This window comes from Theobroma cacao, chromosome 1, assembly GCF_053813885.1.
Source record: "Theobroma cacao isolate CCN51 chromosome 1, ASM5381388v1, whole genome shotgun sequence".
NCBI lineage: Eukaryota > Viridiplantae > Streptophyta > Magnoliopsida > Malvales > Malvaceae > Theobroma > Theobroma cacao.
In genome coordinates, this window is record NC_142639.1 from 6,854,691 (window position 1) to 6,963,695 (window position 109,005).

The 109,005-nt window shown below is 33.5% G+C and overlaps 13 protein-coding genes and 1 non-coding gene across 16 annotated transcripts; 9 read left to right on the forward strand and 5 right to left on the reverse strand.

Annotated features, from left to right (window-relative positions):
- The first annotated feature begins 4,903 nt into the window (after positions 1-4,903).
- On the forward strand, positions 4,904-7,549 carry LOC18611781 (G-type lectin S-receptor-like serine/threonine-protein kinase LECRK1). Its single transcript, XM_018114708.2, has one exon. It carries the CDS (start codon positions 5,092-5,094, stop codon positions 7,495-7,497), a length of 2,406 nt encoding a protein of 801 aa, XP_017970197.2. The 5' UTR covers positions 4,904-5,091; the 3' UTR covers positions 7,498-7,549.
- Positions 7,550-8,461: 912 nt separating this feature from the next.
- Positions 8,462-11,137, forward strand: LOC18611782 (G-type lectin S-receptor-like serine/threonine-protein kinase LECRK1). Its single transcript, XM_007048215.3, has one exon. It carries the CDS (start codon positions 8,508-8,510, stop codon positions 10,923-10,925), a length of 2,418 nt encoding a protein of 805 aa, XP_007048277.3. The 5' UTR covers positions 8,462-8,507; the 3' UTR covers positions 10,926-11,137.
- Positions 11,138-11,530: 393 nt separating this feature from the next.
- On the forward strand, positions 11,531-13,780 carry LOC18611783 (uncharacterized). Its single transcript, XM_007048216.3, has 3 exons — positions 11,531-11,799; positions 11,908-11,996; positions 13,250-13,780. The coding sequence occupies exons 1-3, from the start codon at positions 11,637-11,639 to the stop codon at positions 13,376-13,378; spliced, it is 381 nt and encodes a 126-aa protein (XP_007048278.3). The 5' UTR covers positions 11,531-11,636; the 3' UTR covers positions 13,379-13,780.
- An 883-nt stretch (positions 13,781-14,663) lies between these two features.
- On the reverse strand, positions 14,664-17,239 carry LOC18611784 (G-type lectin S-receptor-like serine/threonine-protein kinase LECRK3). Its single transcript, XM_007048217.3, has one exon. The coding sequence runs from the start codon at positions 17,194-17,196 to the stop codon at positions 14,863-14,865; it is 2,334 nt and encodes a 777-aa protein (XP_007048279.3). The 5' UTR covers positions 17,197-17,239; the 3' UTR covers positions 14,664-14,862.
- A 3,554-nt stretch (positions 17,240-20,793) lies between these two features.
- LOC18611785 (G-type lectin S-receptor-like serine/threonine-protein kinase LECRK3) lies at positions 20,794-23,436 on the reverse strand. Its single transcript, XM_018116106.2, has one exon. It carries the CDS (start codon positions 23,241-23,243, stop codon positions 20,910-20,912), a length of 2,334 nt encoding a protein of 777 aa, XP_017971595.2. The 5' UTR covers positions 23,244-23,436; the 3' UTR covers positions 20,794-20,909.
- A 3,357-nt stretch (positions 23,437-26,793) lies between these two features.
- Positions 26,794-29,785, reverse strand: LOC18611786 (ATP synthase epsilon chain). Its single transcript, XM_007048219.3, has 2 exons — positions 29,494-29,785; positions 26,794-27,119 (listed from the first exon to the last, which is right to left on the reverse strand). The coding sequence occupies exons 1-2, from the start codon at positions 29,675-29,677 to the stop codon at positions 27,091-27,093; spliced, it is 213 nt and encodes a 70-aa protein (XP_007048281.2). The 5' UTR covers positions 29,678-29,785; the 3' UTR covers positions 26,794-27,090.
- Positions 29,786-35,581: 5,796 nt separating this feature from the next.
- Positions 35,582-38,025, forward strand: LOC108661119 (G-type lectin S-receptor-like serine/threonine-protein kinase LECRK1). Its single transcript, XM_018117006.2, has one exon. The coding sequence runs from the start codon at positions 35,582-35,584 to the stop codon at positions 37,916-37,918; it is 2,337 nt and encodes a 778-aa protein (XP_017972495.2). The 3' UTR covers positions 37,919-38,025.
- A 7,077-nt stretch (positions 38,026-45,102) lies between these two features.
- Positions 45,103-45,234, forward strand: LOC148764486 (U6atac minor spliceosomal RNA). Its single transcript, XR_016024331.1, has one exon. It is a non-coding gene; the product is annotated as a U6atac minor spliceosomal RNA (small nuclear RNA).
- A 385-nt stretch (positions 45,235-45,619) lies between these two features.
- On the reverse strand, positions 45,620-51,681 carry LOC18611788 (uncharacterized). Its single transcript, XM_007048222.3, has 11 exons — positions 51,449-51,681; positions 51,278-51,338; positions 50,752-50,822; positions 49,764-49,828; positions 49,530-49,574; positions 49,219-49,299; positions 48,936-49,003; positions 47,502-47,550; positions 46,637-46,797; positions 46,222-46,346; positions 45,620-45,938 (listed from the first exon to the last, which is right to left on the reverse strand). The coding sequence occupies exons 1-10, from the start codon at positions 51,555-51,557 to the stop codon at positions 46,280-46,282; spliced, it is 777 nt and encodes a 258-aa protein (XP_007048284.2). The 5' UTR covers positions 51,558-51,681; the 3' UTR covers positions 45,620-45,938; positions 46,222-46,279.
- A 2,083-nt stretch (positions 51,682-53,764) lies between these two features.
- Positions 53,765-55,990, forward strand: LOC18611789 (Mitochondrial transcription termination factor family protein). Its single transcript, XM_088803128.1, has 2 exons — positions 53,765-53,914; positions 53,993-55,990. The coding sequence occupies exon 2, from the start codon at positions 54,014-54,016 to the stop codon at positions 55,526-55,528; it is 1,515 nt and encodes a 504-aa protein (XP_088659254.1). The 5' UTR covers positions 53,765-53,914; positions 53,993-54,013; the 3' UTR covers positions 55,529-55,990.
- Positions 55,991-57,843: 1,853 nt separating this feature from the next.
- On the forward strand, positions 57,844-61,776 carry WNK6 (WNK family serine/threonine-protein kinase 6). Of its 2 annotated transcripts, none has more exons than XM_018114377.2 (8): positions 57,844-57,972; positions 58,691-58,795; positions 59,135-59,172; positions 59,356-59,583; positions 59,681-59,901; positions 60,025-60,182; positions 60,264-60,678; positions 60,772-61,776. In XM_018114377.2, the coding sequence occupies exons 2-8, from the start codon at positions 58,700-58,702 to the stop codon at positions 61,575-61,577; spliced, it is 1,962 nt and encodes a 653-aa protein (XP_017969866.2). In that variant the 5' UTR covers positions 57,844-57,972; positions 58,691-58,699; the 3' UTR covers positions 61,578-61,776. The 2 variants fall into 2 exon arrangements, with proteins under 2 accessions (XP_017969866.2, XP_088664853.1); XM_088808727.1 differs by having other exon boundaries at positions 60,273-60,678.
- Positions 61,777-62,395: 619 nt separating this feature from the next.
- Positions 62,396-73,733, forward strand: TSK (tetratricopeptide repeat (TPR)-containing protein). 2 transcript variants are annotated; one of them, XM_018122280.2, is made up of 20 exons: positions 62,396-62,839; positions 63,623-64,420; positions 65,940-66,116; positions 66,388-66,479; positions 67,133-67,231; positions 67,429-67,904; positions 68,001-68,044; positions 68,130-68,396; positions 68,792-68,939; positions 69,649-69,765; positions 70,311-70,411; positions 70,559-70,679; positions 70,874-70,986; positions 71,305-71,416; positions 71,602-71,706; positions 71,796-71,862; positions 71,969-72,089; positions 72,200-72,373; positions 72,720-72,837; positions 72,920-73,733. In XM_018122280.2, the coding sequence occupies exons 1-20, from the start codon at positions 62,564-62,566 to the stop codon at positions 73,459-73,461; spliced, it is 4,068 nt and encodes a 1,355-aa protein (XP_017977769.2). In that variant the 5' UTR covers positions 62,396-62,563; the 3' UTR covers positions 73,462-73,733. The 2 variants fall into 2 exon arrangements, with proteins under 2 accessions (XP_017977769.2, XP_007048291.3); XM_007048229.3 differs by having other exon boundaries at positions 68,130-68,213.
- Positions 73,734-78,677: 4,944 nt separating this feature from the next.
- On the reverse strand, positions 78,678-79,691 carry IDL4 (inflorescence deficient in abscission (IDA)-like 4). The gene has a single exon (XM_007048232.3). It carries the CDS (start codon positions 79,336-79,338, stop codon positions 79,102-79,104), a length of 237 nt encoding a protein of 78 aa, XP_007048294.3. The 5' UTR covers positions 79,339-79,691; the 3' UTR covers positions 78,678-79,101.
- A 14,531-nt stretch (positions 79,692-94,222) lies between these two features.
- PUB29 (plant U-box 29) lies at positions 94,223-95,741 on the forward strand. The gene has a single exon (XM_007048233.3). It carries the CDS (start codon positions 94,377-94,379, stop codon positions 95,586-95,588), a length of 1,212 nt encoding a protein of 403 aa, XP_007048295.3. The 5' UTR covers positions 94,223-94,376; the 3' UTR covers positions 95,589-95,741.
- The last annotated feature ends 13,264 nt before the right edge of the window (positions 95,742-109,005 follow it).

The window sequence follows — 109,005 nt, forward strand, 5'->3', positions numbered from 1 at the left end:
CAAGAGAACACGTACATCTTCCAGAGTGAAGGTAAATTCTCCCCATGCAGTAATCATAGTATGAGAAAACGTGCTCCACCTCGCAAGAATAGCACGCCACACATTTATCCTTTTTTCTCTACGAATATTGAGCTTGGAAGTGATACGTATAGCATCAAGTATCCCAGCAGAAGAGAGAAGTTTAACATAAGAAGGATTCTTCAACACCTTAGTTACCCATTCATCCCAACCATGAACAAATTGAGAATTGGAGCCTAACTTAGTAGCAGAAAGGGCAAACTCACCACGTTCAAACCTGAATTTCAGAATAGATGGTCCTGAAATACCACTTCTTCTATGAGGAGGTGCTTCTGAGCATAAACGATTCCAATCATATCCAACAGACTCAGAGGGATGTTCGTCAACCTGTCTAGCACGAACTTCTTCCCAAAAACGATCTTCTCCTCTTTCTCTAATAATTTCATCTTCCCAATTTTCAGGAACAGGAGGAACTTCACCACTTTTTCCTACTCTAATTTTCTTGGGAGCAACTAATTTGGAATCACTATTCTTCCTTTTATGTGCAGTGGTTTTCTTCCTGGTTGCAACTCTTCCAGGCTCACCATAATTGATCTTCGGAGGGACACGCGTCCTAGGCATAGAGGATGATGGAAAAAGCTGCCTACAAACATGATCATGAAAAAAGAGATAAGTATACATACGTAATAATTTTTTTTTTATTTTTACTTATTTATTATGCATAAAAAAATCACAACCATAAAGTAAAACAATAAAACTTATCAAAATTATAGATTTTTTTATTATTATTATTTTTATATGTAATATAAATAAATATATATAATAAATAAGTAAAACTTAAAAAAAAAATTTATATATATAACATTTTAAATATATATATAATATTTAAGGAACTCGCAACGCTTGCTGCGAGCTTTGTTAAAAAGAGCTCGCGGCAAATCACTTAAAAATGCTCGCGGCACATGCCGCGAGCTTCACTTAAAAATGCTCGCAGCCTGTGCCGCGAGCTTCACTTAAAAATGCTCGCGGCACATGCCGCGAGCTTCACTTAAAATTGCTCGCGGCACATGCCGCGAGCTTCACTTAAAAAGCTTTTACTTTAAAGCTAGAGTAAGGCATAACACAAGTCAAAGTCATAGTACAAGCCCAAGTAAAATAATAAAAAAAAAATTTAGAAAGACATGCCGTTCAGTTTTGTTAGCTTTTATGCAAAACAAAAGACAATGGTCAAAGTCAAACAAAAGACAAAAGAAAGACATGCAGCTTTTTGCCAATTTTTTATGCATTTACTAGTTTGTTTCTTTATTCTAGTATTTCTCCTTCCTAACATGCCGTTCACTTTAATTTTTTTTTCTTGATTTCTTTATTCTAATATTTCTCTTTTCCCATGGCATATACAAGAAACTTGAACCCGAGGTCATCTCGTGGACAATGCTTCAGGAAAAGAGAAACGTCTTCCCTTGGTAGAACCTGTAGATACTAGATTTTGGTTAATACTGTTACTCTAAAGAATTACGTTACAATATAATATTGTATAGAAAACAACCAGAACAAGTGAAGTGCTACTTCACGCAGAATAAGTAAAACAAGTAGAACACTACTCCATATGAACAATTAATGCAAGTAGAACAACTACTTCGAATAGAATAACCATTTCACTTGGATGACAGTGAAAGCAACTCGGAATAAGTGGCAGGGTTCATGGGTTACTTTCATCTTGGGATGTTCCAGAGAGTTTGGCTTGGTGGCTCAGATATGGAGGTAGTTAAGAGGTCTTCCTCTTAACCCTTTTCTGAAGTACAAGTGTTTCACCCTCTTACCTTGTTCTCGTATACTTATTCATGTACAGCTTATTCTCTTATACCTATTCTCGTACAGCTTATTCTCTTGTACTTATTCTTGTACACCTCTTTTCTATTACCTTTACTTGAGAATAAGTCTTACTACATCCAATTACAGTAACGGTTACTTACATTAATATTCTTCATAATAATGTCATTCATTAGGCGCATTAAAGCCTATTCTTATGTAACCGTCACTTTTAACACTATATATAGAGCCTCACAATTCATTTGAGAGGACTCTTCTTGGCCCCTCCTAACACATTCTCAACTTGAGAGCTTCTCTCTCTAAATTCTCTCTCTAATTATCTTGTACTCTCTAAGTCTCTTTAAGTCTTTTCTTATTGTCTTCCACCTGCCACAGCACTTAGTACTTCAGGAACTGCTTCAATCTTCCTCTCTGTCGCCTCTGGCACATCCTTTTACTTGTTTGCAATACTTCCTCTCCCTATCACAAGAACCCCCTTTACAGTTACTCATGAACATTTTACTAGCTTCCCCGAACTAGCCTTTTGCTGTAACATAAAGAAGGTTTTGGGGCATATATTGTTATTTATTTTGTGCACTTGACGGCTACAATTGAAAGCAAGTCAGGTCTCCTGAGATATACAGATATCCACCATCGCCACTTTGGACACAATTGACGCGTCAGAAGGGATTAATTTGGGACTTATTGGACCATAACATTTCCGTGTAGGCCATGCTCTAAACCCCCGAAAGTTTCGCTGATAGTTTCTTGAGTGAATATGTTTTTGAATGCACAAGTCATGTTTCCAATTCTTAAATTCTATGCAGCTGAGATGTGGACTATGAATGATCTTTGCTTTAAACTTTGTTCAACTTTACCTGCCTTCCTTGACCAGCCTTGAGGCTGTAATGTAAACAAGGCTTGTGGGACATGCATTACTATTTAATCTGTGGACTCGACTGACAGCAATGCAACAAGTCAAGTCTTTAGCAAAGCAACTTTACCTGCCTTGTTTTACCAGCCTCGAGTCTGTAACATAAAGAAGGCTTGTGGAACATACATTACTTACTACTTAATTTGTAAATCTGACTGTCAGCAATGCAGCAAGTCAAGTCTTCTAAGCAGGTGGAGATTTAATGTCAGCTATGGTTTCTTACATTAATGTTGTCACGGGTCTTTGAAATTTTTGGTTATAGTTGAACGTATGCTTTGGTTTTGAGAGAAATGTTGTAGATATTGCAAGGCATCCATGCAAGTCAAGTCGCCGTGAGTCTTCACTCTTCGCCGCAGCTTTAAACGCCCTAAGACGTGGATTAATCTGGAGCAAGTATGCTTCTGGGTTTTGGGACCGATTGTGTGCTTGTTGACAAACGGTTCTGGCCTCAGGGACCCATATTTGTGGCATTCTCTATAACAACAAACGGTTTACGTAAAAATTATAAATAAAATTGAAAATTAAATCCATATATTAGTATAGCTTGATCCGCAAACCAATGATATTAATTAATATTTGAGTATATATATATATATACACACCAAATTTAGCTAATAGTTCTCGAGAACTAAAAATTGTCATAATTTTTGGTTAGAAAAACCATTTAAATAAATTATCAAAAGTTGTTGAATTTCTTTGAATTTTTTGGATCAAAAAAGTCATCTGGACTAGTGGTTTTATGAATCAAATATTTAGAAACTTGAAGTTTGAGTCCTATTGTGTGTAAATAAATTTTGAGGATTAATATTCCCTACAATGATAATAAAATTAAAGAATTACATAATTGAGTTTGCATACTTGAGATGTATCCATTTAACTAATATGTTAAGTTTTTTCTTTTGAAAGGAAACTAATATGTTAACTTAATAATTGATATATATATATATAAATCCGTTATAAAATTTTTAAATTTTATTGTCAATAATTTGAAATAATGGTAAAAAATTTAGTCGAGCAATATGCAACGATAAGAAGACCTTTTTCTTGTTACGTAGGGACATCGGCTACATAAATTTATTTTCATGATTGTGCCTTAATTACAATGGTACATATATTATTATGTCTGATGAAAGGAAAAGAGAAACGAAAGAAAGAAAGAAAGAAAGAGAGTCGCGAAAGGAAAAGATAGAAGACGAAACTAGTTTCCTTAATTTGACCAAAAGAAATTTAAGGAAGAAGGAATCGGAAGTGGATTTACATTTTTTTCACAATAAAAAATAAGTATAATATTTTAAAAAATTTAAAATTATTTAAATAATTTTAAATAAAAATTTTTTTATTTATGATATGAATGTCACGTGAGTACAAAAAAAATAAATGACGTTTTAATTAATAACAGTTAATCAATATTTACTTATAGGAACATATTTAGCACAAAATAAAAGTATAAAATCTTATTGAACCTAATAAAAACGTATTTAATTTTTCTTAAATAATTTAAGAATTTCATATGTCTATTTTGTTTTATCTAAAAACCTCCTTGTCCTTCCCTTAAAACAAAAATATATGAAACAAAAAAATAATGAAGCCAGAATATGAGTCTTTGATTGAATTCAAATTTGACTTATGAGAAAATCTATAACATACTTAAAAAGAAGCTCTAAGGGGCTTCCTCCTGTAACCATATGCGGAGGGCATAGGAAAAAAAAAAAAAAAAAAAAAAGAGATAGAAAGAGAGAAAAAAATAGATAAAAAGAGATATGTGTGCAACGCATGGGTCATGATCTAGTTTTAAGAAAAAGAACGTTGAAACGACATCTAAAAAAAATGGAAAACCTCTCTTCTCCAAATATATAAAAAAATAAATTTTTCATTAAAATGAAAAAAAAAACAAGAGATTGATGAAAAGGAATGACTAAAATTAGTGTAGAGCTATTTTTATTAATAATTATAATTAAATTACATTCTTGGTTATCTAAATTATTTTTGGGCATTTAATACGCTAGTAAAAAATTTCAAGTTTTTGCAAAAAAAATTTTTGTTAATTTTCTTTCAATCTTGTCTTTTCACCTTTTTGCCCAAACCAAATAGAGATATAGGGATGTGATCCGATCATGGCAAATTAAATATTCAAGAAATTGGAAACGACTTGGAAGTCAGGGTATTGGAATGAGATTATGTAAATAACAAGGTAGAAAAGTAAACAATATTTGGTTGTTTTGCAATTAGTAGTCATCTTGATAATCGATTGAACTTTGGTTATGTTTCTCTGTTGATCAAAATCAAGATCGCAAGCTTCATTTACAGCCGGATATGTTATAGTTTCCCCAATGCAAAAGGGCTCCCTTCTTCTCTTTCTCTTACACCCAAACTTTCTCATGGCTCATGCGTCACCTATTCTCTTGCTATTCCTTCTACTTTCTTTACAGGTGATAGCTCAAGAAAACGAGACCAACATAATAAAACCAGGTTCTTTTCTCTATCCCAGAAAACACCCTAGTTCATGGGCCTCATCTTCAGGGCATTTTGAATTTGGTTTCTATCCGCAAGGCTCTGGGTTTTCGGTTGGAATATGGCTTGTTGGTCAGCCTGAAAACACCATTGTCTGGACTGCGAATCGAGGTGATCCGCCTGTCTCCTCGAATGCTACTTTAGTGTTTACAGGACAAGGTGGTTTGCTTCTTCAGACTGAGAATGGTAAAGAAAATCTTATTGTTGATGTGAGAGAATCTGTTGATTCAGCTTCTATGCTTGACACCGGAAATTTCGTTTTCTTCCAGAATAGGTCTGTTGTTTGGGAAAGCTTTGATTCCCCAACTGACACAATCTTAGGAGGCCAGAATTTATCCACTAATTATAATTTGACTTCCAGTGTGTCAAGATCAAACCACTCAACTGGCCAATATTATCTCATAATGCAGGGTGATGGAAACCTTGTAGCCTATGTACGTTCTGCTGCAGTTGATACTAGAGACGCGTACTGGGCCACTAATACTTACGGTAGTTCTTTGTCGAGGTTATATCTCAATGAAAGAGGCCGTCTACTCCTGTATGCATATCCCGGAGAAAGGGTTTTGGCAGATAGCTCTCAAATTGGGGACAAAACGGTGATTATCTATAGGGCAACTCTTGACCCTGACGGAGTTTTCAGAATATACTCACACCAATTTGAAAGTAATATCAGTTCAAATGGGACGAAGGAGTGGCAGAATTTGAATGATCTATGTGATGTTAAGGGCAACTGTGGCTTGAATAGCTACTGTTCCAGCAGGAATAACGATGTTGAGTGCTATTGCTATCCTGGTTTCACTTTTATCAACGAGAACAGGAAATTCCTGGGCTGTTCTCAGAATTTCACTCTAGATGGTTGCGAGGCAAGAAAAGATCTAGTGATGCATTACAATTTCACTACTTTAGAAAATATGGATTGGGAGGGTAGTGGCTATTCTCTGATGAATATGAATGAGGAAGACTGTAAAAAAGCTTGCGAGGAGGATTGTTATTGTGGGGGAGCTCTCTATTCCAGGTCCAGCGGCTCCTGCACCAGGTATAGTCTACCGCTCATTTATGGTAAAAGAAGAGGAGATATATCAACCACAGCCTTCATCAAGCTGATCCTGGGGAGCACCCCAACCATCCCCCCACCTCAAAGTCCAACATTAATCGATGAAGGAAACCAACGCCTAATTTCAACTATGGGCTTAAGTTTGGGTTCCGTTTCATGCTTGTGTTTTGTGATTGCGATATCTAGCTTCTTGATATACAGGCATCGAATGCAAAGTTACAGAAAGCTTTTAGAAAATAAAAATTCAGGATTTACCGAGCAGTTTACACTACGATCATTCTCTTTCAGTGAGCTAGATAAAGCAACGGATGGTTTCAAAGATGAGTTAGGTAGAGGTTCATTTGGAGTGGTTTATAAAGGAATTTTGCCAGGGGATAAGGATAGTAAAACTGTTGCTGTTAAGAAATTGGAAAAAGTTAAGGAAGGAGAAAGAGAGTTTCGAACTGAGATGGCAGTCATTGGAAGAACTAACCACCGGAACTTGGTTCGTTTGCTTGGTTTTTGTGTGGAAGGTTCAAGGAAGCTTCTTGTTTATGAATATTTGAGCAATGGCTCACTGGCAAATTTTCTTTTCAACACCAGTGAAAGCCCAAATTGGAAAGAGAGAGCCAGAATTGCGTTGGACGTGGCTAAAGGCATCCTTTATTTGCATGAAGAGTGTGAGGTCTGTATAATCCATTGTAACATCAAGCCCCAAAACATACTCTTGGATGATTCTATGACTGCGAAAATTTCAGATTTCGGATTGGCAAAGCTATTGAGGCCTAATCAAACAAGCATTTCTGGGATCATAGGGACAGCAGGGCACTTGGCACCTGAATGGCAGAGGAATGCCTCTCTATCAGTAAAAGCTGATGTATACAGTTTTGGAGTCATACTCTTGGAGATAATATGCTGCAGGAGTAGCATAGATGTAGAAGTTTCAAATGCAGATGAGATACTTCTCTCAACTTGGGTATACAATTGCCTTGCTGCTGGAGAGTTGAATCAGCTTGTGGGAGGTGAAGAAGTGGACTTGAGAATGCTAGAAAGATTTGTGAAGGTGGGACTTTGGTGCATTCAAGATGATCCAACTTTGCGTCCTTTGGTGAAGAATGTGACCTTGATGCTGGAAGGAAAAATGGATGTACCAGTTCCTCCATTTCCATCACTTTCCCATGTTACTTATTAGTGGTATCTTTTACCCTGCTAATTATTGTACTGTCGTTTGTGCATTCCTTCAACGATTCTGTGTTTTTTTTTTTATATACCTCAAAAATGTCTGCACGAAGCATGTATTGATATCTTTAGAAGTTTTAATTAATATCAATAAAAAGTATAAATTATATTAGGATATTTTAAAAATAAAATTTTTGATATTTATTAATTAAAACATAATCCATGGTTTTTTCTTTTCTTAAAAAAATGTCTAAAATGATATTATATATACAGTACTTACTAGTCCCTAGATTTAAAAAAAAAACAAATTAACTCTTGTGAATATTTATAAGCCTAATTAACTCAATCAACTAAGATTAGAATTTACTGTAATTAGTTATAATAGGAAAAAAAAGAAAAAAAGCACAAGTTTCACAGATTTTACAGTGAGATAAGTCTTAGATTTACAATACGCATAATTTTTTTTTTTTTTAAATGTGGATAAAGCACCCTCTCTAACCTTTTTATTTTGCAGTTCCTCCCCCCTACCTTTCTTTAAGTATTTTTTCAAAATAAAATTGATGACTTTCATTTCCATCTCTGCATCCTAAAGTCTTTTCGTGTTCAAAGAAAGACATAAGCAATTAAGAAATATTAACTCAAATCCAATAAATTTCGATAAAAAGCCAGTCAAGCGAGGAAAAGTAGGCATAAAAAATTATATTATGAAAGATTACATTTCGGTTAATGATTAGTACTTTTTTAGGTTTATAATATTTATTTAAAGTGTAAAATAATTTAATTCTTGGGCCCAGATAGGGTTGTTCGTAGGGCTAGTATTACGTGGAGAATAAGTCCACATCTTTGTTAGTTTGTTGACCAATTTGCAATGAAATGGGGACAAAGACTTGATATTGGAATGAGTCAACGGAGACCCAGTAAACAATGTTGTCCATGGAAAACTTTGCCTTCCAAACCTAGACTACGCATTACGATATGCATTATTTTCATTTAGTTGAATAGTTTTCAGTTCCACCTCTCCTCATGGCTTCAGTAGTACCGGCTCTTCTCTTACTCCTTTCTTCCGTATGCTTGGCTAGACGAGTTGAGGAAAAGCATCCTACCATCATAGGACTGGGCTCTTCACTCAAACCCGTCACCGAGCCCACATCATGGGCTTCGCCTTCTGGCCGCTTTGCATTTGGTTTTTACAATCAAGGCAGTGGCTTTTCTGTTGGAGTTTGGTTGGTCGGCAAGGGCACGAGCTCCAACAGAGTCGTATGGACAGCAAATCGTGATGATCCGCCGGTCGCTTCAAATGCTACGCTGTTATTGAATGAGAAAGGTGAGCTTCTTTTGACAACTGAGAGCGGAGAGAAGAAAGTTATTGCTAATAAAACAGACTCAGCCTCCTCTGCCTCCATGTTAGATTCAGGCAATTTCGTACTCTACAACAATGATGGGCATGTCATTTGGGAGAGTTTCAAGAATCCTACAGATACCATTTTAGGTGGTCAGAATCTATCCACAGATGGTCAGTTGATCTCCAGTTTATCAGAAAATAACCACTCAACTGGAAGGTTTCATCTCATAATGCAAGGCGATGGGAACCTTGTGCTATACCCATCAAACGACGCATATATTCCTGAAAATGCCTATTGGAGCAGTCAAACCAATGGGATTGGCTCGTTTCACCTTTATCTTAACTCAACGACAGGCTTCCTACAACTCATCAACAACAGTGATTTGTCCATCTCCCGGCCACTTGGCGTTTCATTTTTCGCCGAGGGAGACTCTGACGATGGAAAGGACAATAGCAGTATCGTTTATAGTGCAAGGCTTGATGTTGATGGAAATTTCCGGTTATATACTCATCTGTTTGATCGAAGTGATAGACTCCAAACTTTTCCTAGGTTTCGTGCGTTGAAGAATTCATGCCGAGTTAAAGGTTTTTGTGGTTTCAATAGCTTCTGCACATTCAATGATTACCAACCTTACTGTGTATGCCTTCCCGGGACCGATTTTATTGATCCTTATCAGCGCACCCTTGGCTGCACGAGAAATTATTCTGAAGCACACTGTAAAGGAGGGAAGGCGAATGAAGGCTTTTATAACATCATTCCAATGGAAAATTTAGTATGGAATACTGATGTATTTTACAGTAAAGAGAAAATGTCCAAAGATGAATGCAGCAGAACGTGTTTGGAAGACTGTAATTGTGAGGCAGCACAGTTTGAGAGTGGAGTTTGCAAGAAACAAAAGCTTCCACTGAAGTATATGCTACGAGATCCTGACCGAGATTCGTTTTCGACAGCTTTCTTGAAGGTGGGGGTGAGAAGTCTTGAAGCAGAGAACAACAGTATACCCCTTGAACTAATTAAGCCGACGATGATCACAATCAAACGGAAAGAAACGATGGTGCAATTGCTTCTTCTAACTTTCAGTCTTGTTGCATGTTCATGTGTTTTGCTTTCAATCTCTGGTTTATTCATTTATAAATTTCGAGTTCTAAGATACAAAATGCTGTTGGAAAATGGAAATTTGGGCCTAAATGAGGAGCTCACTTTGATATTATTTTCATACAATGAACTCCGGAGAGCAACATATGGTTTTAGGGAAGAGTTGGGTAAGGGATCATTTGGAGCTGTCTACAAAGGGACTTTATACAAAGGTCGAAAGTCAATAGCTGTGAAGAGACTGGAGAAGTTAGTGGAAGAAGGTGAAAGAGAGTTCCAAGCAGAAATGCGAGCGATTGGGAGAACTCACCATAGGAACTTAGTTCGACTCCTCGGTTATTGTGCTGAGGATTCTAAGAGGCTTTTGGTTTATGAATACATGGGCAATGGCTCCCTTGCAGACCTAATTTTCAAGACAACAATGCGCCCAGATTGGAATGAAAGAATAAGAATAGCCCTGGATGTTGCTAGAGGAATCCTCTATTTACATGAAGAGTGTGAGAGCCCCATCATCCATTGCGATATAAAGCCTCAGAACATACTGATGGATGATACTTGGACGGCTAAAATATCTGACTTCGGGCTGGCAAAATTTTTGATGGGAGATCAAACAAGGACCTTCACAGGTGTAAGAGGAACTAGAGGATACATGGCGCCAGAATGGCAGAAAAACACTCCAATATCAGTGAAGGCTGATATTTACAGTTTTGGAATAGTGCTACTGGAAATTGTCTGTTGCAGAAGGAACTTGGACACCACTGTTTCAAAAACGGAGGAAATTATTCTGTCCAACTGGGTCTACAGATGTTTTGTTGAGAAAGAGTTGGATAAACTTGTGCTTGGTGAAGAGGTGGATAAGAAAAACTTGGAAAAAATGGTGATGGTGGCACTTTGGTGTATTCAAGATGAACCAGCTCTCCGTCCTTCCATAAAGAGTGTAGTGATGATGTTGGAGGGGATAACTGATATATCTATTCCTCCATGTCCATCCGCTTCCTCCATGTGACTCCAGTAAACAGGCAACAATCATCTCCGTGAGTTTGCTCCATGTACTTATTATTAGATGTACCTAGGATTGCTCCATGTATTTTCCTTTCCTTGTCATAATAAATGCAGAGTGCATGAGTGAGTTATGTAACTTTCAATTGTAAAACTGTAAAACAACTTAAATCAAATCATTCTAAATTTATAAAGTTAAGATCAGTGGATTTTTAATTATGCTCACTTCCCAGATTCACTCCAAAATAATATCTATAATTATCAAGCTTAATCAATCAACACATAAACATAGAAAAAGAATCATTCAATAGCCTAAGACAATATTGTTTTGTGATGGATTGACAACCTCAATGAATCAAATATAACTATTGATATACCTCTTGGATTGAACTATTTCATGGTTTAACAGAATCATTTTGTGTTAAAATGCGAATTTGGTCATTTGGATTTTATGCAATTAATGATAAACAATTATATAGATTTGTCCATATGGACCATGTCCATGTCTTGTGCGGCCTCATCCAGCCCACAATCCGGGTTCAATTTGGATCGGATAAAGGTTTTAATACTTGACCCGGTTTCAGCTATAGTTATATTAATAAAAGATTTTTTTGTTTATCGTAATCATTGTGCAACCTACCGCGGCAAGCTCGCGGCTCTCCCACCCACCCCACCAAGGTGTTAGGCTGCTGACCTGAGTAATTTTCGACTTTTATCCATGGCTCCAGCCAAGAAGGGAAAAGCCAAGGCCGAGAAGGCGGAGCCAACTCAGTCCTCTAAAAACGACCCCAAATTCCCATCGTCCATCCGCCCGGTTCCTCCCTCGTCTGTTGCCATCACCATCCACGCCAAGCCCGGCGCCAAATCGCCCTCCATCACCGGTCCAGTAACTTTCTTTTTCTTTTAACATTCCTTTTTTTATTTCTACTATCATTCTTCTTCCCTATTTTTTACCTTAATAGTACTTTTTTTTTTGGTGGTGAGTCCAGATTTCAGCGACGACGCTGTAGGGGTCCAGATAGACGCGCCTGCCAAAGACGGTGAAGCTAACGCGGCGCTTCTTGATTATATTAGCTTGGTCTGTTCTTTTTTTCTTCCCTCTATGTTTCGCCTTTATTAATTCTTATCTCTATTGATTTCACTTGAAGAGGAGAACCATTTTCTAACTAGGTGGCTACTACGAGTACATTGTTATGGTGATAATTTGGTGAGGTTGAATTCTTATCATAAGAAAATAAATCAATGTATTGTGAGACCTTGAACTGTGCCTGCCAATCTTTCTTATATGTGCGCCACCCGCTTGTTAGAATCGATTCCCTTCTGCTTGTTCTCCGTAGCTAAAATTCTGGGAAAAAGAGCTATGCCGTTACAGGGAATGTGTCTGTGGGTCGAATTCTAAATCTGCTTTCTCTTCTAGGAACATTAGCCTGACATGTCATCTTGCACCACAAGATTGAAGGATTTTACCTATAACTTTCTAGCTGAATTAGGCTTCCGCCATAATCTTTCTTCTTTGCCATGGTCCTGCAAAATTTACCAATGATAGGAAAGATGAATAACTTTTTGCTTCTGAATTATTCAATGTATGGATGGATGTAGTAGTCCCATGTGTCACGTGGCCTGTGCATCAAATCTGCACAGGTGTAAGTTTTGATCTAGAGAAAGGATTTTAGACAACCTGTGTGTCTGGAAATATGGTTAGGAAGTGTTAAGACTGAAGCAAGTTAGAATAAGACCAAATAGAGCATGCATGAAAAAAGAATCTGGACCTGAACTGCTTTGGCTAATTGAGATCCATCAAATCTGCCCAAATTGCCAGGAGATGTTCCTTTGAAGTCACAGATGATTGTGATTGAGAGCTTTTTTTCTTCTGGGGCAAAAATAGTTTGTAAATGTTAATGTTTATGGCTCATATGATTATAAAAGGTATATATCTTTTTTTTCTTTGGTAGTAGTGAACTGCTAAAAATTCATTCTCTATGTTCTTTAAATTGAACTCCGACTAATCCATTCTTAGAGAATGTGCCTTTGTTTCTTTTACGATGCATATTTCACCTAGTAACAAGACCTTAACAAAATATAATAAGTTGTCTGTTTGTGGACTGGAGTGGATATTAAGAGCAATTTTTATCTAAGTTGACGGTTGTGATTGAAATCTGGAGTTACGTCAATAATATTAGCTAAAAGCTTTATGTAGTATTCTTCTTGAAGTATTTTTCTCTTCAATGCTCCCTCCCGTGCCCCCTTTTTATTATTCCCTGTTTTTCCATTTTGTTAGAAAATAGTTAATGCAATGAAATTTTAGAACTTTTATTTCTTCTCAAATGGCAGGTTTTGGGGGTCAAAAGAAGGCAGGTTTCAATAGGTTCTGGCTCTAAATCACGAGACAAGGTGGTGATTGTGGAGGAGATAACCCTACAGAGCGTATTTGATGCTTTAAACAAAGCATCCAAGTGCTAGCTATGGAGAGACACAGTGTCAAGTGCTAATTATTGTAAGATGCTGTTTCTAGCCATTGATGATAATTGTTGCTTCCTTCATGCAACATGATGCTAACAAAATGAAGTGCATATTGGGATCATTCTCCTGAAAATCCTTGCAAGTAATTGGGGCATTTAAAAGGTGGGGCCTTTTGTCACATTTCACTTGTAAAACAGTTACCACTTGATCCGGTTATAGTAGTTGCAGTTTTGTTGCATGATTGTTGTTGAGGAGATTCGGATAACCAGACCTACTGTTGTCTACAGAATTGTTGATCATAGTTACAACTTGTTTCATGCATCTTAACTAGTACAGAGGCACACGTTGTACTTACAAATGAGAGAAAATGAAAGTTGTTATCTACTGTTTATTTGATCTTGAGGCTAAGGTTCCCATAAATTGTATTCATTTTGCATAACATCTTCTGGTGAATGTTACAGCAATCTTCAATTAAAAGCCCTTGGAAATGAAGGTAGGCTTATGTAATATATAGCATTTACAAGTTAGAGAACTTATAAATAGGCAGAAATTACTCAGATGAATTCTGCTTCCAACATCTTGACAGAATTAGATGTTTATGTAGCAAGTAGAAAATGAGCTAGGCCAGGAGATGATGCCAACTGCCTCTCCAAATGAAACTTATTTCTATTATTATTTCCTAAACAATTTGTAGGACATATGCCTCTGCTTCCATATGAATCTTATTTCTCTTATTACGACAAAACAAGACTCTTGAGAAAGTATAATAATCTTTCCGTGAGAAATTAGAAAGTTTATAATTGATTAATGTACGTAGTTGGAAAACAAAGTTCATCGTAATTTTCATCAGGAAGGCAAATTACCCGCCTTGCCTAGGTTGTGTAATTAATTCCTATACACTCGTGTTTTCCTTTCCACGTATACTTGCCTCAGTAGGGTAACATGTTTATAATAATAGAACAATTTCTTTGTTCCTTTCTGATATTTATCAACCCTTCTCTACCTTTTGATACAGTATATTTTAGTTTACGAGTCTCCTCAGTATTCTAAGGTACTTTTGTTATTTTACTCACGTGTTGATCATAATGTGACACAACTTGAAATTCTCTACTTGTCTAGATTTAATTAGACTGGAGATAGAAAGGAATGTCTAAGTAGCTACACATATAAACAAAAGAAAAAACTTGCTGCTAAGTTTCCAATAAATTTAATTTACATTGCATAACAGATAATTTTACTGTAAGTTTAAGTTATATTAGCACTGAACTAAAATCTTGACACAGTATTAAACAAAAGAAAGGGGATGTCATTTATACACGGTCACAAGAACTTTTTATTAATACAACATGTGGCAAGAAGCATCCCTTGGTCTATGTTAGAACAAGAATTATTAGAGATGATGGATGATATACAATTCATTTGATACAGAGAAAGAGGAAAAAGGTATGCCTATAATTCCTCAATCCTTCTCAACAGCATGACAGTTAAATAGCACTAAAAAAGGAAGTAGGGCTGGGCGGCACTGGGATGTCAACTGTCCCTTCTAACATCAATAGAACCTTCTTCATGGAAGGGCGGAGTGTCGGCTCGTCCAAAATACACCATAGTCCGACTCTCACCATCCTTTCCAATTGTTTCTCGTCTACCTCTTCATCATCCCCTACTAGTTTCCGTAGTTCACCACCCTGAAAACAATTGTAGACCCATTCTTCAAGGACGGCTTCTTCCTCAAGAAGGCTCCAATTCACACTGCGCCGACAACATATGATCTCCAATACTACGACTCCAAAGCTGTAAACATCTGCTTTGACTGTAATTGGCAGTTTCATGTGCCACTCTGGTGCAACATACCCCCTTGTTCCTCTGATCCCAGTGAAAGTTTTGGATTGGTCTGGCTTTAGCAGCTTGGCCAAACCAAAATCAGATATTTTCGCATTCCCCTGTTCATCCATTAGAATATTTTGGGATTTGATGTCACAATGGATTATTTGGGTATCGCACTCTTCATGAAGATAGAGGAGACCTCTTGCTATGTTGCGAGCAATTTCCACCCTCTCATTCCAGCAAGGTCGTTTTTCAGGTGTAAAGAGCACATCAGCTAGTGATCCATTGACCATGTACTCATAGACCAACAGCCTATTAGCTCCTTCGTGGCAATATCCGATTAGTCGAACTAAATTTCGATGATGAGTTCTGCCAATAATTTTCATCTCGTTTTGAAACTCTCGTTCCCCTTGATTTGATACTTTGTCCAATTTCTTCACTGCAACGACCTTCACGCCATTATCCAACATTGCGGTCCCTTTGTAAACTGTTCCGAATGCTCCTTTTCCAATTTCTTCCTTGAAATTATGAGTCATCTGCTCAATTTCTTCAAAACTAAACGATATCGGAGCAACATTTTCGCACAATCTTATGCCGCTATGAGTAGAAAACCGTTTGTACCTGAAAACATGACTCCTATAAATGAAAGCCCCAGAAATTACCAACACAATGATTGCAAAACCAATCAGTGAAACACCTATAATTAGAATGTCCATTCGAAGTTTTTCCATTCGTTCTTTAGACACATCATGTTTTCTTGATTCACTGGATAGACCTACCTTGATCAAAGCTACGTTTGAATCACGAAGATTCCTTCTCCCAAATCTCAGAGGAAGCCTCTGCATCTTGCACTCCGTATCTTTAAACATGGCAGCTTCACAGGTGCAATCCTCGGAACATGCGGTCTCGCAGTCTTCTTTGGTTGTTAACGACAGAACAGAATATCCAGAATCTTCCCACACAGTATTCTCAACTGCCTGAATGGTGTACTGGATTCTCCCTTCCTCACTTTTGCAGCTCTCGGTGGAGAAATTCCTTTCACAGCCAGCACTAAAATTGCCCTCTATAACTGGAGCAAATCCTGGAAGACATCTACAATCAGCTTCTTTATCTTCATTGACGCAATAGCTATTAAACCCACATAGACCCTTGGGATCACACTTGTCAGAAGTAGATGACCATAAAACTGATTGATTCCCATTCTGATTGAATTCGTAAGAATAGAGTCGGAAGATACCATCCGAATCAATTTTCATCAGATAAATTGTTCCATTTTTATCATATCCTCCTTCAAAAATATCCTTTATGTTGAAGCCTGTGGAATTGAGCAGGTATAGATGTCCATCTTTATCAAGATTCAGGCTCACATTATCTCCTCTACCATCTGTACCAGATGCCCAATAAGCATAGCTTGCTGTGTCTGGAGTTTCCACAGGGTACTGCACAAGGTTTCCATCATTCTGCATCTTAAGACGAAATATTCCTGTTGACTGGTCAGTTTCTGAGACGCTAGAGAACAGCTCTACCCCAGCTAAGAGACGTTGTCCTTGTAGAATGGTAGTGGTAGGATGATCGAAGCTCTGCCATATTACTTTCTGGTCAGAATTGTATACAACAAAATTACCAGTATTAAGCATGGAAGCTGTGGCAATTTTTTCAGAAGAATCAATGATGTATACTTCTCGTCCCTGCGGTGATTGCAGAATGAGCCTTCCATCAGTCGTAAGAAGCAACCTAGCTGTGCTTTTAACTGGAGGATCATCTCGGTTGGCTGTCCAAACCACTGTCCTTTGGGGAACTCCAGCAAGAAAAATTCCGACAGCATAGCTCTTGGCAGCTTGCTGGTAAAATCCAAAGGCATATAGGCCAGAAGGGGATAGCCATGTAGATTGGCCTGTGGGTGTTAGCGATGAGCCTAGAGTTATGTTGGTATTCCTTGTTTGAGCTACTGCAGTTGACATGATGGAAAGAAGAAGTAATAAAATGGTGGCCATGGCTAATGAGTTAGAGAGTTATCCTTTCTCTGGTTTTACGAGCTTTGAGATATACAAAGTTAAATATTATATGGGGTAGGTTGCATAGAGGTGTCAAAGTCGAGGGACCATCACCATTGACTAATGCCATTATCATTGGAATAGTCAAAATATTGAACATTGAATGAATTGGAGGGTGGAGCCCTCATCTTTCCTCCTCGATCCGTTTGTTATTGTTCCACTTCTTTGCTCAACTTGTTGAATAGTTGCAAGAGGAAATGTTATTGGAAACTTGGGTGAACCCCAAGTGTAAGTTGTTGCTAGTCAAGTGTTAGGTCCTGACGGGGGTTATGCATGGTCCCAGTTGGTACTTGGTATGAACCCTTTTTATTTGATTTGAAGATAATAATGTCGACTGTGCCCTTTCTTTTCAAATTACTCATCAACGATAACCTTTTGTCCTTTTTGTTATTATTATGTCTTAATTGACTTTGAAATCTGGATATATTAGTCCTCAATATTCAATATTTTGAAGAGCTTTAAATTCAAAACTTTTAATTATTATTTCTACCAAAATTGAAATATACACAATCTTTCGATAAATAGTTATATATCAAAATTTAAGATAAAACGTACTTAACACGAAAAACAAACAAATTGCATGCAGGAAGTATGATTTTCCACAACAATATTTAGAGAAATATCAGAATTAAATGTACGAGTACAGTCATAATTATTATTTTGAATCTAAATGAAAAGACTGTTTGCCATGAGGAAACTTAATTTCCAGTCTGATAGAGCACCACCAATTCAAAGTCTTGGGATTTAGCAAAGATTTCTACTAACATTCTTTCCCTTAAGAAGTGAAGAACGAGCGGATTTAGTAGTCCTATTATCGGATTTTGACGAACGAAACTGCTTCGATTTTTGCATCCTTTTTTTCTTCACCAAAAAAAATATTATCATGTTGCATAATAAAATAGCAAAATATGATATTAATATTAACAGTAAATTATCTTCTTTTTTTAATAAAAAAAATGAGTTTTATTAACCATACAACCAAAATATCATTGTTAATCTCAAGCTACTTTAAGGGTATAAATTTTATAAGGAACCTTTCAAAAGAACTTTTTTTCAATTTATGAATAGACGTAAGGGAATGCATAACATTGCACTTAACAGTTTTGTTTCTGTGAGAATTCCTTTTCTTTTTTTTTTCTTTTGTCTAATTTTGAGTTTTTAGGCAGTGACTATTCATTACAGAGGGAAAAGAAAAAACACCCCTCAAATAACTATCTATTTTACTCTTTTTCTAAGAACACCTAAAACAAAGGCAGGCCGTGCATCAAAAGCTTTCCAATGAAAATTCGCCATAACTAATGTAGTGGAAAAACAAAGTGCATTGCAATTTTCCACCAGGAAATGACAAATTACCTGCCTTGCCTAGGTCGTGTAATTAATTACTATGCACTTTTACTTTCCTTTTCAGGGAGAGGTAACCTCTTTAGAGTAATATATCTATAATATATATAAAAGTAAGATGTTTTAATTTTTTTTTATTTTTTTTAATTGAGTCTTCAATTGAATAACAAGTGTCATTCAATTAGAACTGTTTTTTATTTTTTTTGACCTTTCATTTTCTATTGAATTAATTTTTTTACATCTTATGTCAAAAATAAATTGTTTTTGACATTTGAAAGGTTTTTTTTTTACTTTTATTTATTTTAATAAAAAATACTTAAAATAATAATTTTTAACTTTTAATGCTTAGAAGATAGATTCATTTAATATTTATAAATTATAATTTAATATTATTTTTTGTCTATATTCTCTTATTTTACATGAATATGAATCTATAATATATAGATATTTCTTTTATACTTAAATGTTTAAATTTTAATAAATATCTATCCAATTCATAATACAAAAGTAAGGTAATTGGTTGGGTTAATTAATTGACATTTGTCATTCTTAATTAAATTAATTTTTTTATACCTTACGTCAAAACTGCATTGCTTTGGACATTTGAAGGGTTTTTCTTTCTTTCTTACTTTTATTTATTTTAGTAAAAAGTATTTGAAAACAATAATTTCTAACTTTTAATGCTTATAAGATAGATTCATTTAATATTTATCAATTACAATTTAATATTATTTTTCGTCTATATTCTCTTATTTTGCATCAACCTGAATCTATAGTATATAGACATCTTTTTTGTACATGAATGTTTAAATTTTAATAAACATCCATTCAATTCATTGAACAAAATAAAAAAATAAAAAAGATCTACTCATTTTTCAATATACATAGCACACAATCATCATTGAATAAATATATCAATTGAATTTGATAACTGTTAGCCATTCATTTTATATATAGAAAATATATAATACTAGAAATTACTAACTATTTTATATTAATAAGATCTTTATATTATACCGTTGCCTTATATTCTACAACTGTTTATTTTAATCTATTAATAGTATAGGTTATATACTTTTTCATTTCTTAATAGTTTATTATACATCTAATAATCTTTAATAGAATTATTGTCTTTTTTGGATAAATTATGTTTTAAATAGGATAACTAATTGAGTCAATTGATTGTCATTCTCAATTGAATTAATTTTTTTTAACACCTTATATCAAAGTTGCATTGTTTTTTTACATTTGAAGGGTTTTTTATTTTTATTTAGTTTAGTAAAAAAATACTTGAAAACAATAATTTTTAATTTTTAATATTTAGAATATAGATTCATTTAATATTTATCAATTGCAATTTAATATTATTTTTGTTTATATTCTCTTATTCTGCATGAACCTGAATCCATAGTATTTAGACATTTTTTAGCCATTCATTTTATATATAAAAGATATATTATTATAAATTAGTAACTATTTTATATTGATAGAATTTTTATATTATACGGTTGTCTTATATTATACAACTGTTTATCTTAATATGCCAATAGTACATGTTATATACTATCTCATTTCTTAATATTTTACTGTTTTATAATCATATTTGTAGGTGCAAGTTTTCCGTAATAAAAATCAGAGCAAATAATTATTTTCAATTAATACCAATTTATTTTTTCCTCTATCAGTAAAAATCGGACATTCATGCAGTTGACTAATACAATATTACTTTCTCTACAAACTCTTTTAAAGGTATCAAATTAAAATCAATTTTAACATAATTAATATTTTCTGTGATCTTTTTCGTAGTATAGCTACAGGCACCATCCTAATTTATAATAATACAACAATTTCGATGTTCCTTTCTAATATTATCAACCCTTCTGTACCTTTCAGTATTCAAAGGTGCTCTTGTTATTTTACGCAAGTGTTGATCCTAATATGACAAAACTTGAAATTCTCTGCTTGACTACATATAATTATACTCGAGATAGAAATGAATGTCTAAGTAGCTATACATATAAACAAAAGCAAAAACTTGCTGCTAAGTTTCTCATAAATTTGACTCATATTGCATAACAGATAATTTTACTGTAAGTTTACATTATATTAGCATTGAACTAAGGTATGATGCAGTATTAAACTACAGAACCGGAATGTCAATTATAGTCAATCACAAGAATTCTTTATTAATACAACTTGTGGCAAGAAGCAATACTTTGATCAATGTCTGATAGACAATTCATTTAATACAGAGAGGACAAGTTACCTATAATTACGCAATCCCATTCAAAAATCTCAACAGCAAGACACAATTAAATAGCACTAAAAAAAGAGGTTGGGCTGGGAGGTACTGGAATGGCAACTGTCCCTTCCAACATCAACAGAACCTTCTTCATGGAAGGGCGAAGTGTTGGCTCATCTAAAATACACCATAATCCGACTCTCACCATCCTTTCCAATTGTTTCTCGTCAACCTCTTCATCATCCCCTACTAGTTTCCGTAGTTCACCACCCTGAAAACAATCGTAGACCCATTCTTCGAGGACGGCTTCTTCCTCGGGAAGGCTCCAATTCACACTCCGCCGACAACATATGATCTCCAATACTACGACTCCAAAGCTGTAAACATCTGCTTTGACTGTCACTGGCAGTTTCCTGTGCCACTCTGGTGCAACATACCCCCTTGTTCCTCTGATCCCAGTGAAGGTTTTGGTTTGGTCTGGCTTTAGCAGCTTGGCCAAACCAAAATCAGATATTTTTGCATTCCCCTGTTCATCCAGTAGTATATTTTGAGATTTGATGTCACAATGGATTATTTGGGTATCGCACTCTTCATGAAGATAGAGGAGACCTCTTGCTATGTTGCGAGCAATTTCCACCCTCTCATTCCAGCAAGGTCGTTTTTCAGGTGTAAAGAGCACATCAGCAAGTGATCCATTGACCATGTACTCATAGACCAACAGCCTATTAGCTCCTTCGTGGCAATATCCGATTAGTCGAACTAAATTTCGATGATGAGTTCTGCCAATAATTTTCATCTCGTTTTGAAACTCTCGTTCCCCTTGATTTGATACTTTGTCTAATTTCTTCACTGCAACGACCTTCACCCCATTATCCAACATTGTGGTCCCTTTGTAAACTGTCCCGAATGCTCCTTTTCCAATTTCTTCCTTGAAATTATGAGTCATCTGCTCAATTTCTTCAAAACTAAACGATATCGGAGCAACATTCTCGCACAATCTTATGTCGCTATGAGTAGAAAACCTTTTGTATCTGAAAACATGCCTCCTATAAATCAAAGCCCCAGAAATTACCAGCACAGTGATTGCAAAACCAGTCAGTGAAACTCCAATAACTAGAATGTCCATTCTAGGTTTTTCCTTTCGTTCTTTAGACACATCGTGTTTTCTTGATTCACTGGATATACCTACCTTGATCAAAGCTACGTTTGAATCACGAAGATTCCTTCTTCCATATCTCAGAGGAAGCCTTTGCATCTTGCACTCCGTATCTCTAAACATGGCAGCTTCACAGGTGCAATCCTCGAAACATGCTCTCTCGCAGTCTTCTTTGGTTTTTAAAGGCAGAACAGAATATCCAGAATCTTCCCACACAGTATTCTCAACTGCCTGAATGGTGTACTGGATTCTCCCTGTATCGCTTTTGCAGCTCTCGGTGGAGAAATTCCTTTCACAGCCAGCACTAAAATTGCCCTCTATAACTGGAGCAAATCCTGGAAGACATTTACAATCAGCTTCTTTATCTTCAGTAACGCAATAGCTATTAAGCCCGCACAGACCCTTGGGGTCACATTTGTCATACGTAGATGACCATATAGTTGATTGATTCCCATTCTGATTGAATTCGTAAGAATAGAGTCGGAAGATACCATCCGAATCAATTTTCATCAGATAAATTGTTCTATTTGTATCATTTCCTCCTTCAAATATATCCTTTATTTTGAAGCCGGTGGAATTAAGCAGGTATAGATGTCCACCTTTATCAAGATTCAGGCTCACATTATCTCCTCTACCATCTGTACCAGATGCCCAATAAGAATAGCTCGCTGTGCCTGGAGTTTCCACAGGGTACTGCACAAGGTTTCCATCATTCTGCATCTTAAGACGAAATATTCCTGTTGACTGGTCAGTTTCTGAGACGCTAGAGAACAGCTCTACCCCAGCTAAGAGACGTTGTCCTTGTAGAATGGTAGTGGTAGGATGATCGAAGCTCTGCCACATTACTTTCTGATCAGAATTGTATACAACAAAATTGCCAGTATCAAGCATCGAAGCTGTGGCAACTTTTTCAGAAGAATCGGTGATGTATAACTCTCGTCCTTGCGGTGATTGCAGAATGAGCCTTCCATCAGTCGTAAGATTCAAGCTAGCAGTGCTTGGAACAGGAGGATCATCTCGGTTGGCTGTCCAAACCACTGTCCTTTGGGGAACGCCAGCAAGAAAAATTCCTACAGCATAGCCCTTAGCAGCTTGCTGGTAAAATCCAAAGGCATAAAGGCCAGAAGGGGATAGCCATGTGGATTGGCCTGTGGGTGTTAGCGATGAGCCTAGAGTTATGTTGGAATTCCTTGGTTGAGCTACTGCAGTTAAAACGATGGACAGGAGAAGTAAAAAAATGGCGGCCATGGCTACATGAGTTAGAGAGATATCCTTTCTCTGGTTTTATGAGCATTGAGTTGCACAAGATTAATTAAATATGGATTCAAGGAATTCTTTTTGGTAGGATGAAAAGTTTTTTTGGAGACAAGTCAAGGATTTCGGTGGGAATGAGTAAACAATGAGAAATAGGATTACTTTGTTAACCATTTCAGTCTGAAATGTCTTCGTAGACAAGTCAATTGATGCCAGTGTATATATTTTCTATCTTTTGAGGTTATTACTATACAGTGTAGGGTATAAAAGATTAATGAAATCTGCATTAGATGTGAAGGGCGACGAATCATCTTTAAGTACCTTTTGGAATCCTTACTCCTTTCTATTCAGGCGTAGCTTTTACATTTTTATATGGAAACTGGCATGCATGTGTCAATGCCAAGGACCATGACCATTGATTAATGCCATTATCATTGGAATAGTCAAGGTTTGCCACCTATTCTGGCTCAACTCCATCGCTATTATACTATTATTACCTATAATCAGAAATATAAAACTATTCTAAAGCATCTAATATACCTACCTCTCATAAGAAAATTAATCAGAAACTTCATTTTCTTTTCTAGAAACAAGCCAAAAGGAAAAAAACAAAAGAGAACATTTTTAAAGTGAAATGAAAAAAAAAAAAGGGAACATGCATGTCAAAAGGAGCACTAATGGTTTTTCATTTTTTTTTATTAAAAGAAAGAACGTAGAACCATCGGGTTAAAGTAATATAGTAACAATAACAACAATAACAGCGTGACTAAGACCAATAGATTTACAATAATATAGATTATAGTGCAATTTGAAGCATTCAAAATATAGAAGATTGAATGAATTGGCGAGTGGAGCCCTCATCTTTCCTTCTCAATCTGTTAGTTTTTGTTCGACAACTTTTTGAATAGTTGCAAGAGTGAATCTTATTGGAAACTTCAGAAAACCCCAATTCTGATTTGGTTGCTAGTCTAGTTGGTACTTGGTATTAACCCTTTAATTTGGATTTGAAGATAATAATATTATTGGATGTGCCTATATATTATTTTCAAATTATTCATCCACAATAATTTTTTTTAGTTGACTTTGAAATCTTGATATATATTAGTCCTCAATATTCAATACATTCATGATTTTAAAGTATGCATTTAAAAAAAAATTGGTGTTTTGTGTGAATGTTGCTCTTGAAGTAGTACTATCCCATTCTTAATTTTTTGTTCAAACCCTCATTTATTAGTTGTTTCGGTTTTATTTTTTTATTCATTAAAATAAACTCAATCATCATCATTATTGTTATTATTATGAAAAATTAATCTTCAAGAAAAAGAGTGCTTTAAATTCAAAACTTTTAATTTTATTTTTATGAAATTTAAATATACACAATCTTCCTATAATTAATTATGTATCAAAATTGAGTTAGTTTAAGGAAAAAAAGTGCTTAAAACAAGAACAAAGAAATTGAATAGAGGAAGTACTATATTTCGACAACAATATTCAGAGAAATGTCAGAATTAAATGCAGTCAACATTATTATTTGAATCTAAAAGAAAAGATTGTTTATCATGATGAAACTTAACTTTAGGAACACGCTTTCATTTCGTCTGATAGAACAGCACTAATTCAAAGTCTGGGGATTTAGCAAAGATTTCTACTTTATTCCAAAAATAGTAGTAATAATAATAAAAACTTTCCTCTCAAATTGGATTTTTTTTACTTTTGTTTTTGCTTTTGTTAATTTGATTGATTGCTACTTTTAATTATATTTTGATCCCTAATTTTTTTTTAAAAAAAAATTGTTTGCTTGTAAATTGTTTTAGCAAAACTCCACACTAATATTAAAGAATTTAGTAGTGACCAAATGTTATTAGGGTATAAATTATTATATATATTAGGATCATATTCCTAAAATATCTCTGAAATTTTAGTAAATAATAAAGTCATGAATGGATACATGTTTTCATTGAACAGTCAATATTACTATTGTTACTTTCAATCTTCATCAAAAGGGTCGATGCCAGGCTTTGACGCACATGACTTTTTTTGAAAAGCAGAATTCATTCATACAGTAACAAAGCTACATCCAGAAGGAGGAGAAAACTTCCAGGAAAAGCTGCACAATCACAAAAACTCAATTCTGTAGCAACAATACCAACCCCTGCCTTCCCCAGAAAAATAGCATGTACATCCCCATCAAACAAAAAGAGGTTAGCAAACCTCAATCAAACAGGCAGAGGTGATCTTGTCAAACACAAAAAACAGAACCACCCACAGAATCAAAATTCGTACTAAGAATCAGTAAAAGAAAAGAATCACCAATTCAACGCACATGACTTACAGAGCAGCACCAATTCAAAGTCTTGGGGTTCAGCAAAGATTATTCCAATGCAAGTTGTAACATTCAATAGGTTTGTTCCATCAATTCTAACTAACAAGGTGACCCTCATAACACGTTTTCGTACCGGAGCTAGCTACTACATAGCCCTCTCTCTGTCTATGGAGTTTCTCTACCGCCAATTGTTTTGTTAAAACGCACGTATGACAAGTCAATGTCTAATATTGAACCAATGAAATTTTATCTTATCAAGAAGAACGAAATGTATAACAAAGAATTGTAGAATCAAGAAGCATTTTCCTAATAATAATTTATCCCTGAAATATACAAAATGTAAATTTAAATGAAATTTATACTATATCAAGTTAATATATAGTTCATGTATCAAATGTGTAAATAACTCTATATTATTTAAAACTTTAAAAAAACTCCATATTTAATAATATCTTTCCCCATTTGAAATAGAAAAAAAAAGTTATATTACTTCAAACTTTGTCAAGTAGTGCATTTTTGAAGTGCATATGGAGTTCAGAGTTTACAAAGTTGATTTACCTAAATCGGAACTTGAATCAACCTTATTTGATTAAAAAAAGACAATAATATGAATTCACTCAATTCAAATTAAATAATCCAAATTATATCTGAATTTAAATCAATCCTTTTTGATTGAAAAAAAAAACCCCAATAATCCAAATTTGCTCAACTCGAACCCAAATAATCCATATATTAAACTAAATTACTCAAATTCAAAATTACCTAAATCAAAAATGATTCAAACTTGAAATGATCTCAACCAAAAACAGAGGAATGGACCTTTGTTATTATAAAAAAAAAAAAAAAAATTCTTTTTAGGCTTTACTCTCCAATTAACCTTTGTTTTGCATTTGGACTGAACTAAAATAAGAAAAGAAAAGGGTGAATAACATAAAGTTACGAGGTTTGTGGAGTCCCACATTAATCCTTTTCTTGATCCCTAAGCTCATTTCCAAAGTGTACAATTATTCACTGGGACGCTAGAATTGCAGAATTATAGAATATTACAACAAGGATAGCAATTCGATAACCCTCATTTAGTGAACATATGGAATGACCCTAACACCTTCCTTCGTTTAACCTGAAAATGAAAATGCTCATTTCAGCCATTCATTCTTATCCATTGCTATAGCAAGTTAATGGGACCTATTGGACGGAATTAATCAACGAATACACCAAAAATGACCATTCCACTTGCAGCAAGTGCCATGTTGGCATGCGCGAAGTAAACATTCCACCGATACTCACGAAATGAGACTGTTTTTCAAGGTGCAGCTGAAACAACCTGACAGCGGCACGTAAGATGCAGAGTGCCCATGAAAGGGCCAACTTCAGTCTATTTGCAACATACATTATTATGAAGTAAAACATCATCTCAAAGCCTGAAATATGTCCACATGTTTTGGACATTACAGAAAAATTACAAAAAATAGATTAAACTCCTTCCCATCTAGAGACTTCAGTGACCAACCTTGCAACTCATTCTACAGGGGAATCTGAGCGGAGAGCTGACATAGTAAACCAACAAGATATATCATTAGAATAGTTGTCATGATGGGAGAAATAAAAGACCATAGCCGCACCATTAAATTTGGCACGCTAACAGAAAAGCAAATGCAATTTTTAGGGCATAAAACATAGACACCATGTTCCCTTCCAAGCCCAGACATATGCAATAACATACACAGAGATACATGAGAACACGTAGTTGGAAATAAGTTCAGTGCATGCAAGTGAAAAATTAGTTAACCCCTACTCAAAAATTCAATTCAATCCTGATCTTTTTCTCTCTTTTTCTACATTGAAATGTTGTTCCCCGGAGTGATTAACCAAAGTGCTAAAAGGGAACATACATACATGAAGCATTTTCTTAGAGCCACACCCTCACTTCGAATGACCAATTTTATTTCCAGTAGTGCTCACACAGCAGAATATAAAAACAAAACTTAAACATTTTGTTCATTTTAATTCTACCTGAATGATAGGATAATGATATCAGCAATGTTTTATTCTGAAAAGTGATTAAAAGAACCACCACATAAGGTGAGAGTGAGAAAAGTGAAGACAAGGTGAAACTTGGACTAACCCAGAAATCCTATCTGTTTTCAGAGGGAATCACATGGCTATAACAATAATTGTGAAAGTTAGCAAATTAAATTCAAAGGTTTGCTTTAATTATACTAATTTCCTCGCAGATTGCAACATCTAAAATGATTCCCTTGGGTCTGGAAAGCCCTGGTCACACGTCATCTGCTGACATACATACCCAAAATATCTTTTTAACCATAAGGTCAGCATATACTCAGATATGATTAAATTTGTCATGATCCAAGTGAGGAAGAGTAGGTGTTGATAAATACAAAGAGATAAATGTGATTTGACCAAACCACAGTGTCATTTGCAATTACCCTAATATATATTATGTCGGACATGGGAAAGTAACAAAAGGGGCAAAGAATAATATATAGAGACAGAGCATATCATATAACCGCATACAGAAAATGAAGGACTAACATATATGCTGCATAGATATTAGAGATCTGCAGAAGATAACAAAGCCAACTTACTTTTCATACATCAATCCAAACAAAGATAGTTGCAACACAGTACAAAAGCATGAAAAATTTTGAAGGACTTGCCCAAATGATGCATGGTTCACACCCATCTCGCAAATAAATTCATGACTTCAAACATCCTATGCTAAATGACATTCCAAACCACAATAGGTATTCATAAAAGATTTATGCTGTCTAGATCACCTCTACTATTTTTTCTCACTTACCCAACATTAAGCAATGGAAGCCAGATAATAGAACATACCACCCAATTCTCTCAAACATACTGGTGAGTGGTTTTCTATCTCAAACAAAATCCATCCACATCATCCAAAGAGATAATATCAAGGAAACTAAGTAGGCTTGCTCAAGTGTTAAAGACCCAAAGTAGACCAATGACCAATCAATTGAACTACTAAGCCAGTGACACCAGTCACTTATGAGACCTAATAAGGATAAAATTGTAAACTTCAGTTGATCTAATTAGGTCTTAATAAATTTTTTCGACTGGCTAGGTCAAGTAAACCTGCAAGATATGAGCTTGTGGAATCAAGCGACACATAAACAAGCTATTGGGGAATAAAGATCAGCAACCAAATTTTAGAAATGCAAACAATACATAAATGAAACAAGAAAAATAATTTTAACAAAAAAAGGACAATAAACATGGTAGGATACCAACTTTACACCAAATTGGAACAGAAGTGGGAAGAGAAAACAACTTAGCAACCTGCTCTTAGCTGTGGTTACTTACCCAAAAAACTAAAGACAACTTAGAACACTGACCTGGCTTCAAAAACTATAACCTACACCAAATGGTTTTCAAAATCCAGAACCATAATCTTAAATGAACGGAACCACAACCATGAAAGCAAAATTATCAAGACTTCCATTTTTTCTTCAAGAAACTTCATAGAATATTAAAAAATGTTATTCAACTAAGGATATACTTAGGTTTACACATAATGCAAAAGGGTCTTAAAGGTACTTACATTCCGATCTTTCCCGGTTTCAATTACAATTTCAATTTTGTGCCTTTTTTTCCACCCCATCAGGAAAACCATCAAAATTTACTTCTAATTAAAACTATCTCATTTCCTATTCCTCTTTTCTTTCTATGAAAAACGAACAATCCAAGTAAAATAAAATAAAATAAAATAACATGGACCAATTCCTGATTAACAGAGAATAAATAACCAATAAAACCCTTTACTAATCATCCCCAAAAAACCTAATCCATAACAATTAAATCAAACAAAATATGAATAAGAAATGATAAAGAAAAAACCCAGATCTGAAATATAAAAAGGAAGGAAAAAAGACTTACTGGGCTTTTCAGGCTTTCCATCGGTCCACTTGGAGATAGAGAAATGGACTTTCTCACGAGCAAGGGCTTCAGTCTTGTAGGGTTCCTTCAAGCAGTTTCTGACGAGATTGGCGCATATGTTTGAGTAGGTGATATACGTCATGCCGGCTGCACGCCAGAACGGCACCGCCGCGTTCGACGCCATTTTCTTCCTTTTTTGATTGTGGCTGCAAAACCTACAGACTATGTAGGAAACAATAGAGGAGCTGTTCGTTCTTGTTCACTGTTCAGCAACCAAAGGCCAATGGGGGCCTTCTATTTCATGTCATTTACTATGGACCTCTGGGCCTGAGCTTCATTACATTAACCCTGTTGCCTCAATAGAAAATTGATTCTTTATTAATCCACTTTTTTATTTCCTCAAAGAAAAGAAAACGTAGGTTTTTTTATGACATAATATTTAAAAAAGTCTATAAATTATTCAATAAAATTCAAATAAACTTTTTTACTTTATTACTTTTAATTAAATTCTTATATTTTTATTTTGAGTTAAATAAATTTTTATATTTTTATTTTAAGTCAAATAAGTACTTATTACTAATGATTAATTTAATAAAAATGTTATTTGTCATTTTATATCACGTGACATGCTAACGTATCATAATTGATAATAATGTAACATGTTGATATATTATACTTGATGATAACGTATCATGTTAATTTGACATAATAATACAATCATATGACATTTTTTACATTCCACATTAACATTATGTTAGTGTAATGTGAGTATAAAATTGATAAATGATATTTTAGCTAATAACGATTAATCAATCATTAGTTATGATGGCTTATTTAATTCAAAATAAAAATGCAAGACCTTGATTAAACGTAATAAAAAAATAAAAATTTATTTGAATTTTTTTAAATAGTTTAAAAACTTATTTGAGTATTATGTCATTTTTTATTTGGTTTTAAAATTTTCTTGTAGAAAAATTAGTGTATGTATATAGAGAGAGAGATATGAAGTGAGTAAATCGTTTGTAACTATTTTATTTTATATAAATTAATAATATTAGTATTTATGGAACTCTGTCATATATTCTTTATATTAATAAAGATCATCATGCTTTAAAAAAAAAAAAAAACACTTCCATAGCCCTTCCAATGGGAGATAGAGAATAAGATACCATAAATCAACCATCTATTTTATTGTATTGGACTAACACTTAGTAATAATTATAGGTAGCTTTAGGAAAATAGCTTATAAACTTAAGAACCCTCTACAAACAATAGGAGTTATTCAAGTTAAAGACACTTGAGACACGTTACTTATATTGATAATGGAAGCTAAAGCATGCTTTACATGCCGTCGAGGGAAGAATCAATCGGAGGTAATGGCACATCAAAAGCTACAATCTTCTTGCCATTGGATAATTCACCTTTAAACATTGTTCCAAAAGCCCCTTACCAACCTCCTCTTTGAAATTATTAGTGACTTTCTCTAGCTCGACCTAAGTGAATGATATAGGAGTCTCAATTAATTTAATATTGATATTTTTTTTTTGAAAGTAATTTTATTAGCACTAAAACCCTTATGCCAGTCGAAGTCTTTGTGCTTAAAGGCTTTTTTTGGCGTATAGTCTCTGCCCTGTGCATGATCATGAACTATATACAATTACAAAACAATCCACCACTTCAAATTCCATGACAACATCTCAATCCTAAGTAAAGCTATATACAATGTGAAATAACTCTCAAACCTTTTCCCATAAAACCTCGATTACACAAAAGGGGAGCTCAGCATACTAAAAGAACCCCTATCAGGCAAAAGACTTGCAGCTTACATATAATAAGGACCAGTCTCTTTGCTTATAATTCTTAACAATTAGCTTATACTTGCAAAGCTCAAAAGGTTAAAACCAAAGAGACACTAGCTACATAACAGAACATTTGATTCCTCTTTGAATGTCACCAGCATCGCTACAACCTTTTGTCCTCCTACCAATTTGTCTTAGGGTTGTCAACAAGTAAGGTATCCACTAATTTTGACTACCAAACCTGAATCTTATTAATAACTATTATACCTTAACCTTATAACTACTCGAATATTTTTAAAAATTATTATCCTAATTTAAACCCTAATACATATATACTTACTACTCGATAATTATCTTAACTTGTTTAAAAACTCGATTATATTAAAAAAATTATTAAAATGCTCAATCTTCTTCCTCCCTATCTTATCTACTGTTGCAAGTTAATGTTCCTCATTATAACCATAACTTGATTTGTTGCAGCTTTTACTTTGAAGAAATTTGATGCACACTGTCAATTGAGTATCCAGTTTCATTCCATCCTTTGTTGCTTTTGAATTGATAGGGACAAAGCCCTTTGAGGTAGAGTGATAGGATGGAACTTCTGAACACCTAGTTCAAGCCCAAGGAAATGAGTTAACGATTTGAGCACTCTTGACCAAAAGAAAGAGTTGGTAGGGAGCGAGTTGAGCATTGACCAGAACTAGGAATGATTAAGAAAAGGAAGACGAGAAGAACGAGCAGCTAGGGGAAGAAAAGAAAAAAAGGACTGAATGAGTGGCAACAACTAGGGGAAGAAAAGAAAAAAAAAAAAGGAGAGGTTGTAGTCAGGGAAAGGGGAAAAAGAGAAAAAAAAAAAAAAGAGGCTAAGGTTTTACATATTAATATATTAATATTATTAAATTAGTAAGTAAAATCAATATAATCGGATTCAAGTAGAAGGTACCAAAGGGTGGTACCCAAACTTAATATGAGTAGTAAAATCATTATTTATATCCATCCCAAATCCGATTGTAAAGTATCATAATTTTATATAATCGAGTCGGATACCCGCGTGTATCCTGTAACAAGATACCCATTATTATCCATAGTTCATCTAATTACATTTCTTACAATTTAAATGGGTGTAATGACTTTGCAATGTTTGATATAATAAAGGGAAGGGAATGTGTTTGCAATTGTAATGTTAATGCAATTAGTTAAGGAAATGTCATTCCCTTAGCTCACGGAGAGAAAATAACTTTCCCTCAAGAAAGGAAAAGTAAAATTTTTTTTCCTAACTTATGCCTGACACTCCTCTTTCTATTTTATGTTCTTTGTCTTGTTCCTCCTCTCCCCATTCACTTACACATTTCGGTCAACTCTTCCTCTCCCTGCTCACCAGCATCAAGGCCGCTATTCTCGTTTAGCATTTTTTTTGTTTCTCAATCTCCAACATCAAGGGCTACTCTTGTCGTTTATCTTTTATTATTCTTTTTCATCTCCAACATCAGAAGTTGTTCTTTTACATAATTTTATAGATTTAAAGTAAAAATAAATATTTTAATAATTAATATTAAAATATTATATTTCTTTTTGGTATGCTATTACTTATTATTTTAAGAGATAAAGTTAAAAAGTTAAAATTTTACAATTATAAAAATATAAATTTATTTAATTTTCATATATAAAAGTAATTTTATAAATTTATATTATATTTCTAATAGAGTGCTTTTAAACTAAACACTACAATGCAATATTCTTAGCAATCACATTTCTTATAATCATCACGTTCCCATATTATAGCAAATACTATAAAGTTATCTTTTCAACCATTACATTCCCAACAATCATGCACTCAGTAATCATATTCTCAGTAAAATACCAAATGCCACCTAAATGAATGTTGTTTATATTCTGTAAAGAAATTTACAAATAAGCGTCCAAAGTTAGATAACTTAGTTGTCACAATATTAGTGATATGCAACTTCAACAATAATGTAATCCAATAATACTAAGGGTTTGCTTGGTAAACGTAAAATGGCTTGCTAGAGGAAATTTTTTTCTGTATAAAATGTTTTACAGGAAAATTTAATATTTTCTGTTGTTTGGATAAATTGTCGAAAACGTTTTCTATTGTTAGGATCATTTTATGAAAAATATTTTTCATCATGGTGGAGTTGTTTAGGTGTTAAAATAATAAATAAGAGTTGAGCACAAAACAATATTGATATTTGATTTTCACTAATTTGGGATCAAAATTAAGAATGGAAATGAAAATAGATAAAATCAATAATGATATTTTCCAAAGCATTTAACCATAAATTTGTAATGAAAATAAACTCTAATTTTTAAATTTTTTTTCCATCTTATCACTTTTTTATCATAACTATAAAAATATAAATATTCATCAGTTGTGTAAGATATCAAAAACTTATACTTATAAATATGTATTCATCAAATGATGATTATTGAAATATTTTTTATTATAATTATTAATAAGATTTAAACCTATTATAAATATGTATTCATCAAATGATGATTATTGAAATATTTTTTATTATAATTATTAATAAGATTTATTCCATTTATAAATTAAAATTTTAATTGTATTGAATAGTTTCATTAAAATAATATTTTTTAATTTTAATAGTGTTGTACAATTTAAATATTAATATTTTAAATTAATTATTTTAAAGTTAAATATTAATATTTTTTATTTTTTAATATTTTAAGTTAAATATTAATATTCATCAAACTTATACTCATAAATTTAATATAAAAGTGTTTTTGTTGTTCTTTGAAAATATTTTACACCGTTCAAGGGTGTAAGATATTTTTCGTAATTAACCTTATTGACTCATAAAATATTTTATATCTGAAATTAATTTTTCGTCAACCAAACAAATATAAATCTTGAAAATATTTTTCAAAAAATATTTTAATGTAAAACAAACGGATCCTAAATGAATATTTTTTATGTTCTGGAAAGAAATCTACAAATAAGTGTCCAAAGTTAGGCAACTTAGTTGTCACAATATTAGTAATGCATTGACCAATATTTGAAATTTATTATTAGTGTAGTGCCATTATTAATTTCCTGCGGGACATTATCTTAAAAAATGAAATTCCAAAGTCATCTACCCAAGGATTTTTCCACCGTTGACTAGTGGTGTGATTTTTGGTCTGGAAGCTGTATTTGGGGTGGAGCTTCATTTGTTTATAGCCTTTTATCTTTTCCATAAATAACTGTTGACTTAGTGAGAATTCATTAATAAATTAAAAACCACCGGGAAGATCAGTAGAAAAATAAAGTTGATCAACAATATTATCATTCAAAATGATGAGACGACAAACCATATAATTACTCAAATTTTTAATATTCCTTACATACGTCCCTAATCTTGACTCTTTTGTTTGTTCTTTTCTTCTCACGAGGGAACAGGTTTTTTCCTTCTAAAAGTAACATCAAACCTCCCAACTTGCCAATCTAATATGGATGCCGTGCAACAATACTATCCTGCCTGCCCTGCTCCCGGCTAACCTCAATGGGTTTCCATTTACATATTTCTTTCCCTTTTGTTTTCTTTTACTTAAGCATATTATTTTTCTAGGAAAATTAATTAATAAGACATTTTAAGAAAAAATTGGTTTAAAATTAATTTATGTAGTTCCAGCTAACTGTTGCGGACTATATATATCTTTATATATATATATATATATATATATGTTTTTCTTGACTCTGAATCTTAATTGATTAACAAAAGAAAATTATAAAATATGGATATATTGAAATTTCATTGGATTTTAGAAATAAACGCCGTATATGTAAGTAAGTTTTATAGGAAATTAGCGCTCATTGACACTAATTAATAACCCGTTCTCAATATTTGCTAATTGAGCATAAATTTATAATGCACTTTTGTGAGAGCTAAAAGCGGCTTGATTATGAAGAGTTGATTGATTGCTTTGACTACTTTTAAGGCAGAATTAGGATCGAGTTTCCCAAGTGCGAGTTCTAAATAAGAAAATTTCTTGCATTGACTTTTATTCATTTCCCACAGCATCGCTGGTAAATGATTCGTCTCTATAGACTTTTCTACGCACGTATATTGAATGGTACTTGAACGTGAGGAAAGGTTAAGTTTTATTCAATTTTTATATACTATTTGAGTCTCTCCATTCAGAGAAATTTGGTAAAAATTAAGGAGAGATGTCCTTGTTAACCCTGAACTACATGTCAAACTGATATCTTTCCAAATAAAGAGAGGAAGGAACACGCGAAAAACCAGAAAGACTTGCTTCCTGGACACATGGCTGTCATCTTTTTCTTTTTGGTACTCTTACTCTCCGTAACTTTTACACCAGCTGAACAACAAAAGGTTACCAACATAAGCCTAGGCTCCTCTTTAACACCCACCTCCACCTCCAACAGCTCATGGATGTCCCCATCTGGTCTATTTGCGTTTGGGTTCTACCCGAAAGCTAATGGCTACCTTGTTGGGATATTTATTGCAGCAATCCCCATTAAAACGGTTGTATGGACAGCCAACCGAGACACACCTCCAGTTCCAAACAGTGCTACTTTGAATTTCACTAATAACGGAAGACTCATCCTTGAGTGGCGACAAGGTCAAGTGGCAGTGACTGGGAATTCATCTGAACCTGCAGCTGCAGCAGCTATGCTTGATTCAGGCAATTTCGTCTTGTACAATTCTGATCAGAAGATAATATGGCAGAGTTTTGAACATCCGACTAATGCACTTTTGCCAGGTCAACATCTCTATCCAGGTTACCAGCTGTTTTCAAGCGTTTCAGAAACTAATGATTCAACGGGACGATTCCGTCTCATTATGCAACATGATGGAAACCTTGTGCAGTATCAGGCCAATACTCCAGATTCAGGCGCGTATGCATACTGGCAAGCAGGAACTGGTGGTCAGGGAGATAATGTAACACTAAATTTTAACCCTGATGGCCATCTCTACTTGCTTAAAGCTGGCTCCAACATAAAGAATATTACAATCGGAGGATATCCCACAGAAGAAACACTATACTTAATGAGAATCGACGTCGATGGGAACTTTCGACTGTATGCATATAAACTGAATCAGAATGGAGCTGAATCGGTGGTATGGAATTCTTCCAATGATGGGTGTGCCCCTAAGGGCATTTGTGGCCTCAATGCATATTGTGTGCAAATGGATCGACAACCCAATTGCTCGTGTCTTCCAATGTTTGCAATTGAAAATGGGGCTAATTCTAATTTTCGCTGTGTAAGAAATTTCGTACCAGAAAGTTGCACAAATAATGACAGCAGTATCACATACTCCATTCAAACAATTGCTAGCCTTTTATGGGAAGATACTGCATATGATGTTCTAACATTAAACACCCAAGAAAGTTGTTCAAGAGCATGCTTGGAAGACTGTATGTGCGAGGCTGCAACTTACAAGGATGGTATGTGCAATAAGCAAAAGCTTCCTCTAAGATTTGGGAGATTACAATTGACAGACTCAAGCATAGCTCTCATCAAGGTTGCCAATTCCACCGAGAATGAAAGAAGGGTGAGTTCATCCAAAGGGAGAAGGAAAGAACTTCAAACAACTTTCCTAATCATTGGCGTTTCATTGACTGCTTTTGCTTTTATTATGTTAGTATTGTCTGGAGTCCTCATTTATAGGAATCGAGTTAGGGCATACAAAAGGGTTGTTATTGATAATCGCAATGTCGAATTGATTGAAGATGTTTCTCCAAGATCATTCACGTACAAAGAGCTAGAAAAGGTAACTAACAATTTCAAGGAGGAGGTTGGTAGGGGGGCTTTTGGGACAGTTTTTAAAGGTGAATTATCCAATGGCCAGAAGATTGTAGCTGTTAAGAGACTGGACATAATGTCAAATGAAGGGGACAGAGAATTTCAGACAGAAATGAGAGCTATTGCAAGGGCATATCATCGGAATTTAGTCCGATTACTTGGTTACTGCCATGATGGGTCTAACAGACTTCTGATGTATGAATATATGAGAAACGGTTCATTAGCAGATGTACTCTTTACAACTGAAAAGCAACCTTGTTGGAGTCAAAGAATGGATATTGCTCGTAACATAGCAAGGGGTCTTCACTATCTCCATGAAGAATGTGAGACTCGAATTATCCATTGCGACATTAAACCCCAAAATATACTCATGGATGAGAATATGTGTGCAAAAATATCCGACTTTGGATTGGCAAAGCTATTGATGCAAGATCAGACTAGAACCTTTACTGGGATCAGAGGGACACGGGGGTATGTTGCACCAGAATGGCATAAGAAAGTGCCTATTACAGTCAAGGCAGATGTTTACAGCTTTGGAATCGTATTGTTGGAGATCATATGCTGTCGTCGGAGTGTGGATTGTAAGCTTTCTGAGAATGAAGCCATTCTTGAAGAATGGGTTTACCGATGCTTTGAAACTGAAGATCTGGGTAAATTAGTGGGTGATCGTGAAGAAGTTGACTGCAAACAATTAAAGAGGGTGCTCAGCATTGGACTTTGGTGCATCCAACATGAGCCATCACTTCGTCCTTCAATGAAAATGGTGCAATTGATGTTGGAAGAAACTGTTGATGTCCCATTACCTCCGCCTGCGTCTTTCCTTGATATATAAAGAATGCTTGCGCTTTCATTATCATTTAGTCGCCATATTTACAAGCTCTAACTCCAGTAGTCCTGTGTTTATTTACCTATTGTTTAGTTGTAATGGGTCATTGTAAGTTGTGGAATATTAATCTATTTTCTTCTAAATTATAGTTTTATATATATATATATATATATATATTAGGTGCTGCTGTTACTCGAAGTATATAAAGTTATCAGGTTTTTATAGCTGTTAGTTTTATTACGAATTTTGCCTCTGTTTCATATATATATTCAGAGTACCTGCCCTATGCTCAAACCTTTCTTCTTGCAGCAATGTATTGAATAGTGTTACATGAACAGTTTTTGACCTTGTTACAGGTGTAAACTACTTGTGTATGAGAGTGAATAGCAATACCTCACTATTTATAACCTTATATAAAAGGAAGTCTTGTTGGAGTTTTCAAATAGAGTCACATGGGTACATGTGCAAAGAAGTGCTGCGGGACAAAAGAAGTAGTCAAGTTTTTTACACGAATTTAATATAAATCTTGAATTGTAAAAAAGAGAGTCTTGATGGAGTTTCCAAATAGAGTCACATGGGTACATATGCAAAGGAGTGCTGCAAGTTAAAAGAAGTGGCCAAATTTTCAACATGAATTTAATATAAATCTTGAATTGTAAAAATTAAAAAATAAATGACAAAACATATAAATTTTGACATACCCTTTTGGAACCAGTGACCGTTCATAAAATTTACCTTGTATATATGCAGTCAAGTGCAATCTATTTAGAAATTCTACTCCATTAATTAAATTAATATGGAAGAAATGGTGTTTCATTATCTAGGTTTTAACATGAACAAATTGAGTGAGATTCAATCTATTTCACCGTGAATAGTGATTTCGAACACGTACCTGTATCTGTATGAGTTCTCAATCACTGTTTGTAGTAAAGAAAAAATAAAGTAATCATGGTAATAAATAATATCTATTAAAGTTATTTAATTTATTATCATAAAGAGACATTTGACATAGTGATGCGATTTGGTATTTGATTTTTGACCCATATAATCTTTTGCATATTGATGGGTATACGGGTTAAAGACCACACCGAAAGCAAGACCATAGGCCACGATTTAAGTCGATCTGAAAAGACCACCATTGACTTCTGTTAATGACCATTTCACCCTTTCTTGTCTATGCCTATGACCAACTCTATTGACTTAAACCTTTGGGTTCACAAAATAAGTAGTATATGAGATGTCAAATGCAGAAGGAAAAAATAAGAAATGCTCAAAGAGGCAGTTTGACGAGGCTTTTAGAATGAATATTAGTAGAAACAAACAAATAATGTATACCTTCGGAGCTTAATGCATTTACCCTTTAACATTATAAAGTGTTAGATCATACTTCTTCCCTTTGACTCTAATACAATATTTCTCGTATTTCTGGATTTTGGTTTCTATCAAATAAACCCTAATGCTGATGCCATAGCCCATATATAACAAGATAGAGAAGGGCAAATTGGTCTCAATGTTCTAGTTATTTGGAGACAGCCGTCATGCTGGACTTTGGGTGCTACCGCTAGAAAAGACGGCACTGGTGTGATCTTTTTGAATTTTGTGATAGAAAACGAAAGCAAGATTGCGTAACAACTGGGGGAAGAAAAACAAAATGCTTATGCTTCGGTGAGGCCTGGTGGGTTACGTACGTTCTCTGCAATTTCTTTCTCTTAAAAGAAACAGTTAAAAGTAGCAGAAGCAATAACAGGTCTCTGGTGGCAACAAAACTCTCCTTCCATTTGTTCACCATTTTTCTATTTTCCATAGCAAATGCTCAATCTCCGCAATCCAACAAAATCAAAAGCCCCACTATTTTGACACAACGAGTTAGCATAAAAACAAAAACTAGTACTTGACAAAACTTTTAAAATTGATAATAAAGTTTTAAACGTAAAAGCTTACACTCTTAATTTAAAAAAAAATATAATATCATTCAATAATTCAAAAAAAATAAATTATTTAAAAATTAAGTTTAAGTGTATTATTTATAATAGTTTAATCTTACTTAACTTAAATTTAAAGTGCAAACAAAGTAAATTAAAATAAAAAAGTATTTTACCCTATACTTTCTTGGAGTACAAAAAAAGTAAATTTTTAAACTTATATTTACTTGTTATCCAAGTAAAATAAAATAAAAACCCTAAATACTAAATAAGAAAAATATTAAATATTAAAATTACTTGTTAAACTATTAGACTATCTACATCATTCCCCTTAACTTGAGAAAAACTCGATCTCGAGTTTACCAATACATCTGAATATAAAGGTTCATCTGATGAATGAAATGGGTAAATATCCACCACATTAAATGTCTTGGAAATTCCCATTGTGTCTGACAGATCCATAACATATGTATTGTCATTAATCATCTACCACATTAAATGTCTTGGAAATTCCCATTGTGTTTGACAGATCCACAACATATGTATTGTCATTAATCTTCTTCAAAATTTGGTATGGTTCGTACTTCTTACGCTTTAACTTACTATAAGTTTCCACTAGAAACCTTTCTTTTCGTAAAAACAGCATCACCTAATCTCTTATTTCAAACATCTGCTTTTTACGATGTTGGTTTGCGACTCTCTTGTACTTGGCATTAGCTTGTTCTAATTTTTGTTTCACCTCTACTTGAACATCTTGCCACTAACTAGCCATATTTTCAGTAGCTACACTAAATCCAGGAACTTTAGGCAATTTGATCAAGTCAAGAGCATGTTGTGGCAACTTTGTATACACAATAGAAATTGGTGATTTTCTTGTGGCACTATGAACAACATTATTATAACCAAACTCTAATTGTGCTAATGCAAACTCTGACTGCTTTGGTCTATCTCTACCAATACTACGAATCAAATTACTAAGGGTTCTATTTACTAATTCAGTTTGGCCATCAATTTGTGGATGAGCTATGCTACTGTAATTTAAGGATGAATCAAACATCTTCCACAAAGTCCTCCAAAAATGGTCGAGAAATTTGCTGTCTTAATCTGAAGTGATGGTTTTAGGCACACCATGCAGACGAACAACCTCCTTGAAAAACAATTTGGTTATTTCGCTTGCATCTGAAGTCTTCTTATTAGGGATATAGTGCATCATTATAGAAAACCTATCAAGCATGTCATCTAGCCTAGGAATTGGAAACTTATATCCAACAGTAGTCTTGTTGATGGCTCAGCTATCCACACACATCTTCCAACTCCCATCCTTCTTTGGGTTTAGTAAGGCGAGAATTGCACATGGACTCATGCTCTCTTGGATATGTCTTTTACGCAATAGTTCCTCCATTTTTTCCTTGAAAATCTAGTTCTCATTTAGGTTCATTCTATAATGAGGCAAGTTTGGCAAACTAGCACCAAGAATCAGATCAATATGGTGTTGAATATCCCACATAGGTGGTAAACCGTCAGATAAATCTTCTGGCATCACCTCACTAAATTCTTCTAGTAACAGTGTAACTACTTTCGGATACTCTACTATTTTCTGATCTTCTTCAATTGAAAACACTTGCTTCACAATCAAAGCATGCACCTCTTTTGACTCCTTGAAAGCAACCTCTGTCTCATTCCCTGAATGAGTAAGGTTAATGAAAGTTCGCCCCTCCACTTTAGAAGCTTTAGTTTTGGCACTTCTTTTCATTGGCAATAAAGTAAACTTTATGCCATCTTTCTTCAATTTATAAGTGTTTTCTTTCCCATCATGTTGTACTGCAACATCAAATTGTCAAGGTCTACTAAATAACAAGTGACAAGCATCCATATCCACAACATCACAATATACCTCATCTTTATATTTACCAATGGAAAGAGGTACCTTACACTGTTCTATTACTTGAATCTTTTCTGTTACCTTAATCCAACCAATAGTGTATGGATTGGGGTGCTTTTCAGCTTTAAAACCCAAACTCTCCATAACATTTTTACCAATAATATTCTCATAACTACCACTATCAATAATCACATCAAATAAACGGTTAGTGATAATGCACCTGGTTTGAAATAACTGATTCCATTGAGTGTTATCCTTCTGTTTTGGAGACAACATCATTTTTCTCACCACATAGTTCTAGCTATCATCATAATCCTCATACTCGTCGTCATCCCCATTTGGATCACAGCAAATCCCATCATCCTCTTCTCCTTATTCCACCATGTGAACTGCTTTTTTGATAAGATAGTCACTAAATCTATGACCAGGTTAATTGTATTTGAAACACTTTCCTGGGTTTGGTTTGACATAGGGATTTGCAGCTTTCTACCCCTTCTTCGCATCTATCACTTTTTGCTTTCCAATTTCCTTCTCTCTATACTGGTCATTGCTTGCAGAACTATCATGAACTGATTTATTCATATCATTGGATGTTTTATAATTATCCCCATTGTAACTTTTACGAGAATAATCAGGTTTGTTCTTTTCTTGTAACATCAGTTCAGGCTTTAAAGTAATATTCCATGCTTTAGATAAATTTCGTAATACTTGTATCCCTGTCTTTTCTCTGATAACTAGCTTTAACCCTTCAAAATACCTAGCAACCTATTGCCCTTCAGTCTCCCTCAGGTCATTCTTTTTGACCCATATCATAAATTCTGCAATATACCCATGTACAGTTTATTGACCTTGATGGCATTTCTGGTACTTCTAAAATAAAATCTGCTCATAATTAGGAGGAAGGAAATCCTTCTGTAACAATTGCTTCATCCTGTACCAGGTTCTAACTGGTGTTTTTCCTTCACGATTCCTTCTAGACTGTAACTTTTTCCTTCATGCAGAAACTCTACATTTTAATCTGCAAACGACAAGTTTCATCCTTTTTCCTTCTGAATTTTCATATATTCAAAAATCTATGTATTTCATAATCATTATATCCAGCGTATCTCACAAGATTTGCAAAATAATCATCTTTTTCCTATGAATCTTCCATGTAGACCTGTTGTCTACTCCCATTTGCAGGAAGAGGTCTGTCGACAGGTTATTCGTGAGCTACATCATTTCTAGTACTTGGCCTTTCGTCATCCCGATTTCTGTTGGCATCTATGCCTAGAGTATCAAATCAATCTGCAATTTCTTCAAAACATCATTCCAAACGCTAGAATCTGATATCTATTCGTTGCTCAAAAGCTCTCAACGCTGCCCCTTGATCTTGTACTGCAGATCGTAAGGTCTTAGTTCCATGATCTTCACCATAAAAGCCATTGCCTACCATAATTGGGTCGCCTACCATAATTGGGTCACCTGCCATTAGATTGGGTGAGTTTTTCCTAATCTGATACCAACTAACATAACGAGTTAACGTGAAAACAAAAGCTAGCACTCGACAGAGCCTTTAAAATTGATAATCAAGTTTCAACCGCAGAAACTTACACTCAAAATTTGAGAAAAAATATAATATCATTCAATAATTCAAAAAAAATAAGTTGTCTAAAAATTAAGCCTAAGGATGTTATTTATAATAGTTTAATCCTACTTAACCTAAACTTGAAGTGTAAGTAGAGTAAATTAAAATAAGGAAGTATTCTACCTTAGACTTCCTTAATATATAAGAAAAGCAAATTTCTAAACTAATATTCACTTGTCGTCCAAGTAAAATAAAATAAAAAAACCCTAAATACTAAATACTAAATAATAAAAATATTAAATAATAAAATTACTTGTTAAACTATTAAACTATTTACGTCATGTTTACATAAACTCCACCCAAAATATCTGGCCTCCTCCTCCTAAATACTGCGCTTTTAGGTTTTACCATAGTGGTAATGCTTTCAAGTTTGGCATTGGCCTCGCTGGGAGCCCCAAAAATACAATATGGACTGCAAGACGAACAAATCCCGATGCAAGTCTTGATTTTGCCAAGGATGGTAGAGTCATTGTTGAACCCACTCAGATGCCATCGGTTGCTTCAATGCTTGATTCAGGCAACTTTGTTTTAAATACTTCCAATTCAGAAATTGTTTGGTCTAATTTTAATTATCCCACCAACACCCTTTTGGTGGGACAGAAACTAGAACGAGATAGGTACCTGATGATTCCATTAGAAACTTCAAGCTCTAGATGCAATGCAAGCTGATGGCAATCTCAATGCCTTTCCACTGAGGAGCTATCATATGTATTTTCAATGAGCATAAATTTTTTTAATTTTTTTTCTTCTATTTATATTATTATTATTTATTTTAATTTTATTCTATTTAATCATATGTTTTAAGTTTCTAAAGTTTTCTCTTTTAAGTTTCTTCATACCTGTTTCCATTTCTTTCTTTTTTTCTTTCTCTTCTCTTTAATCATTTCATTGCGAAATTACAAAGAGGTAAATTTCTTTTTTTTATTTCTTTTTCTATTTATATTATTATTAGTTTTATTTATTTATTTTTCAATTATATTCTATTTGATCATATGTTTTAAATTTTTATGATTTTTTTTTCAAATTTTTACAAATCATCAACCATATTTTTCTTTTTTCTTTTTTGTTATGTAGTTCTAGCTTCTACCTGTTACATTCTTCTTCTTTTTTTATTATGTGTTTGTAAAGATTTTAGTTTTTAAAAATTATGAAATTATTATGTAATTTTTAAATATGCGTTGTAACATTGCATTATTTATTGTTGCTTAAAATTTTATTAATATATCATTTTTTTATTAATCTTGATTATATAAGATATTTTTTATATATTTTATGTTTTATATTTAATTTAAAAGAAATTGTCTTTGAGTATTTAATCTTTAAACAATACTAATTATATAAGAGAAAATTATTAATCTTATATATCGTACTTAATTATTAATATTTTATATATTATTTCTCTTCATTTTTAACTCTTAATAAAAGTTGTCTAGTTTCGTCTTGATAAAAAAAATTGACAAGAAATTTCTTGTCGTGAGTACAGTTTTGTTTGCCTTTTCTTTGGTAATTGGTAGTCTTCACGTCATCTGATTATCTTATTTACACTCATCAAACAAATTTTGTTCTCGATCGAAAAAGAGTACATTTTGAGACACGCCTTATCGTTTTTTCGTTTTTAATGGGTTCCTTTCATTAGTATTTTCGGGGTAAAGGTTCAAACTTCTAGCATTACTTGCGTCAAAATTTTGCCCAAATCCCACATCATCTAGGAAACCCGAGTCTGGGCAATATATATAAGTGCTTCCAACACAAACTGGCCGTGTTCGTAGAAAGGAGAGATGGTTGGCATCTCCCCTGACAGGGACGGGAACAGCCTTTGGGCTTACCTGTTACCAACACATCCGGTTAAGGCTTCCCACCTCTGAGGTGGATCTCTAAACCAATTTTTTCTTTTGTTCCTTTTAATAAAGAGAAACTCGCCGCTACTTTCAAATGGCCAGCTGATATCATCTTGGATTTACAAGAGCTATCTTTCAACATACTTACCAAGATGTATCCCTTACAAGCATCTAAGACAAGTTTTTCATGCAATCCACGACAGCATCAAGCCCTCTTCGCTCTCCAAAGATATTCTTTTTTCATGCAGTGCTGCATGTCACACCATCCCTACTCACCTTAAATGAATGAATGCATTTGTGCATGGAGCTTTTACCATCTAATTTGCATATAGGTTAGGCCAAAGGAAAAGAAATTAGTGATTTGATAGCAAAACCCTGGCAGTCAAAAATCCACAAATATATTACGAGTTTGACATGGAGAAGGTCAGGTACCATATCTTTTAGAACAACATAAATCCACATTTTATGATAGAATTATAGTCTAAAACAATCGACTAAGATGTTAAGAGGTTCCTGCACTAGAAATAAACAATCAAATACAAATAAGCCTATTAACTAGAGCTAGTAGAGTGGCTGCCTCCCCATATCCATCCAAACATCACTGCTTAGGATAAATTCCTTATTTGATACCAGCATAGGAATAGAGCCAACGTTTGTGATGGAGGAATAAAAAGTAATTGCAACCCAAAGTTTGCGTTTGGACTATTGTAGTAGGAAAAATTCACCACCCCTCATCCAAGCTCACTCTAGTTAATACCTACAAACAAACTCAATGAAACACAAATTTAAAAATGTTACCAAGTCGACCACAAGCCTTTTGGATCATGATTAACACAATGTAGCAAATGCAAGAGACAAGTGATACTCTCTGTAGGGGGCCTCAAAATTTTGAAATAGTGAAAGAGGAATGTTTTCCAGTCAATTGGTCCTCAATTTGCTCACATAGAATAGTAAAATGTAAAACCTTAACCGATGCTGATATAGATTTAAAGTGAGTACACCTAGCAAGTAGTAATCCCTGTGTTACTGCAGAGAATTACCTCAAATATGAACAGGCACAAATCTCCAAGCAGCTTTGTCCTTCAAGGCCATCTATAATCACTTCATCTTTCTAACAGTATTAACATAAGTATAACTGGAAAAAGAAACAAAAAGCTTGCGGAACCTGCAAAACCAACATTCAAAAAATTAAGAAAAAATGTTTCGAAATATATACCGTACATGCTACACTATTCCAGAAAGAAAGAAATGTTGAATCAAGGAGATGATCCACAGACCTATAACAGGGAATTGATTATGATTAATCTAGGAGTTATGTTCATAAAGAAAAACATGAAAGTCAATTTCAGAAATAAAATGAGAAGAAATGGAGGTGATTAATTTTCAAGACAAAATGATTGGCCATCTGGCCCATGTTTTATCCTTTCATTTAGAATTTATTGGGAACATACATACCAAACCCATTGGCTTGAGTGTTGTGCCATTGCAAAGAAGCTCTTCCGCGGATGCTCATTAAGCAAGCAATGCATTACACCCCTTGGATGTCGCATGGAATCTAAATTTGACAACCAAATATCAAGTGGTCCACTATACTTGCGCAATATGTTGATGCTCACCTAAAAATCAAAAGGGCAGAAGGAAAGAACTGTCATCATTCAGAGGAAAAAAAACCTCACAAAGAATATAATATGTCAAATCATGTTACGCAGAAATATATATTAAGGCCACTGCAAATTTGTTCAAGGGTTCTTCCCTTTGGCCTGGCTAGATGCAACAACTTTGCTGACAACCTGTAACTTCTACAGCAACTCGACAAGAAAATCATTGGATTAGAATCCGGAGAACAAAGAAAGAAGGTAGTTTCGACTTGAATGTAGATCATATGAAAGAGGAGAAGAGACGAGAAAGAGAGTTCAAGAGTGGCAAAATTAATGCTAGTAAATCTTCAATGATACAAAAATTAGTTAGGTAAAATTGTATAAGAATTGAAAGCAATGTTGTTTTTCAGGAAGGCAAAGCTTGTATACAGCCATGTCAATGTGGACAGAAGCAGAAGCAAGATCTAAACCAGAAACTATTCGTGTTCACCTCTTCTTGCCATATGGCTATTTAACCTTTATGATCAGCCATGGATTAGATTAAATAAAATTTTCAGGGGGTTACCAAAAAAAGGAATGAGGACATATCAAAACCCTGAAATGCTTTGAACCAAATTAGCACCCAAAAAAAATAAATATAATGAAAATGGAAAAAAGTACTTGGCTGAGCTGATACCACCTTTAACAGGATATGTAAAACAAATGGTAGAAAGGTAACTTACAAGTTCCCAGGCTTCGATATTTCTAGGTGAAGAATCATGCAAGAACTTGCTGTGCATACAAGACAAAGAAAATTAAAAAAGAATTCAGAAGACATTTTATTGTGATAAACATTATCAAAATGATAGCTTAGAAATGGCCAAGAAAAGATTATGCATGCCCGAGAATAATTAGAGGTGATAGATAATTTCCTCTAAAGCATGCAAAGAACTTTCTCAAGTTCATGCAGTCACACTGATTATCAGACTGAATGGCTCAAAGATGTGTACTTTCACCAGCCATACTTCAAATAAAAATTTTCACTAACTGAAAGTATGGAATTTGATATCCACTAGGGTTTTAGGGTTTGTCCTCCATTAAACAGAGGTTATTTTCCTTCGTTTCCCTACATGAAAGTGAGGCCTCAATAGAACATTGGAAATTATTGCTGTCCTATTGCATAATAGGTAGATTACATGGTAGGTTGCCCTTAAAATCTAGACTTTTCCATTGGCCATACTCTAAAAATGGCTTGGGGACCAGACACAATGATCAGAGCAAAGCTAAATGCAGATGATTGAAGATCCTAAGTGAGATGTTTCCTATGAAGCTTAAGAAGCTGACAAGTATCCAGACATCTCCCTTACTTGGTCTTCCTAGGAGAGACATTAATGATAATCACTTTCTGAAACAACTAATATTGCCCATGATTCCACACATCTCAGACACATTACTAAGCATACAGTTTCTTCTTGGCCATTCCATATTCTAAGCTCTCCTCTTGGTTGAGACGTGAACCCAAGTGCTACAGATAGCCCGTTATGCTTCATTTTAAGAGGCAGCTTTAGGAACTCTTAGGATTGTTGTATCTTTCACATGTTTAGAATCACTCTCTAGATACGCCATTCTTTAGTTCTACACTAATTTCTCTCTTGCAATCCAGACTGTTTTACTTTTCCATCTCATTAATTTCACGCAAGACACTAACAAAGATAGTCCAAAGAGTTCTTTTGCAGTTATGCCAGCCTAGGAAATTTTGGAAAACTATCTTGGAATTTCGGCTACTTAGCTTAAAAATGAAACTTCATCATAAGTAGAAAGAGAAATAGGCCACATTCCCCCATCCTGCTCCCTTTTTCAACATAAATTTGACAAAAAGGCCAGGTTCTAAAGCATGATATAACACATGGACTATATCTAGAGAAACATTCTATTTATGGTAAAATTGCTAGAGTCTAGAGGACCAGATATGGGAAGAATAAATCTAAGCCCTTGTAAATTAAGACGTCACAGCATTAAATAGTCACATGATGACGGTAGTACATTTTATTTTATGTTAATGCCACACATACTATGAGGCAACTTTGTATGTTTATGCCACACATGCTATGAGGCAACAATTTAAAAAGTTCACTTCTGCACAATTGAATCAAACAATATAAAATGTTTTAACTTACCGTACCCCATAATGCACATCACCATGGTTGCAATGACCAGAAACACCATAGCTATCAAATGTAATAAGCTGAAAAATAAATAAAACCAGGGTAAGAGAAATAGGAAATGAAAGACCTATATTGTACATAGATGTGAACTCGCAAGTAGTAACAGAAACCTATCCCTTCAAATGATGCTTATCACTCTCCAATACAAGCATATCTTAACCTAAAATTGGAAATTTTATACAGTACTCTCAGCTAAAAAATCAATTTAAATGAACAAAAGGAGCCAAGAATATACCACGTCAATGCCATGACTGTAGGCCTCCTCTTCAATGATCTTTGCCAATAAATCATGGTTCCAGACATGGCCAAAACCATCCTGATATAAAAAATCAGATTACAAAATCAATTCCTCTTAAGTCATCTTATCAATTAACAACTGATTCATCTTTAGGTGATACTGGTGCTATAACTGGTCAAACAAGCTTTTATTTTGTTAGTTACAGCTGAAAAAGTCTCAATTTAATTTCCCAGCTTCAAACATGCCAAATTTAGAACAGAAAGTCCAAACAATAATGTGCTCAAAATAAAGAGCCTTAAGAGTATAACCTGCAAATCAGGGTGGTCAAAAACCTTCACTTGTTGAAGTTGAACCTGCATTTACAAATTTAAAATGGTTAAAAGCTACGTAAACTTGGATACATAAAGTTGAAAACTGTAAAGATAACACAATATGCAAGGTTAACTTGTAGCTAGATAAACCCAGGATCAGGTTGTTGCAGGAACAATCCATTGATTACTTAAACAGTTAAACCCAACTAAGCTTGCATGAAATTAGAACACCTTGTGGACTGCACAAGCACGATAGAGCTCATCTTTTCTAATGCTTCCAATGCCATCTGCATTACCTGCATAACGAAAATTAAGTAAGAATAATAGCAAATTTTCACACAATCACATGGGTGCAGGAAGAGGAATACTTACTTTGTAGAACACATGACAAGGTTTCTCCTGACCCCTACCATATTCCTTTCCTTTTGAAAGGACATGGATAGTGGCTGGACATATAATCCGTTGGTAATACACAAAAATTCCCACTTGGCAAAGGAAAATGGATTAACCAACCATAAACTAAAAGCAAAGAGAGGTGAGAATAGCACTGAAAGGAGAAGCTATCTCTCTCCTGAGGTATTTACTTAGCTAGATTACACTATTATTGCCAAATTAATATTCCCTGAAATAGCAATATGAACAAAACAACCAGTGAAAGAGGTTGATTTCGAATTAACATTCTGTTAATAGCTTACAGTTTTAGATCTACCCTTAAAGTTCTTTAGAAGCTTAAGGTCCTTGAATGATAAGATAAACATTCCCTAGGGATACTATCCTTGGCCTTCAAGCCTTACATCTAGGATCCAAACTGCATTAGTAGCAAAATTTGAGAATAAGAGGCATCTTTTGATTATCAACAGACTCTATAATATATTGCACTTCAGCAACTATGATCCTATAGTTTCTCATTTCATAAAATAACTTTTAGCAACAAAAAATGCAGATATTAAGGAAAAACTCAAAATCACCTAAATGATGTTACTTTGTTTCTCAGCATAACACAGCAAGAAATCATTATCTAGTCAGATTTTACAGAAGTACACTACAGAGAAGCCTCCTCAACATAACCTTGATTCTTGATGACAATGAACATTTACTTGTATGGAGAGTAAGGCTGGCATCATTTGAAGCGAAAAAAGATTCAGAAGCAAAGATTTCTAGACCCAAGGAATACCAAAAAGAAAAAAGATCAGGCCACATAAGGCTGGAAATGCATTACCAACAGACAAGCATAGTAGGTATAGATTGTGCCCTCTTGAAGTCAGGTAGCTTATGGTTGGTGAAAAGAACCTGCAACAGAATACAAAAACACACACCATCAAAACGAACTGTTCCAAGTAACATTAAATGCATCATAAATGAAACCATAACATTAAAAACTAATGTTGTTTCAACAAAAGTCAAGCTGTCACTTGGATCACAAACTATGTAAGTGGGAATAAATTAAATCAAATAAAAAATGTAGAAATGGAACTGTACAAATTCACTGGAAAATCCATTTTTACCTTTACAGAATAAAGGACTTGCAAACTATACATGAAACCTATATCAGATGAAACAAGTATTTATTATCCTTTACAGCAGAAGTAGAAGACATTCTAGTACTAAGAAAGAAACTATCATTTCATTCTGGAAGAAAAGAGAAAAGCAAAAAGCGCGTATTGATAAAGAAGCAACAAAGTGAAAAGCCAGTTCATTCTAAATTTCTAACAAGTGGGAAAATGAAAGAGGGTTGAAAAGCTTACATGGACTCATCATCAGGGTGAGCAACAACGAGCAAGACATTTCTCTTGCGAAAAGCTGGACCTGGTTTCAATGGGCAAATACATATTAACTGATATAAAAACATACTCTTCTATTCAAAATTTTTTTATATATAAAAAAAAAAAAAAAAAACAGCTATAAATTGGACCGACCATCATCCAAAAATGTGGGTTTAGAGTGGGAAGAGGGAGCAAGGAAAATCTTGCAAAGAGAAGCTACCCAGACCACCAAAATTGAAACGATGATCAAAATCCATCCCATCTAGAATCCACCTCGAGAGAAAGAAGAAAAGATGGAGGAAAAGAAAAAATAAAAATAGAAAGGAATCCGGCCGTTGACAAGCCTTGCCGGGGAGGGAAAGAACGAGAAAGTTTGGCAGGCATTGTGGGAGAAAAATGCTCTTCAAATAGAAACGACGTCGCTACATGTTATAGAAGAGTGAAACGAGGACAAGACGGTGGGCTGTTCAGCCCAAAATTTCAAGCAGTCCAGTCCAGTAAAGGCCGAACTAGATAATTTATTTTTGTACCAAGGCCCAACCAGAAAATGAGAGGAAAAAAAAGGTAAAATGCTAAATATTTGTCAAGGTTATGTTCAGAATTATATTTGATAATTAAACTTGATTTTCTGTAATAATTTAAAATTGAAAATAAAATCTGCTTTGTATTCATTGAATAAAAGAATAATTTAACTTGCTTTTCCGTTTTAATTAATTGTTGAAAATAAGCATTGCTGAAATAGCATTATATAGATTTTTTGAAATGAGAGAATTTATTCTATTCTTTATCAAAGGTATTAATGAGAATATAAACAGAAAATTATCTAATTTTTTTTTAAATATAGATTTACCCAAAAATAATAGAAATAAAAATTGAAGGGCAATGTTTTCATTGTGAGCAGAGTAAATTGGAATAAAGAATAAGGAAATTCAAATCCCCCTATAAACTTCGCAATTTTTAATTAGAAAATGTCCTTAAAAATGAATTGATAATTTCAACTTGAAATATAAAAAATTATGTTGCTTCCTTTAAGACATAATTTTTTTAAAATAAATAATAATAATTGAATCACAAATAAAATCATAAAAATAAAATAAGGATATGTCCTACTCAAATCAAATCTCTCCTCCCTTACTTCTTTAGCTATATGTTGTAGAGTATATTTTTAATTATTATTTATAGGTATAATACTTTAAAAAGTGTTTAAACGTTTTAAGAAAATTTAAACAAAGTTTTATTTTTTATTACGTTTAATTAAGTTTTTATACTTTTAGTTTTTAATCAAATAAATTTTTATAATATTACTATAATTATATTTATTAGCTTTTATACCACGTGACATTAATATAATATATTGATTTATCATAATTGAAGATGAAATCATCACGTTATTATATTATCTCAACATATTACATCATCATTGTTATGACAATGCAACATATTACGCGATAAAAAAAAATGTCATTTTAACTTAACAGCCAATCAATCATTAATTATAAAAGTATATTTGATTTAAAATAAAAATTTAAGTGTTTAATTAAAAAATAATAAAAATAAAACTTATTTAAACTTTTTAAATAATTAAGTATTATGTCATATTTATATGTATAAATTTTACAATTCATATTTGAGTTTTAAATAATAAACTTCACAATTTTTAATTAGAAAATGTCCTTAAAAATGAATTGATAAATTTCAACTTGAAATATAAAAAATTATGTTGCTTCCTTTAAGCACGTAAATTTTTTTAAACAAAGACACAAGTAATAATAATAATAATAATAATAATTGAATCACAAATAAAATCATAAAAATAAAATAAAGATATGTCCTAAGCAAATAAGATCTCTCCTCTATTGATAAATTTACCTATATGTTGTAGAATATGCTTTTAATTATTATTTATAGGTATAATATTTTTAAAAAATTTTAAATGTTTAAGAAAATTTAAATAAAATTTTATTTTTTATTACGTTTGATTAAGTTTTTATATTTTTATTTTGAATTAAATAAACTTTTATCATACTACTATAATTATATTTATTATTTTTTATACCACATTACGCTTATATAATACATTGATTTGTTATAATTGAAGATGAAATTATTACATTATCATGTAATCATGTTACTTCAACATATTATATTAATTATGACAATTTAACTTATCACGTGACATAAAAAAGATTAAAAATAAAAATTTAAGTGTTTAATTAAAAATAATGAAAATATTTGAATTTTTTAAATAATTAAGTATTATGTCATATTTATATGTATAAATTTTACAATTCATAATTGAGTTTTATTGTACATATGAAGGATAATAAACAATGCAGTTAAAAATAATGAGAATTTTTGAAAAATAAAAAAATTAAGATTACTCTAATTTTTTGGCACCAAGCAGGATTCAAAATATTTTGTTTAAAATAAAAAACACTAGACCCGCTTTGCTCAAAATTGGCCGAAAGCTAAGACCCTACGACCCCAAACTTCTCCACAAGAGTGAAAAGCAAACGGGGCAACTATTGGGACTTAGGAGTGGCCCTTTCTCCCCTTGTGAGCAACACCGCAACAGCAAACCATCCTTCAGGCTTGAGTTTTGTCCCTGCAATTTTTGAGGTAAGCCAGTCCCTTTGCAGCTCTTCTTTACAAATATCAGTCTTTTTTCACCAATAAATCAATCCCTTCATTTTTCAGTTCAAAAATTTGATCTTTGAAATGAACTCATCAGCACTTCTCAGAAGGCAAAAGCTCTTAAAAATCCTCCAAGTCCCATATATTTTCCGTCAAAGGTGCCCGAAACTCAAAGCCCTCCAAAACCCATGTGCTCAAATACAAAACCCTTTAAGGGTTTTAGGGGTTTCGCAATATTCAACTCAATCCACCAAGTTCCCCGAGTACCAAATGCCCTCTGTCACTTGGGGTGTTGTTCAAGGCAAAAAAGAAAAGCTAGTTAACCGTGTCAAAATCTGTGATTATCTGAAAACCTTAGGCATAATCCCTCATGAATTAGAGAATCTAGAATTACCTTCTACCGTTGAGGTTATGAGTGGGCGTGTTGAGTTTTTACAGAAACTCGGATTGACTATTGATGATATTAATGAATACCCTTTCATGCTCGGTTGTAGCCTGCGTAAAAACATGATACCTGTGTTAGGTTACTTGGAAAAAATTGGAATTCCTAAGTCGAAACTAGGGGAGTTTGTTAAGAACTATCCACAAGTGTTGCATGCGAGTGTCGTTGTTGAGCTTGCTCCTGTTATTAAGTTTCTTAGGGGGCTTGATGTGGAGAAGCAGGATATTGGATATGTTTTACAGAAGTATCCGGAACTGTTGGGATTTAAGCTTGAAGGGACAATGAGTACTTCGGTTGCTTACTTAGTGAGCATTGGGGTTAGTCCTAGAGATATTGGTCCTATGGTGACACAATATCCGTATTTTTTAGGGATGAGAGTTGGGACTATGATTAAGCCACTCGTGGATTACTTGGTTTCTTTGGGATTGCCGAAGAAGATTTTAGCTAGAATGTTGGAGAAACGGGCATATCTACTTGGATATGATCTCGAAGAAACTGTTAAGCCAAATGTTGATTGTTTGATTAGCTTTGGAATGCGGAGGGAAGTGATTGCTTCTGTTATAGCACAGTATCCACAGATTCTTGGGTTGCCTTTGAAAGCTAAGTTGTCTTCACAACAGTATTTCTTTAATCTGAAGCTCAAGATTGATCCAGATGGGTTTGCTCGTGTTATTGAGAAGATGCCGCAGATTGCTAGCCTTAATCAACATGTGCTTATGAAGCCCATAGAGTTTCTTTTGGGGCGGGGACTGCCATTAGAGGATGTAGCCAAGATGGTTATGAAATGTCCCCAGTTGGTTGCACTGAGAGTTGAGCTCATGAAGAGAAGCTATTATTATTTCAAGAGTGAGATGGGGAGGCCAGTGAAAGAGCTTGTGGAGTTTCCAGAATACTTTACTTACAGCTTGGAATCCAGGATCAAACCCAGGTACCTTAAGTTACAAAACAAGGGAATCAGGTGCTCATTGAATTGGTTCCTAAACTGTAGTGAACAGAGATTTGAAGAGAGATTGGAGGGTGATTATATCGAATCAGAAAGTTTAGGTCCTTCATTTTGTATGGGTGGGAAATTGGAGCTACCAGGTAATGATATTGTCTCAGATGAGGAAGATGAGAGTGATGATGAAATACTTTACAGACGCACTGTTTCTTTATAGGAAATATTTGTTCATTACACTAATGAATCAAGTGTAATTTAAACTGCTATGCTCTCCTCCATTTTCCTTGTCTTGTATGCCTCTAGCTCAGTTCTTTAGTTTCATATTGAATTTTCTCCCTAAATTCATTGTTACAATTACAGTGTGTGCACAGGCACATCCATGCTTCATGTACTTGCATAGACTAACAGAGTCATATAGGCTTATCTATTTATAAAGATTTTGTGAACTTGGTTTCCTGTTAACCATGTCTTGTGCTATTAATTGTCCGGGTTTGCCTTCACAGTTGGGTTTTGTAAGTTTCTGCTTCTGCAGAATTTGTGTTGTTGATTGTTTCAATGAGAAATCAGCAATGATATCTTATAGACACACAGGTTAGTGTCCTTTATGAGCTTGAGGACTTATCTATAGCACTCTTGTAAAGCTTATGAAAAATACTAGTAAGATCTTTTCATGCTTTCATTTTGCTGAATGTTGTGACTCCAGTGGTGAAATATTTAAGTGGGTTTAAGCCTATTTATCACTTTACAGTTTACACGAGGTTTCTCCTAATCATTGTGGTTTCATTGTTAAATTCTTTGACTTATTATCTTTTAGTCATTCCTTTATTTACAATTTTCCATACATAAAGATGCATGTGGAGACACACTGCTTGAAACTTTAAGTTGCTTATGCTTGCTGTCAGTGTTATCCAAATTGATATGAGGGTGAGGGCGATTAAAATAATGTTTAGTAGTTTGACATTGCCTCTTTTTTATTGTGGCATTGAATTTAATTACCTCAATTCATATAACTGTTTGTCTGCAGCTTTAATGTGCTAAGTGAATACAATTTTGTGTACAAAGTCTTTAAGACTTAAATGTTTTCAGAAGAAAATATTCTTAATTTGCCTTGAAGGATCCCTTTCTGGTCTTATGATTGACTTTTGGCAATGTGCTTGATTTTTTGTCGAAATTAAGGACTTGGGTTTTGCCTTATAATGACCGTACATGAATCTGACAGTTTTTTTCTATGTTTCTTTTAGATCCTTTCCACACTTAGACAGATGAGAAGTAAGATACCTTGATACTAACTTGCATGACAGATTTTTTTAGGTTTTAGTACTCTTTATGCTATTATTGGATGTGTTATGGACCACTTATATACTAGCGAAACAGACTTCCTCATTGAATAACATCCACTGCATTGTTCTGATTTTTGCCTTGACACTTCAAATGTGAGCATTTCTTATAAAGGGAAGCAAGAGGTTGTCTTCTTAGGCAGGCTAGTTTAAACATGTTATCTAATGGAACTGACAGGATATTTTACTTAGTGTGCTACAACATGAACATGTTTTTGTATTATGATACTTATGGTCTCCCAAGTTCTCCCATTATCCACTTCATTCACCGTTGTTCTTTCAATACAAGCTATACAATTTGATTCTTGCAATGCTAATTATTCCAACGTGTTAGCAACAAATAAGCTCCTTTAAGAGTTGCTTTGTAGGGAGTTCTGCAGATGTATATGCCACTCATGATTGATAGATAAACAATAGTATCTTTTGAATTTTGAACAAGACTAGCACAACAGTAACCATGCTCGATATGTTGGTTGGATAAAGTTTCCAAACAGGCAGAAGAATGCCAAGGGAATGTGAACAAAGTTATTTCTTAAAGCTGCCAAATTGATTCTGTTGGCCCCCAAGGCTTGAGACTAAATCATCTCCACCGGTTGCATGTGCAATTATAAACCCACTTTTTCCAAGACCAACACTCACCTCTATCCCCTAATGGCAAACAGAATCAGTTGATAAGATTACGATTTACGTTTTGTCCGTGCAAGTGATCTCGAACTCAAGCTTTATCAATGATTTATCTTAAAATTATTATGATTCTCAATGTCTAACATCGTGGTATAATTAATGGAATCACTTATCCATACTAATTTTTTTTATTTAAAGGAAAAAAAAAAGGATATTTCAAAGGCATGGTAAACAAAATAAAGATTTTAACAGGATGAGGAATGCATGTAATTAAAATCTTAATCCAAACTACCTTCAAAAACGAAAATCCTTATCCAAATAGGATATTTTAAGTTCTTAATTTCACCAAGAAAATCCATCCAAGGTCCCACCGTGTCCACCGACCCAGTCTACTACTTTCCCTGTCACCGCAACTAGCTATCCAAAGACGCCCACAACATCAAACAACCTCAGAAGCCACACCCACGTAAGCTAACTTTTATCACAGGCGAGTGACGTTAGGAAAAACATTTAAAATAAATAAAAAGGCGATAATGGATAAGTATAAATAGATGATTTTCTCTATGTTCATCTGGCAAGCTTTCGCTGGTTTTAAGAGAGAGAAAAAAAAAAAAAAAACGAGATTGTTTCAAGTTGAACTATCAGAACGACACTTGTTCCGTTGCTCTCTCTCTCGTTCCTCCCAATTCCCTTCATTAGGGTTAGGGTTCTTTTCCCTCTCGCCTTTCTTTTTCTTATTTCTTTGGTTTTGCATTGCGGAGAAAAGCTGAAAATCGAGCTCTTCGTGTTTTTTTTAGGTATTTAGAAAATTAAATTATTATTTACATGAATGTTGCTTTTTGGGGGGGATTTGGTTACCTGATGAAGCTGTAATTAGTTTCCTGATTTATGTCATTCTGATTAGGTTTTATGGTTATTGCTTATAGTTTGGTTCCGTTAACGAAAACTGAAAGGTGCAATTTTTTAAGAATGAAGAATAAAGAATAAAATACATAATTTTACTTAATATAAAACAGTTACGTGACAACAGGTATTGTGTTTATGTTTATTGGTTTAGGGTTTAATTGATTAGGAGTTTGGTTTCTGTCGTTTGCTTTTACTTTTTTGCGTTTTTTGGGAAGCAAAGCAAATAGAAAAAAAAAATCAAATAGCAAAATTAGCAAGCCAAAGAGGCCTTAGTTAATTCTTTTTTGTAGATTTTCTTGATTTTTTTACGGTTACTGTTTAATGATGGCAATTTATATCTGGTGTGTGTGTGTGTGTGTGTTGTGTTTAGCGTTTTAGCAGCATTAATGGTAGCTAAATAAGGAATGGGTTTACTGTTATTTCAATTATGGTATTGTTGAAGTGGTCGTAGTTAATGACTTTTAATTTGATTTTTTTGGGCCATTTTTTAAATTTATGATTTGCAATTTTAGGCTTAGAAAATGTTAGGTACAGAAAGTTCAGAAGATGGTGGTGCGCATGCCGAGCCGCCTGATCCTGATGTTCTCGAGATTGATCCAACTTCTCGATACATAAGGGTAATATTATTTTTTTATCTGTTTATTTTGAACTTTTTATTAACTTTTATGTGGTTGTTGTCGAAGCATGTGAAAAGGAGATACAATAGTTTTCAATAATGCATCGTAGCTTCTTTGATTTCTTTTTTATTTAAAAGTGGAGGTGAATATCTATTTTTACTTAGTGAACTATTAGGTGTATCAGGTTATAGGTTGTTCATTCATTTGGTGTACCTTTTGTTTGCGAGATTTGAATTTTCAGTCTATTTTGATTATCCTGCATTTTCTCTAAAACCAAACTATATCTTCTGCTGGTGGCTACTCCTGTTTCATCTTGTTGATTGATACAAATTCTAGCAGTATAATGAAGTGCTTGGGAGAGGTGCCTTCAAGACGGTGTATCCTTTACCTGTGTCATATCTGTGGGATTGGAGTTATTTTTTATTTTGTTTTTCCAAGCATGCCTGTTGGTACTGTATAGCAATATAGCAATGCTATGAGCAGAAACAAGCGAATCATTTTTATAGCTAGAGTTTATCTTGTCTTAGTTGGTAGGCTTCCTTAATTTTATAACCAACCAGTTACAAGGCATTTGATGAAGCTAATGGAATTGAAGTGGCATGGAACCAAGTTCGGATTGATGAGGTACTACAGAAGCCAGAAGACTTGGAGAGACTGTATTCTGAAGTGCGTCTTTTGAAATCCTTGAAACATAGTAATATTGTAAGGTTTTACAATTCATGGATTGATGATAAAAAGAAGACTGTCAATATTATAACGGAGTTGTTCACCTCAGGAAGCCTCAGACAGTACGTTTACACTTCTTATCATATCTTTGCTAGAATTCCACCTTTTGTTTTATAGTGAAATTAGCCTCGTGGTTAGTGTGTGTGATATTTGATTTAGGTACCGTAAGAAACACAAGAAGGTTGACATGAAGGCTGTGAAGAGTTGGGCAAGACAGATTTTAACAGGTTTAAATTACCTGCATAGTCATGACCCACCAATTATACATAGGGATTTGAAGTGTGATAACATATTTATCAATGGCAACCAAGGTGAAGTTAAAATTGGTGATCTTGGGTTGGCAACTGTTTTGGAGCAGTCTAATGCCAAAAGTGTGATTGGTATATTTTATATTTCCCTTTCTTCATGGTTCCTTTTAGTCTGTATGTTCATTTTATGGTGGTACACCTATTTTCATGGATATTCTGATAGGAATCCCTGAATTTTCTTTTTTAATGGGATAGGAACCCCTGAATTTATGGCACCAGAGCTGTATGATGAGAATTACAATGAGTTGGTTGATATATATTCCTTTGGAATGTGCATGCTGGAGATGGTGACTTTTGAATATCCTTACAGCGAGTGTAGAAACTCAGCTCAGATATATAAGAAAGTTTCATGTGTAAGTTTGTTATTTAATTGAGCTTGTAAATACTGCTTCACCCTATATTGTCAAGTACCTTACTCCTTCAAACTTTCGTAGGGAATAAAGCCCGCTGCCCTTTCTAGGGTTAATGATCAAGAGATGAAACTATTTATTGAGAAGTGTTTAGTCCCAGCACCTCAAAGATTATCAGCAAAGGAGCTTTTAATGGACCCCTTTCTTCAAGCAAATGGATCAGCAAAGAATCGTCCTTTTCCACTCCCTGATATTGTTATGCCCAAATTGGGAGCCTTTGGAGACCGCTGCCTCATGTCAGAAGCACCTGCTTCTGCAAGGAATAGACCATCCTTTGTGGATCTTGATAGTGATAGCGAGCTGCCTGTTATCCATTCTCTTGATAATTCCTTGGGCATGGAGGTTCGAAGGACAAAAAAAGGCAACCTTTTCTTGTTAAAAGGCGAGGGAAATGATGAAAACTCAGTATCATTAATACTTCGAATAGCTGATCAGAATGGTAAAAAATAGTCCAACTGGAAAAATATCCACTCTCGTTTACTCTCTTTACACTCTTAACTTGATAGTTTGATTACTTTTTACTTTGTTGCAGGTCGTGTGAGAAACATTCATTTCCTCTTCTTCCTTGATAGTGATACTGCCCTCTCAGTTTCAAGTGAAATGGTTGAGCAACTGGAACTAGCAGATCAGAATGATGTGTTCATAGCAGAATTGATTGATTTGTTGTTACTGAATTTAATACCCAGTTGGAAACCTTGTGTTCCCATTAGTCATCTGGTTCCTCCAAATAAAACACAAACTTCTTCAAGAGATTATCAGAACTCTAAGCCACAAGAATATCGGGAGACTTCATTGGGGTCTTTCCAACGTACCTGTAAAGCTGATGATGGTTCACAGTCCAAACTTTGTTGTGACGTTAGCACTTTAAGAGGATCTGATGAATCAACAAGGCAAGCATTCAGTTCAGTGAGACTTAATGGAAAAATGTCTCATGCTGATTTTGGTAACCAGAATACAATCATGGCAGAAGATTCTGGTTCTGAGATGTCATTTGCTTCTGCAAACTCTAATGAGTTGAATGACAAACTTAGCTCCATTCATTCATCCACGTCCGTCGAATCAGGGTCTATGGGAAGTAGTGGATGCAGGTTTAAAGGAGGTGTGAGCAAATTGTTGTCTGGAGCAGAATTGTCCTTTGATGTGAAGAGTAAGAATGCGAATCCAACTGCTGTGTCTTCTCCCATTCGTCCTGACGGAGATGAGGAATTAAGATTGGAGCTGGAAATGATTGAGTTGCAGTATCAGGAGGCAATGAAAGAAATATCCAAGAAAAGACATGAAGCTATCATGGACACCAGAAGAAGATTGTCCCAGAAAAAGGTGCAGTCAGTTTGCTAGTCCATCTTCTCCCTTTTTCTCCCCAAAATTTGTTTTGTAAATGGTCCTCAAAAGTGTACATATTCTGTTATGGACAGAGAAGCCTCTTGTTTTTTTCCCCCGTTTTTGTGGCTGAGTGGTAGGAAGAGAGAGTCAATTGTTAATATAATAACTTCTCTTTCACTCTTTTCAGAAATTGAGCTTGAAGTTGTGTTCTTCATTTTGCTTTATCCTAAAGAGTATAGTGGATGACATGACAATAAAACTGCTTAGAAGGTTCCATGATGGATATGTGACCTGGTCTACATGTATTTTATCTCCTGGACTCCTGCCTAACTAGCCCTTGGGGAGTGGGGAGAGGATCTACCTAGCTTTGGGCAGATTGTGCCTTCACACCTTGCCCTTCCCTCTCCCTTTCTCTCTCTTCATTTCCATCTCTCTATCTCCTGATTTCCCCCTTTCCCTCTCCCTAACTGATCTTCCTTTTTTTTTTTTGGTAATTTTTTTGGCTTATTTATTTGTATATTTTTTAATTTTAATATACTAGATTTTGTTTTGTTGATTCCAAAAACAAAAAATATTTGAAAAATAATGTAGATTTTTAATTTTATATTTTATTGAAATATAAAATCTTAAATTCTTTCGAGTTTTAAAATAAACATTAGTTCAAACAAAAAAGTGTTGAATATATGCTTGAAATTGATATATATATATATATTGAAATATAAAATCTCAAATTCTTAGTTGTATTAGTAATATTTAATTTTAAAAAATAAAAAATAAAAAAATGGAAATAAAATTAAGTCCGGCCCAAATCTGAATTGGGCCTCAATTAAGCCCGGACAGAGGTCAAAATTTGGCGGGAGATCTCATTTTGGCACCAAAAATATTCAAAAAAGCAACCCATTTCCAAACTCCCCCAAACAAACCCTTAATTTCTCTCTTTTCCGTCAAAAAAAATTTTCCAGACAAATACCCTAGACAAAGATCCCCTATCACCATCCAACATGGCTCGCGAAGAGGAATTGCAGATAAACATGGCGAAGCGTGCGTACAGGAAAGCCAAAGAGGAAGGGAATAGGCAAGAAGAGGCAAGGTGGGCAAATGTAATTGGAGATATTCTGAAGAACAGAGGAGAGTACGTGGAGGCACTCAAGTGGTTTCGAATCGATTACGATATTTCGAACAAGTATTTGCCTGAGAAACAGTTGCTTCCCACTTGTCAGGCTCTAGGTGAGGTCTATCTTAGGTTGGAAGACTACCAGGATGCGTTGATTTATCAGGTAATCTGTTTTCCCTTTTTTTTTTTTTGGTTGATTGTGTTTGGTTTTTTAGGGTTTGTTGATTGACCTGGTGAGAGAGATGTTTTGCGGTTTTGATTTGTTAATCCTATTGCGATACATTGGTTATTCTTGGCCCATTGTTAGAGAGGATATGAAGCATGGGAATGTGAAAGAAAATCGAGGGTTGGGAAAAATTTCAGTTCGGAAAAATTTCCAAGGAAATTTAAATTGTGGAATATGGATTAAAGAATTCGATTGTAGTTTGTTTGGGTGGAGAGGAAATGCATAAAACATATAGGAAAATGTGGAAATGTGGGGTTGAGTTGGTGGTATCCAATCTTTTTTTTTTTTTTTGAGGGGGGGGGGGGGGGGGGGGGGGGGGGGGGGGTGGGGGTGGGGGGTTGGGGATGTGGTGGGGTGGGGATAAGTAATGATATCAGATTTTCATTGTTTTAAGGCAAATGATCAGTGGGCTAATTGCAATACAAACGTAGAATTTCCATCACTCTAGTCAGGATATATTTGTAGATCGAAAATCTAAGACCACAAGGAGGCTAGTATTTAGTTTGATGTTTTCAAGAGGATGCTCCAATAGTTAGAACTTTGAGACTTCAACTTGGAGGTCCTAGTTTCAAGTCTTCAGAATGGGATGGGGATGGCAGAGTTTTATCTCTTGCTGTATAGCCCAAAACCCAGTGCGTCTCGTATGCACCAAAAAATAAAATTTAGTTCGGTACATTTCTGATTGATAAATAATTACAGTATTTTTTTATTTTATTGCAGAAAAAACATTTGGATCTTGCTAAGGATGCCAATGATCTTGTTGAGCAGCAAAGAGCCAGCACACAACTTGGGCGTACCTACCATGAAATGTTTTTAAAATCTGATGGTGACCATTACTCAGTTCGGAAAGCCAAAAAATATTTTAAGTGTGCCATGGAGCTTGCTCAGACTCTCAAGGAGAACCCCCCTAATAATAAGTCTTCTTTTCGCAAAGAGTATATTGATGCACACAATAATATTGGTATGCTAGAAATGGACCTTGATAACTTGGATGAAGCACTAAAATTCCTCACTAAAGGTTTGGAGATATGTGATGAAGAGGAAGTCGCTGAGGATGATGATGGGCGTAGTAGGCTTCATCACAATCTGGGAAATGTTTATATTGAGTTGAGGAGGTGGGACAAAGCACGTGAACACATTGAGAAAGACATAATAATTTGTAAGAGAATTGGGCACTGCCAAGGAGAGGCAAAAGGGTACATTAATCTTGGTGAGTTGCATTACAGGGTTCAAAAGTATGATGAGGCAATACTTTGCTACCAGAAGGCACTTGATTTGGCAAAATCCATGGAAGATGAGGATGCTTTAGCAGCACAAATCAATCAAAATATCAATACTGTAAAGGAAGCTATTAATGTAATGAATGAACTGAAAAAGGAAGAGCAGAATCTCAAGAAGCTTAGAAGAAAGATGGTTACTGCAAAAGGAACACCGGAGGAGCGTAAGTTTCTGCTACAGCAGAATTCATGTCTAGATCGTCTCATTGAGAAATCAGCTATGATCTTTGCATGGCTGAAGGTTAGTTCCTGTTGCACATGAATTTTTCTTTCTTTTGTTTCTTTTCAAGCATAATTGCATTTTAACATGGAATACAGACTTAGATGTCATCCAATTATTGTCATTATTTTTCTAAAGCCCCATGCTGAAAGTGCATTGGACATAATAGCACAGAATTCTTTGGCGTTTGCTATGCTATTGATATGGTTTCAAATCAACGCTCTGCCATATACTTTTTTTTTTTTTTGCTCAAAAGCTTTTTGTCCCTGAAGCTTGCTTTGTCTTATATACTGCATGTGAATATGGTTGCTGGGACTGAGGTGTTTGATTCATCATTTTCCTTGTTCCTTTTTATAGTTGAATGAAATAAATAGCATGGATGGGATGCTTTTTTGCCATCTCTTGTTAGTTCTTTTTCCTTTTGGGTTATCAATATGCTATAAAGGGTACAGAGCATGTTAATGCATATATAACTAAAGAACATTGACAGTAATATTGAGTAGATGTTCTGGACGCTTAATGATATTAGATGGCATTGCAGCTTATTTATTTTGTGCTTTTAGTTTTAGGGAAATTACTCTTTTGTTATGTTAAGAGATTATTGTCTTGGATTTGAGAATGATTATTGTCTACTTTTAGAAAGATTTGGTGCATTTGTAAAATGTCAACAAAGTAGAAGAAAAGAAAAGACAATTCAGGGATGTTTAAGAATGAGCATGATCCAGTACCATCAGATTCTCACTGTATGTTGTGGACTATCCGTTATGGTTTGTTTGCTTACTAGTTTAAGGGGTCATAAGGGCTCAGAAAAAGAGAATTAATTGCTGAAAAAACTTAGGTGGTTATAGCTTGGTTTTAGAGGGTTTGGGGGATGGATTGTGTTTCTTGTAGTTTTGCTCTGATTTTTTCAGCTCCTCTCTACTTTAGGCTGCAATTAGACATGAAGGGTTAGAAATAAATAAATAGAAAAGTAGGAGAAAGAGAAAATACTAGGCTGTCCAAAGTCAGTCTTTGCACCATCAAATGGAAGTTTCAATGTTTAAAATACTCCTGGGCAAAGGAAAACTGGAAAAAGTTATTCTCTTATACATTTACTAAAACATGTATTTGTAAAGGCTACTGGTGCTCTTTTCATAGATTTGTTGTCCAGTGATTCAGGGAAGATGGGTGGGTTGACTCTTAAAAGTTGAAAGAAATCCAGAAAAACCTAGACTAGAAGAGGACCTTAAACCAAAAGATGGATAAGTTTCTTAAATTTATTTAGGTGTATATAAGGCTTCTTAAATGGCTTCCATAGTGGAAGTAAGCCATCTTAATTTCTTAATATGCATCAAAGCTTATTGTTGGAGTGTAGTCAGATATTGGTGTTTTCATGTTTGCTTTTAGCATTGCTGTTTATATTGATAATATTTTAGCAGGATGTAAAATTGTGCAAGTAATATCTGTATAATGTCATGGGCTCTTGTAGTAGGAGAGTATTTTAGATATGTTCTTGCATATTCAATATTGTCCCGCTTATGTTTTGAATATTTATGTTTAGCATCGTGAATTTTCCAAAAGGAAGAAGAGCATAGCAAGTGAACTTTGTGATAAGGAAAAGCTGAGTGATGCATTTTTAGTTGTTGGAGAATCATACCAGAAGCTCAGGAACTTCAGCAAAGCCATTAAATGGTACACAAAGAGTTGGGAAGGATACAAGTTAATTGGAAATCTGGAGGTGAGCTTGGTATTAGTTTTATGATCTGTTTAATATACGATTCTCAAGTTTGTTGTTTTACTGTAGTATAATTAATTGAAACTAACAATTCTTTTATGTTTTTTATTTGTAAATGATCTTGATAATCAAAGTACAAAACTTAATTTGTGTTGCTTGGGATTCAGAGGTGTTGTTGGTCCTGCTTTAGGGAAGGGTTTTGTAGCCAATGCATTGTTCTTGAATGTGTTTTATGCTTGGAGGTACATAAATTATTAACTGTTGTTAACTTCAGGGTCAAGCATTGGCAAAAATCAATATTGGTGATGTTTTGGACTGCAGTGGTGATTGGACTGGAGCACTTGAGGCATTTGAAGAGGGCTGCAGGTCACTTTTTCTATCTTTACCTTTTTAGGTGCCATTTGTTTTTTTTTTTGCTTTCTGTTTACTATTCCATTTTCAAAATTTTGGAGTTGGGTCATGTTGAAAATCATTTGGTGAAAAATTTTTAAAAATGGCAAATAAGTTTCTGAAAAGTAGTAAACAAGAATTTCTCATTTCCTACTATTTGGAACCAATGGAAATAGATCCTTTAATGAGGTCTTCCCTTTGAGCTCTCATAAACACACATAGAAGTGTCAATTTCAGAGGCTTCAGGACAGACCTTGCATTTCTGAGCCCCGTCTTTCATGTTGTTAAGTTATTTAAATCTAAATTTAAGTAGTTGGATCAAAGGATTTACCTTTGTTTCTTTTGCAGTCATTGGATGCTTTAATTTTTCCTTTTGGTTGTTGATTGTTGAAGTTATGACAATAAGGTATTCCAAATCAATGTCTTGTGCCATTTTAGCAAATTGCAAGTGTTTGCAACCAAAGTATTTGCTTAAATTTCTGATTATTTGTTTTGCATGTGTAAATCATTGTCATCCTAGCACACCAGGTCATTATTTTTTGAGTTTTCAAAACCAACCAATGAATATAACTTGTGCTTGCTTTATTAGTTTAAAAGTTTAATTTGTGCTCTGTTTTACCATACTGCAGGATTGCTGCTAAAGCTAAGCTTCCTTCTGTTCAGATTTCTGCATTGGAGAATATGCATTATAGCCACATGATAAGATTTGACCATGTTGAAGAGGCCAGGTAAATTTGCTTACATGAGCCCTGATTATTTAGCTGCAAGCTTGTAAACTTTGCAATTGGAGTTTCCACAATTCAAAAAGGTAATTTGTTTAGATTTTAAAGATTTTGAGGGCCAAATATAGATTCATGATATTGTCTTTTTGGACTTAAGAGACATTGGTCTTTATTATTTGCTTAAGAACATTGCTATTCTGTAGGAGGTTGCAGCTTGAAATTGACAAATTGAAACAGTCAAAAACTAAGGAGCTTGAAGAAAAACATGTCACAATGGATTGCTGCTCTGAAACTGACACAGAAGGGGATGATCATTGCTCAGATAACATGTCTAATGCATACTCAGGGGTGATGAGTAAATCCAATTCTAACAAATCAGCATCTTTAGCTGCTAGTGGAGAGCTGAATGATGATTTACCTCTAATTTCACTTATCCGACCCAGCAAAAGATCATCCAAAACTGAAACAGCCCCCTCAGGAAAATACAATATTTCTACTGAGCCAGATGAAGCTTTTCCAAGTAGTTTGTCCAAATCAACAAGTAATCAGCAAACAGTTGTTGGTCGTAAACGTGTTCGTGTAGTCCTCTCGGATGATGAAGGTGACATGCATGATGAAGTAGAAGGCTCTGCAGGAAGGCTGCATGAATGTCCAGTTAATGTTGCTGCTTCAAACGAATGTGAGTTGTTAGTGTATTTGACATATGTTCTTTTGTTCCTGTTAAAGGTTTAAGGTAATGACGTAAATGTAAATGTGTCATTTCCCCTGACTGCAGTTGAGAGTAAAAGTGGTCCTGTCCGTTCTGATTATAAATCTCAGGTATATAAGCAACTGGAGTAGTCCTGAAGAATATTGTTAACCTTGTGAAATTGGTGCGTAATTGCATACTCCTTTTGTTTGGCAGGATTTCTCCCCAGTTCCCTCCAAAAGTCCCATCCAGCACTGCAATCTTGTCAATATTGAAGAAAGCATTTGTTCATACAAATCTGTGAGCCCCAATATAACTGTTTCGAATGGAAAAATTAACAGATCTTTAAGTGATGCCGAAGTTGTTATTGTTTCTGGTTTTGCTGCTAGCACTTTGAAATTTGACATCAATGCCTCTGAGAACTTACTGCACGAACATAATGCTCCTCATCTCAAGTTGCATACTACTGATAATGAGGATGATGTTAGTGTTTCTCATGCTTTTTATGTACTGCTTAATTTGGTCAGTGATTGTTGTCATACTTTTTATGGAAAATGTAAAATGTGCAAATGAGTAGGTAGTGCTGCCTATGCATTTTTCTTTTGACAAGTTTGTCAATAAATAAAATGTGTTTGGTCCATTCCCTCCTCTGAAATCTGTGCCTAATCCTTTAACTTCTCCTTATACTAGAACTTCAACAATGTGTCTGCAAAATTGAATGCAATGTTCTAATGAAAAGTGATTGTTAAAAATCTCTGTTGTTCATATGCATTTTTTGGGAGCACAGGCGGCCTTAATGGTTTCTTAGATGCCTTTTTATGTAATGTTGCTATAATTATGAATTCTTTTGTTTGCTTATTCTGCTGGTTATGCTGTAGGGCTGCATAACATTCAAAGTTGATACCAGCATGATAAATGTGGAATTGAGCTCATTTATGGTTGGCGATAAGATAAGCATGGAGTCTTTGGAGGTTGAACTAGCTTGCTTATATTATTTGCAGCTTCCTGTAGAGAAGAGATCAAAGGGTAAGGACTTATTGTCAAAATTTACCAGTTTCTTTATTAAAAAAATTCTGGGTGGGTGAGAACAGTGGAAAGCGTAACTGGTCTAGAATGACAGAGTTACGATTGAATTGTGTGCATTGTCAAGAATGTAGCGATCTTTAAGCTTCTGCAGTAATTAAAATAAGAAAGGATGTTAAAGTAATTCAAGATATTGACCAATCAACACCTTAAAATCTGGTCAAATATTGCATGTCTCAAACAATTCTTTATTTGAAGTAAAGTGGCAGTACTTTTACAGATATTGTGGTTAGTATAATACTATTGAAGTTGCTTGGCAGTGGAATGTCATAGAAATGGCTTTAATATGAAGAATTGAAGTCACAAATGGTGGCAATAAAGAATTATACAACTCTTCTTAATATTGAATTGGGGACAGAAATGGTTAAATCTTGAACATGTGCCTAAGGACACTACCAACAGGGCATGCACTTTTGCATACCATTAAGACTTGCTTTTGGCAACAAATTTTTTTAATAAATATATATAATGCCACTAATGAAACTCTTGTGAAAGGAACTGAAGAGTTCTTGTGGTTGCTATCATCACTTCCTTCTTCCTTTTTCTTTACTCATCATTTGCTGTAATTGCTGCATTGTTACTCCTCTCTCTTGTTCAATTATCTTTAGTTCTCTCCAGATTTCTTACAGTTTTGTGAATGGTGTCTTATTAGGTCTGTTGCCCATCATTCAGAACATGGAATGTGGTGGGAGACCTCTGGAATCCTTTGAAAACTTTGATGCTCTTAGGAATCATATGAGGAAGGTTTTGGTTGATGTTGTTATTGATGGTATGTGTAACAATTGACTTCCATCATCCAAAGTAATGATATCATAGATTCCAATAGTTCCTGCAGGCCTAATTACCGTGGCATTTATTTTGGTGCTGCTGTGTCTAAGCTAAATTATTCCTGTTTCGAAGTGCATTTCTTTCTTGTTCATGTCAAATTGCCAACACTACCTCCTGTGTGAAGGATTAGTGTCAATCAAGTTATATGAACAGGATTTCAGTTTTTAACATGGCAAAGTACCATTATAGCTGTTTAATCCTGATTTATGTGCACTGTCAACTGGTTGTCTTGTGCATGCTTCTTTGAGATGTTTAGAGTAAGGATCATCCAAAGATGTTTCCCCAAACTGAATTATGAATCTTAATATTCTACAGTCAAGAAACAATGTTGACCATGTATGATGCTGTAGACTTCTAGAACATTTTCAAGCCAGAAATAGCTAGCCAGATTACTCTGTGCATTGTAGTTGTCATATTGTTTTAACTTTTCCTTATATGAATTTCATTGCTAGGAGATGATTTACATCTCATGAGTTATCTTCACAGGATGGGTCCAGAAGCGCTTGATGAAATTGTATATTGACAGCTGCAATGAATTATCTGAGGTGCCAAATATGAAGTTGCTTAAAAAATTGTATGTTTCAGAGGTAAGAATGTAGATTTAATAGTAGTTTGTTCGTGATGCAACTTTATATTGTTATGCATTGTACAAATTGCTGCAGGGTAGCCTATTACATCATACTTGGAAGCCTAAATAGTTTTATTCAATTTTCTATTTACTTTTTGTGTACCAGATAGAGGATGACGTTGATGTGTCTGAATGTGAACTGCAAGATATATCAGTAACTCCATTGTTGAATGCCTTGTATACACATAAAGGGGTTGCCATGCTAGACCTTTCTCACAACTTGTTAGGTATAAAATCCCATTTCTGTTCCATCTTCATCAAAGTTTGCATGTATTGTCAGTCTACAAATTGTTATTCACCATTTGTTTTGATATATTTCATGAACAAAATCAGTCAATTATTTCAGGTTGTAGTTTCTCTTGAAAATGAATAATCCTGAATTCCTTTAATTATTAGTGGTCCAATGGTTGCTGTTTGCCAGGAAATGCAACAATGGAGAAACTCCAACAATTTTTTTCATCATCAGGCCAAAAATATGCTGACTTGACTTTGGATTTGCATTGCAATCGATTTGGTCCTACTGCTTTATTCCAGGTTGGTAGCTAACATTAAGACCATTTTCATTCTGCAAGTTCAGAGCTTCAAAGTGTATTATTTGTTTCATTCTCTTTTTAAATGAAACAACATCCTTTGTTTGGCGATGGGCTTTTCATCTATAACTTTGTATTTCAAGGTTCAATTCTTTCTCCCAACACTGAAGCATGGTAGTTATATTTGAATGTTATACTCAAATATTGCGAGAATGCTGATATTCTTCACAGAAAATATTCTTCTAATTCATTATTAGTGCAGTTCGAGTAATTAACACCTTTTTTTGGTGTCCTTATATGTTCAAATTTCCCTGATTATCAGATTTGTGAGTGCCCTGTGCTGTTCACTCGACTTGAAGTACTTAATATCTCTGGTAATCGTCTCACTGATGCATGTGGATCATATTTATCAACCATCCTTGAAAAGTGCAAAGGTAAATTGCAATCCTTACTGTTCAGTCAATTTTAATATAGGTTTCATTACATTTACTAAATGGCTTATTGATTAGTTTTTGCCTTTGGAATAATGGTGTTGTCAGATGAAAATCTCTGTTTTGTATTAAATGAATATAGATTCTTTTGCTTGAATATATCAGCTGATGTCCTCTTTGATCTTTAGCCCTGTTCAGCTTGAATGTAGAGCGCTGTTCCATTACTTCCAGAACAATTCAAAAGGTTGCTGATGCACTTGGTACTGGATCTGCCCTATCACAACTTCTCATAGGTATGCTTATCAAATCAGTGAATAATCCTCCATAATTCCCTTCTTTTTTTTTCTTCAGAAAAGCTCTCTAAGCATCACTCTTTTGGCAGGATATAACAACCCTATATCTGGGAATGCCATCACTAATTTATTGGGCAAACTTGCTAAAATGAAAAGGTTTAAGATACAGAGAACTTTTGTTTTGTTTTTCTTGATGTAGTTTATAATTTATAAATGCAGAAGCACCTCAGCTTCAGTCTTGCTGATGTATTATTTTTTTCAGATTTTCAGATCTTAGTTTAAATGGCTTAAAACTAAGCAAGCCTGTGGTTGATGGCCTTTGCTACCTTGCTAAAACCTCATGTCTGTCACGATTGATGCTTGAGGGCACTGGTATAGGAACTGTAAGCAAAATTTCATGTTCCCATTTCTTTTACTTCAATATTAGTTTGCTTCGAGTGCGTGGCTTAACTTTCTTTTTCTGCTTGTGATTGGGTTCTGATGTCATTTGTAGGATGGAGCACTAGGATTGACTCAATCATTGTTCAGCTCAACTCAGGAGCCTTTGAAACTTGATCTGTCTTATTGTGGAGTAACATCTACATACGTTTATCAACTTAACACCGATGTTACTTTCATTAGTGGCATTCTTGAGCTCAACCTTGGAGGAAATCCCATTATGCTAGAGGTTTGTATATATATATATATATATATATATCAGATTATGACATTTTGCTGTATGCAAGTACCTTGCAAAAAACTGTTTAAAATTAGTACGAACTGCAGGTTTTGGATTTTGGATTTGAGACACTGGTGCAGTTTGTCTGTTCTGGGGCTAGTGTAACATCATTTTTGTTTATTTTAGAGAGTATGTTATGGAAATCTATAGCTTTTATTTTGTGCACACTATGTGGATTTACCTTAAATTGTGAAGATAAGATAGAACATGAGAGAACAATTGACGCTATAATTTTTCTTCAGCTTTGAATTTAAGATTACTTTTCTGTGGAATATGATTGGAGCTATGAACACAGGGTGGCAATGCATTAGCATCACTGCTTATCAATCCTCAATGTTGTCTAAAAGCTTTGATCCTGAACAAGTGTCAGCTGGGGATGGCTGGAATTCTTCAAATAATTCAGGCACTAGCAGGTTAAATTACCAATTCCACTATCGTTTTTAATATTTCTATCAAAATTTAATTTTCTAATTTCAAAGTTGGTTTTCCTTGCAGAGAATGACTCTCTAGAAGAGCTCAATCTTGCTGATAATGCTGATACGAATAAGCAGTTAACTATACAATGTGATAAATTGACAAAAGAGAGCTCAGAGTACTTACAGCCAGACCACACCATATCTGAACCGTATCTTAATCAATGTGTTTCCAAGGAATGTGATGTTGAGCAGGGCATGTGTGTTATTAACGCAGACTGCAGTAAGCTTGAAGTTGCTGATAGCGAAGATGATGAGGTAAGGGTAGGAACAGCTGCATGTGAGTTCGATGACAGCTGTGCAAGCTCATGCCAAAGAAATTCGTCTATGGAGTGCCAGTTCATTCCAGATCTTTCCACTGCCATTGGCATGGTAAAGCAGTTGCAGGTGTTAGATCTTAGCAATAATGGGTTCTCAGTTGAAGCTTCCGAAGCTTTATTCAATGCTTGGTCATCAGGTTCAAGGGTTGGTTTAGCTTGGCGGCACATTGATAATCAGACAATCCATTTGTCAGTGGAAGTAAATAAGTGTTGTAGAGTCAAATCCTGCTGCAAAAAGGATTAAATCTATTGCTTCTGGGTGGATATTGACACGTTGTATGATTACCTTCATAGTAACAAACCACTCATCGTAGCAACATATTCCCACTGATTTTGTTCCTGTCAGCCATTTTTAACCATAATTTCGGCAGGATTTGTATTGTATCGGTTCAACTGATTGGGAAGTGTATAGCTACTTGATGGCATATCAAGGATTAGTAGATGTATATATTTTCTCGACCAAGAGTGAAAAAATTGAATTGGATCAAGAACTAAGTTCCAAGTTCCAAAAGCCTATGCTAAGCCCAAGCCCAAGCTCTAGGTTAATTCATGTGATGAATTGGTCCAATGTCATCGTATCTGACTATGTCGGATCCAATACTAATACGTAGCAATGCAACTGATTAGGGCACAAAGCTTTGGTTCTACAGTATTTTTAAATCGAATGAACTTCTGCCCTTGAGCAGGAGATATGTTGAGCTGTCCAAGTCAAACGGGATTCCAATGTAAAAGCTTAAAACACATCTACTTATGGGATTCTGCTCAGTATTCTTAAAGTTTAACTATTCTTTTCTTTCTGCTGCAATTTCTTATACATATATATATAAATGCTATTAATTTTATTACATAATCAGTAGGCAAATCTTTTTCTTATGATGAATATGATTCACCTCAGCTCATATATACTTTGATTTTGCTAAAGAAAGGCCCACAAATGTTTCTTATTTGTAATTTTTTTTTCGACATTTTTAGATAAAGAAATTGAACTAATTCTTTAAACAGAACATTCACGTTTTTAGTTATTCTCGAGTCAAAGTCTTGAGTCTTGTTTAAATTATATAAACTTTAGATTCTCAACATTATTGGTGTGATTATATTCCATTTTGTATTTGGATTAATCTGGATTTATTATATGTGCACACGTTTGGGTCTTTAATCACTTTTAGGTATAGGACAATACATTAATGGAATCTCAATAATGGAGCTCCTAACAGAGACTAAATACATAACGCTTCACTAAAAAATAAATCAAGAAAAAAACAAAAGCACTGGTGTCTGTTTTCTCCCTTTCAGAATTTTTCAACTCTCTATATAGCCTAAATGATGGTACATTTCTTTGCTAATAAAAAATGTAAACAATAGAAATAATTGCCTAATTTCCTATATATATTGGTATAATAATAACATCACGGTGTATATACTGTTAGCATTATGAGGCAAATGATACTGTTTTCCATTTATTTCCCTGGAGTGCTATGAGTAGGATCATCATGTTGAGTAATTCATTGCTTAAATTAGGTGTCATATGCAAATGAGTAGACTAGGTTTTGTACATTATAAATGAAAATAATTATATATGTTAAGATTGATACGTGTTACATTTTAATTATTCATTATTTTTCAAGAAATAGTAACGACCAAACAATGCCTAAATGATGATATTTCTACCACTACACAGAATGGCATGGGTAAATGATGGTGATGATGATGATGATGATGTATTTTATAATGATTCATTCTCATGTGATGGAAATAAGGCGGTGTATGCCAGTTAATGGATTTGTACATTATATACAATCACAAAATATGAATGTATATTTCATTTAGGTGCTCAGAGTGTAATAATGCCACAACTCGTATCCAATTAATTGAAAATTGAAATGTAAATGATGCTTTATTCAGCAAAAAGGAAAATGGAACAATGATTTAGAATAATTTGAGTGACAAATGAAAGGTGCCACGTTCGAATAAGATTAATGCTCTTATATTATTTGGGACATGAGAAATTAATTGCCTGCAAGAAGAAAAGAAAAAAAAATTCAATCTTTTCTAATCACACATGTAATTCATATTGAACATAATTGTTGGAGTAAATTAAGGGTAATTATGAACCCTAAATCCCGTTATTGAAATCACCATTATATTTTTGGGCATCAATCATTTGGGAGTCCATTAAATCATCTAAACATATCATGATGGACTCTCTCTTCAATTTTGGTATGCATTATTCATATCCTCTTGATGCTTTCATTAAGACATAGCCAAAATATACAAGTAAGTTATATCCTTCCCATAAACCATGTGAATGTCAGTAGCAAATAGCAGTATAAATAGTAATTATCCATAATTATGTGTTACATAAGTTATGAGTTTGTAGATATATATATACACACATATAAGGTAGCCATTGAAATAGTACAAAAAGTGGAGGGGCATGCAACCATTTCTGAGTTATATGACATATCATTTATTGCTAGAGTGTTCTTCCTTTATGAAGTTGTTTGTACAATTATTCATTGCAATTGAGATATCCACTCCACTGGAATCCATTCCAAGAAATTTTTCTTTCTTCTGTTGTCGCCCTCTTGTCCTTGATGATTTCGATTAGGTAAACTTGTTTGTCACACTTCCAATAATTCATATATCAAACCTGTGTAAGAAATTTCCCTGGCTGTCTACCAGCTATATATATGTATATATGCGCCAAGCCATCACAAAGCCTTGATTTCAATGCTTTGTCCTAACTAATGCTTTCTTTGTATACACTTATTTCCACTGATGCAATCTGTCTTGCCTGAAAAATTATTATATAAAACCTTCTTATCTCCTCAAATTCTATACCAAATCATAATTTAACACAAATGAATCTATGATTCAATTACCGTTAATTTAAAGAGGATTCATTTGATTTAATTACTTCATTTTGAAATAATAATTTTAAATAATGAGTCTATTTAATAATTTTTGACACAATAATATATATATACACCACTAAAATATATCATTTTGAATGTGTAAATTCATTCATGATTAACATGATGAATAATTTTTCCAGCTAATTAGTATGTTTTTTCCCCCACTTTTAAAAAGCTAGATTCAGTAATTAATTGCTGTGGGACCTAAAATTCAATTTTTTACCTTTGCTGGCTGCAGTCATTGGTCATTATTAATTTCTTTTACAACAGTTAACTTTGAGTTGTGTCATTTGCGTGAAGGCATGCCCTTAATTTGGGCAATGAATCATTCCTCCAATAGTGGATTGGGCATTACCATCATAAAACTTGGGGGACTCATTCATGAGGAAATGAAAGCTAAGTTTTATGCATTATCTTAGCATATTAAAAAAGTGTTCATTATTCGCCGTCTTTAAACGACAAAACGTGGCAAAAGTAAGCGTCTTAGGTTCTGAAAATCATCATTAGCTGGATTTCTTCAACGTAATTAATTTCCATAAGCTCTAATTTTTTTTAATTCCAATAATTTGGACCCACATTTTCTAGTGCAATTGCCATGATTGTATTTCCCAACTCTTTATTTAATTACGTTACTATTTGGGTTTCTTTTGGATTCTTTCAGTCCCCTTTTGCCATGAAACAGGGAAAGAAATCGATTACTATTTTAGTCTCAGTCAAAGGAGAGAACCAAATGAAATAACTCTTTTAAGCAAAAGAGAAATATTCAACATTGGGGCCCCTATATTACTACGACCAAGAAGAAAAAAAAAAACCACCCCCAAACGGGCCCTAAGCCCTTTTTTTCCTTAAATAAAGATAAAAAAGTCAGCAAGATCACATGGGGTATTAAATAAATACCAACATGTTTGACTATATAATGGAGAGGTTGAAGTAGAAACCAAGAATGAAACCCATTTTTCTACCCACCGACCACCAAACAGGCCCTTTAAATCCACACCAGCCCAAAAATTTTCAAAGGAAGACAGTAACGGAAATGGCATATAGCTTACGTTGTTAATTTGACTAAAAATCACATTGATTTCAACCCCCCCCCCCCCCCCTGTATCCTTTCTTAAAGTTAAGTAAACAAACATTTGATTCTGAATCTACCTAATTATTAATTAAACTCGGTACCTAATCAATAATATTCCTTTTGCTTCCCAAAAAGTAAAGTCTTACTCTTGAGATTAAACTAACCTTTATGTTTAGTCTGGATTTATACTTTTAAAAAGAAAATTGGACAATGAAACCTCAGCTGCTCATATAAGTTCGTTAATTAAAAAAGTTATGTTATGTAGATTAAAAATTTCGATTTAACTAAAAGACGATGACAGAAATTGTGATTACTAGAGAATTCAAGAAAATTTTTGTTTATTTTCTAAAATCGTTTTAATTTGAAAAATAATAATAGTTAATGAAAATACACAAGAAATGATAGGAAACGCGCCCCATCTTATAGAAGCATCAATGCCCCATTGTTCCAAAAATTCAAAAACAAATTTCAGACGAATCCAATGGAGCCCTGAATCATGACCAAAACTTTGGATCCATCAAGAGCCCCACCTTGGAGGGCAATGAAAGGGCAACTTGGAATTGATAGAGGCTATCAAGTTCTTTGCATTTGTTATGATAATATGATGTGAAATATACAAAAGAAAACCTTGTGCTATAATTGGGCCAATTTGTTGCTTTTTCCTTGTATTATAGCTAGACGAACCTCTTACATAATAATACACTTTTTTCATCATTCAACCTCTGCGAGGCTGATGGCTATTTTTTAACTTTAATCATAGAAAAACTTATTTGTATTTATAATTTTTCTTTTTAAATTTGACAAATAAAAATAATTTTAATCCGACTCTTTAGACAAAAATACATACATACATACATATATATATATATATATATATTCTTTCGTACATATACATATACGATAATATTTTTTCATAAACATTATTGGACCCTAATCTCAATTACACACTAATTTTCCAAATAACTAGTGGCAGAAAGTCTGCATAAGTTCAACCTGTCTTGTAAGCTTAGAAGAAAAAAATCTAAGGATAATCGCGACTGTCTAATCTGAACTATGCATGGCGTGAGCTTCAGGCGGCCTTACCTACGAGTTACGATAAATATGATGCAACCTTTTTCTTTTTCTTTTTTTTTTTGTCCTTAAATTTCTTACGTTTTGGAAACAAAGGTACATACATCATTTAATAAGGCAGTTTTGACTATTCCAATATTTGGCACATTAATTAGCTCTCTTTCAATAAATGGAAAAGATTTCAGAGAAATACACAGAACCAACAATTCAAGCCACAAGCTATTCAATGAACACCAATGAACAACACTATACTCTAAGGTCAAATATATATCCACCTTGAGTATAAGATTAATGCTTGGTATTTGCTAATTTAAGAATACAAATTAGGCTTTCTGATCAAGGATGCAAAGTAAGAAAGAGTGGCTAGCTTTAAAGTTGAGAAGAAGAGGCAAAATATATATATAACTGAAATTTTTGCATGTATTGATAATTATATCTTCTTTATACACAAGATTTTCTCCTCATACAAACAAAGAGGAGAAATAAACCAAAAAAATCCAGCAATTAGAACTACTGCCATGCTATTAGTTTTTCTTTTTTTTTTTCTACATCTGATGCACACTCGAAAAAAAAATTTAGATTAAACCAACTATTCCTCCCTTGAGCATCAAAGGAGAAACTTACAATTTCCTTTTGACAAACAAGGTCACCCAAGCCTCCAAAAATGATTAACCCAACAACTCCATATACAGTAGCCACCAACTCCTCATTCATTTCGATAAGAAAAATGAAAAGGAAATTAAAAGAACCAAAAAAAGAGAGAGAAAAAACAAAAGTCATGATCACCTTTCTTTCTATTATTAGGAATAATTCTCTGCTGTGATCTTCATGGTGATCTCCAGCTTTGTAAGCCAAGGTCATTGTGTTTCCTTGAAGGACCCGAAGCTGGTATGGGAAAATGTCTGGGCAAGAACCCCAGGAAGTGGCCTGTGTACTGAGATTTTGGCTTGATTTTGAAAACGTTGGTGGTTCTTGAACCATGGCAGTGGCAAACAATGATAGTGAACATTACCAAGAGCCAGAGAAGTAGAATCAGTTGCCTTCTACATTGAACCATCGTCATGCAGGTGAAGAAGAGTGGTGGCAAAGCGAGAAGGATGGAGGAGAGATGAGGGGAAGAGAAAAGAAATGCAAAGGTGTAAGTCGGAAGGCTTGTATAGTTGTGCTTTGGGGGGGTTTTGATGAGCAAAAGGTGGTGGTGAGAGAGCAAGTAATAACATATGGGCAACTCAATGCAAGGTCGTGTGTATTAGATTGAGCCGTTGGATTTGTGTTTGTGTTTTTGAGTATGTGTTGCTTTGTGTGATGTGGTGGAGAGGAAGAGAGAGAAATAGATGGAAGGGGGAGTGTGAGGGAGACACAGAGAGAGAAAGGAAAGGAGGTGACTTTTAAAAGAAAATCAGATGCTTCTACAAGTAGTAGTAGTAGTAGCAGCAGTAGAAGAAGTAGAAGTAAGTTTAGAAGCAAAAAGCTAAAGAGCTTTGAGGGAAAAAAAAAAGCTTTATTTTTTTATTTTCCGAAATGGGTCTAATCTCTAATGGGCAAGCAAAGTGATTAACAAAAAAAAAAAGACTTGAAAGAAGAGAAGTGAAAAAATAAAAAGAAATGGTTCTCTTTGACAAATGCCAAGAAAAGAAAAGGGGAAGAGCAGATGGGAGCAAAAGGATTACAAAATAAAGTGAAAGGGGTTTATGTTATGTCATCTTTTTTCCCTTGGTTAGGTGAGTGTTTGGTCCCACTACAAATTAATGGCCGACTACAAGGAATTGCAACTGTTGTTTTAGACCCCCATATCTGGATAACTTGTCTCTTTGCCAATTCCCACTCCTCCTTTGTAGGCCTTGATTTGAAGTTTACGTGCATAAAAAATACTTACAATAATGTCCATGTAATATATATATATATATCTCCACTACACTCCATTGCCCTAATTCAAGGGACAGCACAGCTCTGTCAATGTGCAATAACAGTAAATAAACATATATTTCAAGTCCTTTCCTCCTCTTTTTGCAGTTTCAGTGTACGTGTAGTACTGACCTTAATCTATCTCCATCCCTTCAATTTTTTTTTGGTTTCTCCGTTTATAGCTACCGGTCCTCTTTTGAGAAAAATTACGATATGTCACAAGAATTGTGGGGAGTGAGGATCTATCAGGGTTCATGTTCATGGCAGCCACTTGCTCATGATCTACAAATCCAATGACCCTACTTTGTCATTTTAGAGATGTTTGAAGAAAGAAAAACCAAACGATTCATGCACTAGATTAAAAAGGGTCTGTAATTTATTAGCTTAATGTTCATGGTGGATTGGTGTTACACTGTTAGGGACAGGGGCAGACCTTTTCGTTTGAAGAAATTAATTTCTCAATGGCAGGACAGAAGCAGGGAATGCAAAGAGGAAAATGGCCAGAGCTTTTGACATGCACTTTCTTCACACTCCAACCACGAGAGAGAACTAAATGCAATGTCAGGGGTCTTCAGGTAGACCCATACCCTTCTCCGTATATCTATAACCTAATAAACCTATGAGGTTCATTAATAACCTTTGCCCCCCTTTTCCCCTGTCTCCCTTTTTTTCCGTCTACTAGTTGAAAGAAAATTTTCCCTGGAATGGATTACTTGGTTTTCACTCTTCTGGTCAGTCTTTGGAAAATCATAAATTCATGGATTACTTTTATAACACCAACTTAACTCTGAGATTAGGCATTGAAAATCAGTGCCAACCTGGTCCGGTGGTCCATCACCTCTGTTTCATGGATTTGTCCCTTCATGGTCTTCTATCACTTGCTCGGGACGGGAGCAGTTAGAAAGTTCACACGAACAACTGTTGTCAACAGACGCATACATTAACACTACAACACACCAAATTTTTAAACAAAAAAAACAAAAGAATATTATTATTTATGCTCACTCCTTTCACCTCATTGAGGTTCAATTTTAACTTTTGATTGAAATAAAATAATAAAATAATAATAATAATAATTTGAAAGTGCAAAACAAGAAAAGGGGTAATTTGCCATAAAAAAGAGAAAGATCAGAAGGCATGGAATAAAGAGTGGAGAGACCATTCCTGCTTTACTTTATACAATTTTAAAGCATGTAGGTAAATTCCCAAGCAGAAGATCAAATATTGGTGAGGAAACCCGGTTTACAGTAAGCAAAAGCAAAAAGTAGTGTTTATAAAAAAGAGTTTAAATGAAAAGAAATGGAGCATTGGACTTATTCATGGTACAAAACCATCCAATCCAATGGTCCTACTAGAGAAGATATGATGGAGGAACAACAAGTTCATTTGGACTATCCCTTTTTCTCTCTAGGTTAGATGCCATAAGCTCATAAAGTTGGAGTTCTGCATAGTCCCTCGAATGGATAGAAATTTTTTGATGTACCACTAAAGTCATGTAATTAGATTGCCCCCACCCATTCGAAAGTATGTTTTGGATTGGACCCCAATTTTTTGAGTGCAAAGGTAAAGTGAAAACATACAAGCTGTTGTATCACATGATTTTCTGTCCTTTTTAGCTTTCACGATCTGTAAAAATCTGCATCTCTCTTGAGGAGAAGATTCATCCCCCCAAGTCCCTTCTACCTTATGAGGTGAAAGATTTCTTCACGCTTTAGGAATTGTCATCAAGTACAATTAAGGGAAACAGCAAGGGTAAATTGCTAAACGCTTGAGGAAATGACATCCTTCCATAGAAGAAAATACTAAATAAGGAATGGCCTTCAAGAAAATAAACATGATCCAGGCTCGATTTCGCCTACAGTAGCAAGAAAGGTACAACGTAATTACTAGCATTCCTGCATTTGATCAATAATAGATGCTCATATTTCTTACTCAAAAAGTTGGATTTAAATTTTTTTTCCCCAAGTAAAAGGAAAGAAGCTAATTAATTTCTGACAAAGATACATGCACAGTTTAACTTGAATTTTCTTTTCTTTTGCTTTAGTTTTTACGCACTAATAAAATCAAGAGGTTAACGAATGTTGGCGATCGTCACTTTTTACTTTTTATTTTTTTTATTATAATATGTATAAAACTTGTTATATATAATATGATTATTTTTATAATTATCTTTTAGTCTCTTTTCATGTAAAATTATAGATTTTTTTACTGTTTTTATAGAAACAAAAATCAAAATGGAAGGAGTAGATTGGATCCTTCCAAGAGGAACCAAAATTCAAAAATTTTGGGTATTATTTTCCATATACTAGGTTTAAATGGGAATCAGTCTATCAATAAAAATACAATGACATTGATGTAAGACAACTGAAGAATATACAGACGGCAATTTATTTTACCTTACAAGCTCTTCTCTCATTTAGCTTTCACCGTACAAAGTCACGTTACTATTTGCGTGAAGCTCTGAAAATGTTTCAAGCCCATTTGCAGCTTTGATCTATAATTTTTTCACGTTTGCCAGATTTTATATCACGAGCATCCCATGCAATACACAATATAATCAACTCATTTCTCTTTTCCGGAGGTGAAAAATAAATAATTCGACAAAAGGTGTTAAATGTCAGATATTGCCATGAATACTAGTCAGAATAAAAATCTTTTACATCGCTAGGTGCCTGTTTTTGTACTTGTTCTATAATTTTACACCATATTGTCTAATAAATTTTTAATATTAAAATCTTAATTAACACTGTGTTGATCATGGTTAATTTGCTAAAAATCTAAATAATCCCAAGCTAGAAGAAACACTTGACGTATGTACGCAAAGCTCAATGAAATAATATTATGTTACATTGAGAAAGAAACTTTTTAGTTTTTTTTTTTTGGTTTAGAATTATTTGGTTTTTTTTTTATTTAAAGTAAGTGAATTCGAATTTTACTCTTTAAATAAAAAAATCATACATTAATAAATGAATCAAATGCTCGAACATATTATTTGATTTTTTTACAAATAAATAATAGTAGACATAATTTTCATTAAAATTTTAACATAAAAAATTTACTGAACATGTAATGCATAATTATAAAAAAAAAAAAAAAGCACTAACTGAAGACAAAAAAATTTTTATTCTAGTAGTCATATTAAAGTGATAGTACTCCCACGATTGCACCTCCTTTTTTATAAATGTAATTTATTAAATCATTTAATAATGCAAGTTATGCAAGCTAGTACAATAATATGCAATTTAAAAAGATCTGTAAAGTGTAAAGATAAGTGCATATCACTGTTTTTTTTTTTTTCTGTTTAAAATGAGGTTTCCTAAACAGATATCGTGGACAAGAGTAGTATTCCCATCATCTTAATTTTTACATACAAGTTGATAGGCATCTTACTCAAAATTAAGTCCTAATATAATCCAATGATTTTATACAAAACATAAAAATGAAAATTAATACGGTATTCAATAAAAATAAGAGTTTTATATATGTATTAATTTAAAAAAAAACAAATATAGTACTGTGAACAATCCCAAAAATGAAAACATTAACATTTAATTTGAATGGTAAAAAGTACTAGTTAAAGTACAAATATTGATAGATTCATTTGACAAAATTATTAAGGCCAAAGCCAGCATTTGTGTAAAATATAGTTCATATCCGTCTCATTTTTATATACATTCACCTTTTTTTATTTGAATATTATGTTTTTTTAAAAAATACAGTACTCTTTCTTTTATATTCTAAATTTATTTTCATGATTTTTTTTAATTTTGACTTTAACCGCAAAACACCGGATTTATAAAGAATTTTCTCAAAGAAAATTATATAAAACACACTAAAGTTACAACTTTATTCTTAAATTTCATAAAAACGTATAAAATAAGACACAAGGAATGCAAAATCTTCTTTTTCTCCCTCTTTTAATTTCAATACAAAGTAAAAATATTTCATTTATAATAACATGTAGTATTTATAGATAGACGTTATTCCATTATATCCTCACATTTAGTATAACAAAGATTAAATTACAAAAAAAAAATCATATATTATATTTTATATAAATAAAAATGATATTCACTTAAATATGTTATTTAATAATACGTGCATATATATATATATATATATATATATGTATTATGTTTAAAATATTGAATATTGAATTTCTTTTTGCTAACTTTTAAAAAATTGAAGACAAGTGATAGAAACATGAATGCAAGTGTGGTTAAAGAGAAGGTGTGGCCAACTGGACTGTGGCCAAGAAGGATCTAATACAGAAAAGCAAACTGCCATGATCTGATATTTGTCCATTATTTTTTCAGAGATAATAAAAGATATGGTCAGACATCCTTTTTTTCTCTTACTTGTATCCTGTACTCCATTTCCTTCAGACATTTCTAAAAACAAATTTTGTGGCTCCAGCATTGTACCTTGGTCCAAGGTAAAGATATTGCATTGTAAAAAGCTATAATTGCAAGGATAAAAGTAGACTGCAGGGAGGATAATTCATGTGAGACACCTTTTCCCTCTCAGTGATCATCAGTCACGGTACCTTCTATCTAATGATTTTTGGATATGATTTTGCTTTTTTTATTTTATATATATATATATATATATTTATGATTTTGAGTTGCCCAATGTAAAATATTTATTCTATTATATCATAAATTTCACCTTTTAATCTCAAAATTGGAATCTAAAATTTTCATATTTCAATTATTGAGTGTCCCATGGATGAAGTTTTTATTCATGTTCTTGATTTTAGTTTGACTGAAAATTTGTAGACTACTAGACAGTGATGGAAATAGGATGATGCAGCTCAACCCCAGAGGCTGGTCCTGTTTCTTCAAGCCCATATCTCTAAAATAGGCTTTAACAGATCAGGCCCACGTTTATAGTGCTTTCAACCTCAAGCAGTTGCTTTCAATTATTTTTCACTTTTTTTTTTTTTTTTTTTGCTTCTTCTCAATGATGAACTTCTTAATCTTTATAGATAAAGCTGAGGGTGTCTATATGACCCCATAACTCATGAGACACCGAAAGTACCGATTAAATTAGATAAAAATCTCCAAAAAGGAATTAAATCCAACTATATAAGTATATCATTATTGTTCCAAGTCCTCCTAAAATTAATAAAAATTGCAAGAAATTTCAAACATAAATATTCATTTGTAGAATTTATATATTTATGAAAGAAATTAATTCTATTCTATTTATACATATTATATTTGTTTCTAAATATAGTGTTTGTTGAAAATTCACAAAATTTCCCTTGATGATGGGAAAAAAAATGATCCCTTCCTTAGATCGTGACATGATCAATTAAATCCAAGAGACACGTACTTGATGATTAGTTGAATGACAAGTAGAAACAAAACTTGTTTTGTTAGAAGAAAAAGAAAAGGCCATAAACTTTTGTTCACATTAGTTATTGCCGAAGCCTAAAACTATTAGGTATATAGATGGCCTACATCATAACCCGCATGCTTCAGCTAAAAAGGTTTGACCTTCATCCAACATTTGACAGCTAAATAAATCATTTCCTCTCATAGCTCCTTTCTTTTCTTTTTAGGCTACGGAAGAGCCCATGGACGGCTGCTGAAATGGGGGGATTCATATCCACGCCCACTACCAAATGTCCCATGTGCTTTTTACAAAGAACCATCTCCTTTTACGACTTTTAATCTTTAATTATTCGAAAGAAATATATTCTGAGTTTATATTTGATGTATTCTCATTGTACAAATTTTATATATTTTTAATTAATCGCAGACTACATTTTTATATGGACCTCAAAATAATTATATTCCTACTTCATTTAATTTATGATAATTTTTTAAGATTAAAGTTAAATTGAACTCTATACGTTAAGGTGATGGCAACAAATATGATTGTTAGAGGTCGACAATGCACACCAAATATAAATCTTTCCTATAGTGAATTGAAAGATTGTGATATGTTTATCAAGTTATAATAAAAAAAAACTAATTAATTAACATAAATAGTAAAAGAATATGTGATAACCCTTTGAAACTTGGTTGTGATGTGAGGTACAAAAACTCTATCTTTAATGTATAAAATAAATATATATGTAAGAGAAAAACAAGCTTTCGTTAAACTTTAACCATCAATGTTGAAACCATGGAATAGAAAAACAATGTGGTAATGAAAATGGATCCGTGGGCAATGAGTGCTGTGTTCCACGTTGGTGGAGATACGTGCAATATCTCAATTGATAACATCATCATCTAGCACTTCTGCTGATTGTGTCTTGCAAGCTACATTTAAATCATGCTTATAAATAATCCCTTCAAACCAGAGGACGTGTAAGCAAAGATCTCTTTTCCAACCTTTTCAGCACAACATCAATACATTCACCAAAACTGTCTCCTTTGATAAACGTTTTCCGCGCCTTGTTTTGAAATTGGGTTATGGCTAGCCATATTCAAACTCATGTGTCTTACGTTCCTTTCTCCTCCTTCTACTTACCAGGAGTAAAAAGGTACAAATTAAAGAGAAAAGTGTGACCAAGAGAGTTGTTATAATTTTGCTCATATTCGGCAGACAAGTCAAAAAGGTTTGTTGCTTACAACACTCTTCAAATTGGATTCAGACACTACTCTCCATCTAGACTAGCTAGCATTAATAGTCAACTGCATTGAGAAAATTTTCCAAATGGTTCAATGGATATCAACATCCTGGCACCTTATTTTAGAATTTAGATTATGTAGGATTACAAGTTTACAACAGCAGTGACACACTAACAAGTTTAAAATGTGCGAATGTATGTATATGACCCTTTCCTTTGAGAGTGCCCATTTTCTTTAATTTATTATTATTTTTTCAGGGTTGGTAAAAGGTCAGTACAGTATTTTATCAGAATTTGGGGAATCGTTCTCACGTAATGTACACAGAAGTGTGAATTAAGTCAAACAAGTTTGTGGTTAATATTAATTTGGTTGACTTACTGTCCACCTTTTTAAGTAGTAATGGAGGTGAGAAATCATATTACAAAATGCCATTCATATGGTATTTTATATCACCGTCCAATATGACTTTTCTTTTAACCTTTTCTTAAGCAAAATTACAACCGAATGCTATTTCTTTTGAAGGAAATTAACCATTAATAAAACTTGAAAGTGTAGTTGAACTTCAGACTCGAATGCAAATTCACTGTACATACTTTAACAAGTTATTTTTTATGTACATTACACTCAATGACCCCTTAATCTTTTGGCATCTAAATAGTTGAAGTGATGTTTTAGTAATAATAGGAGCATATATATATATAGGCTGGCTGGGCTCAAGCTATGGCTTACGTCCTGTATTTGGTCTTTTCTTGTGGTACATGTCCTTAGCCTGGACGCTCTTTTACAGTGTCTTCTAGGTTAGCTTCACAGCTAACTACTGCATTCTGTTCAACTTTCAACTTTGGCTTGTGATCTAAGATTTTTACGGCCAACCTATGATTGATCTCTTTGGTACAAATTCGGTAGAAAAAAAAAAAGGACAAAAAACCAAAAAAATTCAGAGCAGAGGGTTGCTACCAAAGTGAAAAGACAAAAGATATACAGTGCTAATGTACTTTACTTAATAAAATAATGTTGAGGTGAGCTTGAGTTGAAGTTTTAAACAAATCTTCCTTTGAACTTGACTTGTGATCTAAGATTTTTGTGTCAAGTATAATGGGAGTTTATTTATTATCTATTTATTGAACAGGAAACGATGACTTCAACGTTGTTTGTTCAATCAAAGATATCATAACCCAAAGGTCCAAAAGGTCTGCGTCCCATCTCCATTCAATTTGCTTTTCCCAACCGAAATTTGGTGCCAATAAAAGAAGAAGAAGCAATAGAAAATCTTGCATTCATGAAATTTGGGATGATCCTTAATCTTTTAAACACAAATTGATGTTACTTATTCGAGGGTTTCACATGCCTAGCTACCCACACAGTGACAACAAAAATCAAAGCAAGTTTCTTATGAAACGAAGCATCTTTTAACACAATTGATCCCAAGTCTTCAAGTAAGAGATAGGGTAGTCGTCCTAATTTAAAGTTTGAACACACTTTAACCAAAAAATCTGACTTTAGGAAGTGGTAAACAAGAAAATGCCGTCTGGAAGAGATCCACCCAATTGGATTTTTGAGTGGAATTAGCATCACCCAACAGCCGTAGTTGTTAGGTTTCTGGTCATGATTTCGCTTTTTTGGAGTTATAAGTCTCCATCTTTGAAAAAAAAGAAAAACAAATGTGTAGCAATCACACAACAGATTGCCGCACGCCAAAAACCTCGTGGGTCTTTGTCATACCAGATCAACGTACTTTGTCAATTATTTTTAGTATGGACCTACATCACTTGCAACTTGTAAATCCTTCATCCAAGGGCATTGGCAGTGTATGATTAGCCCATTTCTTCTTTTTTTATTTTTTGGTTAGAAAAGGCTATTTATATTTTGTATTAACTTTTCATAATTTTTCTCTGTTATTTGATACTAAAAACCATTCAACATCAAACTATTTAAAAAAAAAGGGAAATTTTTTTGTTAATTTTCATACCCATTCAAATGTGATAAAGAAAAAAATGAGACCAAGGGAGTATAAGAAAAAATAAACATATAAAAGAGAAGACCTCTATAAAAAAGAAAACAGCCTTGTGTGGATCATCTATGTTTTTTAAGAAAGAAATAAAATAATATATTTATATCAAAATAACAGGTGAGAATAAAACTCCATAACATCATTTAAAAAAATTGAAATACTATCTTTAAAAGTTGTTTAAAAAACATCGTGCCAGTAAGATATTGTTAACATTTTAATAATTTATTCAATGAGTGAGTTTAGCTTTTAAAGGTGTCCATCGGTCCAGCACAGCCCATGGACACCTTAGACATTTACTGCACGTTTGGTACAGGGAATAGCTAAGCTATTCCCTGTCTATTCCCAAGGGAATAGCTTACCTCCGTTTGGTATGACAATATCACAAAGAATAGCTATTACTTAGTAATAGCTATTCTCTCAAAATGGGTAAAACTCAGGCATAGTTAAACCCGAGATTTCCCATGGTTTTTGCTATTCCGTGACTATGGGAATAGCTCTGAATTATGATATGACTAAAATGCCCCTTATCATTTAAAAATATTACAACCCTAGACCTATATATATATATATATATATTTTTTTTTTCTCATTTTTCCTTTTTCTTTCTCTCTCTTCTCATGTTCTTTCTTCTCTTATTCTCTCTCTAAGTGGCATCAATGCCGGAGATGATGTTAGTGGCGGCGACAACGGCAGCGAAAGCGACGGCGGCGGCGACGACAGCAGAAGCGACGGCGGCGGCGACTACAGCGGAAGCGACGGCGACTGCGACGGAAGCGGTTGCGACGACGATTTTATGACCGAATATAGTCAGACAAGATTCAAACGGAGATTCAGCCAGATCTGGCACTCAATGGCCAAATCTGGCAGTGGGAAGCACCGGATCTGGTGCTTCCCGATCAGATCCCACGGTTGGATCTGGCACTCTACGGCCAAATCCAGCCGCGAGGAAGCACCGATCTGGCGCCGTAGTGGCCAGATCCGGCCACATGGTGCGCCAGATCGGCGTTTTGTTACACCGGTCGCCTTTCCGACGATCGGCCCATGAAAAAAAAAAAGAAAAAGGAAAAAAATAAAATAAAAGAATAAATTATTTATAAATTTTAAAATATTAATATTTTATATATAATTTAAACATTATTAATATTAATATGATTAAAATATTAAATATCAATATTTTAAACTATTAATGTTTTATTTATTAAATTATTAATATATTAATTTTTAATGAATATAAAAATAAAAATTATTAATATTTTAATAATAATATTAAATTATAAATAAAATATTATTAATTAAAATATTAGTAATTAAATTATATTAAAATATTGATATTTAAATTATTTAATTATTAATATTTTAATTAATTATAAATTATTAATATTTAAAAAATAAAATAAAAAATAATTAAATATAATAAAAGATATTTTTATTTTTTTATTTTCTATTCCTTCCTATTCTAAAGCTATTGTTACCAACCAAATACTGTAATAAGTCATAATAATTATTCCTACTCTATTCCATTCATCATACCAAACTACATAATACTTATTCTATTCTATTCACACCTCATTTTATTCCCACGTAATAACTATTCTATTCCATTCTTATCTATTCCGCAAACCAAACATGCCATTACTATCTTGTCAACTTTTTTGAGATTTTATTGATCATTTTAGTTCTTTTCTAATTGTAATTAATGTTCATCGTAAATTTACATGTGCGTTTTTGTTTCACTTTTTTTTTTGTAAATAACTGATGTTTTGCTACAAATAAAAATGGAGAGTTAAATTCAAAGCTAAACTCAACAACAAAGGTGCAATTAATGTTGTTTCTTTTTTGGCATAAACCTTAAAAAAAAATTCCTTGTACTAGGATCATTTATTTAACTAAACCACTCACTTTTGATTACATTCAAATGAGCCTTTAAACTTTAATCTAACTTCAAACAAACCCTTATTTCTAATAAAAATTTAATCATCTATTAGATCCAATGTCAACTAGCTTTTTTTGTTCATGTTGCATATGACCTGATGAGTGGAGTGTCCAAAAATTCAACTTATTTGATTAGATGGTCATGTTAACTTGTCATGTTATATGTCACTAAAGAAAAAAAAAAGTAGATTAGCATTAGATCTAATAGCAATGAAATTTTCATTAGGGTTAAAAACTTGTTTCGATTTAAATCAATATTTAAAAGCTTAGTGAGAAATTTAGTTGAATCAAATATCATAAAATATAAACTTTTTAGGAGTTAAAGTTTTTTATTTTTCTTGTTTTTTAGGTAAAATACTCTAATCCTCTTAACTTTTATTCATAATTTTACACGACTTATTAATATCCATAAAAGACAATATGCCTAAAAAGAGTATCTTTCGCTGGACATATAAGTCCAGTTGTTAGTCAACTGTTAATACTTTCATTAGTTTGATGACATAGTAATATTTTTTGAATAATTTTATCTTTCATTAATTTTAAAAATTATCAAATTATATAAATTATAATTTTTCATTATTAAAGTTTTTTCTCTCTTATTAAAAAAAATCTCTTTATCCTACCTTCACCTCATGGCCAAATTTGGTTGAGAAGTACCAGATCCGACCAGATTGCGTTCCCTTATGGGGTGTGCGGCCAAATGGGGAGTGTGTTAGATCCTGCTCCCTTAGGGAGATCTAACCGAATCTGGCATTCTACAACCAAATTTGGTCACGAATAACTAACTCGTGTAAGGGAGCGTTGTCGACTAAATCTAGTCAGGAAGCATCAGATCTGACCAAATTGTGCTGCCTTTTAGGGTATGTGGCCAAATGGGAAGTGCAGCTAAATCACGCTTCTCTAGAGAGATCCAACTGGATCTGACATTCCACAATTAGATTCCGATCAATGGTCGATTAGTGTAAGGGAGCGTCGAAGACCAATATGAGAGAAAAGAAAATAGAGAAAAAGAGTGAAGAAAGAAAATATTATTTTAAAAAATTATTTATTTTGAATAGTAATAGACTTAGGTGAAATTATGATTAAAAGTTATAAAAATAAAATATTATATTTTATTTTTAATATGGTGTTATCAAGTTTTTTTATTTAATTTTTTGAAGAAGGTGCTACCAAGGTTTTAAAAGAGTTAATAAAGTAAATACACACGCCTTTCAAAATTTGAGAATGTATTTTGAATGTTATATTCAAAATTTCAATGTCAAGGCTGACTATTTTCATGTCCTTTTAATTCAACGGGGAAATTTACTGGTTTACATTTGTGCTATCAACAAAGAAATGTTTCCCACAGTTTCAAAAGACGAAGATTTATTATATTTTTCTATTAAAGAACTAGAAATGATATCTCTATTTATCTATCTATCTTTTTCTATTTCTCTTTTATGTTTTTTTTTTCAGATGAGTAATTGATCTATTTATCAACTTTAATCACCCCATGCGATTTAAATCAAGCAAACATGAAGTATATAAATCTCATTGCTCAAAATCCATCTTCAAGTTTCCTTAAAGTGAAATCTCAATTAGTCTTTAATTTTATATTATATAAAAAAGGACTCATGAATTTTATCAATTCTTTTGGATTACAAGAAAAAATAAAATTTTAAATTTCATACAACAAAAAATATATATTTAAATTATTACTGATGACTTTAATTTATTCAACTTGGTTCTTTTTAGAATTATGTTATATATGTGAATTTAAATTGTCCCACTATGGTTTTTTTTTTTTAAACTACACTAAGATAGTGGTAGTTAGACCTATGATTAGACAATTCTAATAACAACAGTCAGATAGCATCCAACTATCTTTTGGCAGAGGAAATTAAATTCTGTCTAAAGTAAAAACTATAAAAGGTGAGTGAAACTGAAAAAATAAATGATGAACCTTTGTAGATTATCAAGGCAAATAATGTTGGGTGCCCCTAGACCTCCATTATACCAAGCTTTCGGTGCTATTGCAATCATGTCCTAGATTCAAGTGCACGCATTATACTTTTAGCTATAGCATAAGTGCCCTCATAAATTCCGTTTACTACAGAATAATAGCTGCAATAGTATTATTATTATTATTTCCGGCTCCATGCTCGGTAATAAATGAGTCAATAATTCCTAACTTATTGATCTCAATATGTATTAGTTATTGTATTTGAATATTTGGTTTAAATTATAATTACAATTCGAATTTTTTTACATAAAAGAATTATTTATAAGTGGATTATTATATTATATATTAAAGGAATAATTTTAAATTTTATAAATAGACTTAAAAGATTCTCATATGATCATTAAATAATTATTGTCTTAATATATAAATTTCCTTAATCATAACACAATGGATGTGATAACTAGATTTATAAATTTACTTATAAAGTTTAAAATTTTCGGTATTACGTATAAGAGAATTTTATTTAATTGGTTGTCACAAGAAAATTTCTTTAAGTAACTAGTTAGTTAATTTTATTTAAAGAAAAAATTATTATTTAATTATATTAATCTAATATTCTTTCTTTTTTAAACAATTATTAATGCAATATACTTATAAAATTATATTTTTCTTTTACAAAAACTTTAAGAAAATCAACATTTAATTCTCAAAAACATACCAAACAATTTTTTTTATAATAAATACAGTACTTAAATTTATTTGAACTAAAAATATAGTACTTAATCTTTCAATAATGAGTGTTTTTTTTTCAATTTATCAAACAATACCAAAGTTTGTAACATATGGTTCATGTTAAAAGATCTGCTGCCCAACGGCAAACAGTGCCCACTAAAAATTGCTTAAACATTAAGATATTGATCGTTGAACCAAATCATGTATAATTTCCGCAAAATAAAATACAAGAATTCAGTATCTTCAACTTTAACAATTTTCTTAATAAAACATTTTAGTCAAAATAAAAAGATAGAAAAAGACAAAAATCAAAAGGTAGAGCGAATATAGGTAGACCTTTTCGCGAATAAAATTAAAGAGTAAAAAAGAAACAAAATTTCCACAAATGTAAGTTATAAAAATATTAAATAAATAAAGAAAAAAGCATAAAAAATCTCCTTCCACAAAATCAGAGGTCCACGGGCCTCCTCAACGTACAAATGATGCAATCAAGACCGACCAACCGAACCCTCCGGTGGGGCCCTATCCTTTTCCCCCACGTTCCCCTCCTCATTCTACTCATTTATTTCTCGTTCATCTAATCTACACCGTCCATTTCACTCCGTGATCCGTAACATCATTTCTGACATTCATCGGACGGCTAAAGTTCTCTATCTTAAAATCTGAACAACACGGCGCGTAAAGATACCCTTGATTCCAAAACCTCACCCTTCTTTGACCAACGACTCAAAAAAAGCGAAAAAACAAAAAAGAAAGAGAAAAAGAATTATTTTTAAAAAAGAAATTTAAATAACCTTTTTTTTCTTTGAAAAACAAGGTTATTGCTGAGGTCACTTATCCTTTGACTATTTCTCTCTCCTCTTTAAACCCGCACCCCACTCTCCCTCGCCCACCTCCCACTTCTCTTTCTTTTTTCCTCTTTCACGTTCTCCGTGAATTTTTCGATTTTCTCTCACTTTCCTGCTGTCCAAACGAGGAAAAGAAAAAAAAAAAAAATGAGAAGAGACGACTTGTACATTACGGTTCCGAGTTTTTTTCGGTGTCCGATATCGCTGGACGTGATGAAATCCCCTGTGAGCTTGTGCACGGGCGTAACATACGACCGAGCCAGCATTCAACGGTGGCTAGACAGCGGTCACAACACGTGTCCGGCCACGATGCAGGTTCTCAAAAGCAAAGAATTCGTTCCGAACCGAAATTTACAACGACTCATTCAGATCTGGTCAGACTCAGTAGCTCGCTGTCAAGTCGAAGCCGACTCAGCGGCTACCTCAGTCGTCGTTCCTTCTCCAGATCAGGTCAAAGTCTTGGTCAAACAGCTCGACAACAATTGCTTTTCATCGTTAGCGAAGATCGTTTGTTTCGCGAAAGAATCGGAGGAGAACTGCGAATTCCTCGCGAGAATGGACGGGTTTTTGAACGCGGTGTTTGATTTCATGAGGAATGCGGATTCGGACATCAAATTAATTGAACAAGTTGTTAAGATTCTGGATTTGATGTCAAGTAAAATTTTGGATAAGAAGCCGTTGTTGGAATCGAATTGCTTGTCGACGATTCTTCTCGTTTTTCAAGGAGGGTGTTTAGATTCGCAAATCCAGTCGGTTCGATTGCTGGAGTCCATCGCCGTCGATGGTGAGTCCATGCTCAAAATAGCCGAAAAGGATGGATTAGTATCCGAATTAGTGAAATCAATAAGGAAAGAGAAAGACCCGAGATTGATCGAGGCGAGCTTATCTTGTTTGATCGCAATCACAATGCCAAAACGCATAAAAACCAGACTAATCCAATCCCGAACTATCCCAGAACTTAAGAACCTCGTATCCGAACCGAATACGACCGTTTCGATAATGGAGAAGTCGTTAAAACTTCTCGAAACGTTGTCGTCTTGCAAAGAAGGGAGGGCAGAGATATGGCATGATACAATATTATTACAAGCGATTATGCAGAAAGTGTTGAAAGTATCGAGCAAAGCGACGGAGCACGCGGTGACGATACTTTGGAGCGTTTGTTATTTGTTTAGAGACGAGAAAGCGCAAGAAGCGGTGGTTAGTAGCAACGGGATGACGAAGTTTTTGTTGCTGATGCAAAGCAATTGTTCTCCTGCGGTTAGGCAAATGTCGGCGGACTTGCTCAAGATTTTTCGGGTTAATTCCAAGTCTTGTTTATCAAGTTATGATACTAAGACTACCCATATTATGCCCTTTTGAGGAATTTTGCTTCTGCATTCTCTTTTCTCTTTTCTCTTTCCTTCTTAAACGGATGGGGAAAAGAAATTAAGGAGTAAAAAAGGAAAAAAGTTTGTAAATCAAAGGAAAATTTTGTTGGTGGAATACAAAAAAGAGAAATTCATTTGGTTTTAATTAGGGAGTTAATAGAATTCCTGTTTTCTTCGATTCTTTTTATTAATGTTTGATCATTGATGGGTATTTGAATGAATCAAAGGATATGCATTAAAGGAGCCAACTTGCTGTAACATGTTGATGTTTTGGGACTGGGAAAATTGTTGCCTGCTTGTTTGTTTGCTGAATTCCAGAAGGTACAGTTTTGATTTGATTTTCAACTGGGAAAGGACAAAGAGGAGGCTCATTCAATAACTCAATAAATAGATGTAATTGTGGCAGAGCAGCTCCAAGTTGTGGTACTGCCTACTCATAGTCAATGAAGGGTCTGAACCTGGCAGCACGACCCAATCATGGCCCTTGTTTTCGCTGCAGCACTAATTGTTTGTTTGTTGACAAAAAAGCAAGTCAAGGGAAACACCAGAAAATTTGCATTTGTTATGGATTTCCCCGTAATTTAAAGTCGAGAAATGCTAAATAGAACAATCCTTTGAAACTTTTTTGCCAATGGTAATCCTCTTTTTATCTATAAAAGAATTGTTGACCAGAAGATTTGATGTCTAATTGCTTTAATTATTTGTGGTGCTGATGTTCAATAATATATGAGCGTAATGCATATAACTACATTTGCCTCTAGCCGTCTACATAGAACCTACGGGCGAGAAGTAAAACCCATGTGAGCTGGCATTTGAGATGCAATGAATAGGATATGGGTTTTCTCCTTTATTTTTGGTTCATTGTTTACTTATAAAACTAAGCAAGATTCCTGGCTGGGCAGGCTAGGGGAGATTAGAGGTAAAGGAGTAAAGATACGAGAAGGAACTTTAACAAGAAAAGCCAGTATTGCGGGAGGATTAATTAGAGGAAAAGCAAGAAAACAAGGAGTTTTGGAGTAAAGACAGACACAAACAAAGTGCCGCAATTGCTGAAATGGGGTTGCTTTGCTGACTGTAATATGAGCACTTATCTTTTCAATTGAAAACAAAAATAAACAAATTGTTTTTCGATGGCAGAAAGTAATGAAAGGGATTGGAATCACAACCTGAAAAGAGAAATTTGTTAAAAGTGAGGGAGATAGATTTGACCACTTCCCACTCTCTCTATTTCATAATATGGACACTAGAAAGATTAGCCCTTGAGAATGCGCCCACTTTAGATTAAAAAAAAAGCCTTAATCGAAGATCAAAAGAGAGGTCTTTGAAAAGAGAGGGGACTGCACTGAAACCACGAGCTTACTCTAAAGTTCTTAATTACATCCTCAGAAGCATAAACAATGCTTGTTTGTCTTGTATTGGATTTGGGTTTTTGAAAAGCTTTGGGATTGGCTGCAACATGCGCATCAAAAGTTGGGAAGGGATGGTTCTCCAAGCACTTGAAGGGCCCTTTTACCTTTTTCTTTTTGGGGTTCTCATTCTTCCTTTCTTTTCTTTTTTATTTACATTTGTTGAATCGGAGAAACCATTACATAAACCTTGTTTTTACTCCAATATTTGGATCCATAAATCAAAAAGCATCACGAAATTAAACTATTGTGTAAGTATATACGAATCTATTACTTAATTAATGAAAAATGCAGACCAATACTTGCTTATGGTAACAATCTTTGCTCATCTTATAATTGGCATCTAATAATTTTTGCTCGCATTATTATATTCATAGCTGGGGCAATTTGAGGACCATCGGATCTTGCGTGCTTGATAATCACAAGAATAAAAACAATGAAGTTAAATTAATGTTTGATGGGGTATTGGAGTGCAAATTGTTGGTTGTAATGTAGTGAGAGCTGTCAGATTCGTTGGCTAAAATGTTGGGTCAAAGTTGACACATCTCACGTGACCTTTTATTAGAGTGAGATGAGAGGAGGGGTTTTCTTCTGATGGATTCGAAGCAAAAAAGCTGAATGGTATTTGGGACTTTGTGGGAGTGGGGACAATGCACTGCACTGCACTGCAATGCAAATGCAAATGCACCATTGCTTCAGTGGATAACTTTACAAATCCGAAGAACTATAATATTGAAGTTGATGGGCGATGGGATGGGCTTATTAGAAAATTTGATATGCTAACTACAGGCTACAGGAGTAAAAAGGAACCTGATGATTGCTACAGGGTTAATGCCTCTGTTTTTGTTTTCTTCTTGTTGTTGTTTCCCTCTCGAAAACTCTTCCAACACAGTGGGAGTAGAGTCAAAGCGAAAATAATCTCATCATATTACGCACCTGCTAAAACTTGCTTGTCACTGTCTTCGGCCATTGGGTTTTGGGTCAAAGTTAACAGTAATACTTTAGCCCGTTACCCCATCGACCTTCAACTATTGGAGGAAAAAGGATATCAGCCTATTGAAGGAGGGGCTCATGGTAATTTACGTTTCTCTGTCAAGCTTCGGCCTTTGGGCTTGTGAAAGAGTCATATTTTCCGGCTCGTAATTTAAAGGTGGGAACGGGCAATAGCGTCTCTCCTTCTCCCTTAAGAGCTAGCAAGAGCAATTGATGGGCGCTGTCGGAAGTTAATATGGGATCTTACACACCCCAAGAGTTCATTCCTAATGGAAAGGAAATGGCAAAGCGATTGTGTCACTTTGTATCCATCAATCTATCCTATCATGAGAGGGAAATTTTTTTAAATTTTAAAATAAAATTTTGTAAATGTTTTATTATTATTTAAAAAAGGTGATATGAGGGTGAAGACTAATATGTAACCTTTACAGTCTACTGCTTTCTGGAAATACTCATCTTTTGAAAGTTACTTTGTTTGACATAGGTAAAGAGGCATTTTATGATCAAATTTTTACAAGTATAAAAAGCCTAATAGTATATAGAATGTCTATATCAGTTAATTATGAAGTAAAAATTAATTTAAATAAAATATAAAATTTTATTCAATTTAATTTATGTAATATAGAGTTTTATTTAATTTAATTTCTGTAATCGGTAATTTTGTGTAATTTAATATCTACGATGTGATAAAAAAGTTTTTTTACTTTGACACGTTAATGTCACTTCAACATTGTCTTACCATTAATGGTTGATTTAAACAACGTGAAGCAGAAAATGCATATTCTAAATTGATTAGTTTTTAGATAGATGGGCTAACTTGATCAAAACACTATAATAAAGAGATCTGTGGGATGCTTTGACTAATCTTAAATTATGGTCACATGAGGATGCACTAAGGGTTTGATAAAGAGATTATTTAAATTTAACTCTTTAAGTAGAAATATATATATTATTAAGTTAAATATTTGAATGTAATTTTTTTTTAGATTAATAATAAAGGATTAAAAGAAAATATTAATCCTGTTTAAGCAATAGTAAAATCAAAGTCAAAAGATCGAATTCAAGAGATGCGTACATGTTTTAATGAAGAAAACAACCTGCAAAATCAAATAGAATCAACCTAATATAAATTTCTCTTCACAAAAATATCTTCTAAATAAAATTCTTTATTAGAAAACATTTAACTTGTCAAAAATCATAATTATATCAATTATGAAAGGTGTAAATTTAATATATTAAGCGACAATTTTGAAAATAATAAAATTCTTTATATTTGTATATGATAAGATAAAGAATTCCCATGATTATGTTTTTTTTCCTACACATAAAAGGACTTTGTTGGTTTCTTGGACTGCATAGGAAGAAAGATAGATGATAAGGAATGATTGCTAGTGTTTACTGTTGGGTTGGGTAAGATATTATTTAGGATGGTATCTATTTCATGGAAGTTCAAGTGGAATTAGGTGCCTGGGTGTGAAATGACTGGTTATCCATTGTGAGTGGTAGGGGCAGAATGCAAGCAATGGCATTGCAACGGTCTCCTGCTTCTGAACCCACCCCACCATGCACCAATCTCTCCCAATACTTTGATTCGTTTTTTTCTTTCTTCAATGTTACCGCACCATCCACTTCGAAGAAACATTCATCACGTAATTAAGTTGACAAAACATTTCATCATTTGATTAGACGAAAGGGCAAAGGCCACACCTACATGCAATCGCAGTGACGTATTAATTATTATGTCTTCAAACCTTTTGTCCTTTTGGAGTGCCGTTGCCTATTCCTTTCAAACTCAAGAACAAGAGTACAGCAGGTTTTTGTCACCTTTGAGAATCTGGTGCAATTACTACTTACGTAAAGTTGTTGGGTCTGATCTCCTTTGTCTCCAACTCAATGGAATTTCATCACATTGTACTTAGTAAATCTACATCTTTACTTCTCTCTGGAGAAAAAAAAAATAATACAAAACCTTCCCTATGATTTAATGGATGTGAGATTATAGTTGTCCTTGTTCTACTAAAAGATTCATAATATAATTTTGTCCATCTACAAATGTGTATAAATATATATATCCTTTATACAAAATTATTATTTGCAATTAATAGAGATGTAAAATTTGAATGCATTTTCATTATTTTCAATCAAAGAGTTTTTATACACAAATGGTTTATTGTGTTTTTGTAAATAATTTTACCCCTATTTTCTCATATATATATATATATATATATATATATATATCTTGTTTTATTTATTGGATGTCCCATAAGTAATTATGTTAACTGATTCATATTTTTATGCACAAATACTTTACTGTGTTTTAGTAATTATTTTTTGTCTAATTGTCATTCGGTAATTCTGTTAACTTATTAATATTTGTAATTGTAGCCTAATAATTTACATGTGGCAACATTCTTAATCAATATGTAGAGTTTAATACTCCACCGTGTATAGAATAATTTTTCCTATGTTAATGATTTTTGTTAAATCTATCTTAGTTCTTAATAAACATACGACAACCTTCTAAATTTGCTTCAAGAGTTCAAAAACTTCATCACTAGTTTAAACAATAATTTTCTATATATTAGTTTATCTTGTTTTACTTTATAAGTACCATTAGATTTTGTACCTAGAAAAAAAAAATCCTTTGGTTATTATTAGTGGGTGGATTGCACACTGTCCCAACTTTTTTGTGTTAGTTTTCTTTTGATTATTAACCTTTAAGTTGTTTTAATTGGGTCCTTCCGTATTTCAATTCATTCCATTGAATTTAGTGTATAATTAGATATATCATGCACCACATGTCAACATCAACGTCATGGCATTTTGTTTCAAATCTTGGACATGTAGGATTTTTGTTAAATACAACAGAAAACATTAAAATTAACTAAGCAAGTAATTAAAAAAATTTGGCCAATTTTTTTTTAAATTAACAGCATAATACCTAGAAAGATCTTTGAATTATTTAAAAAAATTCAAATAACTTATTATTCTTTATTACATTTAATTAAAATTTTATATATTTTTTAAATTAAATAAACTTTTATGGCTCATTGTTGATTAATTTTTATTAATCAAAATATTATTTATTATTTTATGTCATGTGGTGCTAATATTGACATATAATAATAATGATAATATGACATGCTGATATAGAATGATGACATAATCATATGAAATTTTTCACCTTTCATGTTAATATCGTATGGATAAAAAAATAACAAGTGATATTTTAATTAATAATAATTAATCAATCATTATTATAAAAATTTATTTTATCGAAAATAAAGTACAATAGTTTTATTACATTGTAATAGAAGAATAAGAATTTATTTAACTTTTTTGATACTTTTTCTTTAACAGCTGAGCTATGGGGCATTTATCAAGATTTGACATTGTGTTGGAATAGAGGTCTCAGGAAAATTTGTGTGGAAACTGATTCTATGTTAGCTCTACAAAAATTTATTTTCAATCTTCTATGTTAGATCCGAATGCTCAGTTATTGAAAGGGATTAAAGAGCTTCTTCAACAAAGTTTTGATGTTACAATTTCTCACGTACATCGTGAAGTCAATCAGTGTATCGATTGGATGGCAACACATACAGAAAATCTAGAATTGGGTTTACATATTTTCGAATATCCACCACATGATATTGTTTCATATTTATTTGCAGACAGTCTAGGCATATCATGGCCTAGGATGATGTAATATTTTTTTATCTTTTCCCTTATATATATATATATATATATAAACTTATTCAAACATTATACTAAAAATGAAAGGTTCTTCCCTTTCAACTTGCTCAATTTCCTCTGTTCAAGATCCTTTCTTTTATGGACGAAGGATGTAGTCCCAAAGGAGATCGTCACATCTTCTTCTCACTTGAATATATTTAAGAAGCAATTGCAGCTTTAACAATTTTGTTTGTTTTGTGTAGAATGACTATTTCCTTAATATACAAATATACATATATGAAGGCATTGTTACAAAAGAAAATTGCAAATTTTTCGTCAACAAAATCTTATTTTAATGGCAAAAGAGACGTTCTAAAATTTATATCGGTGCCATTACAATCATAAATGGATTTCATCCAATTCTATGCTAATTTATTTAATTGATTAATTTTTTTAATGTAATGATTATACTATATACGTGAGGAGTTAATGCTTTCCTACTCGTACAATCTTTAATTAAAAGATCGTTGGGCTTTTCTACTTGGACAAGAATTGTCATGGGCCAATCAAGGCTTTTGTTTTAATTGGCACAAATGCAAAGGAACAGTGCAACCTAAATCCACGCCATATTGCCCAAGCTTTACTCACATAATTTATAGCCTACTATTACAATGGGCCAGCATGCCTGTAGAACATAGATTAGCCGATTAGGTTTCTTTAATTGAACACTAATAGCATATTTGGTTGGGAGAATGACTTTATTTTTAAAGAATTTTGATTTCTTTATTTAGTTGAGAAATAGTCCAAAGAATAACTATTTTATAAGGATAGCTATTCTTCAAAATCCTCTAAAACTAAGGAATAATTAATACCATAATTTCCTATGGTATTAGATATTCTATGGTTGAGGAATAAACTCAAAAAATAATAAAAATCAAAATACCTCTTACAAGTTTAAAAAATTACAACTCGATTAGTATAAAATATTATTTTTCTCTCTCATCTCCGTCTCTCCCTTGATTTCAACATTTAATAAAATATTAATAGTTTAAATTATTAAATTATAAATAAAATATTATATTTAAATTATCAATTATTAATAAAATAAATTATAAATTATTCCTATTTAATAACAAAATAAATTAAAAATAAATAAGCATAATATCATTTAAATTATAAATAAAATATTAATAATTAAATAATCAATTATTAATATTTTAAATAAATTAAGAATTATTAATATTTTAAATAAATTAAGAATTATTAATATTTAAAAAATAATATAAAATAAAATAAAAATTAATCATAATAATATTTAAATTAAATAAAATATTAATGATTAAATTATAAATAAAATATTAATATTTTAATTAAATTCTAGATTATTAATATTTAAAAAATCTAATAAAAATAAATAATCATATAAATAATAAAGGGTGTTTTTTTCTTTTTATTTTCTATTTTTTTCTTATTCCAAAGTTATTGCTATTAACTAAACACTACAATAAGTCATAATAATTATTCCTGTCATAATTCATTTATCGTACCAAACTAAGTAATAACTATTCTATTCTATTCCATTCCTGTCTATTTCGCCAACCAAATGTATCCTAAGTTGGCTTTTGTTGAGCTTATACATTCTTACATCAATCTATTTTTAGAAGGAAAAAATGAACTTTGAGATTCTATTTTCAAATTACATATTAGGGTGCTAAAAGGATGGAATTCTAAAATTAAATTTGAGTGTTTAACTTAAAATTAATCAGTTGTAGGTGGAGTAACCTATTTTAAACCTAAATTTGATGCTAAAATGCAGCTTAATTAGTCTTTTAACTAATTTTTAGTAAATTAATTTCACTTTGGTCATGGGCATCTGAATTGTTCCATTTAAGTTACAAATTCCTTAAAAGCCATTGCAATTGAATCTTTTGGGCACATATGGTATATATCTCTATCCATTTTAAGTGAGGTCCTTCCAAAAACAAAGAAAAAAAAAACCCCAGAAAAGGTTTGGAATTTTAAATATATAGAACGGTTAGTTAACAATCAAAATGACACTTCATTAGAAGATTAGAGACCAAAACTGCATCTTACTTTAAATTAACTAATGCATTCAACACATGTAAAGACAGTTAAATCCAGTTAATAATATGTTGTGAACTTTAATTTTACATGTAAAATATTGATCACATCAGGGGATAAGATTAATTAGTTGGGGAATAGTGAGGAGTAGAGTTCTATCACATGGTATGGACCATCATTTGTAAAAATATTGATCCTTTGATGGGATAAGTAGGGTTGGGTTTATTTTAATTTAATATATATCAAGATAACTAAGTGTATCCAATCTTCATTTTTGTCATTCTCTCCTTCATAGGAAAAGACTCAAAAAGATTTTGAGTAATCCAAAATCCACCAAGGCTCCTCCTTGGTGGGTTGACCAAGCAAAGCTAATAGCAAGGCTAGAGGCGTTGCTCTATGGTCGGTCTTGTTTGAAAAGAAAATAAGAGGAACTAATGTGAAGCGCATGCAACTTAGAATTCGGCTTTATGGGGTCCTTTCACAAGATTTTGTGTATCCATGCAATCTTACATCGCGCCAATCTCCTGCTTCAAAACAAATATTTCTCTCTCGCACTATGCTGAAACTTGCATGTTCTGACTGAAGAGATGACCCCGACTTCAGTTTCGGTGGTGCACATATTCCCTATGAACTGCATTTGCATGGAAATGAAGGAGGATTTTGTTTGAATTCAGCTGGACCTCCATGTGAAAAGCACTTTCGAGTCAATCATTAACTATCAAAAGCCTCCGCTTTACTTCAAAAAAAAAAAAAAAAGAATGATTCAGAAGTACATTTAAAATTTTTGACACGTCCTTTTAGCAATCATGCCGTGATAGCAATCATGCCGTGAGAGAAAAAAAGAAATGAGAAGCAACGTGTTCCATGCCAACTCCATGAACATTTTTAATACCAAGGTCGCAAATTTTGGAAGTTGGCATTGTATCCATTTCTGTAGGGACAGGGCCTGCAACCACTGGCGGCACGACACGTCTACATCGGATTATATTACTTTTCCTGTACAACTGTATACCCACTCCGGCGTTTTCAAAAAGTAAATTTAGGCCACATAATTTGCATTCCTGGATGTGTGTTTAAGCTAAGAAAATCTTTCGTACAAAGAGAAACACCATATTTTGTTGGATAACACAATGATCTCTTTCAAGCCATTCATTTTCTCTTCCATTTTCTTTTTTTTTGGTAATTTATAGTACATATTGTACCCCTTTTTTTTTTTTTTTTGTATTTGGGCATATGTTTGAAAAGGCAACCAATCAAGCCGAAGTTAGCTGGGAATTAGGTCGCCATTAAAAAGTCAGCATCTCAGTGAAGTTGGGGCCATGAGAACTTGTAATCTCTTGACCACAATTCTCTAGTTGGGTAAGAACGTACTTAATGCTGAAGGGTCTATTTTTAAATAATAAGTATTTATAAAATTATTATTTATTACATGATATTATCTATGAATTGACAAACACTCAAAAATCGAACAAATTAAATAGCATTACTCATTTTGAAATGACAATATCTCTTGGTCATCTTAATATTCATTGAATAGGTTTCTTTTCTTTATGCATCTAAGCAACCAATAGGAAAACTTAGTTAGAGTTGTATAATATTGTAGTATTAAAGGCTTTGCATAGTAATTTGATCTGAATATCTCTGACAAAATATGAGAATAATCTAATAAGTTAAAAACAATGAAGATATGATAGTGCAGTTATGCAATGTTAAAAGAAAAATCATTAAGTAGGTAGGCTAAATATATCATCACATGCTCCTACTGATATTGGCTTTAATTACCTATCTATATAATTAGTTAACTAATCCAGGATATTCGTATCTCGAGGGCAGTACTCTCCTTCTGACCTAATGATATGTAGTAATCAGAATTAATTGTTTTTAATTAAATATTGGACCAGTGACATGCTCCCACCAAGAGACTAAATGCCAGTGAAGCAAATACAAAGAAAATGATTCAAAGGAAAATCAGAGGAAGGGACCTTGAAAGTTGAAAGGGATAAGATAAGCTCATAGGCATGCAAGTAAATGGTTGGGACTTGGGAGAATGTGCTCAGGTTAATTTTAAGGAAGTCAGCTGAAGAAGCCCTTGAGCATGTGGGGTGGGGTCAACTTCTCAATGATGATCAAATATTAAAACGCTGCTGCCGCTGCATAGTCCCTAGATTTGGTTAGCCAGTGAGAAATCCGTTCTTGACTGTTACAGTATAATTCATATATGCTTGAAATTGCATTGGTGTCCCCTTGTGCTCGTGCTTTGCTGCTTAGCCCTTTAATTTCAAAAGCTCCTTGTATCTTCTCTCCGTAGAAGAACAAAGTAACCAAAATCATCAAACAAACAATGAAAAAGTGATTGATTCAACAATAATATACAAAAGCTTTACCTAAATCAAGATGAGACTGACAGATAGAGCAGGTAGAGAAGATAAGCGCTACGACCATGAAATGATGCCAGGATTTATGGGAATTATGTGATTTCATAGTAGAAAAACATATGCTTAAGAAAATGATATTAGCAATGCCATGGTTTATTGTTTTTAGATCAGAATGATGTATTCAAGTTAATTAACAAGTAGAACTTATCATGTAAAGAGCTATGTATATATATATACACTGTATGTTATTATAATTAATTAAGACAAAAAAACATATATGATATCATTTTTAAAAAAAAATTGAAAATTTATATAATTAATTGAATTAAGCTTTAATTTCGAATATGCTTTTGGTGCTTTTAAAGTACTACTCTTATTGGAAAAAAAGTGAAATGGATGACTATACACCAAAATATGGCCTGACCCGTCCATTTTAATTTAATTTATTGTTAAAACATTTCAAAATCATTTTATATTTTAAAAGAAAAATTAAATAAGAATAATTATTTTATTAATATAATATAAATATATATATATATATATCAGATGGAGTTGAGTCGTATTTGAACTTGAGAAATCATGTCCAAATTAACTTGACTTGAGTTGGGCTGAGGTCACGAATTAGGATGGGTAGCTTGACACCTCTACCATGAGTAAATTTTGCAAACAATAAATAAGTAAATAATAGAAACAAAACACACCTTTGGCTTAGCAAGGGATACCATAATAGAAACAAAATACACCTTTGGCTTAGCAAGGGATGCCAAATCATCAATTATAGAAGATTTTGTGGAGATATGTCCTCAACAACTAAAGGGGATTTGATATGCTTATATGGCAAAGATTGCTCTCTCAAGCTCTTTTTCATGTATTCAGGTAGATTGTCTGCACACATGCAATACCAATTTATTAAAAAGCGAAACAAAAGAAACCAATTTTTGGTTTTTTTTTTGAAAATTTGTGCTTAAACTAATTGAACCTTTTCCGACATTACCAAACTTTGCCATAAATTATTTAAAGAAAGAAGTGGTGTATTATTTAGACAAATACTACAAATATACCAAGGACAATTGTTATTTCATATTCAAATTAATGCAGAGTTAATTGTAAATGCGGTGATTTCTCATAGAAACTTTAAAGGGTACCCTGCAAAATACATGTTAACAAAGACTCCCTCAGATGTTTCCCGAGCTTTTAGATCCAAAAGCAATAAAGTTCTATGTCTACTATCTTAAACAACCCTAATAGATTCCAAGATGCTTCCCAATAAGAAGGAAAAAGAAGAAAAGACATGAGTATTTGGCATACTCCAGATGTCCACTATCTTAAGCAAAATGGAAGAAACTTCAATGTTTCACAAACATACAAGACAACAAAGTGAAAAGGAAACGGTTAACAACACTATTTTGGCAGCTGGCCGGGGGACTTGATTGCAATATGTCATATGAGTTGTTTAATTATGTACTAATTGATATTAAATAATCGGGATTATAAAAATCAGAATGCACCTTTTGGCATTAAATGAGAGGAAATCGAGAGAAGATTGAGTGGAGATATGCCCCTAACAACTAGGGACTAATCAAAGCTTAGGTGGCTATAATTGGGCTATATGCCTTCATAAGTTCCATATATATATATATATATATATATATGTATAGCACACTAGAATTTGATTGGCATACACACCAAATGCATTTGACTCTCCTTCTTCCCTCCACATATCTACGTTTAGCACTTTTGCAGTGGGGATTCGCTGTTCATTGTAAGGTCACCTTTGCACTTTGGGAACTCAGACCATTGTTGTTTGAGGTTAGTTCTTTACTTCTTTCTATCTGATTTGCTCAACTTTTGTCTCCCATATATAAATCTTTTCTGTTCTTCAATAAGAACTAGAGAGTTCCATAAAATCTCTGAAGTTCTATCTATTGGAATACCCGTTAAGAACTTAGTTACGTACTGATTATTTGTTATTGTGGATAGGAAAAAAAAGTAGCTTTCTCATAGCTGTAGACCTTTCCATCACTCATTTCATGGAAATTAACTTGTGTTTCTGTTCTTGTTTTTCCTGTTAAGAACATTCTGTCACAGGATAGTAAACATATCCTATCATTTAGGACCGTGAAAGTTATGATTTCTCTTTCATGGATTTGTTTGCTTGGACAAAGAGAAACCAAGGAAAGAAATGAGAATTGACCAAAGAAACTAGGGACAAACCAAAGATGTTAAAACTTTCATGAAATTATTATGAAAAACAGTTTGACAAGTCCACTAATTAGCAAAGAGTTAAGTGGAGTACTGTACTAAGAAGCAATTGGGAAGATGTGATATGTGAAAGAAGGAAATTAATCATCTAGGCACTATTAATTTGAAATGCCAACACCAAAAATAATTGAAAGATGAGGTTGTTGCCTAATGTATTCATGGAGGACAGAGCCCTTGGTCTTTTGTTGAAAAAGAATATGCAGCCAAAATGACAGCTTTCCTATTCGATTTTCTTGTTTTGTCACCCATTGGTGAGAAAGTTGAAAACTTTGGGTTGTCTTTATATTTGGTTGGCATTTGGCAAGCCATATGATTTTAGAGGAATATATCTGTTTTTACCTTTTTTTTAAAAAAAATTTTTTTGGAAGGGTCTGGAAGAATAAGAGCGTCACTGCATATATATTAATATTATTTTGAGTGAGAAGTGATCTTCCTACTATAGCCGGAAAATGATTGCTTCAATAGCCAGAGGGAAGAGTGCATAATAGAATAAAGATAGAATCAGCTTTAGAGCTTGGAAATCCTCATTTTCTTTCCAAGTTTCCCGGCACTAAGCTTGAGGTGACCATAAAAATATTAAATATTATATATAGTGATGATGTATAAGCAGTTATAAGTT

Bases quoted from the DNA above. Each gene is read 5' to 3' on its own strand.
- LOC18611781 (XM_018114708.2), top strand. From the start codon at position 5,092: ATGCAAAAGGGCTCCCTTCTTCTCTTTCTCTTACACCCAAACTTTCTC.
- LOC18611782 (XM_007048215.3), top strand. From the start codon at position 8,508: ATGGCTTCAGTAGTACCGGCTCTTCTCTTACTCCTTTCTTCCGTATGC.
- LOC18611783 (XM_007048216.3), top strand. From the start codon at position 11,637: ATGGCTCCAGCCAAGAAGGGAAAAGCCAAGGCCGAGAAGGCGGAGCCA. The intron at 11,800-11,907 runs GTCCAGTAACTT...TGGTGAGTCCAG, and splicing joins CAAATCGCCCTCCATCACCG to ATTTCAGCGACGACGCTGTA. The intron at 11,997-13,249 runs GTCTGTTCTTTT...CTCAAATGGCAG, and splicing joins TTCTTGATTATATTAGCTTG to GTTTTGGGGGTCAAAAGAAG.
- LOC18611784 (XM_007048217.3), bottom strand. From the start codon at position 17,196: ATGGCCACCATTTTATTACTTCTTCTTTCCATCATGTCAACTGCAGTA.
- LOC18611785 (XM_018116106.2), bottom strand. From the start codon at position 23,243: ATGGCCGCCATTTTTTTACTTCTCCTGTCCATCGTTTTAACTGCAGTA.
- LOC18611786 (XM_007048219.3), bottom strand. From the start codon at position 29,677: ATGGCGTCGAACGCGGCGGTGCCGTTCTGGCGTGCAGCCGGCATGACG. The intron at 27,120-29,493 runs GTAAGTCTTTTT...TTACTATGTCAG, and splicing joins TGGAAAGCCTGAAAAGCCCA to CTCTCCGCTCAGATTCCCCT.
- LOC108661119 (XM_018117006.2), top strand. From the start codon at position 35,582: ATGGCTGTCATCTTTTTCTTTTTGGTACTCTTACTCTCCGTAACTTTT.
- LOC18611788 (XM_007048222.3), bottom strand. From the start codon at position 51,557: ATGGGATGGATTTTGATCATCGTTTCAATTTTGGTGGTCTGGGTAGCT. The intron at 46,798-47,501 runs GTAAGTTACCTT...TTTGATTTTTAG, and splicing joins ATATCGAAGCCTGGGAACTT to GTGAGCATCAACATATTGCG. The intron at 46,347-46,636 runs GTATGTATGTTC...TTGGTTTTGCAG, and splicing joins CACTCAAGCCAATGGGTTTG to GTTCCGCAAGCTTTTTGTTT.
- LOC18611789 (XM_088803128.1), top strand. From the start codon at position 54,014: ATGAACTCATCAGCACTTCTCAGAAGGCAAAAGCTCTTAAAAATCCTC.
- WNK6 (XM_018114377.2), top strand. From the start codon at position 58,700: ATGTTAGGTACAGAAAGTTCAGAAGATGGTGGTGCGCATGCCGAGCCG. The intron at 58,796-59,134 runs GTAATATTATTT...AAATTCTAGCAG, and splicing joins CAACTTCTCGATACATAAGG to TATAATGAAGTGCTTGGGAG. The intron at 59,173-59,355 runs GTATCCTTTACC...ATAACCAACCAG, and splicing joins AGAGGTGCCTTCAAGACGGT to TTACAAGGCATTTGATGAAG.
- TSK (XM_018122280.2), top strand. From the start codon at position 62,564: ATGGCTCGCGAAGAGGAATTGCAGATAAACATGGCGAAGCGTGCGTAC. The intron at 66,117-66,387 runs GTGAGCTTGGTA...TGTTAACTTCAG, and splicing joins AGTTAATTGGAAATCTGGAG to GGTCAAGCATTGGCAAAAAT. The intron at 70,680-70,873 runs GTATAAAATCCC...GCTGTTTGCCAG, and splicing joins CCTTTCTCACAACTTGTTAG to GAAATGCAACAATGGAGAAA.
- IDL4 (XM_007048232.3), bottom strand. From the start codon at position 79,338: ATGACGATGGTTCAATGTAGAAGGCAACTGATTCTACTTCTCTGGCTC.
- PUB29 (XM_007048233.3), top strand. From the start codon at position 94,377: ATGAGAAGAGACGACTTGTACATTACGGTTCCGAGTTTTTTTCGGTGT.